A 144,179-nucleotide genomic window follows, 5' to 3' on the forward strand; every position below is an offset into this window, starting at 1 on the left:
TGGAACAAAGCCACCCATGTTAGTAATGACCAGGTCTAGGATATTGCTGCCCCTGCCGTGGGTGTAGATAAGTTAATCCAATGCGTTAGAATTGATGAATTCCAGAAAACATTGAGCAAGAGAGTTGGTACATGAGCAGTTTTCCCAGTTAATGGTGGGGTAGTTGAAATCACACAATATTAGGGTGTTGGGTTGTACCCTAATATTTTCCAGTGTATCAAGAAATGAGGAGTGGGAATCCTGGGGTATGGTGGGGGATCTGTAGCAAGTTTGCATTGCATTGGATTGCAGTCTTGCCCAGAGTTAGTTCCACATGGATAATCTCAGATGCATTATGCTGAGCAACTAGCCTGGAGGTGTGGATATCCTTAATGAATATGGACACGCCTTCACCTTTAGTGTTTCGGTCCAGGTTAGGTGGCCGAAAAGTGTGATATGAATTATAGCCTGTTAATGCAGGGGTGCTCTCTGGAGCCTTGAACCAGGTTACTGCACAGATATCGATGTTCTCCATTTTTAGGAGTGCCTTGAGAGAGTGCATTTTGAGGTTTAGACTTCTAGCATTGACTAGCATTACCCTCAGATTTTGCATGTTTGTGTCTGTCACGTTGGTGGTTTTATCATTTGAACCTTGCCTAAAAAAGGCACTATAGGGGTGACATGAGCCTTAGCCAGTAATCTAAATCCCAGGGGAGACAGGTGCAGACCATCTCTGGCAAAGCATCATGGTTTGCCGATCATGTCATCTCAGGCAGACAAATACTGGATCCCCTTTGAATCACACCAGAAGCTTAGCCAATCGTTGAAGTCAATCATTTTGTCCTTATACTGCGGTATCATTCTGGGCAAAGGCAGGATGCTACTCAGGGCTAGAGTCATACCTGCCTGGGCTACATGGTCTGAGAGTTCTTCCATGTCTCTTTTCATGTAGTCCACGGAGGTGCATCTCAAGTTATTCACTCCAACATGAACAATGACAGAGTTATATTTGTACTTGTTGTGGAGTGACTTGAATGCATGCGTTATGTGGTGGATCCTAGCACCTGACAGGCAGCTGACTGTAATTTTCTCCTTGTTCAGTCTGGTAAGTGGAACATCAGTGTGCCTGACTATAGAGTCACCTATGGCTAAAGTGTTTGGTACGTTGTCTTCTCTTAGGGGTTGTTTTTGGGTGGCACACTAATGTTGTGAGCTATGTGTTGCTTGGGATGTGATTGGTGTTTGTTTGTGTTTCAGCTTCGGAGGTCCTCATTGCTTGGGTAGGTTAATGTTAAGGGCCTCTGCATATGTGGGTTTCTTGTTGCTATGTGTGGGTGTTGTAGGGCTATGTGTTGCTTGAGGTGTGGTGCAGATGTTTACCTTCTCCTCTTGATTGTCTAGGACAGTCTTGGTTGGAGAGAGCTCTGCTTCCAGTTTGGCTGTGTACTTGCATCTCTTGCAGGCTGCAGTGTTTGGTGGTAAGAGGAGAGGGTTGTCTGTGTACATGAGGCAATTGCTGCATTGCCCCAATATGCCCAGATTCACCAGGTGGACAGGAGAAATCACCGGAAGCTGAACCTTGGACATGCCTGGTTATGTGCTTTTTAGTAAAGTGCAAGAGCTGTTGTTCCTTACCTCGGCAAGGTGCTTTGCAATTTTAGGTTGTTTAGTGCCTACAGTTGATTCCCTTATTGAGAGTGAGGATTTTAGTGCTTGTATTAGATTACGGTTTATTAGTACTTTTTAGCAGTTCTAGAGCAAAGTGCTAGTCACAGGGATTCAGATTTTAGTGCTACTATTGAAAAAACAGCAAGTTCTAATGGAAAATTTGAAGAGCAGACTTTCTGGCACTGAGAATAGTTTTAATCCTAGCAATGTTATGCTGCGCAATGCGCAAACCCACCCAAACATGGGTTTTTAACTCAGAAACTTGAAAGGGATAGGAATTAGCCCAAAACGGCCAATAAGGTAACTTTTCAGAGCTGGAGACACTCCTCTTGTGGCAGATAGGCTGCTTTAGTGCTTACCACTCTCACTGATAAGCAGAAAGACCTGCCACTGGCACAACAAGTTCTGGACACTCAGAAAATACACTAAAGTCCTGACACCAGCAGATCTGGGATCCGGACTATTCTAGTATAGGAAAGGGCAAGTAAACAGCAGTACAGAGAATATTTTTTTGTTTTTTTCATTTTCTTTTAGGAATTAAACAGTAAAAAACAATTTAAACAGTAGCAATGCACAGAAAAGGCAGTTGTACTTGAGTGGGAAGCCTACAAAATCAAATGCATTTTAAATTATAATAATTTAAGCAAAAAACAAGTGCACACACAGAAAAAAAATTTAAACTGAAATGCAGCTCAAAACAGCAGTAAAACAGCTTTGTAAAGTGCAATTAAGCAAAAACGGCTAAGAGAAAGCCAAAAAAACTACTTAAATCAGCAAAAAGTCTCTCCATCTTATTTCTGACACTGTGGTAGTCTGCAGGATGCCCAAACAGGATCCGCAGAGCTAAAACAAGCGTAAACTCGTGCAAACATGGATTTTTAGCTCAGAAACTTGAAAGGGATAGTAATTAGCCCAAAACAACCAATAAGGTAACTTTTCAGAGCTGGAGACACTCTACTTGTGTCGGATAGGCTGCTCAGTGCTTACCACTCTCACTGATAAGAAGAAAGACCTCTCACTGGCACAACAAGGTCTGGACACTCAGAAAATGCACTAAAGTCCTGAAACCAGCAGATCTGGGATCTGGATTATTCTAGTATAGGAAAGGGCAGGAACACAGCAGTACAGAGAATTTGTTTTGTTTTTTTGGGTTTTTTTTAGGAATTAAACAGTAAAAACCAATTTAAACAGTAGCAATGCACAGAAAAGTTAGTCACACTTGAGTGGGATGCCTACAGAATCAAATGCAGTTTAAATTATACTACTTTAAGCAAAAAACAAGTACACACACAGAAAAAACAATTTTAAACTGAAATGCAGCAAAAAACAGCAGTAAAATGGCTTTTTAAAGTGCAATTAAGCAAATAAGGCTAAGAGAAAGCCAAAAAAGTAATTAAATCAGCAAAAAGTCTCTCCTTCTTGTTTTTGACGATGTGGATGCCCAAACAGAATCCACAGAGCTAAAACAAGTGCAAACCCGCGAAAACATGGGTTTTTAACTCAGAAACTTGAAAAGGATAGGAATTAGCCCAAAACAGCCAATAAGGTAACAATGACAGCTTTCTCTGTAAAACTTAATATTAACTTGGGAAAGGGGATGTAGAACTGTTATGTCTCTATCTGGATCAAACTTTTCTTCAGTCTTATTTTTGCCAATCCATAAAACAGGCAATTTGTTAATACTCGCTCTTTGATAATCCAATAAAAAAAAATCATTATTTTATTGGCAGTTAACAGGATAAGTATGAGTCAAGAGATAATTATATCATCTGTGACACACTTCCCCTTTAAACATTCTGATAACTATCATTCTCTCATGCAATTCAGATAGTGTTTTTCTCTGTTGAAACTACATTGAACAGATGTGATAATTAATTTGATACTATTTACACTGATGTAGTTCTTCATAAATATGCCATCTATATCTAGAGAAATAAATATTTTGAGATATACAGACTTTTCTAGCACATCCTCACAAGTGATATAAAATAATACATTATAATTTCATGCTCAATGCTCTGATTTGTTCTTACTTAACACATTAAATTTTCAGAAGTTGAAATTCTGAGAATTACACCTGTGATTGCCAAATGTAATTTACTGACATTGCCATGATTCCATTTTTATATATATATATATATATATATATATATATATATATATATATGTATATACACACACACACACACATATATATATATATATATATGTATATACACACACACACACACACACACACATTATATATATATATATATATATATATATATATACATACACACACATATATATATATATATATATATATATATATATATATATATATATATATATAGATGTATTTTATATATTAAATCAGATCATTTGTACCAAAAAAATTCAGTAAAGCAGATAGTTTTACAAGAAGTGAATAGAAGAAGAAATAAAATTTATGTCGAGTGGATTAACTGGAGAAAACTGTGAAATGTTATAAAATACCATAACTGGTCAGCACTGAGGCAGTTACAATTTCAAGTGATTTTAATAGAAAAATGGAAAAAAAATCACTGTTCCTTCTGATACGGGATTATTTCATGCATGTGAATGTTATTTTCTCAAAATCAGTTGACCTTACAACACTATCAGTTGCAACCTGTTCACTATGTTGGATTTTCTGTTTCCCTCCCACTAGGTAGAGGGTACCAATCTTAGTTTACCTGAACTTGTTAGTTTATGTACAGAAAGCCTTCCTGTTATCTTGAACATTAGTAGCAAATAATGTTCTTTTTCAACCACTGTCAGTCTCTCATCCCTTATTTAACCATACTGCTGTATGCAAAGAATTGTATCCAGCATTCTTCTAATTATCCAAACAAACTTTTAGTTTTATTAATGTACAATACCTTTTAGATATCTGCTGACATTAATTTTCCTGCACTGTATTATGCAAAACATCTAATGAAGTTTCCCTTTTCCTTGTTTTATAATATCTGGCATCTAATATCACAGACGTTTGGGGATCTTGTTTGGCAAGATATTTCTCAAAGGGTATATTACCCTTGAACATGACAAACTAAACCATTTAAGATCCTGTCCTAAGACAGTCATCACAAGGAATGCAATACTGAAATTACTGAGAAATAAAATGGGCTGTGGCCTATCAAAAGCAAATCAAAATGAAAGAAGAGTTGTTGCTTACTGTGTAAAATAACACTGTTTTTAGACTTGTGAACCAAAATAAACTTGGAGACAAATATCATAGTCTAAGAAATAACAGCAACAGGAGTGGTCCCTGCAAATATTCAAGGAGAATGGATTCCGACATTGTCAGTCCTTGACTATAAGAATTGACAAAGATATAAAAAAACAAACCAGTGAAGAATCAGAAATGATTAGCTTGTGTACAAAATTCTGCAGTCATCTCTCCTTGAACATCTTATAAACGTCTTTAAAGACTTTTCTAGCTCTATGACCATCACTTTTACTCTTGTCATCCGATATCTCACACTATGGTTGATGTAGGTGTACCATTTTACATTTGTCTGTAATGAACCTCAACTATCACCTTTCAACTCAACTGGTCATACTTTTCAAATCCTTTCTTGTACTATTCTCCCATCCACCACAGCTGTCCCTAATATTGCATCATCAGTGAGGAGGTTGAAACAGTTATCTGTTCCCAGATACGTCTGGAAAAAACTTACAGAAGAGTTCTGGTCCATGGAACATTCCCTATGGTACTCTACAACTCACATTCCTTATTCTTGGTATTGCCCCTATTGCCATTAATCTTGATCCTGTTTCCAACTTTTCCAGTTTCTAAGCAGTATCCTGCCTAGGATCAAGTCAGATGCCTTGCTAAAGGACAGGGACAGAACATCTCCAAGTACTTCTTTATAAAGTCCTGCTGTAACCCAGTCATAAAACTGAATAAGATTTGTCTGACATTTTTTTCTGTCCATGAATCCATGCTTATTGCTCTATTGATGTTGTCATGTTCTAGAAAAGTGACCAGAGACCTCCTCAGGATTCTCTCCAACATTTTCTTTATTGCTATTATTTGGCTTCATTACTTGTAAGTACAGTGTCTGAACTTATATGCTAATCATATCAAAGAGTCTAGAGAAATGCATACATACACAACTACACAGCTATCTATCAAACAACTTTCTCTCCCAATCACAGCATGAATTTCACCCTTGGCTTTAGTACTGTAACTGCCCTTCTCAGTTTCACAAATGCTGTCAACTCAAATAAGAATGCTGGTTTTCTAGTATCCTCAATATACAATGACCTCTCTGAGGCATCCATCACCACTTCTCACTCAAAATTATGAAACAAACTGTCTTCTCTATGCCTCTCTGACCTGTCACTTTCATGGTTTCATAGCTACCTTTCAGATAGATAATGTAAATGGCAAAATAATTTTTCTTCTTTTCTACATATCCCAGAACCCCAAGGCTCAATCCTTGAACTCCTACTCTTTAATATTTTCATCAATGACCTACATAAAGGCACCAAACATGCATCCATTGTCCAATATGTAGACGTCTCTATCCTAGTCTGCACTGCACCAAGCCCCTCAGAACTTCAAATCATCAACCAAATATCTTTCTCCATCATTGAATTATGGCTAAATAAGGCAAAGTTACTCCTAAATCCTAAGAGAAGTAAATTCATGCTTTTTACACCCAAACAATTCTCCAACATGAAAAACTCCTTCACCATTACTTCAATCAACAACATCAGCATAGAAACAGTAATGCATACAATGCTACTAGGTGTAACTACTGACGACAAACTTAAAATTGACTTGCCCATATAACAAGCCTTCACATAAAAAACATCAAAAACTGGGACTGATATATAGAGCCAAACCCTACCTCACAAACAGCCAGGAAAACCATACCACCACCTGACCTCTTACCCACAATCCTTTATGCCTCACTGATATTTACTAACTTGTAAACTATTATACTGAACAAGCTTGAAGCTTGTAACAATAAAGCAGGAAAACTTGCTGCTAACCTCCCCCTGTAGAAGCCATCACTGCCTAGCCCTGAAGAAACTGCAGTGGTTAAAACAATACCAGTAGATAACCTACACCCAGTTAGCCACTGCCCATATTCTCATATATAATCCACATAAATTCCCATCCCTGACTAATATCCTACAACAATATACCTTACCTTATACCCTACAATCCACTTTCAAAAAAAACACTGCTACTCAACAGCAAAGCCAGTACCTGTTCTGGAAACTCCTTCTGCTTGGCTTACATACCAGATCTAGGGAGCGTATTACTAACTCATCTAATGCAAACCAACAGACTACATTATTTCAAACCAACTTTAAGGCAACACCTGGCTAATTCATGACTATGCTCATACACCTCACCTAGGTAACCTAACAGACTAATAACCCCTTCAGCACTCAACTCTCATGATGATTCCTCACATCCATCTTTCTGTTTTAATAACTTCATTTCTTCTACCCCTAGCCTATACCCCTCCAATCTCTGACTTTCTTAATTTTCTTCTTCCAATCCCCAGACCTCCTATATCCTCCACCAAAAAATCTTTCAGCCTACCTTTTTTTTCCACTATTCCTCCATCTACCCCCCCCACTTCTCATTTGTTTTCTTCTCCTCTCCAGTGTTTGCATGTTTTTTTAAATACCTTAGATCTATAACTCACTAGCACAGTACCACTATCTACTTCTCTGCTAACAAGCTAACTATCTCAGTCTTAGACTTATCTGATTACTAAACCTTGAAAAGTAGAAAAACGAACAAAAACACAAGTGGCAGGATTCTACTTATATAATAAAATAAAAAATCACATGTTCTCAATGAATCAATCAGCTTCAACCCAGTCTGTCTTAAAGACACAGTACATATATTGCTTTTAAACTTACTACAGAACATACACAGTGGTTGAGTTAGAATATTCTAAACAAAAAATACTTTAAAAAGCAAATTCAGCTTTCATTTTTAAAACACAACTAATAGAAATCACATCATTGAGTCTAGGGGGTACATGAGCATTGTACTTTATTTGCAATAATAAATCAAAGTGTTACTTCATAAACTACCACCCTCTATTACTTACAATGGTATAACTGACTGAATATCTAAAACCCGCAAAAGATGTATACTTATTTCAAGCCATGATATAGAAGTGTGTTTCTTGTAGCCTTAATGTTCAACGGAATGGCATACCCATGCAATTATTATTTATTATATTTCATCACATAATATATACATTTTGCAATTAGCCTTCAATGTATTACCAAAGTGCAATTGTAAATGTTTATTTCACCATGTGGAGCTTTTCTCCCAAACCAGACTAATCAGGTCAATAAAGGCAAATAAATAAATAAAATAATTAAACTGTCACTTGATTTCAGCATGATCTTCAGTATGGTTCACTGGTAGGTTCTGATGTAAATTGCCAATCCTATTCTTGAAGCACAGAAAAATCCACATCAATTATTTCTTGCAAGACTGCTGCCTGCTGAGTCACATCACTTTTCTTCTAGTTTACATGTCATGGGCAAGGTGCTTCTATTCCAAGCTTCAAAACAGCCACACCCTACATGATACCAATAGGATTTAGAAGGGAGGGGGGGCCCTACTTCTCATGATGTTTGTACCTATTACTTCTAAGGTGTAGCTTCACGGTGAAATTCTATCTAGCTATTTGAAACTTAATTTCTTTACTATGATGTTTACATTGTTTACATTGCTGCTGTTTGTGTGGCAGCCATCCAAAATCAACATGATTCAGGGCAGATTTCTAGAAAGGGTAGCATGATGCTGCCAGCAATCCCTTTGTGACCTGGGACAGACTAATGCAATCCCCTTGTGGCCTGGGACAGACTAATGCAATCCCTTCATGGCCTGGGACAGACTAATGCAATCCCTTTGTGGCCTGGGACAGACTAATACAATCCCTTCATGGCCTGGGACAGACTAATGGAAAGCAAGAAAGAACTAGCAGATCTGTATGTGTCTAGCCATGAATGTGAAAAGATATGACAGCAATTTGATCACATTTGGGGATATGGACTATAGTGTACAATTTAACATGTGCTATTGAGACTGTAGTCTGTTTCAGAATACACCTTTTTTTCTCTGCATAAGGAGATGATTAAAAAAGATGGCGTATGCCATTTCAGTTTTTCTATCTGGAAAGTAAACATCTAGTGAAGTTGTTCCTTTGTGGTCAAAACAAAAATCAGACAATTACTGCAACGTAGAACACACATTTTTATGGACAGCAATTATATAAAATGACCTGACAGAACTGCCTTTTCTGCATGGGACTTACAAGAAATAGTGGCAACATTGCTACCTTAAACAAGATAAGTGCGGAATTTGGTCAGTTGATAGAAGAGATTGCAGCTTTCAGATTCAACTTTAAGTCTGAAAGACTGCAATTCATCCTTGGCACTAACCCTGACATTAAGAAATATTATTCTACTAGCTTCCACAGCTCCCAATGGGCAACAGCAAATGCCTGATGAACTAACATTTGAATTCAACAACAGTTGCCATGTCACTGTCACTTTTGGTGTACATGTTCCATTATGCAAAATGATAAGGAGTATAATAAAGAACAGCTTTACCCAAATCTTGTCAGGTTTTAAGAAATACCCCATAACAAATCAAGACTTTTTCTTGGGGGCTTCAGTGATACAGATGACTGTAATTCAAAACTCTTGAATGACTCAATTGAGAAGAAAGTGGTTTTGAAAAAGTCTAGTGGCATTGTACAACTGAACAAATGAGCAGTACATGGACGGTCACCACAATCATTATTTTAAGATATATCAACAATTGCAAGACTATTTGGGAGACAATTATTACAAATAATAAGACTTTCTGGGCTACATCCTAGTTAAAACTCACAAGTGGAGTAGAATCCATATCACATTAACCACACTAAAAGTTCAAATTGTTGAACAGTCTACTGCCACATCAGATTTATTAAGAAAGCTGAGAATGTACAGATATACAAAACAATGTTAAAATCAGATGACAAGAAATCCAACACAGCGTTAATTAAATGTGCACTTATTTGACATGATCTTTAATATTTCAGGCAAAAATCTCTATAACATGTATGGAATATTGTGGGACTTTCCTTTGGTTGGCTTACTAGCAGTCATGCTGATGATTCAGAAGCTCCAATAGTAGGTTGATTCATTTGGCACTGGAAGGACATTAGAACTGCCTGCCCCCCAGCATGTGCTGAATGGATATCATATCACTCAACATCATCAGGAATATTTCGCTGGGATGATGGCTACTCAGCTGAAAATGACCAGATATCATGTCATGACAGCAAAAGCAAAAGTCATGCCAGCAGATCCAGCTAGAAGTTTCAGGAAAGACATAAGAGAAAATACCTGAAAATGCAAGGTGAAGATGAATCAGCTCAGTACTGCCAACTATGATATTTGGATATATTTCCAGGTTATAAGAAATATTTATGGTTCAAGTTTTCATGTTTTTATTTTCCAACTCTTCCATGAGTCTAAATAGTAGTAAAGATAAATGAAATGACTCAATCTAGATGGAAGGCACACTTACAGAAATGTTATAGTTCAAAGATACCTGAAATGATTACCACCATTAAAACTTACCCACAACACCTAAATTGTTGATGATCCTTTCACTGAGGGCAATGCAAGTACTGAAGGTGCACACAGGATGAAATATTTTCAAAGGGCAGACAAAGAAGTGGTACTGAAACTCTACTGTTGACAACATCAAATAGCAGTTCTGTTACAACTTAAATTAAGTAAGGGAATGTCAGGAAAACAGGAACATTCAGCATGTCTGCCACAGCCATAACTAAGTATGCAAATCACATGATAAAGCACTTCATTCTTCTTGGTGACATAAGGATGACAACTTACATTAGAAAAATACATAACAATACAGATAACCAAAGACAGATGCACAAATCTGTGATATCATATCAGAGGTTCTGTGATGAGGTGAAGGAGATTTAACATCCCAGCAACAGAATATGCATGCATACTTTCCTTTCAGTTTACAGAGCAGATTTTTGTTCTAGGATTTCATGGTTCTGCCTCCTATGATAACGAGATTGTGATGTTTCCTGCTGGAAACATAATTTTAGGATTATGTTTGCAGCAATTTACATATAATAGATGGCACCACAAATTCTACATTTTCCACCCTCAAATTAAAACTCTTTTTAACTGCACTGCTACAGAAACTCTAAGATATATAATTGCTTAGACTACCAGCAATAAAGCTGCAGCAAAACAGTAGCATATTCAAGGATGGAGGAAATGATTTGGTATTAAACCCTGCAAACTCATTCCTGGAAGGCAAATATTGGGATAGGACAATGGCTGTAGTAGGTATAAAAAGAAAACCAGGTTGTTGAAAGATAAGGAAGGAATGTAAAAATAAGCTCAAAGACCAGATATCTTATGTCACGGTAAAGATGTAGTTACATGCCTTGGTGGAGATTGGAAAGCAGTAGCTTGCAGAGGAATTTAAACAACTTCACCTTGACCAATACATATATTGATCTGGTTGAATTTATCACTGTTATTCAGTCTGCAATTGTTAAAGAAACTCCACCTGTTTGTTACTGTAATGCTTTTAGGTTGTTTAAATAGTACTGTGATATTTCCTAACCTCCTCTGATACTGCAAAAGCTGTTCTGAGTTTGGCAAAATATTGTGTAGTAATGTGTTCTTCCTGATCTTTTTCCTAAATAGAGATGTTTTAAACCCACCAATATCCTTCCTACTAATACACACATCTAAAAAGCTTATCTTATCAACCAAATATTCATAGGTAAATTTCAAGAATGGGGTGGTGGAATGCAGACATTCAGTAAACTCAAGCAAACTATTATCATCACCGCTCCATAACAAAAATACATCATCGACAAAACGTTTGCACCAGACGACCATGGAATTGGCCAAGATCCCTATATCAAGCTCCCACTGAGCTAAAGCTAAGTTGGCATAGCTATTGGCACAAGATGTGCCCATAGCCATGCCAACCTTCTCCAAGTAGTAGTCATTACCAAACATAAAGACATTGTTATCAAGAATAATCCCAAGTAATTCACATATAAGAAAAATCCTATCATTTGAGTAACATTTCATGATGTTAAGTAAAGCCCTAATGTTTTCAATCCCTCAGTCATTTGGGATAACTGTGAACAATGAACCTATATCTAAGGTTACAAAAAACAGCTTTCTAGTTTTAACTAAATCTGCAGTCCTTCTATAAAGTTCTTCTAAAAAAATGTTGTGTCCCTTAAGATAGTAGGTTGTTGGTCAACTACTGGTCCCATCATTTTCTCTACAAAAATAGATAGAGGTTCAGTGACCCAACCTCTACCGGACTCAATGGGACGCATAGGTGGATTAGTCAGACTCTTGTGTATTTTAGGCAGACCATATATCAGTGGGATATTAGAATGTTCAACACTAAAATACCTGAAAATATCTTCATTAATAGTCCTGGATATCAATAAATCAAAAATAAGAAACAAAACTTTCTCAATAAGTGCCTTAACTATAGCTTTAGAAATAACAACAAAGGTGTCAGAGTCACTAAGTAACTGGAGCATGCTCTCAATATATTGTTCTTTATCCAAAATAACTACACCTCCTCCCTTATCAGCAGGGCGAAAGGAGATAGTTTTCAAATTTTTAAGTTCTAATAATGCATCATTCTCATCTCTAGATAAATTAAAAAATCTACATTTACGTTCCAGTTTGAAGCAGCTCCTAATGTCCTCTTTACATACATTACAGAAAGCTTCAATATTAGGATGTGTTTTACGAATACATGTGCTAGGTTTTTTAAAGGTGCACTTATTCAAGTTATAGTCATTAGCACCAAACTCAACTCTCAAATTCAAATCTCTAGCAAACATTTTCAAATTTAACAGCACATCAACTAAATTAGATTTTTGTGATGGAATAAACAAGAGTCCTTTGTTAAGGACACATCATTGTGCATCAGTTAATTGTAAAGATGACAAATTAACAATCAAGTCTTCCTTACTGCACTCCTTGTATTTCTGTGTACAGTTCGATCTACTGTTTGTTGATTCTGCTGAACTCGTCCCCTCCTCCCTCTGCTCAACGAGAAATTTCCTTGTGGCGTTTGCTTGAAAGGAAGTGGTTCTGGTAAGGGAAAATGGTGATATATATTGAATAATTTTTCTGGTGCCTTACTAATAGCTCCACTCGCCACATCCAAACTTCTAACTGACTGATCATTAGAAATAGAGTTAGATGTCTCTGTCGATAATAAATTATCAAATGATGTTGCTACTAGTGTCGCTGAGATATTAATCATGTTGGTGTTCTGTGGTTCTGCATTTCAAGTCTGCTCACACGATGGTTGCTCAACTCCGCCTCCTCCCATACCATTGGTTTGGCCTCTAGATCAATTGACAGCGGAGACTACAGGTACTTTCTGCACAGTAATAGCTGACTCACTGTTCGGGTCTGTTGAATCATTAACTACAAGGTCTCTATTAATATTTTGTTGTCTCAGCCACATAAAGACAGCACCTTTATCAAAATCAGTAATATCTCTAATTAATTGCTTAGTTTTCGCATTCTGTAGTCTTTTATCATAACTAGCCACACTGTCATGTAGGATATCTAATTTATCTTGTATAATTTCATTGGTAAACTCTGTTAGGATGTCATTATGTAATATACGAATCTCTGCTACCAGTTGTTCTTCTAACGGAGTGAAAAAGTCTATCAGTAATTTCATATATGAACTACTGAAAGTCAAATTCAAATTCTGCCAGTGTTTCAATAGTTCTGGATACATGTCCCCATAAGTTGGCATATTAAGAACAAGTAAACCTCTTGGAACTATATTAAGATGTAACTCAGCCTCCAGATGTAGAATTTGCCACTGGAGGCTTTTAAACTAATAGAGTTTATTCTCTAGGTCTCTACATTTACGTTCAAACATTTTCTTTATATTATCGTTCATGTCCTCACCAGTCATAGGTCCAGTTCTCACATCAATTAGAGGATTCTTCTGTAAAAGTAAAATCCTTTCCAAACAATGCCCCCTTTACTTGTTGACAGGGTTGCCAGGATTATAATCCAAGTCCACAACATAACCTTCTGCCATGTTCCATGAACAAATACAACTCCAAACAGCACAAAACTAAGAGGTTCCCAGAAAACATGAAGTGCAAATAAAACAAAAGGAATAGAATAAAATAAAATACACTTCAACATGGCAGAAAAAAGGCAAAATAATTTAATAACAAATAGGTTAGCGCTTTCACGGTCTCACAAACAACTGCTTCATCAGACAAACATTACATTCATTAACCACTATTTAAAAAAAAACTATGAACCAATGAGAGCATCACACTAATTAACTACCTATTAGTTTAAAGTCATACATTAATTTATCATTGACTACCATAGAAGTAGGCTGCAAAAAGACATGTTATATACAGACTCAATGTTTCAGTGGTCTCTGACGTAGAAATGGTTTCAATGAAGTCATATCGTTGATGCCTGGATATGTATCAGCTTTAAACAAAATAATCAATTTTTGGTCATTGGCTTCAGTTTTATTGCCAATGTCACCACCTCTTTTCCCTTTACCTTTCAGTTCTAAAACAAAAAATGTAAATACATGAATTGTATCATTGCATTCTACATGTTTAGCCAACGCGTTAGTATTCTTCATATTATTAATGTCTCTAATATGTTCTAACACACATTCCCTAAGAGACCTGTTGGTATTCCCAACATAAAAAACATAACAGACTGTGTAAAAACAGTAATATACTAAATTCCGACTAATACATTCAGCATAGAATAGAAACTCAACAAAACAGTCATGGAATGGATGTCTTAACTGGGGACCACTATGTATGCGTTTACAGGCACAACAGTGTCGGCAAGGATAAGTACCTTTGTGTTGCGACTCTAGCAACATCTTGTCATCTCTACTATCACGAAGTTGTCTCTTCAAAGAAATATTGTTCTTGAAAGAGAATAGAACACGAGTAATATTCTCTCTGTTTACTATCTGAGTATAGGATTTTCCAGTGTTTTCTAATGACATCACAGAACATATTAACATCACTTGCATAGGTTAATGGAAACCTGATATTCACATTATTGCTCCCTAATGAAGTGAAGGCCAATGTCGGGGGCCTCTGGCTCAGCAAGTTCGCTGATAACTGTAAGCTGGAAGCAATCAATGAATCCCCAAATGATGCTGACATCCTACAAAAAGGCCTAAAAATGACAAGTAACTGATGCCAAAACCATGATCTGAGACTAAATGCTAAAAAATGCCTAATCATACCCTTTGGTAAATCAGAAATCCCTGCAAACTATAATATATATAGCACACCCCTAAAATGTAGACCCAGTGGTGAGTGACCAAGGAACACAGATCGATAGTAACCTAAACTTTGACCACCAGGTAGCTACAGCCATCAAGAAATCCTTCTGTGTGGCTCAACTTATAAGTAAAGGCATGGTATCAAAATCAAAGGAAGTCATAGCACCATTGTACTTGTCCCTTATCAGGCCCATAATTGAGTACAATGCTCCCTTCTGCATGTACCTAGCCAGACACCGACACCAATTGCAGCAGCCCCAGAGGCTTCTCATTAAAAAAATACAAAACATAAGACACATGTCTTATGCAAACCAACTAAAGGCCATATCTCTTTACATCCACTCATATTGTTTACTGAGAGGGAACTTGTACCTGATATACAAGGCATTCATGGATCCAGCTTTGATGAAAATGTTATATATTCACAAGAAAAAATATACAAGGGTAATGCATTCCATGGACCTGAACTTTATTTCTAACGCTAACAGAACTTGCTGAAGAGACAGATTTATATACTACAGGCTGCCTTGTCTATAAAAATAATAATTTTCTTGGGTGGCAAAAGCCAGGGTACCCTTTTGGGAAGGCTTATATAGGCCCTAGGGCCAAATATGCATTTCCATGGCTAGTGGGGTTTGGCTTTATTGGCCTGAAATTGTCCATTAAAACGACTTCAAATGTAAAAGTCATGGGCAATCAGAATCGCCATATAGCTGAAACACCTGATGTTCATAAGGGTCATTTCCATATATCCCATGTGCCTCTGTTACAGGAGGTTTGGGAGGTCATTCATCGGAAGTTCTAGCTTGGCTGGAGTTTTCATTTAGTTTTTTCTGATTGGTTTTTCATTGTGACCTTCTAACTCTTTGTTTTAATTTGTTATTTGGGATATTTTGCAGTCACCCTAATGATAATGGACATCAGCTGGGTATAACAACCCTGTGTTTTTTATGCTTACTCAAACACTCTGCTTATGCTATGCTGATGAGGTCATAACTAGGCCAAAATATGCATATCCATTGCTAGTGGGGTTTGGCTTTATTAGCCTGAAATTGTCCATTAAAACGACTTCAAATGTAAAAGTCATGGGCAATCAGAATCGCCATATAGCTGAAACACCTGATATTCATAAGGGTCATTTGCATATATCCCATGTGCCTCTGTTACAGGAGGTTTGGGAGGTCACTCATTGGAAGTTCTAGCCTTTCGGGTAAAAATGAATTTGTTTTTCATAGAGAAGAGCAAAAAGAGGGAAGGCTTATGTTGAATCAAGCCAGTATCTTGACATTTAATATGGACTTTCAGGCTATCAAAAAGGTCATTTGTAAAAACTGGGGCATTTTTTCTATTGACAATGAATTAGTTCAGCAGGTAGGAGAAGCACCAAGGGTCATATATAATAAGGACATATGTTGTAAGAACCTCCTCGAGAGGTACAAGGAAGTTTGCTTTTCTCTAGGTATGAAAACATGTGGGATGTTCCAATGAATGTTACAGGATTTTTAAAGGTAGTACATTCTTTACCGAGGGATATGGTGAGGTGCTTATCACGTATAAATATCTCTGTTTAATTAAAAGAGTGGTTTATGTCTCCCAGTGCACAGGCTGCCCAGTTTTTATATAGAAAAAACTGAAAGGGCTCTAAAAGCCAGAATTTATCAGCATTGTTATGATACTAAAGAAGGGGATGAAAGAAACACCCAATATTTTTACACTCATTAAAACCAGCAGTAGACATATGTTTAAATTCTATGCAATAGATAATGTGTTCATAGATGAAAAAGGGGGCTCATGGAAGGATTGATTGAGGTAAAAGAACTGAAATAGCAATTAAAGACCAATGCCACTGGTAAATATGGTTTAAATCAGATGGTTTCTATCAGTAGTGTTTAAGATGGAAGGCAACATTATCAAATTGTAGATTTTAATAATATTTATTGAAAGGAAGTGTTTAGACCACTTTTTGTAAAATCTGGTGCTTCCTGACCCAGTCAGCAGCCTGCTATTACAACTTGGCAGTCCCCCTCAAACTACCCCAGTAAAAGAATCTCCTGCCTGAAAGGACATCACCCTGAGAAACTATACCCTGATACAAGTCATTGAAGTCCGACCTGCAATTTGGATAAGGTTAATACCTTATAACTGTACTAGTACCAAATCACTATACCTATGCACTGTTTAATGCTGACCTGGGTCTAAAGGCACCTTTTAGGCTGCCCCCCACTGTAATTAGTCTTCCTCCATATTGTGTAACTTAGCTAGTTTTACCCCTAGTATCTTATTTCATACACCTACAATTATACCCTGTACACAGTAATTTCACCCTGCTCTCCTTCGCATAGCCCAGAAAATATGCCCTGCAGCACTTAATTAATCCTGCAAGTATATAATCTAAAGCTTAAAAATAGCCCATACATTTGGTGTAAGAATAAATTTGGTGTAAAAAGAAACAGGTTAAAATACAGCCAAAAAGTTAGTTTAAGCCAGGGAAATACTTGGAGTTAGTGTTAGCCCCGCTCCGCTTCCTCCCTGCCCCCAATTCCCACTCTCCCCCACTAGTACTACATTTAAACTAAACTCAGCCACTCCCCTCATGCTAAGCACCAATCATTAAACTGCCTACCCCTGTACCCATTTCCTTCTCTTCCATTATTCCACATCCTGTTAGCACAGTCATCCATCAAAATTGGCCCGCCCCCCCCCAACAAAACACAAACAAGTAAAAAAATACTAATTACCCTAATGCCTATACTGTTTCTATTTTACCTTCTTACTACCTATGAACAAACACTTGACCATGGTATTCACTACCCAAATGGTCAAACAGACACACATGACTTCACATATAACATCAAACACTTTGCCATCCCCAGCAGACCAAACATATCACCCTCAATAAAATATCATCCCTGTAAAGTCACAAAACACAATATTAAAGACAAAGACTATAAAACTCATAAACAAACTCCTAAAGCTTAGAATATCCTGTCACTATAACCTAACAACATATGGTGACATCCATCCCAGCCCTGGCTCACCCACACCCAATAACCTCGACTCCCCTACCACAACCCCCACAGTCAGACTACCCCTCTTCATTCCCACTAGTTCCATCCTAGCATTTCACCTAAATATTAGAAGCATCAACAATAAGATTCCCAACTTACATGCCCTCCAAGCAACCCACTCCCCAGACATAATGTCTCTTACGGAAACCTGGCTAAAACCCAGTATTACTGACAATGAGATACTACCCCCAGGATATAATATTCACCGGTTAGACCATGCTACAAGGAAAGGAGGTGGGATAGCAGTCCTTTACAAAAATTCTCTAACTGTTAATAGTAATAGAAACACCATTCAACCACCCCAATTCAATAATGTAGAACTCCTCATAACCAAATTACAGATTAACCAGCACAAATGTTTAAACATTGTCTGTGGATACATTCCACCAGGCAACAACATAAATACCCTAGATGATATCCTGTACTGGTTACCCACTACCTATCCCCAAGAAACTATAGTTCTTGGGGACTTTAACACCGACTGGCACCCCTTCATTTCGGAACCCCCTCACTCCTATAAACTTATCTGGGTTTAAACAGACCATAACCTCTTCCACTAGGATAAATAACCCAACCAACAGGGAAAGTATTCTCGACTGGATTCTAGTTAATAATCAACCCCAAATGTATACAGCTGGCACTCTCCCTAACGACCTTAGTGATCATTTTCTAACCTATATCATAAAACATAATGTAGGAAATCCTCATCAGACCAAATATAAAACAGTTACAAACAGAAAAAATCTTGTCCTTGCAATATTCCTAAATGAACTACAAGCAGTTGGCTGGCCAAAATTTAAAAAATTACCAATAGAAGAGGCTTTAGCTCACTTTAACACTAAATTCCTAAGTATCCTTGATTCCCATGATCCAGCACGTTCATAGGTTCATAGGTTCATACTAGGCTATCTGCCCGAGGGCATTTACAAGCCTAGCCCATAGTTTTGTGGCTTACGCCACCCCTTTAGTATGGGGAACTATACGTACAATAAAATCTAGAACAAATACAGCACCATGGCTCACAAAAGATACCAAATCTAAAATCAAAACTAGAAACAGAGCCTGGGCCAGCTGGAGAGCAACCAAAGCCCCACTCAACCATCTAAAATATCATCAACTCAGGAATGACACAAAAAATCTATTTACTGGATAAAAAAAGCTTCTACTACAATCTCCTACAAAAACACCAAAACAACCCCCAAAAGTTCTGGGCAGGCTTAAATCAACTACTCCATCTAGGTCATTCTACTACCCCAACCCTAGCTAACCTTACCCATAGTTCCCCAGAGACCATAGCTAGCGCTTGCAACAATGTTTTCACTGAAACAATCCAATCCCTAGCAAATCAACTGACATCCACAAACTTAAACCACCCTCCTAATCTATCCACTAATCACCCTGAATTTAGCTTCCAACCAATATCCACTAGTTTTATCAAAACTCTTCTAAAAATACTAAAACCTATTACCCTCGCTGCTGAACTTCTCCCTGATGAGTACCTACAGATAGCTGCAGATGCCATTGCATATCCCATATCTATCCTTATCAACAGAACCTTATCCAAAAATGCTATCCCCTCCCTCTGGAAAATATCCCACGTCATCCCAGTCCATAAAAGTGGTAGCTCTACAGACATATCCAACTATAGACCCATTGGCATTCTTTCCCCACTAGCCAAAATAATGGAGAAATGTGTACATAAGCAACTAATGCAATACCTTATACAGAATAAATTGCTATCCAACTCCCAGCACGGCTTCAGGCCATACCACAGCACCACCTCAGCCCTCCTTTCCTTTACTAATGCCATAAACTAAAACAGAAATGAGAATAGGCTAACCTCTGCCCTATTCCTTGACCTATCAAAAGCCTTTGACATGGTCAACCATGAACTTCTCATACTTTCTCTAAAAACTATTTCCCTCAATAAGCATGCTATCCAGTGATTCCAGTCCTACGTGACAGGTAGACATCAGGCGGTACTATGGCAGGGCAAACTCTCCAATCAGCTACCGCTCACAACTGGTGTCCCTCAAGGCTCCATACTTGGTCTGCTACTCTTCTCTATTTTTATCAGCAACCTTCACACTGCTGTCCCTAAAGATACCTGTATTCAATATTCAGATGATTCCACTCTGATCTGCTCAGCCACCTCCTCACGCGAACTGCAAACCTTAACCCAAAATAAATTTAACACCATTGAGAACTGCCTCACCAACCAGTGCCTACTACTGAACCCCAATAAAACTTCTACGCTTCACCCCCACTAGTAGATCTGCCACACTGTCATTCTCTGTCACATCTAACAATGGCACCACTATCTCCCCAGATCAACACAGACAGCTTCTAGGGGTTATCATAGACAATAATCTCAAATTTGACCTACAGGTCAACAAAACCATACAGACCCTCAATATGAAGTTTGGATCACTGTATAGAAACAAGACACTTTTAACCCCACTGGCTAGGACTGCAGTCACCCAATCACACCTACTCTCTACTCTTTTATATGCCTCACCTGTACTCTCAAACCTCAATAAAACCAAACTAAGTAAGCTATCCCATATCTACAACCATATTGCCAGATTCACCACTGGCTCCACCTATAGAACTCACCACTGCCAGAACCTGAAACAACTAGAGTGGCTAGAACTGCCCAGCTTAATACAATTCAATAAACTCTTAATAGCACACAAAGTTCTGTACCACCCTGAGGATACCCCCCTCATTAATAAATATTATTAAGCCATATAGCAACCTGAGATCCCTACGGTCAGCCAATAAATTACTGGTCCAAACCCACAAAGCTAATAACTCAGCTGGTGAATCCCTGTTCACCAACTTTGTTGGCAAAACCTGGAATTCATTGCCAAACTATATAACCCTGCAATCCTTCAAAAGTCTCTTAAAAAAAAAAAACTCAAACAGCATCTCAAAGTGAACTGGCTATGCCCATGTACCAATCATGATTATGTTATAAACTGATAGCATAATCAGTAATTATCATTACATGTAACTACGCCACCAAGCTCTGTAACCAATCTAACTTGCAATTGTGTCTGTCCATGAGAATTGTAAAGTCCCTACTGGGGAACACTACATAACCAATGTATATAATGCAAATAACCACTTTGTTTTTATATATTCTAGTTGTTTTCTAACTTCTTGTGTAATCTATGTAAGTTTGTCTATGTGGAGCTTTTCCCCCCGGGCCTCCATTGAAAATGGACATGTATCCAGTTGGACTATCCCAGTAAACAAATGCAAAATAAAATAAATAAATAAAATGTGTTCCAGAATCACGTTCATAAGTGTGGTGTGTTATTTAGTGTGAAACATCCAGGAATCCTGGTAGTTTTTAAAAAAGATTAATATTTTTAAAGAACAACAGTTTTGGTTTTATAACTGAGTTTCTAAGGTTTTTGAAGTCAAAATGCTTATTCAACACAAACTGTATGTACCTGAGTAGGTGCTTGTCGCTTCAAGTTAGCAAGATGGGCGGACCTAAGGTTATATTTGTATATGAATGGTGTAAGCAGTTATTCTGATGAAGTCCCATCAGCAGGGACAAAATTGCTCAATATGTTTTCGATGAGATTTATTTTCACAAACGTTCTTGGTTTTAAATGATGTTTCTATCATCCTTGCAATAAAACAATGTAACTGGAGAGCATTCTGTCACTTGTTTCTTTGGTTTGGAGTTTTGGTTTGGCTCTTTGTGATGTTTTCAGTTCCTGTATGTAAAGCTTTTTACTGCTGACTCTGTATATATTGTAAGAAACTGAATATAGTGTCTTGGAGCTTTTCTTCATGGGCCTCCACTGTAAATGGGTCACTGACCCACTGGACTTTCCCAGTCAATAAATGTGCAAATAAATAAATAAATCAAATATGTAGCTTCATTGTTCTGTTTAATTTTAGATAATGTATTGTACAATATTGATGTTTTCTAACTATTTTTCTCTTACTGAAAACATGATTCTTCTTTTCTTCTCACTGACGAGAAGGTCCTCTATCTTAATTCTTGTCTTCCTCTTTCCAGCAAACTATAGACTAATTCAGTAGTGTAACATTTAAAGGGTAAAGATCAAGGTAATGCATCCCTCAGCAATTTCACTACATCATCCACTGAGAAAGCATAGAATTAATTTCCAAAGGAAATGAACAAGAAAAAAAAACTTCCTAGAGGAATACATTATTGTTTTACTTATTACTCTTGAATATACCTCAAGGTTGGTCAAACAGCACAATACATTTGAGCTTCTCCACATTCACATCACCATAGGCAAAATTCAATACCACCTCCTTGCATGCTATAGGTCCCCCCACCCATGACCCAGGAAATCCATAGCATGTATTTAAATTTACTGGAAACATTCACCATCCAACCCGATAACATATTCATGGGCAACTTTAATTATCCCATCGTTAACTGGGAATCATATACGACACCAAACGTACAGGCACAGAGATTTCTGGATTTTGTAAATACAAACTCCCTGGACCAGATAGTCAATACACCAACCAGGGGTGCAACTATAATGGATCTGGTCCTCACTAATATGGGAGTGTGCTGCATATCCCCTAGTGTAATGTCTTCTCTGGTAAAGTCAGACAACAAAATGGTCTCCTTTAAGAAAATAATAAAGCCTGAAACTCCAGCTAACCCTGGAATATTCAGGAACTACTCTCAGTCTAACTTCCTGCTATTAAGTGATAACCTGACAAAATTTCAAGTTCCCATAAACCCTGAGAACACTGCTGCCTATGCAGAACTGTTCACAGAAACCCTATACAAGCATTCTACTAGTTGCATAGAGGCAACTGTACCCACCAGAAAGAAGTACAGAACTAACTCAATAACAAGCCATCCTCCTAGAATCACAAAATCCATAGGCTGCATAACAGAAGGAAAAAATTATTTTAAAATTTAGGAGGTGTAGCACCCAGAAGGAAAAAAAACACACTCATCAAACTAAACAACTCATAGGTCAAATAAAGTTTACTAAAGTCAAATTTGAAGTAAATTTGGTCTCCCAGGCCAAGGACAACCACAAGGCATCCTTTACTATATCGACAACCTCAAAGGCAATACACAATTGTGTACAGAGCTCATTGTAAATTGAGCAATGTATACTGAGCCAGAAGATATAGAAAACCTACTGACCAGCAAATTAATCTCCAAATTTACCCCTCTTTCCCTATCAGCCTTCCTTCAGGAAATACCATGAAATATAACACCCCCTGCTATCACAAGGGATCAGGTCCTTAATGCTCTCTATAAGGCGAAGAACACTGAATCAATGAGCCCAGACGATATCCCAGGATGCCTTCTAAATAGCACAAAACATGACTTATCAGGCCCTGTGGAATTGCTAGTTAACTGTAGCCCCCAAATAGGCTTTGTGCCTCATAAGTGGGTAACAGCAATACTCATCCCTCTGCACAAATGCGTCCCCATCTACTGACCCATAAGTCTCACTAGTCTTGTATACAAAGACATGGAAAGAATTATTATGGAAATGATTGATAATGACATAGGAAACCTCCAGACACTGGTCCCAACCCAATTTGGTTTCATCAAGGGTAGGTCATGTCGACTCAGCCTGGTGGACTTCTTTGAGAAGGTCATCAAAGCAATAGATGAGGGCAAAATGTTTCACACTACCTCCCTTGATGTCACCAAGCCATTTGACAAAATACCCCACTCAGGCATTGTTGACAAACTTAAGAAGATAGGTACAAACTCTTTTGTCACCTGGTGGATGGTCAGCAGGCTCACAGACAGGACCCAGGAAGTTAGAAATGGAGAGTCCACCTCTACAGACAGTCCAGTCACAAGAGGAATCCCTAAGGGATCACTCCTGGGGAATCTACTACAGTTTACAAAGTTTCAAAACATCAAAGACCATATGGCTGAGACCATATGATAAAGGTTTTGAAACTGCAAACACTTTGTATTGAGATCGCTGTACAGCGTGGAACTCGGAATTTGTTGTTTTCCTCACTGCAGTGTGATTGATCTTGGAAATGGCATATTTAAGTAGCAGGGGATGTGGGGGTGAAGAAGGGCTTGCACCCCTGCAAAATAAGTATAACATTTTTTGTTTTGTTTTGTTTTTGTGTTTTTTATTTATATTTAGAAGTTTCAAAACATTGATCATATGGTCTTGGTCATATGGTCTTTGATATTTTGAAACTTTGATAAACTGTAGTAGATCCCTCCTGGGACCTCTCCTTTTTGACAGTTACTTCTTGGAAGTCAAGGGCAATGTCAATGGCCTCTGCTTGACTAAATTTGCAGACGACTGCAAATTAGGAGCCATCATTGAATCACCCACTAACATAAATGTTTTCCAGGAAGGGCTAACACAGACATACAACTGATTTCAGAGCCATAGACTAAAACAAAATGCCAAGAAATGGATAAAAGTATCTTTCAGGGAATCATCCACCACTAGTAAATATCATATAGACAACACACCCCTAAGAGTTGACCCAGTAGTCAGGGACTTGGGAATACACATAGAGAGTAATCTAGCCTTTGACCATCATGTGTCTACAGTAGTGAGGAAAACATTCTTTGTTGTGCAACTTATAAACAAAAGTATGGCATCTAGGTCTAAGGAAGTCATTGTTCCACTGTATTTGGCATTCATCAGACCCTATCATTGAGTACAATGCCCAATTTGGTATGCACCTAACCAGGGATATCCAACAATTGGAACATCCACAGAAGTTCCTCACTAAAAGAATACAGGATGTAAGTAAAATGTCCTATGCAGATGGCCTCAAGGGCCTATCCCAATATTCTGTCTCCTACAGGCTGTTGAGGAGAGATCTATGCCTGGCATACAATGCATTCTGAGACCCCACTCTTAAGGACCACTTGCATATCCGCAAAACAAACAGTACCAGAATTATCTGTACTAAAGACTTAAACCTTGCCTGTAATATAAATAGGATCTACTGGAAATCCAGATATATATCCCAGAGACTGTCCCATCTCTGGAACAGACTCCCTAACAATGTGAAGCAAAGTTCCTCCTAACCCAATTCAAGTGTAACTTGGACAATTGCATGGGGAACAGAAAATTCATCCCTGGTTTGGCACCTATGTCTCAAATGTACACGGACAGCCTGCTTGTAAATGTTTCACCTCCCAGGCCCTGCTTATACTTATCAAGGGTATCAGAACCTCTCAGAGATATGGGATGCATGGTTAGGCTTAAAATGGCCCTTGAGGTCATTAGCCTAGTAAACACCTATGACCCTATAAACAATCTTGCAATTGGCAGATGGTGCAGGGGGTTATGGCTCTGAGCTGTTATTTCTTGTGTTATAGGGTTTGATTCCTTCAGCTTTCATTTGACTACTGTGTGACCTTGAACACATCATTTAACCAGCCATTGTTCCTGAGTCACTCTTGTAAATAGACTGTGTGTCCGGTGGGCCTACCTGGTTAACATGTAGGTATTATTGTTATTATGATTATGATTGTTATTATAATTATTACTATTACAGTCTTCCACTTGTAAATGTAATATTTATAATTACGGATCCTGTCTATTTCAGGTTGTGTAAAATCACCCGGGACAGATGTCTATTATGTTTCTTAATTTACTTCACTTTGACTGTGTAGTTAATCATACATCTGGTTTATTCATTTCACTGTAATACTTTTGTGCATTAACACAGCTATGTGTTAAATGTATTCACTTACACTGTGTGAAGTGTGTAGTACTTCTTGACTTATGTGATCTGTTTGTATATGTACTTGCCATCCTTGTGCCTGGGTAATGCTTAAAATCATTCCTTCGGCCATTCCAACCAAATAATTAACAGCTGAATAAAAACTAAATTAAATATGAAGTAAATATGTATTTCTCATGCTGTAAGGTAGCATAGTCCATTACTGCAAGATAATTTGACTTGTTTGAAACATTTGATACTAAAGGTACCCTGTCACTTCTGAAAAATTGCAATTCAAGTTAAAAACTACCAATTGTGAAATTCAGTGCTACAGCTTTAATGTATTTTTTGCTGGCAAACTTCACACCTCTCTGCACCCCATACCTCTTCTGCTACATTTTTTAAATCTAACACTGTTCCATCTCTCAGCAGAGGGAATACAAAGATACGCAGATACAACAACATGATTAAATATTCCCCTGCATTTGTTCTTTCAGTTCTACTATTCCAGGGCCTGAGGCTGTTTACTTATTTTTTTGTTTTCTGGTAACCAGGGTAGGGGACATATCCTAATGGACACATCTCACCTATAGTTTTGGGAAAAAAAAGGTTGAAAACAACAAATAGATTAGAAGAATATCTAAAAGAAATACTGTGCCTAGAGATTCACAGGCTACTGATCTTGGAGGCCCTTAAGAAGCTTAGCTTTACAATCCTGTTTTGTAGTCCTTTTTGTATGAATAACCCAGAGGTAAACAGAATATCTTGGGAAAGTTGCTTGTTGCTCTTATCCAACCAAACCAGGAGTGGATTTGTAGCCTTCCATCCACTCATTTAAACTGAATAAAGGAAGAGAAGCCCTTTTTCATTTACATTGAGTGTAAGACAGTTCCACAGAAGCAGTATCTCATGTGACACATATCTATTCCCCCAACTTGTCCTATGTATGTTGCAAAACAGACAGAGGTCCCTTGAGATGGGATTTAATGCTACCATTGGACTTGAGGCACAGGTCGCCACTTGGAAGCTTACGGGATATTGAAAAGAGAGGCAAGACTTTGAGATGGTCTGCACAGTTTTTATGGTGTAAGTGCTTTTTTTTTTTTTTTAGTGAGAAAGCACTGTGGTTTCTGAAGTTGTAACAAATGTTAGATAGGTTCATACCAAAAGGGTCATTCTATTCAGTTATTGGTTTGATATGAGTTGCGTACACTGGAACAATTACATCTGTGGATCTTGAATGCCATACCCTTAGAAATGAGCTTGGGAATGATGTTAGAACATTTTCGTGTGATTTTTGCCCCTCCCCCATTCTTTCCACAGCCATTATGCACATCCTCATTGACTCATCGGTCCAGTACTTCCTGGCATTTAAGAACAATGAGCATGGGAGGTGACAGATGGAGACTATGATAAGTCAGAAGATTACATCAGGTTTCATATTTCAAAATGTAGTAGCATGGTCTGTTTGGTGTTGTCTGCAGCACTTCCCAGAGATACTGGAGTATATATTTGTGTTTATTATTTTAATGTTTTTAACCAAGGTAGAGCATTGTCAGCCTCAGCACTGAGGAAATACAACCAAAAAAAGAGTAAACATTTACTGCTGTCATCGCAACATTGATGATATAAAAGCAAGCAGAGATGTATTAAATTAGGATAATAAGTATCGTGAATGAACATAGATTCTTGTATCACAGCCATTTATGATTAATCAGTAAAATCGGTAAGAAAAGTACCTATACACTTTCATATCATCATATAGAATAATGTCTCTGTTCTGAAAATACTACACAAAATAATACACAAACAAGACAGAATTTAAAGTATGTACACCTGCTGGGCATGGGATAAGAAGGAGAGTAAGGCAGAAGTCATATGATAGTATGAACAAAAAGAAGGGAGACAGAAAAGAGCGGGAAAATAGCAGTTAGGGGAGACACTGGGAAGTGTGCAGCTACAGTACATCCTAGCTAGGTCCAGAAGATCTGAGCAGTACCACTGGAGTTTGGCAACATTTTTACTGGTAGGCCAGGCTGCGCCCACCTGATGAAGCATGGTGTGGACAATGGCCTCAGTGTCCCATTAAACGGGCTCATTATAGTGTGCCTGATTCAGTTAAACAGAACCTAAGTGAGGATGTTAGATCTGGGGTTAATCTAGGAATCCTGTAGTTTATTTCTACTTTAACATGCCTTAAGGCAACAAATAAACTGATAAACATACTTATTTACTTTTGATATGCAGCAGCATACATTCCTGTACCTAATCTGAAATAGTCTAAGTTCAGGAAGCCTGCAATTGGAGGGAGGGTTGGGGTGGTAGCTGGGGGTTCAGCTGAGGCATCCCATCAAAATGGTCTGACATTTGCTTAGACTGGCCCTACGAATAACAATGCATGAATGTGAAAAGCAGGGAAGAAAGAGAGAATAAATCTGAAGATTTCATCAACCAAAGTAAATTGAAACAGTCATAAGCAGAGATATGACAAAATAAAGATTAAGAAAATGATGAAAAATAAAGTATTTACAGAAAAGTATTGAGAGTTTGCATTTTTAAAAAGATGGTTATTTTTAATATTTTTTAATTCATAAAGAGAATGAGATTGTCCTACTTAAATTGAAATAGACTGCCAAATTTTAGACATCAGAATAGAAAAGTTATGATTACTGTATTTTCTTCTTGAGAGAGTAGTGCGACGACCGTGCCCTGGCCCAGCAATCAAGGAGCCTCAATCCTCACCACTAACATCAGGGAGGTCGTCTTCTAGAAGAGAAAAGGATAACTAATACACACAGTAAAGTACAATTTCCCTTAAGTGCACACAGAGATCACAGTCAGTATGGGGCTGGTTGCTCTCTTGCTCACCAGGTCCCCAATAAGACTCCCCACTGGCACAGCTATAGGGTCTAGGTCTCAGCCTAACTGGGAAAGCTAAAACCTCCAACACCCCTCTCTGTCCAACCAGTGCTTTGTGCCCCTGCCAAGTAGCTGACACAACACACACACACTTTGAGATAAGTATTTATACGACTTCACAGACACTCCTGGGAAAGGCTGACACAGATTCTCCAGCTGTGCCCCTTTACCCAGGCTATATGGTAGTAATTACTGCCACCACCCAGTTTGTAATATCAGCTACTAAAAGGCCCTTAAAAGGGTGTCCAATTATTACTGTCCATATTAATATCCAATGGTAGTATGACTAACATTCAAGGCTAACTTTAGAGTGGCCTATTACAAAACCTCTATAAATATGCAATGTACTCTAGAGCTTATCTCTACACAAACCAGCCACAGGTAGAAGGTTTTAAAAAATATTTAATAATAAATAATTAAAACACAAGACAAAACTACTACACCACAGAGATATCTATGAGTTCAGAGATCACCCAGAAACTTAAAATAATACAGTAGGACAGGTCTGATTTCAAAGAAAAATACCTAATTAATCTTTACTAGCTTTAACTATTCCTACAAGAAATCATAGTGCTAAAACTTAGATTCGAGCACAAGGCAGAGTGCTGATAAGTTAGATGTCCAAAGTCAAAATGCTTTCCAGTCTCTTGTGAGAAATAGTATTTAAACATTACTAACAAACATGTCTCTAAGGCCGTCCCAAAATTACATAATTTTTGACACTTAGATTTTCCCAGTATTCATATTGCATCATCCTAACACCTGGTCTGAGTTCTCAGGCCACAAACTGCATTATTTAGCAATCTAACACCTCCTCAGAAACTTACAACAATACAAGACATTTCACATGTATGTGCTAGCAGAAACCAGAGTAATAAAGCACCTTCCACATCTAAATTCTAGTCATAAAATTTAGCCTTAAAACAATGGGCATGAAATCTTCATCTAGCCACCCTGGAGCTGAATTCTAACATGAAAGGGTACAGCATGCTTCACTGGGCCAGTAGAGTACAATGTTGTCACATATTTTGCAGTTCCACATTTCACAGTATTCTTTACACTCAAGAAACATGCCTGTATTTTACATTTATTTACAAATGCCAGAATTATATATCAAATTCTATTTGACTAGGCTGGCAGCCTTTGCCCATCTCTCCCCAATTGTCACAAGTAGTATGAGGTGTGGAAGCTTGATTACAGTGTGACCTAAGATTGTAAGCTGTCTGATTGTGGAATGACAAGCTAGACATGTAAAAATAGTTTTGATTCTGTAGTTTAAAAAGAACGGTACCACAATATAATTATAATCTTTGCTGAATATGTAGCTACTTAGCTAGCTTTTAAAACCACAGACAAATGATGTTCTATTCTAGGAGCAGAGGAAATAAAAGAACAAAATTATTTTTAGTAACAATTTGAAGGAAAGACTTAAGAGGAAGATTATAAATAGATTCAGTCATTAATTTTCCTTCCAGGCTTCTCTATCTGAAAAATGAACTTTTATGGTTTCAGAACCAAATTTGTTGGATTTTAGCTTTTGTATGGTGGATTTGCAGTTGAAAGTTTAGATGATGATGATCTAACTACATAACCAAATACATTTCTTTCTTAAAAATAATTAAGAAGTTATTTAATATAATGAATTCAATTTACTAAGGTTGTATCATGTTGTAGATTAGTAATCCATGTTGCTCAGATCTCAGGTTCCTATACTTCATTTAACTAGAAGTGTAGTCCTATTTAAAGTGCTAAACCCCAGATTAAGTGTGAAGTACACAGCAGCTGGGCTTTCTAAAGATGAGAGAGATTAGTTGCTGTCTGCAATATGCCTCGTCTTTACTGATCTAGAAAGTAGGTAAACCCTGAAAGCACTAACTCAGAAGAAAGGAAGGAAATTCCCACTGAGTTCTTTACAATATTTGTTGTGGCACCAGCAATAAAACCAGTTTCAAGAACAAAACACTAGCTCTATAAGGTCAGGAGTTAGTGTTTTAAGAAACACAAAGGTCAATCAGTTGCATTCCAAGACATTAGATAACATGTTTGTCTTTGGAAAACGGGATCCATAACCATTATCTGACAAGTGTATGAGACAGATGGTGTATGATACAGTCTTGAGTGAGATTCATGATTCAAATGTCACTCATGACAGTTTGCTATATCCAGGTGTTAGACATTGAGCACACCCGGCATGCCATACATATTGCATATTCTGTAAGTGCTTGGTATGTCATACATACTCAGTAATATTGTACTTTTATCACCATGCAAACAATGCTTTGCACAGATGACTGCCTGCTTCAGGGCACATGGGTGTACATCATAGCACACTCTGTACACTGCATTAAATAGAAATAATTATTTTAATTTATTTGTGGGCAATTAAACAAATGTGTAGAATGCAGCTGGGGAGATGATTTATGTTATTGCCAGGGGGATGGTGGATCATGTTTAGAGTCAGATGACAAAATTACACGAGGCTGAGATCTGATAAAAATGCAGATAAACAAAGCACATATATTTATTACACACACACTCACTCACACACGAGTGAGTGTGTGTGTGTGTGTGTGTGTGTGTGTGTGTGTGTGTGTGTGTGTGTGTGTGTGTGTGTGATTGTGTGTATGTGTGTGTGTGTGTGTATATACCTAAACGCAAGTATGCATATGTTGTGTGTATATCCATGTGTACTTGTATTTTATAAAATAATTGAATGCAATTCTTATAACTTTATAAAGTTTGCAGAAAAGCTCAGTATAACATGGATTGCACAATGTATTTTAATTGTACTATGGGTACGTCCTAAAGTTATTTCATGCCTTAATGGCATACAGTGTGCTCCTGCTATGCAACTTATATGTTTATAATTTGTTGCAATAACCATAACACACCATGCACATCATCTCACTTTGTATACATTCAAAGTACTCACATCACGTACCAGGACCACAGTAACTAGAATACAATGCATTTCACAAGCATTTCTGCTTTATTGCACATTTACCCGTATATACTTGCATTCAGTAGCTTTGCATTATGGTTGTGCAGGTTGCAATCAGCATAATAGGCTGTTAACCTTCCTTGCACCATCCAGTAAATCAGATTTCTTCCAATGATTCACTGATTTTCTGTATTGCATTTAATGAGGGCTTTATGGCAAAATAGTGAATGACTTTTATTTGAATAATATTTTTTTAAACATCTTTATTGAATTATTACTTGTGACATAGGCAAATTTACATTTATACAAAATTAATCACACTGTATTAACAAATTCACATTAACAAACATTAAACTTCACGTATATTGCTATATATCATATAACCTACGCAATATTGCCATAAATTATTCAATTCCTACCCCCTTTTTTTAAAACAAGAAACATCTTTATTAAACCATCACTTAGGACACAAGCAATCATATATTTATTTACATGAAAACAAACCACACCGACACAGTCCTAGTTGCAAGCATTTGATATCACTTCCAGTCAGAAACATTTTACATCACTTCTAATCTACCTAATCATTTTCAGTCAAACATTACATATCTCATTTAAGTCCTGTCTTCTTTTAAACCTTATTCCTCCCATGTAGGTATTCTTCCCACAATTTCCATTTTTTCATATGTATTTTGCTCCTACCCTTTTCAAAAGATTTAAATTCCAGTTGTTTTATTCCTGCTGCTATATTCACTGTTTCTAATATAGTTGGTTTAGATATTGATTTCCATTTATTTTGAAAAAAAAACCAACGTATTAGCATTTAGATGTCTTTTGCATATAAACAACAATGAAAACATACTATTGAAGAAATCACTTTTTCAGTGTGAAGTATGTAAACATACTCTGTTGAAGAAGCTGCACCTCCACACAAATACTCACCACTTATAGCTACCACTGTAAAATAATAAACCTTTTACCTCAGGCTATTATTAATTTGTAGCAGAGATGTGAGTGATGTGACACTTACGATAAAGAGGCATTGTCCAGTCTATGCAAATTCAACAATACAAAATAATGTTTTAATGAAAACAGACTCAACAAAATCAAATTTTGAACATTCATCAATTATATTTTCCTGTGCTCTTTTTACACCAGTGCTTGGTGGCCATCAAACATCTGCTATTTAGACTCAATCTCATCTGTTTCTCCATGATGAGGAGTCCCCAACATGATAGACGTGAGAGCCATTCCAGCAGTGATAAGGATTGCTTATTCCTTTGCCAGCATCTAGGTTATTTACATATTTGAAATGCCTAACCTTAACCCCATGGCAGAGGGACGGAACTTATTGTATCACCATGAATACCACCTACCACCCTCCCAGTGAGTCCACAGTCCTGCTCACTACCAAATAACTTAACTTGGATTGGCTAGAACATAGTCGGGCTTTATCCCTCTACACCACAAGAGCTGCCTCAGTTTCAACAACATTAAATTCACTAAAAACATGTTTTGAGAAATGAAGAGCTCCCATAATAAGTCCATCAATTTTTTCTTCAGTTAACACATCCAATTCTCTCTGACCTCTCTTTTTTTTCAGGCCTGAAATTTTATTATTACATTCTGGCATATTCCATTCAACCTTCCATCAGCAAACATTTGTACTTATCTTTTGCTGAACAAAAATGTTTTACTCCATTTCTTTAATTGATTGCTGTTAGTTAATTGTATTGTTTTAATTTGGAAAATTTCTATTTTATCATTTAAAATCCCTTTCACAAAGTTCTCTGTTTTGTTCAGCTTGTAATTCTAATAATATTCATTTGCATGTTTTTATTAAAACATGTTAATTCTAGCTTTCTAGTATAACTTACTGTCTTTATGCATTCACAGTTAGTGTTAATACATATAACCTCTACACAGCATACAGATGACAGATATGCATTTCTCTTTCTTTTGACCATTTTCTTAATATATTAAATATAATTTAATAGAACCAGTATTAGTAATCCTACATAGAACTCTTCCCTCAACACTGAATAGCCTACATAAAAGAGAGCGGGCACTTCCCCAAAGGTTGAATAGCCTACATAAAACAGAACATGCACTTTCCCCACCATTGGTTAACCTACATAAAACAGAATGGGCACTTCCCCCAAGGTTGGTTAGCATACATAAAACGGAACATGCATTTCACCCAGCATTATTTTCCAGATGTTTTTCTGCAGTGCACTCCTTATGCAATGCTAATTTTGCTTTCCTCCTAACAATACAGTGATCTTCTTTAATACGCAACACTGTAATTTAAAAGTCTTCACATCTCTTCATATTTTCTTTTAAAACAACCAACATTTTGAACTATTTTACAATATACTGCTTCATTCACAAAATAGTTTTTTTGTATTTTCATATAATATACAAAGATATACTTTATTTTTAAATCACACATCAGTCATCATCAACCCATCTTTTTCCTATTTTCTACACGGGGTTGGGGTGTCATGTCCGCTGTCACCATCTCTCTCTGTTCAATGCCGCTTTCCTGCTTTGTTCACCACTCAGCAGGTCTTTTCTCAAACAATCCATCCACCTCCTTGTTGGAAATCCTCTTCCCAATTGCCTCCTTCCTGTCTGTCCCAAATCTTCCTCACCAGATTGTCTTCTGCTTTTCTGCATGTGCCCAAACCACTGTAATCTGTTCTCTTTCACCTTTTCTACAATTGCAGCTACTCTGGTTTCTCCTCTTATGCCCTCATTTCTTCATCTGTCCCACAGTGTTCAACCTATCAGTCATCTCAAGCACTTCATCTCCATCACCTCTAGCTTCCTCAACTGCTCTGCCTTTAAATAATACCTCTTTAATAAAAATGATTTCAAATATTTTGTCACTGTTAATATGAATTAGTACAAAAATTGTCCCCTCGGCAAACCATTTGTTTTTAATGATGTTATGCATAAAAAGTCCATGTTTGTTAAATGTCCCAGGGTATCATAATGAAGCAGTCTTATTGCACTATGACACTGAACAAAGAAATTTTCTTTAGAGTGTCACATCTTATAACATTTGAAATAGGCTTCTTATGCACGGTAATTCTTTTATATAAATGTGTCCCATTTCCACTGAAGGGAACAGAAGCATTATTTCATTTTCGTTTCTTTATATGATCTAGTCCTCTTCTCCCTGCAGCATTTCAGTTCACTTGTCATGTCTGATGTGGTTGTCCAGCCAACATTTATACTACCTTTTCAAGAAGAGAGTGATCAAATCTGTAGTTCAGCATGTCTTTATGTGCAGCTGTTTGTCCTTTTGCAAGCAGTGTCTCAAATATTGTACAAGGTTTGACTATGTGATCAGTCTTAGCCACTGTTATGGCATCATCCATATTTTCTATTACCATATCTTTTAACAGATGTTTCTTGTTTAAAAAATGGGTCAGGAATGTTATAATTTATCTAATGTTGCTTAGGTTATATGATATATAGCAATATATATGAAGTATAATATTTGTTAATGTTAAGACCGCCACCAGTACTGTTAGCCAACAGGGTGCTGGCAGAAACTGGACTACTGTTGGTCGAAGGAGGAGAAGGAAAAGAAGAGGGGGAAGCCATGTCTGAATGCTGGAAGAGAGGAGGAAGGTTAGGAGTGTAGTAGTGAGGGTAGGAACTTTGAATGTTGGCAGTACGACTGGTATAAGGAAAGAGCTAGCTGATATGATGGACAGAAGGAAGGTTGAGATATTGTGTGTACAAATGACCAGGTGGAAGGGAAGTAAGGCCAGTTCAAATTGTTCTATCATGGTGTGGATGGGAAAAGAAATGGGGTAGGGGTTATCCTGAAGGAACAGTATGCCAAGACTGTTTTGGAGGTGAAAAGAGTTTCAGATAGAGTGATGTTTATGAAGCTGGAAATTGATGGTGTAATGATGAATGTTGTTAGTGCATATGCTCTGCAAGTTGGGTGTGTGATGGATGAGAAAGAGAAATTTTGGAGCGAGTTGAATGACGTGGTGATGACTGTACCCAAGGGTGAGAGAGTGGTGACTGGAGCAGATTTCAATGGGCATGTTGGTGAAGGGAACAGCGGAGATGAGGAAGTGATGGGTAAGTATGGTGTTAAGGAAAGGAATGCAGAAGGTCGGATGGTAGTGGATTTTGCAAAAAGGATGGACATAGCTGGGGTAAATACGTATTTTAACAAGAGGGAGGAGCATAGGGTGACATACAAGAGTGGAGGGAGATGCACACAAGTGGATTATATCCTATGCAGGAGGGTCAGTGTGAAGGAGATTGGAGACTGTAAAGTGGTGACGGGGGAAAGTGTAGTTAGGCAGCATAGAATGGTGGTCTGTAGAATGATGTTGGTGATCAAGAAGAGGAGGAGGAGTGTGAGGGCAGCACCAAGGATCAAATGGTGGAAGTTGAAAAAGGGTGATTATGAGGTGGAGTTCAGAGAAGAGTTAAGACAGGCACTGGGTGGCAGTGAAGAGTTACTGATTAGCTGTGTAACTACAGCAGAGCTAGTAAGGGAGATGGCTAGAAAGGTGCTTGGTGTGACATCTGGACAGAGGAAGGAGGACAAGGAGACCTGATGGTGGAATGAGGAAGTACAGGAGAGTATACAGAGAAAGAGGTTGGTGAAGAAGAAGTGGGATTGTCAGAGAGATGAAGAAAGTAGACAGGAGTATAAGGAGATGAGGAGCATGGCAAAGAGAGAGGTAGCAAAGGCTAGGGATAAGGCATATGGAGAGTTGTATGAAAGGATAGACACTAAGGAGGAAGAAAAGGATCTGTATCGATTGGCTAGACAGAGGGACCGATCTAGGAAAGATATGCAGCAGGTACGGGTGATAAAGGATAATGAGGGAAATGTACTCACAAGCAAGGAAAGTGTGTTGAGGAGATGGAAAGAGTACTTTGAGGGGTTGATGAATGAAGAGAATGAGAGGGAAAGAAGGTTGGATGATGTGCGGATAGTGAATCATGAAGTGCAATGGATTAGCAAGGAGAAAGTAAGGATAGCTATGAAGAGAATGAAGAATGGAAAGGCTGTTGGTCCAGATGACATGCCTGTGGAAGCTTGGCGGTGTTTAGGAGAGATGGCAGTCGAATTTTTAACCAGATTGTTTAATGAAATCTTGGAAAGTGAGAGGATGCCTGAAGAGTGGAGATTTTTAAGAATTAGGGTGATGTGCAGAGCTGTAGTAACTACAGAGGGATAAAATTGATCAGTCACAGCATGAAATTATGGGAAAGAGTAGTAGAAGCTAGGTTAAGAAGGGAGGTGATGATTAGTGATCAGCAGTATGGCTTCATGTCAGGAAAGAGCACTACAGATGCGATGTTTGCTCTGAGAGTATTGAAGGACAAGTACAGAGAAGGTCAGAAGGAGTTGCATTGTGTCTTTGTAGACTGAGAGAAAGCATATGACAGGGTGCCTAGAGAGGAGTTGTGGTTTTGTATGAGGAAGTCAGGAGTGGCAGAGAAGTATGTAAGAGTGGTACAGGAAATGTACAAGGTTAGTGTGACAGCAGTGAGATCTGCAGTGGGAGTGACATATGCATTTAAGGTGGAGGTGGGATTACATCAAGGATCAGCTCTGAGCCCTTTCTTATTTGCAGTGGTGATGGACAGGTTGACAGACGAGATCAGACAGGAGTCCCCGTGGACTATGATGTTTGCAGATGACATTGTGATATGTAGTGAGAGTAGGGAAAAGGTTGAGGAGATCCTGGAGAAGTTGAGATATGCTCTATAGAGGAGAGGAATGAAGGTTAGCAAGACTAAGACAGAACATGTGTGTGTGAATGAGAGGGAGGATAGAGGAATGGTGAGGATGCAAGGAGTAGAGTTGGTGAAGGTGGATGAGTTTAAATACTTGGGATCAACAGTTCAGAGTAATGGTGAGTGTGGAAGAGAGGTGAAGAAGAGAGTACAGGCAGGATGGAGTGGGTGGAGAAGAGTGTCAGGAGTGATTTGTGACAGATGAGTACCAGTAAGAATGAAAGAGAAGGTCTACAAGAGGGTAGTGAGACCAGCTATGTTATATGGGTTGGAGACAGTGGCATTGAAAAAAAGGCAGGAGTCAGAGCTGGATGTGGCAGAGTTAAAGATGATAAGATTTGTACTGGGCATGACGAGGGTAGATAGGATTAGGAATAGCTATATTAGAGGGTCAGCCCAGGTTGGACGGTTTGGAGACAAAGCCAAAGAGGCAAGATTGCGTTGGTTTGGACATGTGCTGAGAAGGGATGCTGGGTATATTGGGAAATGGATGTTAAGGATGAAGCTGCCAGGTAAGAGGAAAAGAGGAAGGTCTAAGATAAGGTTTATGGATGTGGTGAGACAGGACATGCAGGTGGTTGATGTGACACAGCAAGATGCAGAGGACAGGAAGAAATGGAAACAGATGATCCGCTGTGGTGACCCCTAATGGGAACAGCCAAATGAAAAAGAAATTAAGTTAATACAGTTTGATTACTTTTGTATACATGTAAATTTGCCTCTGTCACAAGTAATGATTTGGTAAATGTGTTTATAAATTAATAATGTAGGACATCTAGTAGAAGTCAACATATTCCCATATCAGCAAAGTATTAAACAATTCAGCCAAAGTATGCCTTTGGAAAAGTTTTAGAAAAAAAATATTTTCTGTGAGTAGCTTTTGCCCAAACTTTGCTCTTTGCACTCCTATTTCCTCCATGTGGTCTGGTTTCCTCCCACCTCCCAAAGACATACTGTGGTGGATTGGATACTCTAAATTGGCCCTAGGCATGAGTGCGTGTGTGTGTGTGTGTGTGTGTGTGTGTGTGTGTGCCTTCCATGGAAGGTTGGGTACTGGGCTGGCAACACGACACCGTAAAAACTTCACTGCCAATCATGAGTGGACAGGTGATCTGCTGTGGCGACCCCTAACTGGGAAAAAATCTGAAAGAAGAATGCTCTTTGCAGTCCTAGTAATTAAATTTAGCCATATGCTTGCTGGCCTCATGCTAAGACAAAAAACGCTCAAGTTGTGATCCTCATTGATGTGGCTCTATGTGGTACAATTTGCAGTCAGTCAGATTACAAACAGCACAATGTCTTACCCTCCAAAAGAACAACATATTCAACATTCCATTTTACTTTTGTTTCATACTGCAGCTTCCCAGCTGTGTTTTGCTTAATATAGACATTTCTTGATATTAAACATTTTTTCTGTGCCATTTTTTTTAAATATTGGCACTGATAATAATTGATGAAATTAAGTATTTTATTCCCTTTACTCCAAACACATAAGCACCCTGATTCTTCAACATCTACAGTTATGTCCATACTTCCAGAATCCCTCATTTTCTTCACCAAAGATTCTGCCAACTTGCTACATAAGGAAATGCTCCCCTCAACAGATTAATGAAAATGTCCATCATGCCATGGCAATGTTATAATGCTTTGCTGTAAATGCCACACTAGAACATGACCAAAGAACACCCATGATGGATTACTGCATTTAGCAAAGTAAAAGAATAGGAGCTAATGAAAGGAAATACTGATATTTTCAAGAGACACACTTCAGGCTTTACATACACAGAGGTTTCTAGGTTACCTTCATTTGGTCTATGTCCATTTTTCACAATTTTTTGTTTAATTGCATTTTTTTTGCAATATATCAATGGTAGGATACAGCATCTGGTGCTTGTGTTGATAAAAAGTCTCTGGTAAAACACAAATCAGCCAATAAGCACACAGATGTCATCTGAGATGATTGCATATCATCTAATAATTACCCTTCAGCTACACTGTTTGTAAGTTAAGTATCCTTTGGATGTTAACATTGTATTAAGGTATTACATTTTGTTCATTCTGTACACTGTGCTTAGATTCAGAGAATTACACCTCATACAAATTCATAAATTCATCAAAATTATTGCTAGATTTAGTAGCTTGAAAAGCTCATTATTGTAAGTTCTGCTATACCCAATAATTCAGCTGAAACTGAATGTTAAACTGTGTAAAAATTCATATATTACTATAGCTATAAAGGACTGCCATAAAGAAGACCTGACATTCCTAGTTAACATATTCATTATATCATTACATTGTTAATGCTAATAAGTTTATTATACAAATCATTGTGAAGCAAGTTTCCTGTACTTACATAACCACAGTGAATATGGCCTGTGATAGAGCAACCTGAGATCATAATTTAAATCATAGGTTCATAAGTTCATAAGGAGATTACTAGGCTAGCAGCTTAAGAGCCCTTATACGCCTATCCAATATAACTAAATTTCATCCAATATATGGCCCCCTAGGGGGCAAGAGGATGGCATGGATTTGTGTCTATGCCTTGAGTATCTTACAGATTGTCCCTGTCCATAAAGGACATAGGCAATACTCCAGGTGCAATTTTGCAATTTGTCACAATGGCATTTGAAGAGGTCTAGGGAAGGGCTCTGCTTAATGTGAATAGGAAGCATGCCTCAATGAAGGGGCAATCTCTGAGACACCTATTTTTCTCTCCAGCTGTCTTCTCAGCATGTTTTGTTTAAGTCACTGACTAAGTTTAGATCCTAAGATCAGGTGACTTGTGGATGTGTAGCAGCTCCATCAAAACTGGATTTTTCAGTGTCTTGTGTGTCAGTGTATGTCACTCCCTTAACAGTTGGTAGAAGACAGAGTAAAGAAATAGGGCTTTTAGTCTACCCACATAAGACATGTTGTTTACACCCTGTATTTTCTTTGTAAGGAACCTCTGAGAGGAGTTAAGTGCCTAGTCAAGTATATACCAAATGGCATATTGTGCTCAATTATTGGTCCAATGAGAGCCAAGTGCAGAGGGACTATACTTTCCTTAGATGTGGATGCCATACCTTTACTTATAAGTTGTGCCACATAGGACTTCCTCACCACTGTAGACACATGGTGGTCAAAGTTCAGGCTACTATCTAATTATGTACCTAGATCTCTCACCTCTGAGTCAACCCTTAGGGATGTGCTATTAATGTTGTAATTTGAGGGGTATTTGAGTTCCCACATTTCATTAAGCTTTAAGCCATGGTTCTGGCACCAACCATTTTTGCTCTGTTGTGCACATTTCTCTTACTTCTCAACAGGATTTTATTTATTTTGCTCTTGAAGGATGTCTACATCACTGGGATATTCAATTATTGCCCTCAGCTTGCAGTTGTCAGCAAACTATTTCATCCAGAGGCCTTTCACATTAGCCTTGACTTCAGAGAAGTCTATTCCAAACAGGAGTGGTCCCAGCTCTGAGTCCTCTGGCACATCACTAGTAACTGGCCTCTTGCTGGATCTGTATTCACCCCCTTTAACCACACGTGTCCTGTCCATCAGCCAAATGGCTATCCATCTGATGACACTGAGATTTATGCCTGGTTTTGTGAGTTTATTTATGATATCTAAGTGGGGAATTGTGTAAAATGCCTTGGCTAAGTTGAGGTAGGCGGTATGTGCTGTTTTAACCTTATCCATGGCCTTAGTAACTTTCTCAAAGAAATCCACCAGATTCAGTAGGCATGACCTGCCCTTGGCAAAGATGAATCAGGTTGGGTCCAGTGATTGGAGGTTTTGTATGTCATTATGTATCAGGTCCATGATTATTCTTTTCATGGCCTTACATATAAGACTAATCAAACTTATTGTCTGTAATTTCCCAGGTCAGTAATCCTCCCTTATGCAGAAGGACGACTGTTGCTGTCCTTCACTCTACAAGGACAAAGCCAGTCCAGAGGCTGTAGTTAAAAAGAGTCCCTAATGGGCCTGATATGTCCTGATTTAAGCTGTTTAAGAGGCAGCCTGGTATATCATCAGACCCCATTGAAGATATGTTTTAACTTTAGAGAGCGCAGTGGTAACCTGTTCTTTGGTGATAATTGACGGTGGAGTGGTGGATGATATTTCTTGGAGGAAAACCGAGAGTAATGGGGAGGTGAAATTTGAGCTGAATTTGTTGGCTAATAGAGTTGCTATATCTTCTGACTGAGTATAGGTGATGTCATCTACAACTATTCTGCACATTACTGGGTGTTTCCCTTAAGATTGTAGACATACCTAAAAAATGCCTTTTGGTTATTCTTAGTTTTGGAGACTATTTTTACATCAAAGTCTACCTTCAGATATTTGACTAGTTCCATGACTCTCTTGTTAAGACTAAGAGGGACTTTTTGCTCTTTTGTGCATATACCCTCTTACTTCTCAAGAAGATTGCCTTTTTATTTTGTTGTACAACCTATTAATAACAGGGGTCCACCAGGATGGCTTGATTTTGTGGTTTGTCCTGTGTTTATTTCGGTCTGGTACTGCTGTTCCTATACTGTTGTTTACATAGTCATACTGGGCTTTTGTGTACACCTCTGCATAGGTCTCTGTGGTTTCTGGATTTGAGGGACTTGGAAACTATATATGTCATCCCTTAATAGGTGGTAATTTACCTTAGAGAAGTTCAAAAGTCATATAAAGAGGATACACCAGGACAATCGAAGCCAACCAAAATCCGAAAATAGACTTTTATTGAGACGAGTATAAAAATGAGTGAGCGCTTTCACATCTCCTGGACACTTCATCAGACTTAATTAACCATCACTACAACACATCTTTATATAGTAGTAGGATAGCTCCTATTGGAGAACTAATATAATACCCAATAAGGAATGTAATTAATTAATAAAAAACAAATGCAGAGTAAATAACAAATGCAGAGTAAATAACAAATGCAGAGTAAATAAAGCACTCTGTTGCTAGTAGGTGCTATACAGCTTATATAATAATAAACATTAAAAACATATGTGAAAATTTTATATATATATATATATACTAAAAAAATATATATATATATAATTACAAAAGTGCCTGTGCATATCAAAACTTAATACAAAAGCATATGTGTAAAAATGAGGAAATACATACATTAATAAAATATTCCAAAAACTTTAAAAAACAATATCTTATATGTTTAAAAACTAATTACTTATGTTTAAAAGGCCTGTCTGCCAAGAAAGGTCTCAAATAAACTTTATCATTAAGGCCATGTCCTCTATCTGCTGCTAGCTTAAGTATCCATTTGATCTCTCTCTTCTCTACATTATTACGTATGCAGCCTAATCTCTCAGTCCTATAAACATGTTCCAACACTAGGAAACTAAAATTATGTGTACTGTCTCTATGTAGCACATGATAGGCTAGTGCATTTGTCTCATCTTCTTTATTAATGGCATAAACATGTTCCCTAATGCGTTCCCTTAAAGTTCTAGTGGTCATGCCTACATAAAAACATTGACATTTATTACACTGAGCTAAGTAAACCACATTCCTAGTTTTACAATCTGCATATTTAGTGAACTCATATCTTTTACCTGTATCTGGATGTATGAATTCATTTGAATTCTTAATGTAACTGCACTGATTACAGGTGTGACGTGCTTGTGTACCTTTCCTTTGTGATATCAAACCATCATGTCTATTATGGTCATAGCATAGTAACCTCTTCAGAGACTTGGTATTTTTATAACCAAATGAGGGTTTGTCTCCTACTATTCTCATAATATCTTCATCAAGTTGTAAAATATTCCAGTGTTTTTTAATAGTGTCAACTATAGAAGAATTATTATTTGTATATGATATTGCTAACCTTCTTTTACTAGTATTAACATGGTTACTATTAGTCCTAGCTGAGGGCATAGTCCTGTATATATATGGTTTATCCTTACCATCATGCACTGTGATAAATAGTCCACTAAGTTCTCTCTTATGATAGCCTCTACCTGTGAATTCATCCTCCATATTTTTAATAGCTTCTGTAAACACTAAATCATCACTAGTAGAAGTTCAAAATGGCCGCTGTTCTGTGAGCACTGCTATCACCTAGGTCTCGATATACCCTGGATTAAAACAAACCCAAAAGGCAACGCAGAATTAATAATACAGAAATAACTGTAGATATTTACTGCTAATATCATCCAGCAAACAAAAGAGGAAGAAAAAGTGACAGATTCAGCTCAGAAACAGCAGGATTAACTAAGATTTCTGAATAACAGCTTAAGCAATGTGCTACTAAGGCCCTGCATCTGACTGCAAGATTGGTAAAACACTATACAGCAAGATGTCAAAAGAGGAAAATAATATGGAAACAACAACAACTAAGACCAAAGTCTCAATACTAGCCTCACCTGAGAAAGACACAACTTCAAAAAGACAAAAGACAACTAAACAAGCCAACAACTCTAAAAATACAAATAAATCCAAGACAGACCAGCCAGCTAATCTGGAAGACATAAAATCTGCCTTATTACCTATCCAGCAAGCATTAAAGGACTTATCATTACAATTTCAAACCTTTGGTGACTCATTCAGCCAAATAATATCCAGAATGGAAAAATCTGAGTCCAAAATAATAGAAAATGAAATAAAAATAGACTCTAGTTCTCAAAAAACGGATGCCCATGACAAAGAAATACAAAACTTACAAGCAAAATTAACAGACCTGGAAGCAAGATCTCGAAGGAACAATATCATCATCAGAGGAATACCTGAAACTGTACTTCATAACAATCTAATACCAACAATCAAGCAAATAATAAATTCACTCCTAGAGGAATCTGAAGAAATGCAACAAATAACAATAGAGAGAGCCCACAGAGCCCTGAGGGAAATGCAAACATCACTGAAACCAAGACCTGTCTATATTAAAATATTAAACTACCAAGATGTAAATAAAATCATACTGGCAGCAAAGAAAAAAGGCACACTCACCTGGAATAATAATAAAATCTCCTTTGCTCAAGACCTCCCAATACAAATAAGACAAGCAAGACAACTACTATCTCCATACTGCAGGTTCCTAATAGAAAAAAAAAATCAAATTCCAGATGAAATATCCAAATCAGTTAATCTTTTACATCAAAGATGTGAAATACATGGTTGCTAACCCCAAAGAGGCAAAAGAGACATTCCTGGCTGTTTTCAAGCAAATTCCACCTTCAGAAGTGAAATAAATCCACAAAAAAAAAGATAAAGGTCCATTGGATGAAAAAATGACCCCATTCATGAGCACTCTAGCTGGGATCCAACTCTGAAATCTTCCCCTTGCTGTCTAGGCCCTTGGGTCACTGATGTGAGCCATGAGGAACACAGGAAAGGGAAGTACAGCCTGGGTGGGAACCAAAAATGAACTGCTGTTTCCGATGCATGAATATAGGAAGGAAGTTCCCATCTTGGATATTGGCTTGCAAATTCAGTCCCCCTAGGCTTTTGATGGCTTCATTAAGAACAGTCAGACAAAATGGATTTCAGCAAGCTCCAAAGGATTTTACTGCCTGAAAAATGAAAATTGATCTGCACCAGCTAAAAGAAGAAAGCTGCACCATAGATGTCAACCAACCTGCAAGCAAAACCTTGAAGAAATAAGGTACTGTTGAACTGAACCATTCACTAAAACAGTACACCCAGTACTGTGTTGTGAATGAAACTCCAGCCTTAAATAATAGGCAAGAAATAAACTGTCAGAATTATGCTAACTCATAGATTAATATTGGGGGAAAAAAGGGAAAAATTGTTAAATGTTTTATGTAAATACTAGAAATGTGTTAAAAGATCCTGGAGAGAAGTAATCTCAGGAAATTAGTAAAATAACCTAACAATCCTGGGATAATGTAAATATAGCCTTAATATGTCAACTATAGCAGAAGGACTGTTTGGCTAAGCTGTTTGTATTTTTTTTGTCTCTCTATACTTCCTACTTCTGTTAAATAGGTGCCAAGTATATATTTTATAACCCATACAGATTGATGTGGAAAAACATCACTATAGGCACCAAAGAAAGTCGAAACCTGAATAAGTAAAGGGGAGGAAAAAGAAGTCAAATGAGAGAAAAATGTAAAAATGACAAGATTGATTGTTTAACAATATTACTATAGTACACATATTGCTATAATATGCTGTTTTAAAAATACTATTAGAAAGAATTAGTCACAAGACAAAAACAATACATGCTGTACCTTAAATGCAATACCATCACTGTATAAATAATATGTTGGAAGAGGCTAGGAATATTAAGTAGCAGTGTTTGTTGAGGGAACTAGCTTGTTCAGCTTTGTCCACATTGTTTATAGTAACACAGGGGGGATACTATCGAGTAAATCTATATCTAAAAAGAAAACACATTCCAAGATTAGACGTAAAGGTAAACCATATAATGAACCTTCATCCTCCCCCCTGATTATTCCTGGTCCAGGGATATAGTGGTTAGGCACAGTGTAGGGACAGGGATAAATAGATGCTTTCCTAAACCATCACACAGTAACACATACAAAACTAACAAAACAAAACTAATATACATGGCATATCTAAGGAATACACCTAATAAATAAATGTGGGAAATAGAATCATGGAATGTTAAAGGGCTCCAAAACAAGAAGAAAAGAAAACTATTCTTACACCTTACATTAAAAACCACAGCCAACCTCATATTAATACAAGAAACGCACTTGACTGCAGATCAATGGGCAGAAATTAGCAGAAAGAAATGGATAAGTCAAATCATAGCTTCAGAGGGAAAAACAAACAGTGCTGGGGCTGCCATAATAATTAAAAAACAATTTAAGGAAAAAATACTTAAAACCAAAGCTGACAAGGAGGGAAGATGGTGTTACGTAACATTTACTACTCCTACAATACCAAAACCTGTAATGGTACTTAATGTTTACGCACCCTGTAATAACCAACAACACTTTTTTATGTCATTATACCCAACCTTAAACCACTTTAAAGATCACTACCTAGTGATTGGAGGTGACTGGAATACATATCAAAACCCAGAAAAGGATAAATCTAATCTGACCAAATCACATAATAAACAAGCCACATTAGCCCTTAATGAACTCAAACAAGATTTCAAACTACATGACCCTTTTAAACATGGGAACAGTGCAGATAAAACAGGGAAATTCACATTCTATTTGCAATGCCACAAAATGTGGTCAAGGATAGACTTCTTCTTAATCTCTGACATATTCATGAACATGGACCCAACAATAACTATACATACCAGGTTCTTTTCAGATCACTCCAAAATCACACTGAACATTAACTGGGACAAAAAATATATATTTAGAGAATAGGGGTCATAATTGGTCATTAAACCCTAATTTACTTTCCAAAATGGATGTAATAAAAGAAACAGAAGCAATACTAAAAATAGCTCTTACAAATATCACTAACTCCCAAGTACCAACTGACATAGAATGGGCTGCAACCAAAGTAGAAATCAGAGGATTGTTTATCAAAAAAGCAGCATACTATAAAAAAATACAACTGAAAGAGGAGCATATACTGAAAGGGAAAATAGAGCATCTTGAAAAAGAACTAATAAATAACCCTAAGAACCAAACAGAAGCAGAACTTTTAAAACTGCAAAGGGATCTATATATGTTAGAAACCAGGAACCTATCTTTCTATGAAGCCAGAATGTTAGCCACTTACGCAGAAGAAGCTCAAATACCACCTAGAGCTCTGGCCAGAATTATCTGCCAACACAAAAATGCCTCCAATATATCAGAAATAAACTACAGAGACAAAAACTACACAAAAATGAAGACATTATTAAAACATTTGAACAAATATACTCTCAAATATATGGAGCACAAATACTACAAACCTCAAAGGAAGATAGAACTCTTTTTCTTCAAAACTGAAATTCCCTAAACTCAATTTAGACCAACAAAAACTAACTAAGCCGATATCCATCAGTGAAATTATTACAACAATCAAACACTTAAAAGTGCATAAGGCTCTGGGTCCGGATGGACTCACATCAGAATTTTACAAAGCATTTTCCCCCTTGGTAGCCAAACTACTATACTATACACTGAATTACATAATAAACTATAAAATAAATGATATCCACTTTAATGCCTCTAAAACTATATTTATATTAAAAGAACACACAGACCCCAAAACCCCCGACAGCTACAGACCCATCTCCCTCTTAAATATAGATACTAAAATATTTACCTCTATACTTGCAAACAGAATGAAAAATCTGATAGAAAAAATCCTCTCCCCAGAACAATCCGGTTTTACACCACATAGACAGACTAGTGACAATACATTAACATTAGATGCACTAATATCCTATGCTAAGCGATACAATATCAACATCTACACAATGGTAGTGGATGCCCACAAGGCATTTGATAGGGTTAATCTAGAATTCTTACTCCAAACACTACCCTACTTTAATATACCCAATAACTTCATTCAGATCATCCAAACTCTCTATAGCAACCCATACACATCTCTGTATATAAATAAAACTTGGTCAAATAGGATCCTAATAAAAAATGGAACAAGACAAGGATGCCCACTATCACCCTTCCTGTTTAACCTATACCTAGAACCACTCTTTCTATACATTAAACAAAACACATATCACAATCCTCCATCAATACGCAACTTCAAAATATACCTCACTGCATTTGCAGATGATCTGAACATATACTGCACTACACCAAATTCAGATATAAACAAAATAATAGCTGCAATTGAACATTTCTCGACTATATCTAACTACAAACTAAACCTTAATAAAACTAATATTTTCCCCCTAAAAACACCCAAACTCATCTCACTAATACCATTGTTAAACACAATAAAAATTAAAGAAGAAACTAAATACCTGGGAATCACCTTTTTCCAGAGTAACAAAGACTTCTACCAACACAATGTAAACCTTAAATGGCAAAATATAATGCAAGACTGCAAAAGATGGAACAACCTAAAACTACCATTCTTGGCCAAAGTATCAATAATCAAAATGAACATTTTACCTAGATTAATGTATATATTCATGACATCACAGACAACAATACATAATAAATTCTTCAAACAAATTCATACCTTCCTAGCAAAATTTATATGGGAACCAAAAAAAAATCAGAATCTCCTATCCAAAATTAACACTCCCCAAAAGCAAAGGAGGACTAAATCTACCAGATTTTAAAATGTACTACTCGATCATTAACACTAACAGAATATTGAGAATAGCTGAACATAACCCGTCAATGGAAAATTGGTCTCCTCTCTGGGTGACGATATATTATAGATATATTAAGGCTCTAGGTTTCAATCCCAAAGCACTTCCATTCCTGAAGCAGAAGGAAATACAAACTTATAACGTTATAGAGCCCTTAAAACATTCTATCAACCTAGCGCAAAAACTCTTTCAATTCTTGAACCTTAGACATGCCATGACAATACTGCAACCCCTTCATAAAAACCCAAATTTAAAAATAAACAATAAGATGCTGGACTTAGTCCCTTTTCCCAGACTAAAAGATAAAACAATCCAAGATATCTATCCCTACCTTAACTGTTCAATGCAAGAAATGAGGACCAACTTAAACCTCCCTAAATCACACATAATAATCCTAAGACAAATCAAAGAACTGTGTTCCAGTTATCTCCAAAATATTACTATGACCAATAGTGACATAGAAACTTGTAGCAGGCTTTGGAAAACTATTATCACAACAAAGAAAACTATTACCAATTCATATAAAATGATAAATGAAATCAAATACCAGAAGGACCTCCTCTTCTCTAACTACTGGAGAAAAATTAAACCATCCATAGATGATCAGCAAATAAACCAGGCAATCAATCTAACACTGAAGATTCTACCCCTCAAAAAGTTAGCATACACTCAGCTCATGATCAATAATAATGCTTATTTTACACCTGCAATCTTACACAAATTTAACACATCAAAATCACCTTTCTGCCCACACTGTAAGGACCAGATAGCTAACCTAATCCATGTATTTTGGAGCTGTAAATGTGTCTATAAACTCTGGAACTCTCTCAAGGTACAATTACAAAAAATGGGTTATCAAACATCAACATTAACTTGGGAATTCACTCTGTTACACATTCTCCTACCCAACATCCCAAGAAAACAAGCAAATACACTTTTAACAATTGTCCTACTAATGAAACTGTATATAGCTTTTAAATGGCTAGATACGATAAATATCTCTTGGGAGGGTTTGAAACAAGTAGCTATACAACACCTTTTAGCTCATAAAATAGTAATAGATAAAAGAAACAAAAACATGAAATCCAGAGAAATTTGGGAACAAACCTTTAACATCATATTAGCATAATTCATCACACAGCAACTTAGAAATACACTATAATGGAACCAAAGAACACATACAAGTTCAGATATTAAATAATAACTTGGATATTACTTAATGTATATACTGTCTATATAACTGTGGAATTAACAATGAAAGCATCTATGTACATAGTGTAAATAGATATGTTGTATGACCTATATCCTGATGTATTTGACATCAATGTATAACATATGTATATGTGTGTATGTGTATGTATGTATATATGTGTATGTATGTATGTATGTATATATATATATATATATATATATATATCTATATATATATATATATATATATATATATATATATATTTATATATATGTGTGTGTGTATGTATGTGTATGTATGTATGTGTATGTATGTGTATATATATATATATATATATATATATATATATATATATATATATATATATATATATATATATATATATATATATATATATATATATATATATACACACGGTCATGTTGTAAGATGGTTTTATTTGTGACATTTATTAATGTAAAAATAAAAATAAAAATGATTGAAAAAAAAAAATCATCACTAGTAATTCTTGAAAAATGTGCTGCTTTATTCTTAATAACACTCATGTATACATGTGGAGGATGCATACTGTCTCTATGAAGTATATTATTCCTCCTACAAGGTTTACGAAAAACTTCAGTTGTAAGTTTCCCTTTGTCTTTACTTATTAGTACATCTAGAAACTCAATTCTAGTCAGAGATGCAGTATCAGTCAATTCTAAAAACGTGGTAGTACCATTAACATATGTAATAAACTCTCGTAAAGTGGCAAGGTCCTCTCTCCAAATCAAAAAGACATCATCTACAAATCTCATGCAATATCTAATATATTTAGAGTAGATTTCATGTTCTAAAACATAAGTAGATTCCCAATATGCTAAAACTAAGTTAGCATATGAATTGGCACATGATGTGCCCATCGCTACACCTTTAATTTGAAGAAAATAACTATTATGAGATGTAAAAACATTATTGGAGAGGACCAGATCCAACAACATAGTGATCATAATAATCTTACTGTTAAGACATCCCTTTCTGTAATAGAAACAATCTCAAGTATTCTATACCAACATCATTAGGTATACTCGTAAATAGTTTTTTTGTATCTGATGAAGTTCCTGTTGTTAATTGGGACGAAAGCGCTTATATCTACACTTGTTTCTGTTGCAATAAACTAGAAGTGATTGTTGGAGTTCCTGCTGTACTTGCTACTTGTTACATCCAGCGTAACTAGATAGTCTGAGTCCTTAACTTCATTAATTCTATTATGACAAGCTAAAGTCTCTAAAAAATGTTGTGTATCACGAAGTATAAATACGGTTTCATCTACTATTGGCCTAAGTTGTTTCTCTAGGAATATAGAAATACGCTCTGTGAGTCAACTTCTTCCCGAAACTATCAGTCTAAGTAGAGGGCTATACAAATTCTTATGAATCTTCGGAAGAGCTCTAAATATAGGAACTAAAGGTTTCTCAATTAAAAGATAGTGATATATATGGATGCTTAAGCTAGCAGCAGATAGAGGACATGGCCTTAATGATAAAGTTTCTTTGAGACCTTTCTTTGCAGACATTCCTTTTAAACATAAGTAATTAGTTTTTAAACATATAATATATTGGTTTTTAACGTTTTTGGAGTATTTTATTAATGTATGTATTTCCTCATTTTTACACTTATTTGCTTTTGTATTAAGTTTTGATATGCACAGGCACTTTTGTAATTATATATATATTTTTTTAGTATATATATATACAATTTTCACATATGTTTTTAATGTTTATTATTATATAAGCTGTATAGCACCTACTAGCAACAGAGCGCTTTATTTACTCTGCATTTGTTATTTACACTGCATTTGTTTTTTATTAATTAATTACACTCCTTATTGGGTATTATATTAGTTCTCCAATAGGAGCTATCCTACTACTATATAAAGATGTGTTGTAGTGATGGTTAATTAAGTCTGATGAAGCGTCCAGGAGACGTGAAAGCGCTCACTCATTTTTATACTTGTCTCAATAAAAGTTTATTTTCGGATTTTGGTTGGCTTCGATTGTCCTGGTGTATCCTCTTTATATGACTTTTGGACTTTTTGCTTCTTTTTGAAGAGGATACTTCATCCTGATTCGTGTTTATTTGCTTTTTCATTAGTTACCTTAGAGAAGTTCTTAAAGGTTTTGAAGTTAGGTGGGGTGACTAGTTTTACCTTTATTTCAAGGGAAACCATTTTATGATCTGATCTTGCCAGTGAGAATATCACATGGGGGGAGGGGGCTAGTGCAGTTGTCTCCCATATTTGCGGGGACCAGATCTAGGATATCTGTTATCTGAGTGGGAGTGCAGACTTGCTGTTCCAGGGCATTTGAAATTGCAAAGTCAAGAAATCTTTGGGCCTGCATGTTAGTGGTTGTGCATGCCCTCCAATTAATTGAGGGGTAGTTAAAAATCACCCATGAGTATGGTATTGGGCTGGATGGTGACTGATTCTAGTAAATCTAGGTATGATGTATGGTTTCCTGGTTCATGGTGGTGGACCTGAAACTAGAAGAACATAGTAACAGATTTTTTTCCCATGGTTAGTTGGACATGGAGTAGCTCAGGCATGCCATATTGATTGACTAGCCTTGAGGTGTGCTTATCCTTTATGCAGATAGATATACCTCTGCCTTTTGCTCTTTCATGTTCAGTGGGTGGTTGGAACATATGAAAGGCATTATAGCCATGCACTGCTAGAGATCTTTCCATGGCTTTGAACCACGTTTCAGTAACTGCACAGATGTCAGCATTCTCCAGAGTGAGGAGAGCTTGTAGGGAGTTTGTTTTCTTGTTGAGACTCCTAACATTGAGCAGTAACAGTTTTAGCTTGTCCTGAATAGCTTTTGTTACATTGAAAGGTTTGTCTGCTTGGTAATGCCTAAAAAGAAACTATACGGGTGGATAATGTTTTGACCAATATCCAAAAGCCAAGAGGGGACAGGTGAAGACTATCATTGGCAAAGCAGTATTGGACCCCTTTGGAATTACACCAGTAGCTAAGCCAATTTTTAAAGTCGATCATTTTCTGCTGATATTGCGGCATCATCCTTGGAGATGGTAGGATGCTGCTCAGTGCTTGGCTCATACCTGCTGATACTGTGGCATCATCCTTGGAGATGGTAGGATGCTGCTCAATGCTAGGCTCATACCTACTGATATTGTGGCATCATCCTTGGAGATGGTAGGATGCTGCTCAATGCTAGGCTCATACCTGCTGATATTGTGGCATCATCCTTGGAGATGATAAGATGCTGCTCAATACTAGGCTCATACCTGCCTGTGACACATATTCTGAGAGCTCACTCATGTCTGTCTTCATATAGTCCAAGGAGGTAAGGGTCAGGTAATTCATGCCCATACTGATACTTAGGAGTAAGTGACCAGAGTGCTTGTGTGATCTGGCAGATCCTGACCCCTGACAGGTAACTAACTGTAACCTGCTCGTTATCCAGCCTGGTAAGAGGCACATCAGTGTGTCTCACAATGCAGTCTCCTATGACCAGATTATTGGGTTGTGGAGTGTTTTGCCTTATGGGTTTGGTAGCTGAGAGACAATGAGATGTGGCTTTATGTGTTGTGATGGGAATTGTCTTGTTTGTGTGCATTCAGAGCTTCTAAGGACTGTGCCTGAGAAGCCTTTGAGGTTTGGGTAAGTTACATGGGATGTGAGCACCTCCGTATTTGCAGGTCTATGTGTGTTGTCCTTTGTGGGTGTGGTGAGTGATGTGTGTGAGTCGTTGACAACCTGTTTGTTGCTTTTTGTGTCTTTATGTGAGAGTCTAGTTGCCAGGGTCAAACTCCTGTGTAACTACCTCTCTCACATACTGTATTTGTCCGTTCAAGAATTAAGTAGTTGTCAGTGTACATAAGGCAATTGTTACATTGCCTCAGGATGTCCAAGTCCACCAAGCTGGCTGCAGAGATAGCAGGAAAGTGTCCATCCATGGTTGCAAGTCCTAATGTGTACTTGCACGGGATAGGAGTGGAGGGTGTTTGTAAATGGATGAGGGAAGGGTGCTTACTTGGTGTAATATGCAGCTAACCTAACTAGAGATGCTGCTCAATGCCAGATGCTGTATGAGCAGTGAAAGTCCTGTGGGCCATAATAGTCCTAAATAAATGCATAAATCCTGCTCACCGCTCAAACTAATTGCCCTGAAGTGTTTTTTATAGTGAAATTTCAACTTGTGATTGCGTGTATACAAGGCACCAATAAACATCACTGCATGAAGAGTAGATATGCACAAATGGGGGACATAATCAATGCTATTACTTTATCTGGAAATATAACAGAGGCAGGAGATGGTTTTCACAATTGAATCTATGGCTGGAAAATAAGTTTTTATTCCAGTTACTTTGACTTTTAGTCTTCTAAGTTTGTTGAGATTGGATTTTTCACTGAATTAATTGAATTACATTTGAATATTACAGTATTGTGGTGGTGTTTCTACCCTACTGTGCGTGTATAATATTCAGGAAACACATACTTAGGCAAGTCTGAACTTGAAGATGGTGATGATGATGATGATGATGATGATGATGATGATGATGATTCCAATGCCATGAAGTGGTGTGGTGAGATATGCATCCTGCAATCAGATGTGGGAAACTAGTCAACAATACTTAGTAGTTGAGTTCCTCCTAATAACAGTTCTAAAGAACCATAACACACAAAATACAAGTATAGTTTGTGGCATGTAGATTATGCCTAAAGTAGGAAGAAAGAGTCACAAACCACAGGATACAGGCAATAAGAGCCAAGGAATCCACACCTAAAGAGGATTTCCTGCCAAAAAATGAAGTAGCAAGTACAGCAGGAACTCCAACAATCACTTCTAGTTTATTGCAACAGAAACAAGTGTAGATATAAGCACTTTCGTCCCAATTAACAACAGGAACTTCATCAGATACAAAAAAACTATAGAAATGCATTCTTTTAGCCACTTTTTAACATGACGTCATTTCCTGATCTATTCAAATGCATTCGATTAAGGCTTACAGCAACACAGGAATAAAAAAGAAAAAAAGACAAATAAAAAATGAAAAAAAGACAAATGCAGCAGTAATACATAATACACATACATATATTTTGGGCTATTTTGTATCCATTTTATATCCATTTAGGATAGTTTTTATGTGTAACTTAGTGGTTTTATACACTTTATATATTTAAATCGTTACACAATAGTATTCTACAACTTATTCTAGTCTAGTTTTATTTTGGAATGGTTACATCTTTGGCCGCAGTAATTCAGTTAATTTTATGTATTACTGCTGCATGTGTCTTTTTTCTTTTTTATTCCTGTGTTGCTTTAAGCCTTAATTGAATGCATTTGACTAGATCAGGAAATGACATCATGTTAAAAAGTGGTTGAAAGAATGCATTTCTATAGTTTTTTTGTATCTGATGAAGTTCCTGTTATTACTTGTGATGGAAGCACTTATATCTACACTTGTTTCTGTTGCAATAAACTAGAAGTGATTGTTGGAGTTCCTGGTGTACTTGCTACTTCATTTTTTGACTGGAAATCCTCTTTTGGTGTGGATTCCTTGGCTCTTATTGCCTGTATCCTGTGGTTTGTGACTTTTTCTTCCTGCTTGTGGTTTTGTTCATTTTTTTTTTTTTTAGATTATGCCTAAACCCCTGTGGCTCCTAATTAATAACAAAGGCCAACTATGCTGCTTTCAAAGAGTTATACTTCAGATGATTTTGGCACAATGGTTAAGGGCTTTACCTTATAGACGTGAGGTATAGGACGTGATCCTGATCTTAAGTTATCCGGTAGGCTTAAAGTGGCCCTTCAGGGCAGTAAGCCCAGTTTTGAAAAATGAACCTATGAACTATAGAAGAACAATAATTTAAAAACACACGTTTTTATTATTTCTGACAATTTAATATTAAACATGAAAAGACATTTAAATCATTTAAATAAATATTGCCAATACATTATGTGATTTCAAGACAGTGAAGCATCTGTAAACCAAAACAGTTTCACCGGAAATGCATTTGTAAAATAATATTTACTGATGGCTTGTTGGAGCAGTCTTATTGCTAAATATGCTAAGACATTTAAATAAATACCATTAATTCATTATGCAATGTCAAAAGAGTGAGGCATTTGTAAACAAAGCAGTTGCACTTAAAATGAATTTTTGTATAATATTAAATGTATGACACTAAGGAACAGTGTTATCATTAAATGTGGCAAGGTCTACTACAAATGCTAATTGCTTATGTCACACTTACTTGTTACCACTTGCTCTAAATGGAAGTGCCCTAACTCCCACTAACATAATCCTACTTAATTACCTAGCCCTTCCATCACCTAAACCTAAAGAATTATAAAGACCTATCAGAGCCATGATTCTGAGTCTAAAACTCCCACTTGGTCCCCAACCCTAACTGTAGCGTTTAAGTACTGTAACCCTAAAGTCTCTGATCACTCTCTAAAGCTAAAACCCCACTCTGACTCCTGAACCCTCAACTCCCCTCCTGCTCCCTAAAACTAAAGTCCCTGATTCACATTTGTGACAAAAAGTCCCTGATAGCACCCTTATCTTAAAATTCCCACTCCTTAAACGTAACCCCCCTCTCAATTGCTGCCTGAAACCCTGACCTGCACTCCCACCCCTCCCCCTCTGTTCCCTGTACTCGTATGAGGTGCTGCAATTGCACTCTCCTTGCACTGCTGCTGCATCTTGCCTGAATATGTATTCAAGTTAAAGTGTGAGGTATAAGGCACCCCGCTCTCTGGCTTTGAGACAGTGCTCTTTGAAAGCCTATGACTCAGGCACTTGTACCCAGTACAGTGAGATATTTATATAAATTACATAATGCATTATGCTATGTCAAAAGTGTGAAGCATTTGTAAATTAAAATAGTTTCACAAGAAATGCATTATGAGATAATATTTAACTAAAGACCTTATGCTTAATCTATGGTAGCAACAATGTCACGTAAAGCAAATTTAAACCCATACATTAGTTCTGCCTATTGCACTCCATGAAACAATGTCCCCTTTCAGACTGGCAAACTGCAAATCAGTGTTATGCATATTTCTGAACTGAAAATATTATGTTTTATGTTCTCTTTGCCTTGAAACATTTTTTACATAATTTTGTCAATTGTACTTCAGAAGTGCATAATGCAGATTATTTTGAAAACTTCGGCCATGAATAGTGTAACCCTGGGATTTATTAAAGGGCCTAATGTGAGCTGTACAACTCATGATAAAAGGCCCTGTTCTAGTGATGAGATAATTTGTGATTCAGGGGCATGTTAATGAGGTCTCACATCATCAAGGTTATCAACTAATTTGCATGTCTCTGAACCAAATTTATTACCGCAACAAGCAGATCACTGCTGATTTGCATGTTATGATAGTAAACTTCTGCTCATGTAGGCATTGGCACTCCCCCTCCCCACAACCATTACCACAACCACACACATACACACACACACACACACACACACACACACACACACACACACACACACACACACACACACACACACACACACACATATTCAACAATCCCCTGACTTGTCTTCCTTCCCACACTTCTCTTGTATCCCTAATCACCATAAAACTTTATGTGCCATTTGTAGAATCCCTGCCATCTAGTTATTCACCCATCCTAATCTTCATTGTGATGCGATAAACTTAAGTGCCTTAATGGAACCACCATCCCTGATGGCTAGTGATATCCCCGCATACCCAAATTTCCATGGTGATGTTGGTGCCATTAAGGTACTTCATTGATGTGCTATCCCTGGTGGCTAGTTGTTCCTCCCACTCCTCAATTCCAGTAAAGATTTATTTATTTTGTTTTACATTTGTTGACCAGCGAAGTCCAGCTGGGCACAAATGCCCATTTTCAGCAGATGCCCGAGGAGAAAAACTCCAGTACATGCAGTACAAACAAAATCTCTTAAGTTATGCAATATCAACAAAGTCAGACATAATATAATTAAATTTTACAATATCAAAATAGGCAGCTGATAATTATTCATAAAGTAGTGAAGCTTCTTAAATTAATTATAGTCTACACTGATATAGTTAAATGAATATGCGGTAGTTGCAGTGCACTGGCAACTGATGCCAGTGCCATTAAGGCTCTTCACAAATTTTTTCTCCCTAGTGTCTAATGGCTCCCCCCACCCCCTGATTCCCATACCATGGTCATAACAGATAGCTAAATACAGCCTTTTGGACCACAGAGATCCCAAAGGGACAGGTGTACAATGAGGCTGTGCAGCATTTCACATCACCTCCACAGCAGCTCAGCCACATCCCATTCAGATTCACCTTTTTAGACCACACTTCCACTCGTGATGCCTCCATCCTCCATCAGGGATTACCACAGGAGACCCCCTGGGGCAACTTATTCTTCCAGATGTGGAAACATCCTTCCCTCCTTGGCTCTCCGTCAATTGACTAAACTACTGATCAAACCCACGTCAACTGGGCTGTCATCAGGGTTTTATCTGTCTATGCCAGTGGAGCAGCTACATCTTTTAGCTCTAAATTTGGAGGATCTGATGGAAGAAATAAATCTGTCATATGCATCTATATCATGCATTCTTGTGAAGTCTGTGGTGTTGTGTGAGGAGATCAGTTGGGTTATGGGAAGACTTATCAAAAAGAGAAAATGAGAGAGTTAAAACCAAAGCCTTAATTTTTAAGTAAATCTGTTTGACCAACTTATATATCTCTATCTATAATTTGCCTCATGTTTCTGTCCTGGCCCACATAAAAGTTTTGGTTTTCTGGTAAATGAACCAGGATAACAGTTCTTATTGTTCTGAAAATGCATGTTGATACAAAAATGCATTGTTCTATTAAATTTTTAATTGAATCAGATCAATATTTATAAATTTTCCTGATTTTGGCTATCTGTTCCCCATTATATTTGGCTTTATGCTGCATTCTTGAGCAAAGACATTCAGACGTATGTTTGACAGTCATAACATCAAACAGCCAGCACCATTTACTTCCTAGTTCATGCAGTGTTAACAGGAAGAAGTGTTTTTCCTTTTTGTAGACTGATGACATCAAACAGTATCAGTTCAGTAGGTCAGGGTGGAAGCATCAACTGCTTCCCAATAGAGATTACCGGTTCTGAGCCAGATCCTTTTTGGTCCAAAGCATCCAATTCCCCTTCAAAACCATCCAGATATGAAAGTAATAGAGCTGCTTTCTGAAGCAGCTTAGGGATCATGGGTTTAAGTAAGACTTTTCCTACTCCCAAATAAAAGCAATTCCCCGGATGCAATAATGCCTACACTAGGTGTACACTGTTCTGAGTGAACAGACAACAAAGGCATTGCTCACACCTTCTTCTTCCTAATTTTAGTTTTCTTACTGATTTTCTTGCAGCTTTAAATACTGACAGGGATTCATAAAGGTTACCACCAAGTATAGACTATGTGTGTAATCTTTCAGAGTGACTAGAAAGCCCAGAAAATGTGGTAGGGATACTCCTGACTATGTTTTGTACACTCTTAGTGTACCCTTTATTGAATGTGGCCCATTTTAACATTTGTCAAAGCTGAACAAGTTCTTAAAACAAAATAAAAGCTAAGAGAGTCAACTCTGCAGACCCTTTTACAAGTTTTTAAACAAGATCCCTTTCTGGTGAATGAACATATGGGATACCTACCTTTACATTGTTTTGCCAAGAGTACATACACAGAGAATCCAATGGTATGTGGCAAACTTGTCTAACCAGAAAATCAACCATGGAAGTTACTCATTTCATATCTACCACCCACCCATAATGTATGTACAGTTACATTTGACAGATAAAAGCAAGTAACTCTGTACCCAGGTCTCCATACTCTCCTCCCGCTTTCCCCAACCACAAATTATCTACAGATTCCTCAGATCATGCATCACATTTTCAGCACCTTTGTGTGCAGGAGATTTGGACTCCAACACAAGGGACCAAGCACATAAATGTAAAAAGAAAGGTTAGATATTCTTCAGGCACTGAGTTCAAGACTCCCTGGTGCCTTATAGTATCAGACAATTCTAATTGTGTGCAGTAATTAAACAGTGCAATATTTTTACCAGTTATGCAAGTTAGCAGTGATGATTTAAAAAGAAGAAAAAATTAATATAGTTCTACAAGAAATTTGCCTTCCAAGTCAGCAGAATGAAATAACACACTCTGAATTGAGATACAATCTCTCAAGATTAGGCTCTGGACAGATTTGTGTTTCTAATTACAGGAAAGAATTAGTGATGGGCAGAAAGAGTTCAGTTTGACTCAGTCCACAACCAAAAACATCCATTGTTTTACTCCATGCTGCCTCACAACTTATTAACAAGCAACAAAAACAGCTGCCTTTTCAATTTCATAAAACCTGAGTCTTCTATACACACTTTGTCTTTCCTCTGATACCAAAAGAACTCCAAGAGGTAAAAAATAGGGAAAGAAATCTAATCCCAAACACACTAATCTGATGAAGATATGTATGGCATCAGAGCTCCTGCTACCTCTTTGCATCCAGCAAAGATGGAAAGTCCTCCATCTTAACATTATAGTTCTCAGACTAACTGCATGGAGGATTTCACTTCACAGTAGTCATTTATTCTCCAATGGCAGTTTGTCAATTTTGAAAGAAGACAAGAAATCAAAGACTAGAAAATCCTGTTACACTAAGCCAATTCAATGTTTATGTGGTAAAGGGATTTCATTAATGTACATAGTATCTAAGTTCCAAAATATTAATGATCACTGGTGTCACTGATCTATGCATAGATGGCTTACTCTTCTATTAGGGAACACCTTTGAGCCCTATTTCCCTCTTTGAACATGAAACCTACATTAGCTAAAAGAATATTTGTTAAAAAAATTCCTTAAGGACATTTTATATTTAAAGTATCCATGACATCCAGTGGTCTCAGTGTGTGGTGTAAATGCAGTTTTGTTGATTTTTACTGACATCAAATGCATCTTTTATGTGGTAAATTCTGAATAAAATGCAAATGCAGCCCAATTCTCCTCAGACAATTCTGTGAAGAGGTAAATGAAGCCTAAAAATATGGAAATACTTCCAAAATAGGGAATCCTATGCAGGTATAAATCAGGCCCGAGAACAGGAACATTGCTCCAAAATAGGGAGTTGTAAGGTCTGATCTACACAGAAAACAATCCTGTCAGAAACCAAACTGAAAAGCCAAGATGTTTAAAAATTCTACAGAAATGTTGTGAAATGTAATGAAATAATACTTACCCATTATGTTTTATCTGAGAAAATGCATTCTGGTTGACTTCTCCAAAACCTCACAAACACTATGAATACAGTCATATGTGGGGAAAAGCAACCATTTCCAATATTGTGGTATCTTTTGAGGCAGTTCTGCTGCAAGTAGATCTTTTGCAATGAGCAATATCATGTGCTAGGGTTAATGGTATAAAATAGCTATTACATTAATAAACTATGAATAAATGTTATCCTGCAGACTTGAACTTCAATGGTGTAACCTTCACATATAATTATATGATTTTAGGCTCAGATCTAGGGGATGATAAAGCAGTAATTAAAGCTGAGCTGCAAAAGCAGATTCATCGAACAGAAGAACTGATGGCCAGAATACAAAGACAGGCTGAAAAGATGGATGATTGTGGAAATCACTCAAGGAGGAATAACATGAAGAAAAGTGGAATATGAGAGAGGGAGTGAACAACAGTGAATTGGAGCAATTTCTAATGCAGCTTTTACATGACAGAGCTGTGATACTAGGGATTAAAGAAATTTTAATAGAGATGATACATAGAGTGGGGCAGCAACAAATGACAGAAGAAAGCAGATCCAGTTATGTTTAGGTATGCTTCCATTCCTTTGCTGTGAAAACTGAAATAATAAAGCAAGCAAACAAACTTAAGAGAAGGAAAGCTATGTTGAAGTTATTAAATGAACTACGAATGAATGGAAAAGCTGCTGGTTGAAATATCCTGCAATTCTAGAAACACAGCAGGAAGGGGTATGGTTCAGACTGTGTGATATGGAGGGTGTTCAAAAGTTTAAACAAAGGAATCACAGACAACTAAACAAACCGAGGCAGCAAGAATCTGAATTGCCTGGCAGACATGGACAGAGATCAACCGTAGATCTAGGCAGGTGATGCAGAGACACTGGTAGGATGTGTAATGTCAGATGCTGAAAACCCTATAGGGAAGAAGACAAGACCAGAAAATACAGAGGGGGTGGCATGCCAGTAAAAGAGATGAACATGAAACAAATCACAAAGATACCCATAAACAAATGAGAAAAGAGATAAGATGATGAAGTGAATAAAACTAGAAGAGACATACCAATGGGACAGGAGAACAAGAAATGGGACATGTTGTCAGAAAAACAGAAAAAAAAAGAAGCAGACACAGCCAAAGGAGACCTCTAAGGAGATCGGAGGATGGTGTGTCAGATACCATGGGCAAATCAGAAGTGAATAGCTGGACAAATTAGTTATGAAACAAGCCCTATAGAAGCATTTATAATAGATGGCATAGTCCAACAGGACTACAGAAAGACTACAAGTGATCACAGAATGAAAGAAGCAATACATAAGGAGAAGGAATGGGCACTAAATGTCAGGTGACAGTGGAGAGTGCAGGAAGAATGTATTAAATAAAACAAATCTTTATCTTGTGAAGCAAACCCCAGGGAGCACAACATCAAAACTGTACAAACAATAAGTGAACAGAATCAATGCTTGCGTTAATGATGAGTAATGCAGTCAAGGAGCAAAGGGGCAAACCTCCAAGGTAAGCAATAAGTTTTTCATAACTCATACTTATGTTTCCTTTATTTATTGTACATCAGTAAGTTTAGTGACTAAATCTTAGAAAAAAAGTAATAATTCCTGATGTAACAGTTGGGGAGGGCAAGAAAACCATGTATGATAGGAGACAAGGGAATAGTAAACAACCAAGAGACGTGTGACATAAAGGAAGTGTGGTGTATGAGCAGCAGAGTAAACTTATGTAAAACTGCAAATTAAAACAAATATTGAACTAACATATGAAGGAGGCCAGCACACCGGACTGGTGAGCACCAGTGGGGAGGGGAGACAAGGAACGAGAAGCTGTAACATGAAAATATTGTGACATCAGTACTTGGCTGGTTCATAGGTTCATAGGTGTGTACTAGGCTAATGGCCCTGGAGCCTTTACAAGCCTAGCCCATAGAAGTGCCCTGGCATCATGCTGCCCAACTTTAGTTCCCAGTGCCTCTATCAAGTAGAGCCACTGGAGTGATCCCTGGGGTGAATTTTCTATTTCCCATCCACTCATCAAGATTTCTCTTGAAGAGGGCCAGTGAGGTGCTCTGCTTGACATGTATAGGAAGTCTATCCCAGAGCATGGGCAGTCTCTTGGTTATGAACCTGTCCCTCTAGCATGTTCTGTTGATTATGGTAATGAGGTTGAGGTCTCTGAAGCATGTGGTGTGGAAGGATTGGGATTTCTTTAGATGTAAAGCATGTGTGTACTATATGTGAGGGGCACTGGAAAGGAACAACAGGAAAATCTTAAACAGCCCATGTTCCTGGTATACACATGCATATTTAAGAGCCGAAAGGCAGGGATCCAGAGACCAAGAATGGGAAGAAGGGGTCCAAGAATAGACAGCTGTCAAAAAATATAATGTTCAGCACAGAGGTTAGGCCCCCAAGAAAGGCTTCTGGTGTATGGCAGCAACTAGGAAAGTAAGTAGGAGTGGGCAAAAGAGCAAGGAAAATACAGTTAATTAAGAAGATCAGGGTCTATTGTTAAATAAACAAATGCTTAAAATGTCGAGTACAACATACTCAAACACTTTTAAATGAAAGTTTACTTAACCGACCGCTCAGAATATCGAAAAACACAATCCCGAAAAGTTTCGTTTGGCCACCTACCCCTCCCAAGTACTACAGTACACAAAACCAACTAATAGCAGGTACATACACACAATAACAAAAAAAAAAAGGGAAAACATACTGTAATGTTGCAAACAGGGGGGAAAGCCTCCCTGCACCCCTAAACATCCCCCACTTAAATATACCAACTCTGAGACCGCACTTCAGTGCAGAAAAGAGAAATATTCCCATTCTGCTCCATACAGCGCCATTAGCACTAGCTTACATGACGTATTACATCACATATGTCAGTGCTGGCCAAATGAAATATTTCAGAACTCCATTTTCCGAAGTTCTGAGTGGTCGATTAAATAAATGTTCACTTAAAAGTGTTCGAGTATGTTGTACTTGACATTTAAGTGTTCATTTATTTAACATAGACCCAAACATGAATGGGGGTTCACCAAATCCATTCTGAAGAAGGAGAATACAAAAAAAGTTAAACAGGATGGGAGAGATGTTCTATTACAAGAAACAAAACTGAAAAACAGACATGAGGAGATGATACAATGTTCTGACTCCACAAAGGGAAAAATGGACAGCAAGGTAGGTGGAGGGGGAGGAAAGAGGGGAGTAATAACTGAATTTTTTAGAGAGCTTCAGACAACCACAGAGAAAGTGATAAAAAGTAGGATAGGTAGATGCATCATCTGGAAGGTGAAGGGTAGAATGTTTATGCTGAGCAACTGGAAACATATATGCACCAAATAAGGAAGAGAAAGGACTCTACAAGAACTTCTATTGGCATAGACAAGAAGATATGGTATAGAGATAATTGGGGGGTGGGTGCTAATGTGTCATAAAACAACAGCAAAAGTATAGGTCATATGGAAAAGGGAATATAACAAAAAATGAGGCATGAATTAGTTCAAGGAATGAATGTGGGAGGGTGGCTAGACATATGGAGGGAAAGGCATTCAAATGAGATGGAATATATTCACAAATAACATCTCTGTATGTAGGTGAGACGGGTTCTTAGGGAAGTAAAATGTAATGTAAATAAAGGAACTCTTCTAAATACAGGAGAGAGATGTATCTGATCTTACAGCAGTGAGAGAAAAGGTAAGTGTGCAGGAACAGGAAATGATGAAAAGGGGAGTGGAGGTGGGCTATCCATAAATAGCAGGAAGCAGACAACAAACACTGGAAGGATGAATAAAGGAATCACCACAGTACACTATGAGAGACAGTCAAACTGGAATAACAATGGTGAGATGGGATCAAGGTCACTGTCAGGGGAAGGAAAGAGGGAAGGGTGACTGAGGAGTTGGAGAGAGAGATGGAAGAAATATAAGTTGAAGGGAAGCACTACAGATCAGAGAAAAAGTAATAAGAGAGAAATGACTATGGAGCAAGAAATTCAACAATGGTATTACTAGCAAATAGTGAGGAAGGCACAAGGGGAAACAGCTATTCAAGAAATACAAGAAGAAATGGGCATAGTGAGAGACAGAGGGGGATAAGCAGAGGAGATGGAGAATATTTAAAAAAAGGACAAGCTAATCAAAGGAAAGAATCAAGAAATACTGAAATATTATAGGGAGATTTATAAACAGGAAGACAGAGAAGTCTCTGACTGGAACTGAAAAAAATGTAGAGGGATATAAATTGGAACTTGAACAAATCACAAGGTGAATGCAGAGTGAAAAAAGATAATAAAAAAGATAATATATATATATATATATATATATATATATATATATATATATATATATATGGATTCACTACTGAATACCAAAATAACACAATCCCAAAGACCTAAATACCGAGACTATAAGCCCAAAACCCACCATTATCGAAATATTAAAACCGCAAAATTCAGAATCGCGAAAGTACTACATACATACAGCACACACACAAACATACACACAGTCGCCCCCCATAACCAAACAAACCACCCTACACTAAAGATAAGCAGGGGGGCTTTGCCCCCCCTGTGCCCCCCACACCCCCCTACTTTAATATTCTAACTCCGAGATCGCACAAACATACACACAAGACAAACTCACACCCACACATTACAGTCCCTCACACACACACACACACACACACACACACACACACACACACACACACACACACACACACACAGTCACAACACACACTTACACACACTAAAGCCCCTCACAAACACACTTACACACACATACTTACCTGAACCACAACACCAGAAGCACTAACTCAAAATCCCTTAACATCGGGATTTTGAATTTCGCGCTTCTGGTCTTTCGGCAATGCGGGGTTTCGGCTACATGTTCTCGAGCTTTTGAAATTCGAGATTTCAAACTTTCGAGATTCAGTAGTGTTTATATATAGATATATATATATATATATATATATATATATATATATATATATATATATGAGGAACGCTATATACAAAATAAAAGAGAGAAGATCTGGATTCTCCCTAGAGTTTTTACATACGGGGAGGTGAAGAAATGTGGAAGGTCCTAGATAAAGAGAACAAGAGAATACAAGACTCAAGCAATATATGCAAAAATAAGAGGAGGGCCAAGATAAACATTATACCTTTAGTGAAAGGAGAAAGGGAGGAAGATATTTGTAAAAAGTATTAGCAGGAAGGCTAACTGAAGTATTGGCAAATGCAAGTAGAGCAAAATGGCTTTGTAAAGGGCATGAAGACAGAAAAAATAGGACCTGCCGGAATTTAACCACAGGGAAGAAAAGAAGCAGGAAGAGAAAGGTGGGATTTTGCTCTATGACCTGCAGAAGGCCTTTGACATTGTGAGGTGTAAATTTCTATCAAAGACACTTCAGCAAAGGTGAGCAGGGGAGAAGATTATACATTGGATTACAAGTCATATGTCAAGACATAGAAATTGAAATACTCATAAATGGAGGAGATTCTGAAGAAACAAACATAAAGCTGGGGACCAGATAGGATTGCCCACTATCCCCAGGCCTTCTCATGTCTGTGTTTGAGGACCTGGGAGTGGAAGCCAGACACGATTTAGCAATACTTGAAGAAAAGGAGGGTATGTAATCTCAGTTTGTGTTATATACAAATGACTGCATGTAAGTGTCAGAGGATGTGGCCTCAGCCATTATACGAGAGATGTTTGAGAGGTTTAAGAAGTGGTGGGACTCAGGTACAACAACAAAAAGACAATAAATTTAGGAAAACAAAGGGGGTAAAGGGGTAATATGTTAGATAAAATATGTGGATTTCTTTAAGTACCAAGGGTTGTATGTGGGGGAACATGGTAACAGAGACAATCAGAAAAAATCTAGGAAAAGTTGGAAAAAGGGTAAGTGATGCTGTCAGGACTGGCATGGGAAAAGACTGTTTACCAGAATTACTGCAGCAAGAATGATGATACTTCCAACAATCCAGAACCTACCACACAACATACAGATGGATCCTATGGACAAAAGGCTACAGGAAATGCAAAAGGACAGAGGAACCTACCACACAACATTCAAATGAACCCTTGGGACAAAAGCCTATAGTAGATGCAAAAGGCCAGATGACTAGGCAATAAAGGTAAGGAGAAAAGACTGAGTAGGGCAAAAATGAAAATGCATAGGAAAAGGGGTGCTAGGGGCTTCCACATATTCCAACATATGCACTAACATGTAATATCATTCACTTGATAGAAACAACTGAGAAGGAAGTTAAGCAAAACAGAGAACAGGAGAGGGAGACATGGAGAAGCTTACTAAAGGAAATAAATGAAGCATCACTAAAAAATAACCCTAAAACAACTATGGGGAACAGAAGGATAGAGGGCAAAGATAGGAAAGAAAAATGAAGAAATTTAGAAGAGAAATATAATAGATCAGTATGGAGATTTGATAGCTAGAGAAAAGGGTGTCAGAGAAAGATTTAAAACAATGGAGGAGCTAATACAGAAATAGAGAATACCATCTGCCCAACAATGGAGGAGCTGATACAGAAATACAGAAAATGAGATGCCCAACAATGGAGAAGCTAATATAGAAATAGAGAATACCAGATGCCCAACAATGGAAGAGCTAATACAGAATACCAGACACCCGATAGTGGAACTACTTGGTACTCAGGAAGACCTTGGAAAAGAATGCAGAGAGGGCAACAGAAGAAAGGAACAGGCAAGAAGGGTGGACAAAAAAGGTTAAAGAAGTGAAGGTTAAAACAGATTGATGAAGCAATAAGGGAAAGAATGTTCAAAGATGAAGAAGACAGAGAATGAGAAAGAATTGTGGAAGGCAGGAAGGATGGAAGAGAGTTGCAGGGTTCAGGCAGAAGACAATACATGCAGTGAAACATATACAGAAAGTAGAGAGAGCATGAGATCAAAGCCTGCGAATAATGCATATATGATATCTAACCCCACATGAGACTGATAAAGGAAGTAGTAGATACACTGGATGTATCTGGAGGAAGAGGCAAAAATGATGACCATATTCTGGGACTGTGGGTAGCACAAGAATTCTATAAGTTGACACAGATGATTTACGGAGGCATACTTCAAAAGGAGCAGAGCATACTTCTGAATTATGTATATGGGTCATAAAGAAAAAAGATAGCATGTGGAAAGAAAGTATAATGAACATTATCAGACCACTGAGTACTAAAGGTAAAACCACCATCACTCAAAATTGGAAGGCAATAAAAAAGCAATATCAAAGCAAGAAGTACACACGTGGTTCTTGGACATAGAGAGAAGATGGCAGAAACTGACTAGAATAAGGAATGAAGGGGAGGGAAAGATTAAAAGGCAATGGAAAGAGATATTACTACAAAAGTGAAAATCATACCGAGGAAGAAGAGACTGAACTCAAAGGGAAACCAAGGGGGTGGGATAGGCATAGGGTAGGACATGAAGCAGCCAACTAGTGGTGAGATATGGCACACCATGCATGAGGATTGCTCATGCTTGTAATATATTGTATGGCGTTACTTCAAATTGTCAAATATAAACACTAGTTTTGAACTTTGCGAAATGGAAAAGATAAGATGGACTGTATTTTAGGATATGAATGAAAGTTGGCCAGCAACTGCTGGGAATAAAGTACATCATGCATGTGGATTGCACTATAGATGTGATATGGAAATATGTTTTTTGCAGTAGAGTTTGACTGACATATGTAATATATTTTACATAGACATGTAACTATAGGTAACTATCTCTTTATACACACACACACACACACACACACACACATATATAGCTATATAGATATATATCTATATCTATATCTATATATTTATATGTGACATCCAGATGATATCCCACAGAACTGCCACCAAATAATGTGATGTCCCTTACTATCCTGGTCAGTAACTAAGGAGCTTCAATCCTCACTACCAACTCCAATAAGAGACTGCCACTTAAGCAGGAGTAATATTTCACAATTTTCCCCTAAGAGCACAACAGGAACACACCCTATAACCTGGGACTGGACTGTATACTTCTGTCCACCCCAAATATAACCCATTACACACTTCAGAGCAGTGTGCCCCAGTTAAGACCTCTGATATACACACACTTAAATAAATTAAATCTCACATATCAAAACATTTCTGGGAAAGCCTGACACAGATTTCCAGCTGTGTCCCTTTCAAAGAATACTATGGTAATGCTGCCACCAATCAGAGTACTTTCATGTCCTTCTAAAAGGTGTCCAATTATGAAAATTAAATATTAAAACAAACAGTAGCAAATGACCTAAGCAGCCAGGCTTTTGAAGTGGTCTGGAAAGTTATCAAGGCAAGTAGAAGCACTCTCATCTCACTAAAGAAAACACTGATTGACCAGTCACAATTTAAGTTAATAAAAATATTTAATAATGAGCAAAATGATTAAAAATATAAGCAGTAATTTCCAATAAACAAACAGAACTCAGTCAACAGCAAAATTAAATCAATACTGTAGGACAGAATAGCAACATTCCAAGAAACTCCAACTGATCTAACTGATCAATTATAATTTTCTTGTCTGTATAAAGAACACTGTCCCTGATCAAAACTAAATTATTACAATAGAGCAAAGGCAGGCTTACAGTTCTTGGTGACTCCTTTTGGGTATCCACTGCACAGTACTTCTGTGAACAAGTGGCTGTTATAACTGACAACTAACTTCTGTAACTGACAACTGACAACTGCAACTGACTTCAACTGTCTTCAGCAGGCTCTTTTATAGACTAGCTTAATTGTCATAACTGTTCTAGTTCTAATTTTCATTTCATATTTTGAAAATCAACCAACAGCTGATTTCTAAACTTCCTTCATGTCTTTCAGCTTCTGACAGCAACAAATAGCAACTGTCAACATTCCAATGACATCATCTGAAGATCAGCTGAATCTGAGACAGTTTGCCTTTAGAATCTTTTATCATAAACATGAGCAGTTAGAAATGTAAAAGGACACTGTTCAAGTCTTTAAACTTTCTGTACAAACAGATCATAAATCAACATTTAAGAACTTATTTACAATATCATAGCAAGTCATGCTGACATATAATACTCAGGGTAATCTGAAATTATATACAAATGATATGCTAGCACAAACAGTGTCTAATTTCTTCACTATATGTATATATATATATATATATATATATATATATATATATATATATATATATACATATACACACACACACACACACACACACACACACACACACACACACACACACACACACACGCATACATACACATACACAATATATTACAAGTTTCAACAGCAAATCTTTACATGTCCAAAAGTAATACCAAAAAAAGGATAACATGAAGTATGATGACTAAGAACTGCTCAAACACAGAAACAAAGTACAAATTACAATGAGAAACCATTTTAACTATATGAAATATCAACTTCATCAGATTACTAAATAATTACAGAAACTGGCACCCAGAGTTAGAGAAGATTAAAATAAGCCACCAAGAAGAGATACTTTTATCAAAATACTGGTTGGGCATCAATCCACTAATTTCTAATGACTAAATGACTCAATCTATTCAAATGACAATTAAACACATTCCCTTCAGAAAACTGAGCTATACTCAATTCATGATACCAAATAATGCTTACCTTACCCCGCACAAATAAATTTAAACCTACTTCATCCATCTTATGTCTACATTGTGATAGCCAGAATGCTGACCTACTTCACATATTCTGGAGCTGTAAATGCTCATACAAATTATGGTGTTCACTCAAAGTCAGATTAAGCAAAATGGGTTACGAGAAATCTACATTATCCTGGAAATTTGACCTATTACATGTTCCCCTGTGAAGCTAAAGAAACAACAAGAAAGAATATTAATTACACTATTCACACTTATAAAGTATTATATTACACTGAACTGGAAAAACACTACTCAGATGTCTTGGAATGAATTCAGACAAATAGGTATTAGATACATAACAGCACACAGATTTTTAAAGCATACCCAAAAACAAAATAAACATTTTGTTGAATTTTGGAACTCGCTAATGGATCATATACTGAGATAACATCCACTGATTCCTACCAATGTCCAATTATTAAGGAATAAAACTGTATTTTTCTCTACATTCCTTCCCCAACATCTTTGACCCTCCATCATTTATTTATAATCAAGACACCTTTGAGATACTTGTTATAATCCAGACTAATCTGATACTTCCCCAGTAGAAATAACTACATACCAAGTACACCTACAATGTCAATATATTGGTTGTGTTTTACTGGCAAGCAGTACATATGTATACATATATATATATATATATATATATATATATATATATATATATATATATATATATAGTTTATTGAATGATTTAATATTTTTCTCAACTTTTTTGCTAATCATATGTGATAACACCATCCTGTCACACTATTACATTTCATCATACTTAACACTGTTATGTAACTGTTTTTGTTTTCTGGTTTGATATGTTTGTTCTTGGTTTGAACTCAATGGAAATGTTATTTAAGAAATGTCAATAAAGAGATTGTTAAAAAAGAAGAGGTACTTCTCACTAAAAGTGAAAAGTTCAGGGTAGAAACATTCCTTTCTGTTCTGAACTCTTTTATTATTGAGCTGAAAAATGTGCAGAAGCTTATTCATTGATTGAGAATTGGTTTTCCTTCTTAAGTGAATTGAAAACAATTGGTTCTGATGAGCTAAATGAAAAGTTTGAAAATCAGGTTAATGTGTATCAAAAATAACTTGATTATGCTAACCTTTTAAAAGAATGCATTCATCTCGTTGTTGGTGAAAATTGTGAGAGTCTCTCTGCATTGTACAAAAAAATAATTTTGGACAACTTGAAATCTATGTTTCCAATGTTGAAATTGCATTCAGAGTATTCATGTACATGATGGTTACCAACTGTGCAGGAGAACAATTATTTTCAAGACTGAAACTTATAAATAAAATCAGCATTGCAGCACAATAGGGCAGCAATGTTTGAACTGGCTTTCACTTAGTCAATTATAAAGCAATTCTGTGCAAAGAAAATTTGCAAATGTTTATGTTGAACACTTCATTAGTAATAAATATTTCATAATAATTTCATACTGTGCCATCTGTATGGTTTACTAGTTGTAGTGTCATTACTTTGTTGGCATTTTTGTGCTTTTCAAGGCTCATGTTATATTGTTCAAATATTTATGTTGACTAATCTTTGCTGTACAGCATGCTTTATAATGTTTAGACACTGATTTTGTTGGCAGTATCAATAAATATGTTTAATTAAAAAAAAATAAAATAAGTCATTATAAAGATTTATTACAGATCAGGGCAGCAAGAATAAAACATGCACCTACCCTGTTGCCAATTTTATATTTATTTTTAGACTGCAAACAATTTAGCCCTCACTTTTGGCCTTAAAACAATTAGTTACTGTTTTTTTCAGAGACATATAATTTACATTATATTTATTATGAGGCAACATGTTTAACTTTAATAAGGCACTCTCACACCAGATCTGTTCTCAGACTGCTGGCTTTCCAATAATTATCCTCCTAAATGTTTTCTGTAAATATCATGCACTTAATCTACTTAAAAGTAAATTAAAATCTTTAAAAACAATTAGCAATGGAAATACTTTACTGCTGAGCCAGATTTTATGAGTCAAGATGGATGCCGGCAGAATTCCAAAGATTTCAAGCACAAGATATTACAAAATGCATATATATCTTATGAGTACAGGAGCTTGTGCAAACAGAAATGCAACACTGGTTGTGTTTTTAAGCTTTCTTTTCTGAATGTTTTATCTCATGGTGTTTCACCCTATTCACAATATGTCAATCACATTTAGGTAGAAAAATGCATTCCAACTTTAAAAAATGCCTACATGGAAAGTCGTCTGCTTTTAAAATAATCTTTTCCAAGTCTCTATTAAAAGTTTGAGTACAATACAATGATGTTAATCACACAGCTTTTTTCTTTTGTGTTTTATAAATGAAAACTTGTCGGTGATGCGGTTAAGAGATAACTAGAAGCCATGACTATTTTGCTCAGGAAGGAGACTTTTTTGCATTTCACACATGCAATTCTGTATGAATACAATACATGTTCTCTTTCATAATGTAATATTCATTGTGTAATGTCCATGGGGAATGTAGGTTGCTTGGCCAGTAGTAACACCACCATGAAATAAGATGGTAAATGCAACAAATCAAAGATGGTTTTCATGCGAACAGCATGCCCTATCCAATGAATGGGACTGCACCCTACTTAAAAATGATAACACAGAGGTTACTCTGCTCTGGTTTCCATATACCAACATGTTTTAATCCACTATTGTATACTTGTCCAAGAAGTTAAGTAACCAAGTCCATACAAATGTCCTTTCCTACAAGATATTGCCAGAGTCTCCACCTTCAGCTGTTGGCAGAGAGCAGATGTACATTATGAAATGATGTATCTTCCTTCAGACATACATTATGAAATGCAAAATACAAAAATAATGGAAGCGGAGTGAAGCAGGATGAATATAAATAAAAATGTAGTTTATTCTCAGGTAGCCAAAATGTATCAAAATGTAGATAAGCGCTTTCGCTTAAAAAGCTTCATCAGATCTATAATACATCAACCTCACATTTCAAACTAAATATATACTAGTCAGAAATCTATAAACCAATCAAATTCATATACTAATTAAAAAACCTTAAAGTGCTACTACATATATCCTAAACAGAATTAACTATCCTAAAGGCTTATCTAACAACATTAAACTGCATCTCATATTATACTATTAGAAATACAAATATGATATAATAAAATACCATAATGACAGACACAGTAAACACAATGAGTAAAACATAAAATAAAAGCAAAGTGCTAAATGTATATCACTACAAATATACTATGTACAAATAACTAATCCTATTTAAACAGTAAAATCTATATAAAAATCAATAACTAACACAATTTTTCATAATATATTTCACTTAATATTCCTACGCTTCCTTAACAGGGGCTTAATAGATGCCCTTTCATTAAGTCCCATGCCTCTGTCAGCTCTTAATATTATAATCCAATTGCTCTCCCTGCACTCAGTGTAATTCCTAATGTCACCCTCCCGTATGCTAGGGACTATAACTTCTAGAGCTCTAAACAAAAACCTATGTGTGTCACCATGTTGTGTAGTATGTTTTGCCAGAGCATTGTGTGCTGAACCTTTTCTGATAATGGTAGATATGTTCTCATATCCTATCTTTAAAAGGTCTGTTGGTTTTGCCAACATAAAAAGAAGAGCATTTCTGGCATACAGCCAGATATACTAAATTAGATGTCATACAGTTAGCCATAGCTGATGTCTTAAATTCTTTTTGCAGATCAGGGTGAAAAAAACTTTTACTAGTGTCTATGTAGGTACAAAAATTACATTGTCCACATGGTCTAGTATTCTCATTTCCAGACGTAGCTTCCTTAAACTTAGGATAGCATAACATTCTCTTCAAATTTTTATTACTTCTATACAGAAAATGTGGTTGCTCACCAACTATCCTCTTTATACCCTCATCTACTTGCAGAATGGACCAATGTTTGCTAATAATGTCCCTAATATCCATGTGGTCTGATGTAAAAAATGCTGGAATTTTAACAAAAGACTGCTTGGAAGATGTTCCAATTTTATCATTAATCATAACAGGTCCGAAATAGGGAACAGCTATATCAGACCGTAGACTTTGAGCAGTTCCAAAATGCTCACTAACTTCCAATTCTTTATAACCTCTGTCCAACATGGTCTGCAGAGGGGCCACCCTTGTGTAGGGGAGTCACAGACATTGGGAACAAATCTTGCAGATAGGCTGATGCTGGCTTACTTCAGTAAAGGTGAAGATAGCACATACTTGGCACCAATGAGAATGTGGCCTGGTAAGTTGGTCAAACAGAAATGTTATTTTTAGCCTTTGACAGGGATTCTAAGACTTGTTCCAAAATGATTACAGGGTGAACTAAATTCTCAGAGACAGGGGTGGCAGCAATGCTGGTAGGATGGGTAAACTTATTATTAAATCTATCTGCTACTATACTAGATATATCTTGGGGTTTAGAATGGGTCATATTATTGTGGGTGAGCTCAGTGCAGTGTTAGACATTATTCCTCAGTTTTATGACATAACTCAAGATGATCTGTAATTTCCTTTGGAATTTGTAGCAACCTTAAGTTCGTACTCTGCTTTAAATTTCCTGCTAATGTTTTTAAGTTTAATGCTAATATGTTTCAGTGTAGTCTTGCAATAAGGAGACAGGGATTTCTTGCAAACATTCATTATTTTCCTTCTTTGTTGTACAGTTTATTAATACGCTAGTTGCATCTGGGAGGTTTATTCCTGAATTTGCTGTTATATTTTAGGGTGGATACGTAGTGACTTTTCTGTGCAAATGCACAGGTTCTGGTAAAAGTCAGAGGGGAAATGCAACAGCACTTTCAACTGGATCCATTTGCAAGAGGTTGTTGGGAATTTTGCACAGGTCTTCTACAAATTGAAGTAGGTTTGCCTTGGAGAAGTCCATAAAGATGGTCTAATTTAGTGATGGGGAGACTCCACTAGACTTGACCGAGAAGATGAATGATTTGGGGTCCGACTTAACCAGGAATGAGAAGATGCATGGTATGGTGCAGACTGGGTCTAGGTTAGTAAGGACCAGCTCAAGGATATTAGAACCTCTAGTGAGTGAGGACATGCATAGTAGGGTGCAGACTGGGGCTAGGTTGGTAAGGAAAAGCTCAAGGATATTAGAGCCTCTAGTAAGTAGTTTTACAATTTGATCTAATGCATTGGTATTAATGAAGTCTAGGAAACACTGAGTATAAGTGTTTTTAGATATGTAAATGTGCCAATCAATGCTTGCTTTATTGAAGTCTTCTACTAAGAAAGTATTTGGTTTGTTATTTAATACTTCAATGGTGTTGAAGTAATTTCTTGGGTGACATTAATGAGGACCTGTAGCTAGCACTGAAGTAATAGCTGGGAAACCATTTTAAATGTTGGGGCCTACTAAAGTAAGTCCCAAAATACATTGACTGAATGGTTGAAAGAACAGACTTACATATACTAAGCCCAAGATGCCATTTCTTGGAATATTCCCTTCTCGTCAAAGTATGGTGATCTCAGATTTCATATATATAACTTCAGGAGTGCAGGGAGGCTTGCAAAAAGAAGTTATAAGGAGAAAAGTGATTTTTGAGATCCGCTGTTCTCCAGGTTTTCAGTCTTTTTTTTTTCAGCTTGTCAGCACTTGGTATTTTGAGTGCGAGTATTTCAATAAGGAATCAATAGTTGGGTTTGTTAAGGGTGATTTGGGTCCTATCAGCACCAAGTTAAGATTATGTGATGTGATGTCATGGTGTTTCTAACAAATATAGATACTCCCTCATAATTATTCCAGGGCCTGAAGGCATGATAGGTACTAAACCCTAGTGTAGCGGAAGCGCTGTCATTACAATGCGAACTCATAGTGTTTCTAACAAATATAGATACTCCATTACAATTATTCCAGGGCCTGAAGGCATGATAGGTACAAAACCCTAGTACAGAGAAAGCACTGTCATTACAATGTGAAGTCATGGTGTTTCTAACAAATATAGATACTCCCTCACAATTATTCCAGGGCCTGAAGGCATGATAGGAACAAAACCCTAGTACAGAGGGAGCGCTGTCATTACAATGTGAAGTCATGGTGTTTGTAACAAATATACATACTCCCTCACAATTATTCCAGGGCCTGAATGCATGATAGGTACTAAACCCTAGTATATAGGGAGCGCTGTCATTACATTGAAACCTTGTTTCAGTAACTGTACGAATATGAATACATTTGAGTTGCAGGAGGGCCTCAAGTTCTGGCAACTTTCTATTTAGACTGCTAGCATCAGGTAGTGCCACCTTGATGTTACCCAGATCTGAGTTTCCATGAAGAAATGTCAAGTAGGGGAAATCTTCCTATAAAAAGACACTATGGGGACAGCAAAGTCTTTAACTGGTATGCGGAGGTGTGGTGTGGCAGGTGTAAGTCTGTCTTGCCAAAACAAGAAGCCTTATTTACTATATCATCCCTGGCTGACATAGGATTCCCTTAGAATGACAACAGCTACTTAGCCAATTGTTAAAAGCAAGTTTTCTTGTCTTTGTATCTGAGCATCATTCTTGGTGAAGGTAAGATACTATGCAAGGCCAGTGTCTTTCCTGCCTCTAACACATGCATAGAAAGTTCCTTCATGACTCCCTGAATATCCCTCTTGGTGGAGTGCCTTAGGTCATTCACTCCTAAACAGGCTACCAGTAGTTCATAATTATATTTGTCTGGCTAAAGGGACCTATCTTCTTGATTACAGTGTATCTTGAATGACACCATCTATAAAGGGAGGTTTTTTTAGATTACCAAACAGCTTGTTTTACTTTTTGATTGAATTTTCACACAGCTGCTCTCACAATGGCTCTTTGTGTGGTCTAACATTTGTGCATGGTTGCTCACTGAATCTTTTATACTATGTGTAGGATTAAGGATGCTGAGGTATTTTATTTTTGTCCGACTCTCATAACATCTTTTTTATATCCCATCTTGACACCCTTACGAAACAATTGACATTCGTGAAATAGTAACATATGGTAACATTCTCTTGTTTGACAACCATTATTTTCTGATGCCCGATAAGGATGAGGAGAACAAAATACAGCATCTAGAAGTTATATTACTTCTGTGGCACAAAGAAACTTGTAAGAGTAATGTTTCAATTTCTTTCACATCACTGCAAATCCACCGCGTGTGGTGAACTATTTCTCAAGCCATGTTCTTCTAATCCCACCATTACCTTCCCAGCATTCCTTTATAGCCTAACGCAACGTTGTAGGTAGAATACAAGTGAATGTTCAGCACTGACAAATGCTTATTTTCATTACATTCTGGATTGCATTTTTTGCTTCCTGACATAAACTAGGTTTTATATTTAATTTTTAGTTTGTCCCGCGTTCAGCATTTATATTTCAGTCTGAAGGAATACCTTTGAGCGCTGTTGTTCCTAAAGCTGCTTTCTCTCATCTTGATTTCCATTCTGACACTCAAAGTTTAGCTAAACTTTTCTTGTATGCAGTGTGCCAAATGCTGGCATAAGCTGTCAATCTGAAGTGGTAGCAACGTACGTTTAGGAGCAAGTTGTGATCACAAATACTTGGGTGGCCTATGAGACAAGAACTGAAAACTGGATGAAAAACATGACATCCCAGGGAGAATTAAAAAGGAAGATATATAACTTCATAATGTAGGCCTGAAGGAAGATACATCATTTCATAATGTATGTCTGAAGGAAGATACATCATTTCATAATGTATGTCTGAAGGAAGATACATCATTTCATAATGTATGTTTGAAGGATGATACATCATTTCATAATGTATGTGTGAAGGAAGATACATCATTTCATAATGTACGTTTGAAGGAAGATACATCATTTCATAATGTATGTCTGAAGGAAGATACATCATTTCATAATGTATGTCTGAAGGAAGATACATCATTTCATAATGTATGTCTGAAGGAAGATACATCATTTCATAATGTACGTTTGAAGGAAGATACATCATTTCATAATGTACGTTTGAAGGAAGATACATCATTTCATAATGTATGTCTGAAGGAAGATACATCAGTTCATAATGTATGTTTGAAGGAAGATACATCATTTCATAATGTATGTCTGAAGGAAGATACATCAGTTCATAATGTATGTTTGAAGGAAGATACATCATTTCATAATGTACATTAGAAGGAAGATACATAATTTCATAATGTACGTTTGAAGGAAGATACATCATTTCATAATGTACATTTGAAGGAAGATACATCATTTCATAATGTACGTTTGAAGGAAGATACATCATTTCATAATGTACGTTTGAAGGAAGATACATCATTTCATAATGTACATTTGAAGGAAGATACATCATTTCATAATGTACGTTTGAAGGAAGATGAATAATTTCATAATGTATGTTTGAAGGAAGATACATCATTTCATAATGTATGTCTGAACGAAGATACATCATTTCATAATGTACGTTAGAAGGAAGATACATAATTTCATAATGTACGTTTGATCGAAGATACATCATTTCATAATGTACGTTTGAAGGAAGATACGTCATTTCATAATGTATGTTTGAAGGAAGATGCATCATTTCATAATGTATGTTTGAAGGAAGATACATCATTTCATAATGTACGTTTGAAGGAAGATACATCATTTCATAATGTACGTTTGATCGAAGATACATCATTTCATAATGTACGTTTGAAGGAAGATACGTCATTTCATAATGTATGTTTGAAGGAAGATGCATCATTTCATAATATATGTCTGAAGGAAGATACATCATTTCATAATGTACGTTTGAAGGAAGATACATCATTTCATAATGTACATTTGAATGAAGATACATCATTTCATAATGTGCATTTGAAGGAAGATACATCATTTCATAACGTATGTCTGAAGGAAGATACATCATTTCATAATGTACATTTGAAGGAAGATACATCATTTCATAATGTACATTTGAATGAAGATACATCATTTCATAATGTGCATTTGAAGGAAGATACATCATTTCATAATGTACGTTTGAAGGAAGATACATCATTTCATAATGTATGTTTGAAGGAAGATACATCATTTCATAATGTACGTTTGAAGGAAGATACATCATTTCATAATGTACATTTGAATGAAGATACATCATTTCATAATGTACGTTTGAAGGAAGATACATCATTTCATAACGTATGTCTGAAGGAAGATACATCATTTCATAATGTACGTTTGAAGGAAGATACATCATTTCATAATGTACATTTGAATGAAGATACATAATTTCATAATGTACATTTGAAGGAAGATACATCATTTCATAATGTACATTTGAATGAAGATACATCATTTCATAACGTATGTCTGAAGGAAGATACATCATTTCATAATGTACGTTTGAAGGAAGATACATCATTTCATAATGTACATTTGAATGAAGATACATCATTTCATAATGTACGTTTGAAGGAAGATACATCATTTCATAATGTATGTTTGAAGGAAGATACATCATTTCATAATGTACATTTGAATGAAGATACATCATTTCATAACGTATGTCTGAAGGAAGATACATCATTTCATAACGTATGTCTGAAGGAAGATACATCATTTCATAATGTACGTTTGAAGGAAGATACATCATTTCATAATGTATGTTTGAAGGAATATACATCATTTCATAATGTAATTTTGAAGGAAGTTACATCATTTCATAACGTATGTCTGAAGGAAGATACATCATTTCATAATGTACGTTTGAAGGAAGATACATCATTTCATAATGTACATTTGAAGGAAGATACATCATTTCATAATGTATGTCTGAAGGAAGATACATCATTTCATAATGTACGTTTGAAGGAAGATACATCATTTCATAATGTACATTTGAATGAAGATACATCATTTCATAATGTACGTTTGAAGGAAGATACATCATTTCATAATGTACGTTTGAAGGAAGATACATCATTTCATAATGTACATTTGAATGAAGATACATCATTTCATAATGTGCATTTGAAGGAAGATACATCATTTCATAATGTACATTTGAATGAAGATACATCATTTCATAATGTGCATTTGAAGGAAGATACATCATTTCATAACGTATGTCTGAAGGAAGATACATCATTTCATAATGTACGTTTGAAGGAAGATACATCATTTCATAATGTGCATTTGAAGGAAGATACATCATTTCATAATGTACATTTGAATGAAGATACATCAATTCATAATGTGCATTTGAAGGAAGATACATCATTTCATAACGTATGTCTGAAGGAAGATACATCATTTCATAATGTATGTCTGAAGGAAGATACATCATTTCATAATGTATGTCTGAAGGAAGATACATCATTTCATAACGTATGTCTGAAGGAAGATACATCATTTCATAATGTACGTTTGAAGGAAGATACATCATTTCATAATGTACGTTTGAAGGAAGATACATCATTTCATAATGTATGTCTGAAGGAAGATACATCATTTCATAATGTATGTCTGAAGGAAAATACATCATTTCATAATGTATGTCTGAAGGAAGATATATCATTTCATAATGTATGTTTGCAGGAAGATACATCATTTCATAATGTATGTCTGAAGGAAGATACATCATTTCATAATGTACGTTTGAAGGAAGATACATCATTTCATAATGTACGTTTGAAGGAAGATACATCATTTCATAATGTACATTTGAAGGAAGATACATCATTTCATAATGTATGTCTGAAGGAAGATACATCATTTCATAATCTACGTTTGAAGGAAGATACATCATTTCATAATGTACGTTTGAAGGAAGATACATCATTTCATAATGTATGTTTGAAGGAAGATACATCATTTCATAATGTACGCTTGAAGGAAGTTACATCATTTCATAATGTATGTCTGAAGGAAGATACATCATTTCATAATGTATGTTTGAAGGAAGATACATCATTTCATAATGTATGTGTGAAGGAAGATACATCATTTCATAATGTACGTTTGAAGGAAGATACATCATTTCATAATGTATGTCTGAAGGAAGATACATCATTTCATAATGTACGTTTGAAGGAAGATACATCATTTCATAATGTACGTTTGAAGGAAGATACATCATTTCATAATGTACGTTTGAAGGAAGATACATCATTTCATAATGTACGTTTGAAGGAAGATACATCATTTCATAATGTACGTTTGAAGGAAGATACATCATTTCATAATGTACATTTGAAGGAAGATACATCATTTCATAACGTATATCTGAAGGAAGATACATCATTTCATAATGTACGTTTGAAGGAAGATACATCATTTCATAATGTACATTTGAAGGAAGATACATCATTTCATAATGTACGTTTGAAGGAAGATACATCATTTCATAATGTATGTTTGAAGGAAGATACATCATTTCATAATGTACATTTGAAGGAAGATACATCATTTCATAACGTATGTCTGAAGGAAGATACATCATTTCATAATGTACGTTTGAAGGAAGATACATCATTTCATAATGTACATTTGAAGGAAGATACATCATTTCATAATGTATGTTTGAAGGAAGATACATCATTTCATAATGTATGTTTGAAGGAAGATACATCATTTCATAATGTATGTCTGAAGGAAGATACATCATTTCATAATGTACATTTGAATGAAGATACATCATTTCATAATGTGCATTTGAAGGAAGATACATCATTTCATAACGTATGTCTGAAGGAAGATACATCATTTCATAATGTACGTTTGAAGGAAGATACATCATTTCATAATGTACATTTGAAGGAAGATACATCATTTCATAATGTATGTTTGAAGGAAGATACATCATTTCATAATGTACGTTTGAAGGAAGATACATCATTTCATAATGTATGTTTGAAGGAAGATACATCATTTCATAATGTAGGCCTGAAGGAAGATACATCATTTCATAATGTACGTTTGAAGGAAGATACATCATTTCATAACGTATGTCTGAAGGAAGATACATCATTTCATAATGTACATTTGAAGGAAGATACATCATTTCATAACGTATGTCTGAAGGAAGATACATCATTTCATAATGTACGTTTGAAGCAAGATACATCATTTCATAATGTACATTTGAATGAAGATACATCATTTCATAATGTACGTTTGAAGGAAGATACATCATTTCATAATGTACATCTGAAGGAAGATACATCATTTCATAATGTATGTCTGAAGGAAGATACTTCATTTCATAATGTACGTTTGAAGGAAGATACATCATTTCATAATGTATGTTTGAAGGAAGATACTTCATTTCATAATGTATGTCTGAAGGAAGATACATCATTTCATAATCTACGTTTGAAGGAAGATACATCATTTCATAATGTACGTTTGAAGGAAGATACATCATTTCATAATGTATGTTTGAATGAAGATACATCATTTCATAATCTACATTTGAAGGAAGATACATCATTTCATAATGTATGTCTGAAGGAAGATACATCATTTCATAATCTACGTTTGAAGGAAGATAAATCATTTCATAATGTACGTTTGAAGGAAGATACATCATTTCATAATCTACGTTTGAAGAAAGATACATCATTTCATAATGTATGTCTGAAGGAAGATACATCATTTCATAATCTACATTTGAAGGAAGATACATCATTCCATAATGTACGTTTGAAGGAAGATACATCATTTCATAATGTACGTTTGAAGGAAGATACATCATTTCATAATGTACGTTTGAAGGAAGATACATCATTTCATAATGTATGTTTGAATGAAGATACATCATTTCATAATGTACGTTTGAAGGAAGATACATCATTTCATAATATATGTTTGAAGGAAGATACATCATTTCATAATGTACGTTTGAAGGAAGATACATCATTTCATAATGTATGTTTGAAGGAAGATACATCATTTCATAATGTACGTTTGAAGGAAGTTACATCATTTCATAATGTATGTCTGAAGGAAGATACATCATTTCATAATGTATGTTTGAAGGAAGATACATCATTTCATAATGTATGTGTGAAGGAAGATACATCATTTCATAATGTACGTCTGAAGGAAGATACATCATTTCATAATGTATGTTTGAAGGAAGATACATCATTTCATAATGTATGTCTGAAGGAAGATACATCATTTCATAATCTACGTTTGAAGGAAGATACATCATTTCATAATGTACGTTTGAAGGAAGATACATCATTTTATAATCTACGTTTGAAGGAAGATACATCATTTCATAATGTATGTTTGAAGGAAGATGCATCATTTCATAATGTATGTCTGAAGGAAGATACATCATTTCATAATGTACGTTTGATCGAAGATACATCATTTCATAATGTACGTTTGAAGGAAGATACGTCATTTCATAATGTATGTTTGAAGGAAGATGCATCATTTCATAATATATGTCCGAAGGAAGATACATCATTTCATAATGTACGTTTGAAGGAAGATACATCATTTCATAATGTACGTTTGAAGGAAGATACGTCATTTCATAATGTATGTTTGAAGGAAGATGCATCATTTCATAATATATGTCCGAAGGAAGATACATCATTTCATAATGTACGTTTGAAGGAAGATACATCATTTCATAATGTACGTTTGAAGGAAGATACATCATTTCATAATGTACGTTTGAAGGAAGATACATCATTTCATAATGTACGTTTGAAGGAAGATACATCATTTCATAATGTACGTTTGAAGGAAGATACATCATTTCATAATGTACGTTTGAAGGAAGATACATCATTTCATAATGTACGTTTGAAGGAAGATACGTCATTTCATAATGTATGTTTGAAGGAAGATGCATCATTTCATAATATATGTCCGAAGGAAGATACATCATTTCATAATGTACGTTTGAAGGAAGATACATCATTTTATAATGTACGTTTGAAGGAAGATACATCATTTCATAATGTACGTTTGAAGGAAGATACATCATTTCATAATGTACATTTGAAGGAAGATACATCATTTCATAACGTATGTCTGAAGGAAGATACATCATTTCATAATGTACGTTTGAAGGAAGATACATCATTTCATAATGTACGTTTGAAGGAAGATACATCATTTCATAATGTACGTTTGAAGGAAGATACATCATTTCATAATGTACGTTTGAAGGAAGATACATCATTTCATAATGTATGTCTGAAGGAAGATACATCTTTTCATGATGGACACACCTGTCTCACCAGCCTTGTATGCAAAGCCATGGGAATTATCATATCAAAACTAATTTATGCAGAAATAGGCAACTTAACTGGTCTTGATCCCAGTCAGCTTGATTTTATGAAGTGCAGGTCCTGTTTCCTGAATCTATTAAGCTGTTTTGAAAATGTTCCAGGGGCTGTGGACAGTATCCATTTGCACTTGCTGCTTAGCTTGACCTGGCCATGGATTTTGACACCATCTCCCATGCTGATATTATTTAACAATTAGACATGTTTAAAGTATACAGCTACATTGGCTGGACTATTGTAAACTGGCTACAGATCCAAAGCTGTAAAAGTTGTTGCTTCCTTCTTCTGAATGTAAATTTGTTACTAGTGGGGTGCCACAGGGATCAATTCTGGGGCCTTTCCTATTGGTATTTATTTTGTAGATGTTCAAGCCAATGTCCCAAAGTGGTGTTGACCAAGTTTGCTCATGACTGTTGACTGGGCACTGTTATCTGCTCCTTCACGTGTACAAAACAGCACCATCCAGGACAGGAATATGCACATACATGGCATATCAAAAATGGTTGCAAACTAAAAGAAACAAAATGCCGCATATCAGTATTTAGCAGAAAGGTTGATCCCACCTCATATTTTATAAATGGCATTCCTCCTCAGACAGATACAGTCATAAGAGACCTCCGTACTTATGCAGAGCACTTTCCCTCATTTGATCATAACATTTCCAACACAGTTAATAAATTATTCTTTCCGGCTTAGTTAATTTCCAAGGGAATATATTCATGGTCCAAAGTGATATTCTTACCACTGTATTCTTTCCTTATCACAACTTTCATTGAATGTATTCCCCCTCCCTTTGGTATGTGCAAATCCATGCATATCGCTCAAAAGGAAAGGCCCTAAAGATTTCTAACAAAGAAAATTAAAGGTCTTAAATCCTTCAACTACCCTGATAGAGTAGCACAATTCTCCTTATGTTCTGTAACCAACAAGTTGCTGTGAGGTGACATGAAAGACACAGTCCTATTTAACCTCTGTCTTTGTAAATCCAATCTCTCTGCAAACACCTGCACCAAGGACTTAAATTTACACCAATAAATAAACAAGACTCACTGGAGAGAGAGTTCCTTAACTCAATGTATTCCCAGCCTATGGAATAAAGAGACAGGACAGGTCAAACAAGTACTACGTTGGCTACATTTAAGTCTTGGTGAATGGATACATAGGCACAAATTTACACCAGGGTTGTGTACGGCCCTGCTCAGTTTGGGAGGCAAGCAATATTAAGTACGTGTAAAGAGTGGCAAACCTTTTTTAAGTTTGCCTGCTTGAAGGTGTGTATAGCTAGTCATCTTATGGTCCCCTGTGATAGTTTGCCTACTGTTTTTCTATTAGTTTGACAAAAAATACCCTAAAACGTGTGCAAGGATAATAGCATATACGCTGCTTGGTGGACTGCATTTGGTTGGGTTAGTATGAATAGAACTATTGCTGAATATACATGCATTGCATTAAGCATCAAAACATGTCCCAAAAACAATACAAGCACAGAATATTCTTGCGGACTACTCATCCACTTAGTTCTACATTCAAAATTGAAACTTTTTCCTTGCCTTAGTAAGGTTTCATCTGACAGGACATAGCTATAACAGGGAGACCAAAAAGATCCAGGGTGTGCTGAGTCAGGCACTCATTTAGTTAACTATCAATAGTAAATGACAGCATGGAATCTGCATAGGTCCTTAATGGAATCCAGCCTCTGGCAAAAAAATAATGGTTTCCAGTTTATCTCCTATGCTGCTATAGATGCTAACCTAACATATAAAATTGTACCTGCCCTCTCCCAATTACTGCTACAAAATATAAGAAAGGAAATTAGTTGTTACAGTAAAAGCTTCTAGGCCATGCTTGACTGTTTTGTACTCCAACTGAAAGTACTTATTCAGAATAATGCGCTTATAAGAAAACAGCCATGGGGAGGTGATACACCACAGCAGTCAGATTTTATGAAGTGGAGCTCTTACATTTTGTACTTTTGCACCATATCTTACAAATCCGCCTCCTCTACAGTTCTGTACAAAGGTAATCACAACAGAAGTAAATAAATAAATAGTGTTGTTGCTGCACAACTAATGCAAATGGAGGAACAGGAAGTATTTTACCAAATGGAATTGTAACAATCAAAGCATGTTAGTGCTCTTTTTTTTCTTTAGGATCTCGTAAATAAGCCAAAGAGTCATTTTTCTTGTTTTACCTAAATGTTTTTTTTTTTTTTTTTTTTTTGCTTAAGTAGGTTATGAACTGCATACACTTTAGTGTTTTTAAGTAACCCAAGAAATGCAGCTTTACCAGTAATGTGTAGCAGAAGTAAAGCATGTGTGAATGACACAGGTAATGGAGACTACAGGTGAAAATGAGAATACATAGTTAGTTGAGTATGAGCTTGCCCATTTTGTTTCGCATGATATAGCACAGCAGAACTCGAATACAACTCTGTTGCATTTTGTCATGTGCAAAAGGAATGGTGCACGTCACGCATAGAAAAGTAATGCAGACAAGGAGGGGAAAACAATTTGCTGGTTATGATCATAGGACGCAGTACATAAACATATTTTACTGTGTATAGCTGTGAAATTTTATTTTACATGAGATAACACAGTCTCCGACAGCTTTGCCGTTTTTGATTAGTGCAAGTAATTCAGATGGGTATGAAAACTGACTTTCAAAGAGGTGTCACACTCAGAATAAGCTGTCATTACCTCTTTGCTCTAGGCTTCTTAAATTAGTAATTTAGCAATGTTCCTTGCATTAAGTAAATCATTTGTGTTTTTAACTAACATGGATTATAAACTACGCAACCTTTTTCTTCTTAATCAAACAACAAATTGAGATGTGTTGCGTTTTGGTACAGGTAATAGTAGTGAAACGTGTGTGTGTGTGTTATGCAACTAATACAGATGGTGTATAAGACATAGCTTTTACTGATAGTTGCTGGGGTGCTCTGCTTTGCCTCATATAATACAGTGAACCCACTATGGCTCTGGTCTGCACGGATATATGTGGTGAAAGCAATGCACATATGACTGAAAAATAATGTAGATGAAGGATGAAAAGCAAATTTTTTTTAAATGATCAGTGACCTATTGCTTTGTACCTGTTGATCATAGTGTAGCAAAATGCAACATTTTGAAAATGATTGTATAAATGCAAGAAATGGCCTAGTAGCACCAAATATAAACACACAGCACAGCAATTGTTGGTGAGGAAAAACATTGTGGAAAACTTTTGTTTCAGGTTCCTGCTACAACTGTGGAGAGGCTGACAGTACTCTAAGAAATAATCTGGAGAAGACAGCAGGATACTTCAGATCAGCAGGAAGACAAGACCACAGATCCACTTATTGTCTGGGTTCTCACAGATCTGATGTACTACAAGAACTTTAGAAGGTTCTAAATACTGAGTCTGTTGTGCAACAGCCTCTGGGGATAGCAGATGCTTCAATCTGCCAGCTACCTGAGCTTGGTTTCCAGATAAGGTGTACCTGATTTTGATTGGTCATTTTCTCTGAAGGTATCACCCCACAGTCTTTAAATAACTAAAGGTATGTTAAATCTGACACTTACTGCAGTCTGATCATCACCAATGAGCAGAAATATTCTACTGAGTAAACAGCTTAATTAACAGCCTCAGCTACAAGACGGTACAGAAATATCTATAGCTTTGTACTGAATTATATAAACATATATACATATATATATATATATATATATATATATATATAAATATCATTGTCCTTTTCTGCTCATCAAGTACTGTTTAGTTGCACTATTGTCAAGATTAACAATAGTCCTTAGTTGCACTATTGTTATTCTTGATTTCAGTACATTTGTGGTACTATTTGTGGCACACTGGCACAATGGGTAGTGGTGCCTCCTCACAGCAAGAGGCGCTCATGCTTACCGGTGGCCTGTTCTGCTTTCAGTGCATCTTTGTCGATTACCTCATTGTGTCTGTTCATTGATTTTCTCTGTTTAGCTGGTACCCACTTGCTGGACTGCTAGTCTCTGTTGCGTTTGTCCGGTGCTTATTATAGGTGCTCACCTGTTCGATTTTTCCCGCAGTGACTGCAGCGGGTGCTTACTTGCTCGTACCATAATTGATTTCTGTTTGTAGTAAATCTTTAGTAGCGTTATTCCTCCCAATTAACTTAGATAGTTTGTTGCTTGCAGTCATATTAGCTTTCAGTATTTGTCATCCTTCAGCTATTTCTCTTATTTTTAGGTTGTGTTTCCAATACTATCCTCTTTTTTTGATATGCATCTATATTATGCAGTTATCTTATTATATTTTTATTCTTGCTTTTAGTCTTGTCACATACTTTCCCTTTATATTCCTAACCAGTTCACTATATTATTTCATTCAGTACTGTAAAGCTACCACTGAAGCAGCAATCAGCCCAAATAAAACCCACTGTTGTTCCCAAACCAACCTTCTGCTACCAGCATCACAACTAATCTTTTGTCACCTTACCTATCTAGCCAGAAACTATGATGCCATAGACTCTGAATTCAGTTACCTTGGCCAGCTTAATTTCCTTAGTCATCTGAATGAAGTCTAGCAACTGCTGAATGTTTATTGAAAATCCACTACAATTATTTAACATAAAATCCATTTGTGACAGAATCATTTATGTACATGAACTGGGGGCAGATAAATCAATGTATGCCAAAGTAGCCAAAAACCTATTCATGTATAGGGTAACTCAGCCACACATAGCCCCCTACTCACATAAATCCAACTCCGACATGTTTGTCTACTACCATGGCATCACTGGGAGTGCTACAAAATCCTGAAAGACCAAAATCCTGAAACCCAAAATCCTGAGACCAAAATCTTGAAAGTTCAAAATACTGAAAACTGCTGGGTTATAAACTTGTCACTCCATTGTGTTTTACTTGTCTGCTGGTGAAGATTTAGGTATTTGGTTCTAGTACTGGTGGAGCTATTGAACATGTAGAGAAACAGGAGATCCAGGACAATTGAGTGTTTAATGACACAGTAAGAGAGTGAAACAGAGATCTTTCCTCAAATGTATAGAATACACTGAATATAGTAATAGAGATTCCAGTCTCATCTGATAGCTCAAGAACTTTAGGTCTGTGATCTTTTTCTTTTTTTAATTAGAAATCTTTGCAGTCTAATTGTGCGACCTGTTTAGTGAGATACATCCCAAAGAATGTATTGTGCTCAATAACTGGCCTGATCAATGCTGAATATAAGGAAAGTGATAACCCCTGTAGAATTGATTATATGTCTTTGGCAATTAGCTGGGTTAAATTAATGGATCTCCTGACAAACATCGTTAATGATTGTCAAAAGAGAGGGTGCCATCAACCCTAGTACCTAGGGTCCCTATCTACATTCTCAATTTGTAGGGGTGTGCTATCTAGACAGTATGATGACATGAGGGGTTGTCTACCAAAAATGACGATACTACACTTTTTAGCATTTAGTCTGAGCCCATTTGGAGTACACCAAGAGTTTACTTGGGCAATCTCATTCTAGAGGATTTTATTGCCCAAGGGGGCCTTAAAAAAACACCACCAATTTGCAATTGTCTGCAGACTTTGTCAGCCAGATGTCTTGACTCTGTGCTTGGAGATCTGAGCAGTAAATACCAAAAAGGAGAGGTCCTAGCACTGAGATCTGAGGGGTACTGCTTGTCACTTTCATACGTTCCAAGGAGACACCTGCAACACACACTGTGAGTTCTGTCTTTCAGCCAGGTTGTTACCCATCTTACCACATGTAGGTCAGTTTTTAAAGCATTTAGATCTTTTATGATTCTAGCATGCGGGGTCATGTAATATGCCTTAGCCAGGACAAGGCCCAGTACCTGCAGAGCATGGCTACCATTTACATCCTCTGTAATCCATTTGAAGAAATATACCAGATTATACAGACCAGATCTATCCTTCATGAAACCAGACTGTTGGAAGTATAGTCTAACAAGATTCTTGATATCACAGTTTATGAAGTTAGGTTTAATATGTTCCATGACAAAGCAGTTGAAGCTTATAAGACTGACAGAGCTGCAATTACCAGGAAAGTTATAAGGCCACCTTTATCGAGGGGCATCATCACAGCTGTGTCACTCATCAGGGACAAAAGCAATAGCTAAACATAAGTTAAATAGTTTGAGAAATGTGTCGGTAAGGGCATGTTTAACACTATTAATGAAGCAACCAGGTATATTATCAGGTCCCATGCAAGAAGTAATGTCTGTCTTAGTTAGCATTCTTTATATATATACAACTGGGGGAATTAAGGATTCAGATGTTCTGGGGTTTTAAACAGAAATCTCAAGAGTGAAGATGGCGCAAAATTTTTCTAATGACACTGGCAGTTGGGTCAGAACAGGGGACATTATTGTGAATAATGTCTGATCAATGTAGAGAATATATACTTAATTTTCTGATCTGACACAGCTAAAGAAGGATTTATAAATATCTTTGGTTTCACAGACCAGCCTAAGTATATGAACTGCTTCAGCTGATCTGATAGTGTTCCTTTTTCTGTAATGCTTTTGATATTATACTTGAGAAGATGAGCTTTGGATTTATTAAATAATTTAAGGAGTTTCATTCTTTTGATTGCTTGTAGTTTATTTACGGTGGTGTTTTTGATTTTACATGATAATTTATTAAATTACAAAATGCTCTAGCTATTGGCGATTCTATTGTTGACATACAAACTAGACATTTCAGACTGCTAAAGGACAGAGAGAGACTGTCAGTTGTCTGTCAGGTGTTAGGATTAGGAATGTCAAAAAGACCCTTGTGACCCTGCCAAAGCTAATGTTGGGTTAAATGATCACAGGTGGTTTGTAAAGAATGAGATGGCAGACACACAGTGGACATCTTGTTGTATGTCCTTAAGTATGATGATCCCTTGTATTGAGTAGTATTCTGACCTTGTCTAAAATAATTCCAAAATACACATGAGCCGTCATTGGTTTCAATGACTGGCTATGTAAATGGGGTTATTCTAAGAAGATCAAGTTTGTGACAGCCTGGAACAAAATGGTAAACAGACATAGGAGTAATACTAGGCAGGTGGCCACAGAGACCATAAGAGGCCTAACCAAATGCATATTTAAACTGACACACTTAAAAATTCTTGCAGCACTTTAGAACTGCTTTATTTTGTACACTTCCTAAATAAGGCAGGGCCATACACAACAGCCTTGATGCAAAAGTGTGCCTACTCATCCAGTCATTAAGGCAAAGTAGTACTTTCCTTATTCTGTAGTAGTAACATATTCCGTAAGCTGGGAATCTGGGAACATGTTGACTTAGGAGCCTGTTCCTTCAGCAAGTCTTGTTTATTTGTTGGTGCAAATTTGGGATCCTGCTATGGTTGTTTGTAGAGCCACTAGTTTTGCAAAGATATAGGAGACCTGCTCACATCACCCAACACTTGTTGTTCAAAGGCTCTTACATCCATCCACCTACAATGCCTTTTTCCCCATTTTTGCACATAGAGGTTGGAGAGTACTTCAACAGTGACAATCATATACAGCTAAGGTTTGCACAATGGGGTGGATAGCTTGGCCATGGTTATTCTTCTCTAACACCCCCCCCCCCCACACACACACACAAAATCACAAGTATGACCAATTTAGAGTGTCCAATCCACCTACTGCATGCCTTTGGAATGTGGGAGGAAACCGGAGCACCCAGAGAAAACCAACATGAATACAGGGAGAACATGCAAACGCCAGACATAAGACACTCCTGCTGAGACTCAAATTGGAGAACATCTTGCAGTAAGACAACATGCTATCCACTGCTGCAAACCTTTTCAGTCCCTACAGTGTCATTTTGGGCAAACTAAAGGTACTAAACATTCCAATAAAGTAAATTTAAATTTGCCAGGCATCAGGGTGGCTCTGCTGAAAACAAGAGCTTCAGAGGAAGGATGCTTGACTTGAAAACATGTGTAACTACTCTAACCTATAACACTGTTCCAATCTATGAGAAGCACTACTATTCTGGAATTCACTTTATGACACTCATTCAGACCAGTGGGTGCATATCCATGTTTATTAGAGATCCCATAGTCATAGAGCTCATCTGAAATTACCTCAAGCATGACTTAGTACAAGTTCAAACCACTCTAAATATTTTTTTTTACTTTATTTTTATGTATTGTCCCCTTCTATGTCCCTGGAGGAATATGTTGAAACCTAAACATGCTCCCCCGGTATAATTCAAAGCAAACATTTTTTATTACAAGGTTTTCATTACCTATATACCAACTCATCCACTAACATTTTCAGCATTGTTACACACCGGTTTGCCATGGCACCATCAACTCCTTATATGAGGCGCAGAACTCTTATAACTGGTCACAATTAACTCTCATGTCCAATGCTCAACCCTACAAGCATTCCTTCCCTAGTTAAATCAGACCGTTTACTCATCAACATCTGGCTCAAGACCATCCTCTTTAGTTCTAATATTTATGTACATTCAGGGAAATCAGCAAAATTATTAGATTTTATCATCCTTAACAAAAAAAAAAACATGAATAGTCCAAAGACCCTGCATCTCTGAATATTGGCATCTTAACCCCAACCAAGGAAATCATTGTATAGGGAAACTGTCCAGTTTTCTCATAAGCAAAACAATAATTACATCAAGCATTCAATCTGGTGGGATATCTCATAGCCTTTTACAAATCTTGCCCCCCCCCAACTCATAAAACAAAACTTAACCAAATTAGTATTGAACTGTAGAACATTATGAGAAGCACTACTGAAACCCAAAAGCCCTTTCTAAACTATGTACATAAATTAAGCAATAATAACTTGTCATACTCTAGATTCATTATAAATGGTACAAGCCACACCAACTCTGAATCCATAGTTAACATCCTGAATAAAAACTTCAGCCACAGTTTCAGTCCAGTTTCTATAACCTTAGTCCCCGCCATGCTAGTCAGACCAAGGTATGATCAGCAACACTGACCAAGATTCAAGTAACCTCTCAAATGAATAAATAAAGTAAACAACACCTCCATGGGGCAAGGCAACATATACAGCTATGTACTGGTAAGCTTAAAACGTAACTTATTTAAACACCTTTTGTCAGTGTCTATCTACAGAATATGCACCCAAAAATGGTGAGCCCCCCGCTGACTCATTTAACTATAGGTTCATCAGTCTCACTAGCCATATCTGTAAAACCACCACTGTGGAATTAAGCAATAAAGACATAAAAGATCTCCAGACTCAAGACCTTTCCAAGTTTGGCTTTGTCAAGGGTAAATCATATCTTCTTGTTAGCTACTTCAAAAAATCCAAGTCCCAAATAGAGACCTTCACATTCACACTTATCTGGACTTTGCAAAATCATTTGATACCATTCCCTGCTCTGGTATGATATACAAATCAGTCCAGCTATAAACCTTTATTGTTCACTGGATTGCAAAATCATAATCAGAGTACACTTGATCAAAATAAATAATACCCTCTCCAACCCTCAAAATTTAATTAGTAGCATTCCTCAAGGTTCTGTCCTAACTCTCCACTCTTTGACACATATTTGTTTGAAGTACAGGCAAAATATTAACCACTGTCTAAATCTGCAGCTGACTGCAAGTCATGAAGCCTCATAAATCTCACCAGATAGACTAATATTCCAAAATGTCCTTGATGAGAACAGTAAAATTAAATAATAAAATAGCCAAATTGTCCCTCCCCAAAGCTGTCTGTGACACCCCTGCACTGGCCCCGTAATCATGGAGCCTCAATCCTCATCACTAGCACTAGTCTGGGATGTACACATTAGAGAATGACAAGTACACACCCAGTAAAGTACAATTTCCCTTAAGAGCACACAGATATCCCAGTCTGTCTGGGGCTGTTTTCTCTCTCTCTCTCTCTCTCTCTCTCTCTCTCTTTCTCCAGATCCCCAATAAGACTTCCCACTGGCACAGCTATAGAGTTAAGATCTCAGCCAACCAGCCAAGCTAAGACCTCTAGCACCCTCTCTGTCCAACCAGTGCTTCGTGTCCCTGCCCAAGTAGCTGACACACACACACTTCGAGATTTGATTGATATACAGACACACACACACACACACACACACACACAAACACACACACACACACACACACACACACACACACATACACACACACATGGGAAAGGCTGGTATAGGTTTACTAGCTATGTCCCCTTCTACCCAGATTATAAGGTAGTATCAGCTGCCCTTACTTATCAGCTACTTTTAAGGCCCTTACCAAAGGGTGCCCAATCTTACTGCGTAATGTTACTATTATCCACATTGTAAGTGTGACCAATGCTTTCAAGGCTATTGGAGTGGCCCATACAGTGTCACCAAATACATATGCAAGTACTCTCAGAGCTTACATATATCTAAACAAACCTACCACTATTAAAATGTTTAAATATATTTAATAATAAATATTATAGGCAGGTATGACCCTAGCCCTGAGTAGCATCCTGCCTTCACCCAGAATGATACCACAATATAAGGATAAAATGATTGACTTCAACAATTGGCTAAGCTTATGGTGTCATTCAAAGGGGATCCAGTATCTGTCTGCCTGGGATGACATGATTGACAGACCACGATGCTTTGCCAGAGATGGTCTGCACCTGTCGCCCCTGGGATTCAGGTTACTGGCTAAGGCTCTTGCCACCCCTATAGTGCCTTTTTTAGGCAAACTTCAAAGGACAAAACCACCGTAACAGGTACAAGCATGCAAAATCTGAAGGTAATGCTACTCAATGCTAGAAGTCTAAACCTCAAAATGCACTCTCTCGAGGCACTCCTAAAAATGGAGAACATCGATATCTGTGCAGTAACTGAGACCTGGTTCAAGGCTCCAGAGAGCACCCCTGCAATACCAGGCTACAACTCTTACCACACTTTTCGCCACCAAACCAGGACCGAAACACTAAAGGTGGAGGAGTGTCAATATTCACCAAGGATATTCACACCACCAGGCTAGTTGGCCAACACAATGTGTCTGAAATTCTCCAAGTGCAACTAACACTAGGTAAGACTGCAATCCAAATTGTAGCTTGCTACAGATCCCCCACCATACCCCAAGATTCTCACTACACCTTTTAAACATACTGGAAAATATTAAGATAGAACCAAACACCCTAATACTGGGTGATTTTAACTACCCTGCCATTAACTAGGAAAACTACTCATGTCCCAACACCTTTGCGCAACGGTTCTTGGAATTCATAAATTCCAACGCCCTGGATCAACTAATCCATAGTCCCACCAGGGGCTCCAATATCCTAGACCTGGTCATTACCAACATGGCAAATCAATGCTCCATACCTATGATCACCCCCTCGTTAGTCAGGTCTGACCATAAGCTAATCACCCTTAACATCCACATCCCACCCCACCCCCAGTAAAGAGACCACCATAAAAACCTTCTCCAAAGCCAACTTCATGCTTCTCAAGTCAGAAGTGACAAACTTCATGACACCCATGCAGACGGGAACTGAAAGTTCAACTGCTGAATCCTACACTAAGGCACTGTACGAGCACATCCACTCATGCATGAATCGTGCCATCCCAAATAGAACCAAAATGCTCTCATCCAAAAAGGAAGCCAATCTGGTGGTCCCCTGCCATAAACAAACTTTACAACAAAAGGCAGAAACTTTTGCAGAAAAGCGGAAAATCCCAGGATGCAAAAAACTCCCTTACTAGCCTCAGTAACAAACTGAGATGCCTCATAAAATCCTCCAAAGCTAGTTATGAAAATAAAATTGCCAAAGATTCCAAAGACAACCACAAAGCATTCTATAACTATGTCAAGAATCTAAATGGCAATGCTCAGATCTGCTCTGAGCTAAAACAGAATGGCAATAAATATACTGATCCAAAGGATATTGCCAATATCCTGGCAGATCGATTCAGTGCCAACTTCACCCCCCTCTCACCCCCTAAATGGCCCATCTCAATACCGGAAGATTGCCAAATTCCAGTAATAACGGCCACACAGGTACAAAACGCACTCTCTAAAGCCAAGAATACAGCATCCATGGGACCAGATGACATCCCGGGCTGTGTACTGCATGAACTACAATATGAACTGGCACCTCACCTAAGTGTTATGTTTAATCATAGCCTCACCTCAGGTTTCGTGCCCACTGAGTGGCGCAGAGCTACAGTTATCCCAATCCACAAGGGGGGATCCACCTTGGATCCTGGAAACTACCGTCCCATCAGTCTGACAAGCCTTATCTGCAAGGCCATGGAGCGTATTATCATGGAACTTATAAACAAAGACATTGGCAACCTTCAAACACTGGACCCTACCCAGTTTGGGTTTGTGAAGGGCCGATCTTGTCTCCTGAACCTGATTGACTTCTTTGAATCAGTCTCCAGAGCCATGGACAAGGGTAAGGTGGTCCACACAGCCTATCTAGACCTTGCCAAGGCCTTTGACACCATCCCCCACTCTGGAATCATAGATAAACTTACTAAGTTGGGTATTAATCCCTATGTCACCCAATGGGTTGCAAAATGGCTTACTGATAGAACCCACACTGTAAAAGTAGCCGACTCCAAATCCAGCTCCAGACAAGTGACAAGTGGAGTACCTCAGGGTTCAGTCCTGGGGCCGCTCTTGTTTGGCATCTACTTCTCTGAAGTACAGGTCAACACTAAGGGACTCTGGCTAACAAAGTTTGCAGATGACTGCAAACTGGGAGCCATTATTGAATCCCCAAATGATGTGGATACTCTACAAAAAGGCCTTACAGAAACAGATGCTTGGTGCCAGAGCCATGGGCTCAAGCTCAATGCCAAGAAATGTATTGTTATCCCCTTTGGGAAAAAAAACATGTATCCATGAATTACCATATAGGTGGCAGTACACTAAACACAGAAAGTGTGATAAGAGACTTAGGGACACAGGTGGACAGTGGTCTCACCTTCGATAACCACATCGCCACAACAGTCAGGAAATCCTTCTATGTGGCACACCTCATCACGAAGGGCTTTTCATCCAGAAACAGGAGGTCATTGTCCCACTGTACTCATCCCTCATTAGACCCATTATAGAATACAATGCTCCATTTGGTATGTACCTCTCAAGACATCTGCAACAACTGGAAAGGCCTCAGAAATACCTCACTAAAAGAATCACAGGCCTAAAGCAGATGCCCTACGCTGACCGCCTTAAAAAACTCCAGCTATACTCTGTCGCATATCGTCTACTCAGAGGCGATCTCTGCTTAACATACAAGGCCATGTCAAACCCAGAGCTGTTGGACATGCTACCCTTAAAGAAATCCCAATCCCTCAGAGCTACACGCCCAGGGGTCTAAACCTTGTCATCACAATAAACAAAACATGCTGGAGGGATAGGTTCCTGACCCAGAGACTCCCCAGACTCTGGAATAGATTTCCCATACATGTCAAGCAGAGTGCCTCTTTGGACCTCTTCAAGAGGAACCTTGACGTTTGGATGGGAGAAAGGAAATTCACCCCAGGGATCACATCAGTCGCCCTGCTAGACAGGGGTCCAGGAAAGTAAATAATGTGGGAAGAAATAGCCAGGGAATTGTTATGGCTAGGCTTGTATAGGCCCTAGGGCTGATAGCCTAGTACCAACCTATGAACCTATGAACCTAATAAAAGAACAAGACAACACTCAATAACTCAGCACAGTCACTACAGAGTTCATAATCACAGGAAATATTTTCAAACAACATTGGAGGACAGTCTCAAATAAATACAGAAAATGTCTAAACTAATCTTTACTATATTCCTGTCTATATCCAAGAGAAATTATGCTCTAAACAACTTACTTACAGAGCAAGGCAAATGCTGAGGAGAAGTGCTGAATGGATGTTTACAGATCCAAGACAAAATACAAAATGCACAGACTCACTTCTCCAAGATGGTTCTTAAATTAATAATACACATTACTGCTTGGTTAGCTGGGATGACATCACTCTTTGTCACCTGCCTTCAGTTCCCAGGCTAAGAGGTACATATCTCTCAGAGGTTTGTCTAGAAATGGAAGTCGTAAAACAGTTAAACACTTTTACATTTGAAAACTAGTAAATATTTCTGTTTCAAGACAATAGGAAAACCTCCAACTGACATTGTGTCTGCTCTGAGCTGAAACAGAGATAACAAAATCTAAAACAATTCCACTTATTTTCTTGAGGTTTTGCAAGTTAACTCTGTATGTTCCAACTTCTACCATTAAAACACACATCTGCACAGGTATACAGTTCATACACATTTCTGCTCTTTTCCAGCAGAGTACACTGTGCTTACATTCTTGAAGCTCAGTACACTACATACAGTTCAACACACACTTCTGTACCAGTAGTTTAATATACACATAACATATAGGTCTCTTATATTTGTAAAACAAGCCAATGGATCATATTAATATTCACAAATAACATGCAATTATTTAAAAAATTCTAAATAGCTGGGTTGGCAGCCTCACAATTCTCTATACAAATATTAATATTTTCAAGTGACATACAATTATTTACAAAATTCCAGCTAGCTGGGCTGGCAGCATTTTGGTTTGTCACACTATCAATCAACTGCCACCAGAACATCTCTTTGTCCCCCCCAGACTTTTGCAACCTATTTTTGGGGCCAATAAGGATATCAAGACACCTAGTGTAGCAGCACCCTGCTGTCACAGTGGGCTCTTATTAAATTCCCTAACCCTTGCACACATCAGTGAGAGCCCTTGGTAGGACATGCAATGGGTATCCCTGCCTGGACCACCATTCTGCAAGGGGCTTTAATTACCAGTATACCTCATTATTTCTAGGCAAAACTAAGTACTACTGTCTTTTCCAGAGAGAGAGTTAGAGATCATTGTGCTCAAACATGTGCCTCTCCCATCACCCCCCCCCCCCAAATGAGCTCAGTAATCATCCCTGCCTATGCACTCCAGCACTAAAGCCAAGAATCAAACTTGGGTCACTCAGACTATGAATCCAGACTTTTTCTAATTGCCAGACACAAATGAAGTTTTGAATTCTCCACATTTGGTACCAAGGTAAATGTGACTTGAGTCTACCCCCCTTCCCTTACATTTAGTGTGTCTAGATGACTAGCTGCTTGCTTTCTGACACATTACAACAGAAGCAGAGTAGGTTGTCAAGCTTATGATACTTCCTGTTAGTGTTGTAGGAGACAACATCCCAGCAATCTCACAGGTCCAGCACTCTAACTCTACGGTCACTAGAATATTGTGGTAAATTGCAAACTACGTACAGAGTACCTGTTATTCCACAGGGGTTATTATTTATTCTTAAGTAGAAATGTAATTAAAAGGTATTACAGAACACTCATCTTTCTGTTACTTTTATTTTCGGAAAACAAATTGATTGATAATGCTATCTCCACAATATTACCAAAAATATCCCAGATGGAGTAATAAAAAAAGTCTTTTTAGTGCTAATATTATGCATACCATCGTTTTGCATGTAATAAGAATTACCAGTTTTTTTCATGGAGTGCACTTTGTGAAATATATTTTCTATTAGACAGAGGTTGGGCTATAATATTAATAACGTACTTTATATGTTGTTTGTATTTAATATTTTAGTTTTTACAGATATATTATGTATAACTCCAAATTAATACATTCTTAAAAGGAGATAACTTGTTTACCAAACTATTTCCATGAAGAGGTGGCCTTCTAGAATTCCCAGTTATGACCAATGAAGAGCTATTTAACACAAAGTTATAAAACAATACTTAAATATTTTAATAATAAATATCGTACAAAGTGGGGATGCAAGTATTCCATTTTCTAAGTGTAAGAATACTCTCCTTGGGAATGATTTGGGAACATGGAACTTCCACATTTAATGAGACCAGATGGAACAGAATAACCTTAATAATAATAGCCATGATGTCAGATGTTATTATGACAATTGCATAACTCCTACCAACAAAGTAGCCTTGCACCATATAATTTTAGATTAGCAAAGAGCAAAGCATTTGGAAATCCCACCTTCAGTCTTTGAGTCAAATGTTGAGATAAGGCTTGGGTTGATGGTGGTGCTTAACAGAGGATAACTAGATATCTGCATACGCTTGTTACATCAAGGGCATACAAGCACTTGGTATTTGTCTGACTCTTAGCAAAAGCAGCCTTAGCAGAATAAACAAATGTGTAAAGTGCACAAATTGTTCACATTCATGCCTGCATAAGGAGGTAAAAAAGTAAAAAAAAATGTAGTCGTACTGAAAGTGCAGTAGACTTTAAAATAGTGGACAAATACTGCCAAAGTTTTATTTAAGGTTCTGCTGGGTGAAGTGGCTTCTGTCTGTACCAAAAAGCGGGGAAGGATGTTATTGACTACAAAAGGTGCTAACAGGAAATTAATGGATTTGGGCAAACAGTGGGATTATATAGGACTAGCTATGATGGAAATGGAAAGCCCATTTCCATACATATGTCACAATGGGAAGTTGTGAGAAGTCGTTATGAGGTCAGGAGGTAAGGCTGTGAGGACTGATGTGAGTTTAGAGGTGATACTTGATCTATCTCTTTAATGAGTCACCTTCTGTGATAAAAATACAGTTTATTCCTTATATCTTCAGCATCTACTTCACATCAGTTCCAGGGTTAATGAAAGTAAATCAACTACAATCCTACATAACAGTTGAAAATCTAGCTGGAGGCAAAGACAACATAAGAAGAATATAGTAAAGGATCAAATGAGTATATTCGGCTTCTGAACTTCACTCTCTAAAACCCAGTCTTCCTCATCATTCTTTGACCCTGACACACACACACACACACACACACACACACACACACACACACACACACACACACACACACACACACACACACACACACGACACACACACACATGACACACACACACACACACACACACACACACACACACACACACACACACACACACACACAAAACTTGTGCTCTACTTCACCATTACGAATATTATTTTTTCCAGCTGTTTATAATACTACAAAAAGATATTGTGTCACTTGCATTAACAATTATACTATTTTTTCTACAGACTAATGAATCTACACTTACATACAGAAGCTTCATTGTATTATATTCTTCTTAAGAGCATAGTAATAGAAGCCATTACTTACATATAATTACTTTTATTTTTTTTTTTAGGGTTTACGAAAGTGAATAGTTTTTCTGTTTCCTTTCCTAATAGGAGTGATGCTGGGTCTCCTTTTGTCATTATAATAAACTACCTCTGAGGTGATGCCAGATGGATTTGAACCTCTTAATCTTTTCCCCTTGTTTAAGCCACCTAGATGCAGGACAGTGAACTGAGCGTGTAGGCCCTCTTTCAATATTACTATGAATTATGCTCATCATGGGTTAGGGATGCAAGCAGTTTTGGAATGGTGTCATAATGACATTCTCCACAGACAGGAACTGGATTTTATTTTTCACTTCTGCACTCCTCTTGAAATGCAACCATCCAGCAAACTCCAACTGCCAATAAACATAAATACTGCATCATACTGCCCTTTTCGTACCGCAAAACTGTAAATGTATGAAATCTTTTGTTTCCATCACTGATTTTACATTCAGCACAGATTCCCTGTTCATCCACATGACAGGAATGTAGTCCTATAGATACATATAGTGACACTTCTTCCCACAGTTTACTATTCCAACAATCAGGACACACTTCTCATCCTGAGTCGGTGTCAGTGTGACTTGGCAGCTTTCATCTATACCAGTAGGTTGTCTTAAAAGTTGCGCCCCCATTATATTTTTGTTTACAGCTGGAACACTTTTTATAATTCTGCCATGGGTCTCATACAGTATTACTTATTAGGACTACCTTACTCATTACTTCCAATAATCTCTAGTTTTTTCTTGTCCTTCCAGAAATGCATACCTCAAAACCTAAGAGCTATATTCCAAGACTGATCATACTGAGTCTCAGTAGACAGAACCTCTAACTGGCAGGTAGCACACAGGAATGAGGCTCTGACTTATTAATACTTGTTTCCTGTACTCAGGGGTTCATGGTTCGATTTCTTCCACCTCTGTCTATTGTGTGACATTTTATTAATTGCACAAGGAGAAAAAAAAAACTCCTGCCTCCCTGAACCTGGTAATTTTTGGAAATATTTATTTTATAAAATGAAACAATAATTCCACATACAATGGTGAAACAAGGTAACTAAAAAAAGAGATGCACAAATGTTTAAACACCAGTCAAGATGGCATATGTTGCATGTAACATTCGTATTGGTTATTTTAACTCCTTATATTTGTTGTGCTTTGATTCATCCAACACTGTAAATCTCCTTTCTTGAAACCTTTATTACAACCAAACGTACTGAGAATTACAGTTATAACCCCAAGATCTTATCTGTTGTACATGATACTAAGGCTCACTTTTGTATCTACTACTCTCATCTGGTGTTCTTGCTCCCAAAATGTATCATCTGATGGGTTTAAATGTTTAGTATGAATGTCAAAAACTCTTGAGTGTACCTCTTAGTTTTATAAAGCTCTATTCATTTTTGACTTTTTTAGGAAAATCATCATCATCTGCTTTCAGCTGTTCCTGTTAGGGGTCGTCACAGCGGATCATCCGTTTCCATTTCTTCCTGTCCTCTACATCTTGCTCTGTCACACCTACATGTCCTCTCTCACCAAATCCAATCCATAAACCTCATCTTAGGCCTTCCTCTTTTCCAGTTACCTGGTAGCTTCATCCTTAGCATCTTTTCCCAATATACTCAGCATCCCTCCTCAGCACATGTCCAAACCAACATAATCTTGCCTCTCTGGCTTTGTCTTCAAATATTCCAACCCGGGCTGACCCTCTAATATACTTATTCCTGATCCTGTCCGCCCTCATCACACCCAGTGCAAATCTTAACATCTTTAACTTTGCCACATCCAGCTCTAACTCCTGCCTTTTTGTCAATGCCACTGTCTCCAACCCATATAACATAGCTGGTCTCACTACCCTCTTGTAGACCTTTCCTTTTACTCTTACTGGTACTCGTCTGTCACAAATCATTCCTGACACTCTTCTCCACCCACTCCATCCTGCCTGTACTCTCTTCTTCACCTCTCTTCCACACTCACCATTACTCTGAACTATATAAACTCATCCACCTTTGCTACCTCTACTCCTTGCATCCTCACCATTCCTCTATCCTCCCTCTCATTCACACACATATATTCTGTCTTAGTCCTGCTGACCTTCATTCCTCTTCTCTTTAGAGCATATCTCCATCTCTCCAGGGTCTCCACCACCTGTTCCCTACTCTCACTACAGATCACAATGTCATCTGCAAACATCATAGTCCACAGGGATTCCTGTATGATCTCGTCTGTCAACCTGTCCAGCAGCATTGCAAATAAGAAAGGGCTCAGAGCTGATCCTTGATGTAATCCCACCTCCACCTTAAATGCATCCATCAATCCCACCGCAGACCTCATTGCTGTCACACTACCCTCGTACATATCCTGTACCACTCTTGCATACTTCTCTGACACTCCCGATTTCCTCATACAATACCACAACTCCTCTCTAGGCAACCTGTCATATGCTTTCTCTAAGTCTACAAAAACACAATGCAACTCCTTCTGACCTTCTCTGCACTTCTCCCTCAACACTCTCAGAGCAAACATCACATCTGTAGTGCTCTTTCCTGGCATGAAACCATACTGTTGATCACTAATCATCACGCCCCTTCTTAACCTAGCTTCCACTACTCTTTCCCATAACGTCATGCTGTGACTGATTAATTTAATCCCTCTGTAGTTACTATAGCTCTGCACATCACCCTTATTCTTAAAAATCGGTACCAAAACACTTTTTCTCCATTCCTCAGGCATCCTCTCACTTTCCAAGATTTCATTAAACAATCTGGTTAAAAGCTCCACTGCCATTTCACGTAAACACCTCCATACTTCCACAGGTATGTCATCTGGACCAACAGCCTTTCCATTCTTCATCCTCTTCATAGCTATCCTTACTTCCTCCTTGCTAATCCATTGCACTTCATGATTCACTATCCCCACATCATCCAACCTTCTCTCCCTCTCATTCTCTTCATTCATCAACCCCTCAAAGTACTCTTTCCATCTGCTCAACACACTGTCCTCGCTTGTGAGCATGTTTCCCTCATTATCCTTTATCATTCTTACCTACTGCACATCTTTCCTAGCTCGGTCCCTCTGTCTAGTCAATCGGTACAGGTCCTTTTCTCCCTCCTTAGTGTCCAATCTTTCATACAACTCTTCATATGCCTTATCCTTAGCCTTTGCCACCTCTCTCTTTGCCATGCACCTCATCTCCTTATACTCCTATCCACTTTCTTCATCTCTCTGACAATCCCATTTGTTCTTTGCCAACCTCTTTCTCTATATACTCTCCTATACTTCCTCATTCCACTACTATGTCTCCTTGTCATCCTTCCTCTGTCCAGATATCATACCAAGCACCTTTCTAGCAGTCTCCCTTAGTTACCCAGTTACCCAGCTATTTGGCAACTCTTCACTGCCACCCAATGCCTGTCTTAACTCATTCCTGAACTCCACCTCACAATTACCCTTTTTCATTTTCCATCATTTGATCCTTGGTGCTGCCCTCACACTCCTCCTCCTCTTCTTGATCACCAACGTCATCCTACAAACCACCATCCTATGCTGTCTAACTACACTTTCCCCAGTCACCACTTTACAGTCTCCAATCTCTTTCAAATTGGCCCTTCTACATAAGATATAATCCACCTGTGTGCATCTTCCTCCACTATTGTATGTCACCCTATGCTCCTCCCTCTTGTTAAAATACGTATTCACCACAGCCATGTCCATCCTTTCCACAAAATCCACTACCATCTAACCTTCTGCATTCCTTTGTTTAAAACCATACCTACCCATCACTTCCTCATCCCCTCTGTTCCCTTCACCAACATGTCCATTGAAATCTGCTCCAATCACCACTTTCTCACCCTTGGGTACAGACATCACCACTTCATCCAACTCACTCCAAAATTTTTCTTTCTCATCCATCGCACACCCAACTTGTGGAGCATATGCACTAACAACATTCATCATTACACCATCAATTTCCAGCTTCATAAACATCACTCTATCTGACACTCTTTTCACCACCAAAACACTCTTAGCATACTGTTCCTTCAGGATAATTCCTATGTCATTTCTCCTCCCATCCACACCATGATAATTTGCCAATTTGAACCCACCTCTGATACACCTAGCATTACTCCCCTTCCATCTGGTCTCTTGCACACACAATATACCAACCTTCCTTCTGTCCATCATATCGGCTCGCTCTCTCCCTATACTAGTCATACTGCCAATATTCAAAGTTCCGAACCTCACTACCACAGTCCTAAGCTTTCTCCTCTCTTCCTGCCTTCAGCCATGCCTTCTGCCTCTTCTCCTCCTTCGGCCAACAGTAGCCCAATTTCCGCCAGCACCCTGTTAGCTAACAGTACTGGTGGTGGTCGTTGTTAACCCGGGCCTCGACCGATCCAGTATGTAAATGTTTATTGCCGCCAGCATGAATAATTTGGAAAAATGTTACGCCCGATGCCCTTCCTGATGCAACCCTCCCCATTTATCCGGGCTTGGGACTGGCACAAAGAAATGCACTGGCTTGTGCATTCCCAGTGGCTGGGTGGAAAATGAATCCTGAAAAATGTTTGCCTGTAGATTATTAGTATTAAAAGCTCAACAACACAAGTTACCTTTCACAGCTTAAAATCTCATTAAAGCTATGTACTTCTTGACATTTCCCAGGGCAAAATCCCATTACACCAGTAAACATGTACGAATAGTACAGGACTGTCACAGCTAGTGCTCTGTTTTGTATTTTTACCTGGTGTTGCCAGCATTTGATTCGCTTGAAAGAGAACAACGGGCATGTCTTTTATGCAAAGATTTTTTTTTTCTAAATATAACAGGCGAGTAATATTTTCTAAAGAAATAAATATGCTAAATGAAACCTATTTTTTTATATTTCTGTTTTGCATTCAGCTGTGCTGCTGGCAATCTTGATTTGATGTTTTGCTGTTCATACACTGGCAATTATGTATAGAGAAATCACTCCTTCCTAACACCGTTCCTCTTCAGCGTAATATCACCAATAAAGTGAGAGTCTTTGTGGAAAATCCTCACCTTGACATTGATGATAAATATATTGGCACACCGGACCGAGAATACTGAAAGGTTTTGTTTGTTATATTTTACGGAGTTGTTGGCCTGATCCTGTAACCACCTGCAGGAATGAACCAGGCAAGCAAAGCTGCAATACATAACAACATTTATTCAACAATGTTTATAATTTTAATGTGCAATAAGCTACTTAACTGAAGTATTTGATAATGTGTGGTCAGTCATGTGACAATATTGTACAATATGATACAAAAAGGGATCATCTGAGACATTGCTGCTGGTGTAGGCAAAACAAGACAAGTACATGTGAACAGCAGAATTACACTGCAAAACAGAATGAAAAGCCATTGTTAAAACAGACACTATTCTCTCTTAGAGGAGATGATGGCTGAGAAGATTCTGAATTGCATTCCATTATAGAAACTGTAGATTAGGCAAAGAATATATGTAGTCTTTTGTTGCATTATCTGATTCAACAATATTTTCTGCAGAATATCCTTTGGTAATTCTGTACTTATTCTCCTGAACCAGAGCCCTCATACTTTAAATGTCTTTGAGGAGCAGCAAGTCAAAAGCTATGTTCTCATTCAGTAGAGATGCTATACAGATTAGCCCATCTCCAGTTGCTATATTACCACCAGTTTAAAGTATTATTCTTCTATTCCATTAATGGGAACCACTTAAAATGTGGGGAAACCATGTTGTCCAACTTGATTCCCGAGAAAGACTTTGAGCAGCAGCTGTATCATACTGCGGATCAGATATAAGAATAATAGAATTTTAATTATTTGTATGCTTCTTGACAAGCACACCTGACTTTGTAGACCAAAACTTTCATTCATTTGTTTGTCCATTCATTCTGCAATTACCTAATAATTGCAGTTCAGCATTATGGGGTCATCAGGATGCAGCGGTGGTACGGCGGTAGTGTTGTTACCTTACAGCAAGAGGTTCTCCCATTCGATTCTTGGCTGGGCTTGGGAGTGCCTTCTGTGTGGAGCCTGCATGTCCTCCCCATGGTTGGGTAGCGTTCGAAAGACATGCGTGTGTAAATGGGCATGCCTTTGTTGAAGATTGAGCATCGAGCTGGCACCTCGGCATTTCGTAAAAATCTACTGCCAATCATTAGCGGACCGGAGTTCCTCTGTGGCAACCCCTTACCGGGAAAAGCCAAAATACAAACAACAAGGATTATGGGGTCATCAGAACCTATTTGGCACTCATTGAGTAGAAGGCAGAGAATCCTACATGAGACACCAGTTTAAGAACACTTTTAATCAAGGGTGGGGCAGGTCTGCTTCAGATGAAATCCAAGTAAGTCTGATACTCTTAAATTCTTAAATTCTTATATTCTATTTTGTTTCATGGGATCAGGGTAAGCAGTAAAGTATCACATGCTATAAGAGTGTCTCAGCTAAGAGCAAACATTTAAAAGAGTGTTGAAAAAGCATTAGTCTAAAAAGACAGAGTAATGTAAATACTGTAAACTAAAAGCCCCCACTGCATTTCCCACACCCACTGCTAATTATATATACCAATTCTGAGATTGCACTACAGGGAAGGGGGAATATCACCAATCCTGCTGTATCATATTCTCACACAAATACAGCATTTGCTCTTACTATTATTTGCTAACAGATATTTTATATATGTTTAAATATACACACACATACACACGCACACACACACACACACACACACACACACACACACACACACACACACACACACACACACACAAGTGTGAGTGATAAACAATAATGAAAGGCTAATGTATTAAGTGAAATCTTCATTATCTTGGCAGAAGTATAGAAATGTGGCTCTCTTAGCAAGAAAAGAAGTTAGAAAAGCAAAATAGGATTATGAATTTACACTGAGAAAATTTGTGATAGATTAATAAGAAATCTTTTTTTTTTTTAAATATGTAAGAGATTGCAGGAAAGAAGGAAATAAAATATATGAATTTCACAAGAGGGAAAATTGGTACAAATTTGTTGCATTTGGTTTAGGGCTTTGCAGATTTGTTTACTACTAAGGCAGGGAATCATTTAATACCCCTTGAACTAATTCTCCCTTGATGTTTCTGGTAAAAGTACAGTGCGGATGATGTCTATGGAGTTGGTCAAAAAGGCTTTGAATTAAGAAACACAGTACACCTCTCATGGTGCAGATAACATTATCGGTTTCTTTTTAAAAAGTGTTACATATTTACTCGTAGAATCATTAACTTGTTTAATCAAAGTCTAACATCTGTCTTTGTCCCTAATTATTGGAAAGGTGCCAGTATTGTCTGTATTCATAAGGTTAGAAACAGATTGCAAAGGATTATTCAAGATAAATTCACTAGATCTAGGAGACTCTTTCTCTCTCTCTCTCTCTCTCTGTCTGTCTCTGTCTCTGTCTCTCTCTCTCTCTCTCTCCGATACCTTCACTGTGGGAATAATAAAGACACTTTCTTGAAGTTTCAAGTAGTTTATTCAGCTGAGTAGAAGATGGATGTGTTTTCCTTATGTCTAGTATTGTAATTAGTGTCCAATATTCATATTCCCAGATAAGCAGTTTAGAAAAATAAGCATTATCAAATTTTATTTAGTGGCATTGACAACTACTGCATTTTCCCATTGTTGAGTTTAAATGTAAATGTCTGACAAGACTAAATAGTGATACTTCATGCTACAAGAGTTTGGTTAGTGCAATTGTAATCTAGACCTATGTGAAATATTTACTTTATGAATGACAAATATTTTATTACATTAAATAAATTTGGTAACTATTGTGACAAAAAGTAAAAGGTGTGTAGTCCTATGGATTCTTCAGTGAGACAAAGAGTTCTAATTTTATTTCTACTGGCACATATTGCAAACATTGCAATAAAAATGGTTTTACATGAAAAGACACTGAGCCTGTGTTTCTTGCACTTGTAGTCTCCCATTAGCATCTTTTTTTACAGAACTATCTGCATTTGTGATTTATTACTGGTAACTAGTCACTAGTTATTAGGTTGCCTGTATGCCTGAGGTAGATTTTCTAAATACCAATCATTTGATATTTTTATAAATATCATATTTGCCCCTTTTAACAAATAGCTACTATCTATGAACAAAAGGAGAAAATCAGCACACAACGAATTCAACAGCAAAATAATAAAAGCAAGCAGCTTTATTTCCAGATTCACAGCATTACTAATTTCTTCAGTATTAAAACACTTTGATTCTGCCACCTCTAACCCAACATATTCTACCCCTATGTTATTAGGTATGGTGGTGTATAAAGAATTAACATCCATTGTCACCATAATATCTCTTTCTTCCGCTCTCACCTTTTTAATATTTTTCACAAAGGCAAAAGTATCCCTAATATAAGTGTCTGTTTTAACAACCTGCTGTAATGCAATAGCTACTATCAGCAGAATGTGGTGTTTCATATTTGCATTTCTCATATATTTTACGACATCTACATCTAGTAGTGTAGCAAGGGTGGGGCAAACAGGTCAACTGTCTCTAGCAAAAAGTGTTGGGGCAGAGTATTTTTCTGAATCAAAATGCTGGTACAGAAAGTCACTTGACTTTTTTTTTTAGAGGGCTGGGGTCTATGGATTTGCTGCCAAATTATAGGTAGCTAATTGGACAGTAAGCAAAGTTTTTTTTTTTTTTGCTCATTAGTTGAATCCAAAGACTTTTTGTTTTTATTGGTTTACAGTTGAGAATTGGGGGGCATGATTTGGTGGGAGGGATTGTTATATTTACTGTAGGAGTAGATTATTCGAATCTACTATTTTACAACAACTGGTTTTTAAATGAAAAGGAAAGAAGAAGCATAAGGAACTATCATTTGTACTAAAAAATCTTTATTTTAAAATTTGGTACATTGCAATTTTTTGGTTTGAATAATGAGTGTATCTGGAAGAGTGTTTTATGATGTTGCTAGGCAGTGTACAGGTATAATAACTGTATCTTTTTAATGGCTTATTATTTTATTAAGTTGATTGATATGTATTTACATAGTTGGATTTTTCCATTTATTTAATATTTTGCTTGAGGGTGTTAGCCAAGGTGCTTGAGAGTATGTGTTTTTAGAATAAATTATTATAAATAAGAACTCCAAACTGGCATGAAAACATCATCTAGAGGGGATCTTATTCAGGTATATAAGGCATTTAGTGACAACTACCTCTGGGAATGTCTGGGGTTATCAAAAGGTAGTAGAGAATCATCAGACAACTTATGTAGAAGATTCTATAGGAATGAGACGTGTACTAATTGGTTCGCTGACAGAGTAGCTGATGCATGGAACAGACTACCAAATTACATTAAAGCAAGAACTAGTTTAGATATTTTTAAGACCAGCCTGGATACTTATTATGGGAATGAGTGTTTTGGTTATAAGGGCATTAATGCCCTTGCTTGAAATATTTGTATGTATTTATCAGCAAATAGTTTATCGGTAATCGTTTCCAGCTTAGCATCAAGGAGATGAGTTTACTACAAGATATCCTGAACCCCATATGCTGGTTTTGGAATCTGTCTGTCCTACTAGAATGGTTAAATAGGGAAAAAATGGCTTTATTTATTGGATTTGCTGCCCAAAAGGAAATTTAATTCAGGGGCAACACACAATTACAAGGAACATCACCCAGTTGAGAATAGTTTATAGATGTTAAAGTAATTTGGCGCCTTTTGTCAAAATGATTTCCCCAGGCTTGTTTCTTCTTGATCCAAGAAAAGCCTTATACCAACAGAGAAAACATCCACACTAGTTACCAAATTTACTTAGCCAAAAGATGAATATTTTCACTCCTATTGCATGGGCCTCCACAGATCTACAGAAACAAAGATTGTTGTTATAATATTTGAAGGCCTCCAAAATTTGTACTAATTTCATAAAAATGTACTTTATCTTGACAGAGAGCATAAGTGAACAAATTATATATTTAAATTATTCTTAGGAATTTCTAAATGCACAAAGATACTTCTTCCCTCAAGTCCAGAAATTTGTTTTTGATGACTATATAGGAGAGGTTTTGTGGAACACTCACGCTGTTGTTGCCAGAGTATATGCTGGTCTTCATTATCTATTAATTGTCATGTCCCTTGTAAGTCATCATCTATACTTTTGTCTGGTAGTACTGTCTTCAAGGATGGATAATAACTTTAATTTTGTAGCTTGCAGTTAAGTTTATCTAATAACAAATGAGCTTTAGCTTCCATTGGGTAAGCCTTTGGCTCTTCATATACAAATGTAGTAGTGCTTCCGCTTATAGAACAGTATATACCTCCTGAGTATTTTAAATTTTATTGTATGTAATATGGCAGCATTTTGTTGACAATTTAGACTAATATATGATAATGCACACAATGGGGGTAAGGGAGTTTCTGACTAAGGAGGCATGTACTTTAGTTGTGAGTAAGTTAGAGATTCTAAAGGCTACCTTGAGCTGTCTTAAGGTGTCATCTTCCTGCTGGGGTGAAGGGTAATTTATCTAAAATAATACCCAAATATCTTTGTACTTTGCTTGTCAGAGTGGGTATATCTTCTTGGTCTACTATGAAGAGTGGCTTACTTTGAGTGAGTCTTTTCTGTGTTCAAAATACCATTGCAGAGTTTTTTTTTTTTCCTGTTGGCAATTAGTTTCCTGGCAGTGAGCCAATTCCAAATATGAGTGAAATGACTTTGAAGATGCCTGGTCAACATGCTGGTTCTTTTCTTGTGTCTTACAAGTACACTATCATCTTTCAAAGAGTGCAAATGATATTTGAGATATCATACATCCTAATGTTAACAAGCAGTGACAAAGGCAGAATTCCCAGCTCAAAGCCCTGAACTGCTTCTCCCATAAATCACCCTGTTTCTGAGAATATATTAAGGTGGACTAGGAAGGTTGCGTCTTTGTATCAATCTCCAAGCCACTGATTTACTTCCTTTACATGATGACTGTTATTAGTTCCCCGTATTAAGAAGAAGCTGTAGGTTAGTTCTGAACGGTATTATCACTCAGGCTGAAATGCTTATTTTTAACTGCTTGGAGCACATGAACTGCAGCATTTTTAAAGCTACCTCTATCTCTTGCTGTAAAAATATAACAAATCCACTTTTTATTGTTCCTACCAACTATTCACCTTTCATGCGAGTTTCTTAAAAATGGAATATTTTAGCATAATTTTAAACCCAAGTGTCAAAGTAAATTTCTTTTATTCTGCTTTTGAATACCACCATAGCTTTCAACTCTCCAGATTTTTGCCTCATATTTCTCGTCAATCCATCATAAAACTTGTGCTTTTCTGGCAAATCAGTGAGCACTGATATTACTAAATAATGATAGAAATTTAAGTTTCAGACTTCATTTCATTCAAAAGATGCACGGTAACACAAAACCTTTTATTCTAGCAACTTTGTTTATAAGAGCACTATTAAAAAAATGTGTTCCTATTTTAGGCCTTTGTCCCACTATTATTTCTGGTATTGTCCAGATTTCTTCTGCTAAGAGGTTGAGAGGTATGAACACCATTAAGATTCCAACTCTTTTATATATTAAAGAATGTACATACAGTAGGTCAGTACTGGGAAATATGAGACATATATAAACTAAATGATGGCTCCTTAATGAAATTCTGATATCTACATTTTTTAAGTCATGGAATTATGAAAAAAATGTTAAACCAAAGGATGTTATATATTTGTCATGGAAAATGTGTATGTGACTTTTATGTGTACTCAGAATGTATACTTTAGTGTGAGGATGTTCCTACATCAGCTGATAAAATCACAAGGCCTTAACTGTCAGTTACTACAGTATAAAAGGGAGTAACCTAGAGGGCTCAACTGAAAGTTAGTTCCTCCACAAAAGCTGACTTAAAAAGAAGATGTAGAAATATAGGGTGAGAGGCCACCCAGCCAGGGCTAATCTGTGGAGCCTAATCTATGAATTGTTCCATTTGGAAATACTTTTTAGAACTGAAATAAGGGTCTTCTGGCATAGGCCTGCAGCTTTAAATGTTTCTTGTGGTTTGGGAGAGGCCTGCAGGCTTAGATATTCCTTTTGGTTGAAAGACAGCCTGTATCTTGCAAGGGCTGTGTGGACTAGACACTATATTGAAGGCACAGTTTGCTTTCTTTTGAAACTGCAAAGCTCAGCATGCTAATATTTTACTTTATAGAATTAATGAATAAACGTATGATTTTCTGTATTGCCTGCCTCTAGTGCCTTTTTGAAACGTAGACTGGCATTTTTTTTGCATAGGCAGCTTGCCAGATACTTGCCAATATTTAGTTTCTCACCTTATCTTTGTTGCTAAATGCAAACCATATTTGGACTACAGACTCTATTAAACTGTGACTGCAGAGTTAACTGGTATCTGTAGCCATGGAGGAATTACTGGAGAAAATTGTGGAGATGCAGATGGGAGATAGCCAAAGGCTGATGCAGTTGCAATAATTTCTAATTAAACTGGGCAACATGGTTGACAACCCCCCAGACTGGGCCACTTTTGAAGAAACTAGCATCTACAAATGAACTGGCATCTTAATGGGTGCATTTGAACACTGTGCCACACAGAACTGAAGCCAAACAAAAGGGGCTAGAATCTTATCATCCCTGCTGACAGAAGAAACACTGAAAATGTGCAGAGAAATAGAATAGACTGACTGCATGGATTAGAGCCTTACCTAGGTTGGGGCAAAGGTGGCACTTGCCCCTGGTGCAGGGGGTTTTAAGGTGCAATTGACAGATGCCCATGATGCAGGAGTGCACTACCAGCATTCAAAAATGAATGTGGATACTGCATTTGCAGTTACGGATAAACCGCTGAAGTTCTTTGTGTGTTGTAATTTAACACTAGGAAGACAATGAATTCATTTGTAGCATGTGATTTGCTACAGTGTTAGAGCAGTAGGACTATGTTTTTCTTGTTTTCTCCTCAATTTTGAGTTAAGGGAGTGTCAGTTTCAGGTACTGTATGGTGCACCAGACAACCTAGCTATGGTACTGGCATGAAAAAAAAGATAACATTTCATACTTAGACTTTTAATGTAGAGAAAAAAGTGCACAGATGCATGACTTAAAGAATATTTAGATGCTAAAGAAACTAGCAGTAGATGGCTTTAAAAGATTTTTGGAAATCTTCATAGACAATGTCCCATGACATATTCAGGCAAGCTATAGGTCATCCTGTATGTCCCTAGAATCCCATAGCTTGTAACCTAGACGTACTGAAGACAGTCTCCATTAAATCAAATACCCTATTCTTGGGAGACTTTAACTACCCCTCTAAAGATTGTGAAACATACACTGCCTCGTACTCAGTGGCACAATGATTCCTGGACATTATTAACACAAATACCCTTGACCAGATAGTGCGCACACCCACCAGAGTTTTAAACATACTGGACCCGGTACTCACCAATATGGGAGAACTCAAAGCCCCCTCCCCCCATGTCATGTCCTAACTGCTGAGGTCAGACAACAAAGCTGTCTCCTTTGAAATAAAAATCAATTCTGCAAAGCCTGTAACAGTTAGAAACTATTCCAAAGCAAACTACATAACATTAAGTGAGTTTGTCAAAATTCAATGCCCATCCCAACCCCAAGTTCACAGTAAACTATTTGGAATTGTTCACAGAGACAATGTACAACCATGTAAATGGCACAGCAGCTTCTACACAGCGAACTAGAAATAAGCCCAAAACAAACTTTAAAAACAAACCACACTGGTTGAATCCTAACCTTAATAGGGTCTCTTAACAACAGAAAAATAGCATGGCTAAAATCAGGAAGAGCAAATCCCACAATGATATGATTTCTTTAAATAAACTAAACAGCAAACTAAGAGGACTAATTAATTCCAAAAAGGCCAATTACAAGATCAAGGTAGCCTCACAGGCTAAAGACAGCCACAAGGCCTTCTACAGATATGTCCAAAACCTCAAAGGCAGCACACAGCAGTGTAGCGAACTGGTGGTCAGTGGTGCCACCTTCACTGAGCAGAGTAACATAGTGTATTTGCTGTCTGACAAATTCAGCTCAAACTCATTCTATGGGCATGACATCCAAGTCCAAGGAAATCATAGTGCCACTTTACTCGGCCCTTATCAGACCCAGCATCGAGTTTAATGTCCCCTTCAGCATTAACCTGTCCAGACATATGCAACAGTTGGAATGCCCACAAAGGTTTCTTATCAGAAGAATCCAGGGTATAAGCACATTGTCCTATATGGATCATCCTAAAGCTCTAACTCTATACTCTTGTCTTTTACAGGTTACTGACAGGCAATCTATGCCTGGCATATAAGGCATGTTTGGATCTAACTTTTGCAGATCTGCAAACTGAACAGCATCAGAACAACTAGATCCATGTATTTCATGTTTGATTGTGACATAAATAAGACATGTTGGTGAGACAGATATGTGTCTTGGAGGATCTCATGGTCTTGAACAGGCTCCCAAGCCATGCGAAGTAGAGTCCATCCCTAACTCTATTTTAAAACAACTTTGAACAATGGATAGGAAACTGGAAATTCACCCTGGGTCTGGACCCCATGTCTCTGACAGACAGACAGAGGAAGACAGTAATACCCAAACTAATACACCCTCCAACATTACCTCTAGAAACGTTTTAAATAACATACCCCCTACTAATAAACATCCTTGATACATAGAGACACAACTGGATTGGATTGCATGACTAGGCTTATAAAGGCCTGTGTTGTCACTAGCCTAATATATACCTGTGAACCAATGGAAGCTGTGCAGGAAATTGGAACTCAGCTGTCTGAATGCAGCCCTGTCAGATAAAGTAGTGTGGTGAGTTCTTGACTCATTCACTAAATAATTTGACAAAAACTCGATCTCTTGAGACTTTTTTTTATGTATTCTGAGGATTAAGACTCGTTGTTTTTTTGTTTTTTCCACTCTGCCTCATACAATTAACTACTTACCCTTTTAGCTTTTTATTTGTCTTATGCTTTCAATTTTTAATTAAACTGCACTTTGTAGCATATTTATTAAATGATTTTTGCTCCCCCACTTAAAACCATTGAGTCAATAAGTGTCCATTATCCAGCCAGTTGTGAGGGTGTTTTGGGTTCTAATAGGCATTCTGGCAATGAGAGCATTTTTCATTTTATGAACCTAATCCCACACCCCGGTGGTAACATGAACACTTCCATCACCTCAAGGAAAGCTTATGCCCCCAATGTCTATGCATGTGTGTCTCCCATGTGACTGCAGGGGCTACAATCACCAGTTTCTGTGGCCCATCCTGACTCAACCTCCCCATTCTATGACAAGACTCCACTAAGCTAACTAGGTCTGTCAATGAAGGCATGTAGCAAGCCTAGCAACAACTATTATCACTCCCTCTCCCATTATGGACATGCCCACCTTCCCTTTCTGTGTCATCCAGTGCCCAGCTGTTAATCAAATATATCTCATTTGGACTGTAGTCATGATTTTATACCTCAACACCACTGTTGTGGGTGGCACATTGCAGTGTTTTACTGTATCTTTATTCTTTACCTGCTGGCCTTAGGGGCAAACAAATTAGTGACAGTAATAAAACTAACCTTACTTATGTTTTATACAGTTTTAAATAACTCTATCTCACTTTAATTGCTATTTTATATCGTCACAATTAAAGTTTTGTTTTCTTCACTTTTGACAAGGTGCATCTTATGCGTCACCTGCTAGACATAAAGAACCACGCATGATTTGGAAGGTAGTCTTTTTATGAATATAAAACAATACTGTTAAGCCGGTGTTAGGCTTCAAAGAGCATTGTTTATTGTACAATATGAACCAAAGTGCTATCTACGTACCTATTTATAGCAGAAGGAAAAGTCAATTGAAAAGGACTACTGAACCCATTTTCAGACTATATTGTAAATTCTAACTTGAGACCTATTTACAATAAACCTGATTGCGAAGCCCTACATTAATATATTGTATAACTGGTTCAAAGGGCATTGTGGAAAGATTTTACTTGCTAAATCTCAGTACTAGTCAGCATATAGCACCATAATGTAGAACTTCATCATGAAAAACAGACATCTAGAAGGCCACAGTGGGAAGCATTTTGAAGCTTTGCCCAAGCACTGGTTATATTTATGCATCACCAAAGCACATTAAGTACTTTGTCTTCCAATCTTTTAGTCTGTCATCTTTGGGCCATTATAAAACTCTTAGCCAAAAGACCACAAAAAGTAGTTTACAAACATGTTATGAATTTTAGAGACAAAGTTGGTCTTCTCAGCCTTTCACAAAATGGTTTCAAGAATGACATCACACTGTGGTATATTCTGATACTATTATCATCTTTAGAGTCATGGATAAGGGATTATTGATTGGACTTTATTTGTAGAAACCTCCGCATGTAAGAAATTCTTTGACTCAGTTGATCAAATGAACTACCAGTTTCCAGCCTTTCTCAATTTTTTTCTGACATACTGTTAAAGTACCCTCTTCAGTTACCCCTACTGATTCTGTGACCCTAACTGTTGGAGTCTACCAATGTGCTTTATTTCAATTCATTCTCTTTGTTTCTCTCATAAATAAACTTGAAGTGCATGGTGCTCCATGATTACACTTTGATACTGGGAAAAAGATAAGCTTGTTAAACACTTCTAGCAGAAGCCTCAATCTTAACAGCACTTAGGGCTGCTTAATAAAACCTTTTTAAATGCACACAAACACAGTCAAAGATCAGATCTCAGACTATAGACTAAAAGTGAAAATTTGATGATTGGCATCAGGGAAAAAAGATTTCAAAAACTGTTAGATTTTCTCTCTGCTATAATCAGAAACAAAGTATGGTGGAATGAATTATAGAACAGCTTTTAAAGCCATTAGTTCTACATAAGAGCACTTTGTTTTGGACTGATATCCGATTGATAGGCTTTGAAAGCTTGTAAAATACTTTTTGCTCCAACACTTGTTTTAGTGTAACATGAGGTAGGTACAGCCTCATGCACTACAAAGAATTATGATCAGGTCTCTCATCATAACCCTCTATTATGTGTTTTCAACAATGATGCCGAGAGTCGCCTTTTGTGCTTTGGCCCTACAGGGGAATTTTTTGGCATCCATGTCTCAGGACACATAATAAACTGGTAAAGGTCATAGACTTTGGCATAATTCTCTATATTCTTGAGATCCATGCATACCTCTCAACTATCCAGATTTTCACTGAATGTCCAGATTTCTGAGTCATATTTTTGGTCTACTCACAAAACTTGAGGTATTTTGGCAAATTGCTGAAAACTGAAGTCACTAAATAATAATAAATAATAGCAAAAATGTGAGTTTCAGACTTCATATCCTTCAGAAAATATATAATAATGCAAAACCAGTTATCCTACCAAATATCTAAATTTGTAGGACCAATTTTTAAAATCTGCCCCTGTTTTTGGCCTTTGTCCCGCCATTACTTCTGGCTTTGTCCAGCTTTCTTGCTCTGAGAGGTTGAGGGGTATGGATCCATGGCATACAAGCTGTTCTCTTTGTCAGTTAAAGCAGGGAGAAAAACTACAGCAGCTACAAAAAGATGGTTTGAGAAGATCTGGTACTAGTCCAGCATGAATAGGCTTAATCTCAGCACTAATAAAGCTCAATCAGCGTTTGTACCATTCAGAAACCTATCTCAGTCTGTTTTTACAATACCCAGGCATGGCATAGTTTCTTAAATTTTGTAACTCTGTAGTTGCCTAGAACCACCAGTCATCTTAAATCTTCATACAGACAAGATAGCACATCATAAATTTCACAACTGAACATAGCTTATGAGCTTGCAAGACTCCTGACATCAAAATCCTAAAGTTTTATTTCAAGAATATTTTACAACCCATACAACACTGAGTGTAATTGGAAGATGCTTCTTTAGCAAAATTGATATATTAATTGGTTTTAATTGTTTTATATAATGTAGTATTTAAATGGGGTGTGTGAATACATTATTTTGTACTCTTGAAAGGCTTTAAGCTGAGGCACTAGAGTGAGTTTATTTTAATTAAATTTTTCAGATTTTACTGTCCAGTGTGTTTTCTTTTTATTTTACAACCCATGTTGGAATATGCCACTCTAGGCCTCACAAAATAAGATATAATGATCCCCTTCCCTTAATATTGAGAGACAATATAACTACTTAGCATTCTACAATGGTAATCTTCAAGTCAGTGTCAGGGGCACCTTTCAACTTACTTCTACAAACTGCACATTATTAAACTGCAGTTATTGTCCCTTTAGCTAATGTACATATTAAAAGTCCTTTCAGTGCATTTAATCCTTAGAAAGTACAATTGTGTAAAATCTTACCATGACAGTAGATGTCCTTCTCTTCACTGTTGAAGTATTCTTTACAAAAGGGATCTCCTGCCAAGGATAGCAAAATGTCTGTCCAGAATACCGAAGCTTTTAGATCTTATAGGCAATATACATCACACGTATGCTTTCCACATAAGGTATAGGGCTTAAAGGTTACATATGGACACAAACACTCAGATCTGAATAACCCCAGGAGGAGCAGAATGCCCTCTAGGACCAAAGAGCACATGTACCTCCAGAAGGAAAAGGAAGCAATGGCTCTCGGTCAGGAGGACAAAAAAAAAAAAAAAAAGCACAGGGTCAAGGGGTCAAGAGATAAAAAAGAGGGGCATGAGGGAGAAACCAAATTGTAATAGTGAAGAGAGGGACATCTACTATTATGGTAAGATTTTACACAACTGCACTACATCCTTCCATATCACTGTTGCAGTATTTTTGACCTAAGGGAGAGTACAAAAGCTAAGAAGGAGGCTGGGAGAAGGAAGGCATGGAAGAGCCCTCTACAAACCCATGCAGGATAGCCCTGGCAAAACCTGCCCTAGCCTTGGAAATAACATCCAATTAATAATGTTTAGTAAATGTATGAACAGAGGACCAAGTAGCAGCCTTAAGGATGGAATCTGTGTCCAAACCCTTGGAAAGGTACCAAATGAGGTAACTGCCCTAGTAATGTGTCCTTACAGATGAAGAAAGACATTTTCCATGAAAAGAAATTACCTTAGAAATCCAGGATGAAATGGTTTGCTTGAAAACAGCCAAACACAAAATCCTGGGATGAAAAAAACCAAAAAGATGCGCAGACTTACAAATTGCCTTTGTTTTACCCAAATACCTGAGCTGTCTAGGCAGATACAAGGTATGAAGAGCCTTTTCACTCACAGACTGTGGAGGAGGAAAAAAAAGGAAGGAATAGACTGATTAAGGGACACCTCATTAACCACTTTGGGCATAAAAGAAGGATTAATTCAAAGAGACCCCTTGTCTCTGTGAAAAACTGAAAAAGGAAGACTAGCCATAACAGTCTCAAGCTCAGACACCATTCTAGCTGAAGTAAAGGCTAAAAAGGAAAAACAATCTTCCAAGTACAATGCTGTAAGGAAGTTGAAGATGCAGGCTCAAAAGGAGCCTGAGTCAATTTTTCAAGTACAAAATTGAGGTCCCAAGAAGGTGGAATGGGCTTCCTGTGAGGCCTGATATGAAGGATGCCTTTAAGAAATTGCTTGACATCAAACCAAGAAACCAAAGGATGATTCAAGGGCAGGCATGCTGAGATTGCTGTTAAGTGCTATAACTGAACAATATGCCAACCCAGAATGGAGCAGATCACACAAATAAGAGAATCAGAGGAATCCCCCTTTTTTTAATTTCTCCAAATTCTTTGGGTTTCTAATAGCATGATGGGAATGGACCCTATTCCTAAGTCAAAGTATTATTAAAGTTCATGACATTAGAATTGTTTCAATCTTTGATGTTAGCCAGAAGTGCTCTTTGTAGCACCCACAATGTGCCCAGTAATGACTCTTTCTGCAGTTCATATGGAGTTACATGTATTGGTAAAATATCTAAATACGACTGTAGATTCATTTTTATAAGACCCGTTGCTCCTACTACTATTGGAACTGTCTGGGTATCTTTCTTCCACATTGCTCTCATTTCTGCCTGCAAATCCTGACATTTTATGACTTTGTCTCTCGCTGTACACAAGACACTGTAGTCACTGGGTGTGGCGATTTCAATGATCAATGCTACTTTTGTCTTCTTTTCATGGACCACTCTATCTGCTTTTCTCGCATCTATCTTTTGAACTGCTGGTAACGGGTGATCCCATGTGATTTAAACTTCATCATTTTTCTATGATGCTTTGTGGCTAATGTTTCTAGTGTTTTTCAGCTACTTTATTATTATAATATTTGCACAATCCCCAGTGCAGCAGTCTTGCCACATTATTATGCTTTTCAGTATACAGTCCTTCTGCCATTAGTATGTCACAACCAGCAATAAGGTGTGTGAATGTTTCCAATTCTGTTTTACAAAACCTACATTTGTCTGTTTCTCATGTTCAAAATGAATGCATAGCCCACTATCTTGGGGCACCAATGTTAACCTTTCATATCTTGGTTTGAATTTGTCTTTCCTTAACCATCAAAGCATTCAATTCTGATCAACATGAGGTTATTCCAGGAGTTTTCTATACTTGCAACTATATTTATACATTTTCCAGATTTCTTGCCTTCTCATCTGATCCTTCACCTTATATTCTTTCTTTTGTTTTTTGGCACATTTTGTTGCTGCCTAACAATTATCTACTTCTGGTTTGATGTCCATTCCCGCTTGATGGGATTAATTTAAGTCTTCTAAAATATTCCTTAATAAGTTTTATTCACATTTGTTCATGTTTTATTGTTGATCCCTCATCAGTTACCAAATATTTACACTCTCCCTCTTGCTCAAGTCATTTTATATCACATTCTTGTCCCAAACTGATGTTTTCTTGTTGTTGCAGCTTTCCTGCTTTAAAGGTTGCTTTTGCACATTTATCAAGACAAAATGACATTCTTAGATCATCTGAAAAAGTTTTGACAGCTTGCAATTGTGCTTTCAGTTCCTCATCTGATAAGCTATACAGTTTTAAATCATTGACAAAGAGAAGATGTGAGGTCTTTACACTTTGTTGCTTTCTGGGAGCCAAATTGTAGCCTTGACTTAATCTGTTAAGCAGGCAGCTTAATGGGTTAAGAGCAAGGCAAAAGAGCAACGATGACAGAGAATCACCCTGGAATATACTCGTTAGATTTTTATTCCTGGAATAATAATTTGTCCTTTATCATGGCTTAACTGCAAATTGGTTTGCCTCTGTTTCATGGTCACTGTAATGTACTGTATCAGTGTAGGGTGTATCTTATACATTTTGAAACACTCTTTTGTCCATGAATGTGGGATACTGTCAAATGCATTTTTGTAGTCAATCCATGCCATACTTAGGTTCTTCCCCCTCCCCCTTTTTACAGTTCTCCACTACAACTTTATATAACAACAAATGATGCTTTGTTCCATATGACTTTCTTTTATTGCCCTTTTGGTCTATTGCCATAATTGAATTTTCTTCTAAATGACTATAAACTCCCCCCAGAGAGAGGGTCTTGATGGCAAGAGAGACACAAGACAGAAAATCTTTTCCATTTGGACATATACGATTTTCTGGTAGTGGGGTTTCTGTCCTACTGGGTAACCCAGAGCATGTCCTCAGAAAAGAGGTGCCTAAAAGGATGGGGTGGAGACATAAATATCCCCTTACAAGGAAAAGACAGGGCATCCAGTTTACAAGTTAGAGGACTTGGTACTCTTGAACAGAATAGAGGATGCTGTTCAGAGGGGAGGCAAAAAGATCGACGTGAGGACCTCACCAATGGCCCATGCCAAAAACACGTTTCTGTGAAGCATCCATTTGTGAGGCTATGTTCTGGACCTGCTCAGTGAGTCTGCCATTAGGCTGTGCTCTGAAAGAATGTAAACTACCTGAAGAGTCACTTGATGCTTGACAGTTAGATCCCATGCCTGAACAGCTAATCTGCAAAGGAGATAGGATATCATGTCCCCTGCTTGTTGATGTACCACATCACAGTGGTATTGTCTGTAAAGATCTTGAGGGGGACTGGGGTGGAAAATGGAATGAAAAGCTTACAGAGACAGAAGCAGAGGTGTCATATCTTTTATGATGATAGGATCTGACCTCTGATGCAAAGGCCAAAGACTCTGGACCATTATAGGGCTACAAGAAATCCCCCACCCCAAGTTTGAGGCATCCATGAACAGTGGCTGAGAAGGAATTGGAACCTGAAAGGGAACCCTGGATTGAAAGAGAGTTGTTGAATCCACCACTGAAGCCTGAGTTTGAGACAAGGAAATAAAGGAACATGGAACTCCAGAGGGTGGCAATGCACTGATTTCAGGTACTATTGTAACTTCATTATATGAAGCCTGCTGAAATGAAGTAAGGGAATAGTGGAGGCCTTAAAACCCTTAGAAACCCCCTGCTTTGAGGACAGATAAAGAAAAGACTGGAAAAAGGTTTTCAGAGACAAAACCTTGGAAGTGGGAAAGGAAGACAACATGGAAAATAGTTTGAAGCCTACACAAGAGAAAAACATGATCTTGGGAGAGTGTCAGAACCAATTTTCTGAGATTTATGGTGAACTCCAGATTGTTGTAAAAGACAAGTGATAAAGTGGAGATCTGCAACAGACTTGTGGGAGAAGAAGCCTGAATGAGCAGGTCATCTAGATAGTGGAAAATATGTGTCCTTTGAAGTCTGCAAAAAGCAACGACAGGATCAAGACATTTGGTGACTTCCCTTTGGGCAGTCAAAAGGCCAATGGGCAAAGCAGAGAACTAAAAATGAGAGGAAGAAACAGAGAAACACAAACATTTCTTGAACAGAGGGTGAATGGGGATGTGAATGTATGTATCCTTGAGGTCCAGAGAAACCAAGAATGCCTGGGAAAGAAGAACAGGAAGCATCTTCTGAAGAGACAGCATCCATAAAGAAGGGACTTTGAGAAAGGTACTGAGCATTGAAAATTTGAGAATTGGTCTCCACATACCATCCTTAAACATTCTGGAGTAAAACCTCTTTTCTAATTGGGTGAGTGGATCAGGCTGAAAGGTCCCCGGATTCAAAAGGGACAAAAAAACCTCTGGGAAAAGAGGAAGCTGTTCTTGAGGAGGTTGTGGAATGCCGGGGGGTGGATTTCCAAGCCATGAAATACCCGTGATGAAGGATAGACAGCACCCAAGAGTCTGAGGTGATCTGATGCCAATTTGGAAGAGATAAAGAAAGGCAGAGATACAAGGGGAACTGGCTGAGGGAAAGACTAGGCCAAATGCCAAATGGAGATAGGCTTTCCTGAAAAGAAGGCTTCTGAGATGAAGGAGCCTGAGTTGATTTAACAGTGTGAATATGCCTAGATCCCTTCTTACTTTCGGGGGGTGGGCGAATCTGCCTACAGACAAAGGTGGACTTAGAAAGGTAATTCCTCTAGAATTTGGGGATAGAGGAGACAAAAGTATATTTGAGTTCCTGCAAGGCCACACCCTTATCCTGTAGGAACTTAAACAGGTCAGCTGCAACTGTCGCAAAAAGATTTTTGTATACAGAAGGACAATCAAATGTTTGGCTTTAATATCATCAGATCAGGTCTGAAGACATAGCCAAAAACAAATGCCTCATCACAGAACTAAAAGCAGCAGCCCTGGAAAAGGCATCAGCCACATTACATCTGCATTTTATAGAATGATAGGTGACCTGGGAAGTAGACCCATTCAGGGAAAGAACAGAAGTCATTCCATCACAATCCTTAAGGTCGGACACTACCTTAGCTACCTGGGAAAGAACAGCCAAAACATACTTGATCATGTGGATTTGGTCATTAATATCCCTAAAAGAAAAGGTGGTAGCAGTATATACTTTTTTACACAACACTTCCATAGCCTGACTGTCCTTTGTCTGAAGGCTGGAGTTTAGTAGATGGCAAAAGGTTAGAAGGCTTATCAGTGGAAACTGAAACCACTAAAGGATCAGTAGACTGAGCACTTATACAAAACTTTGCAATACTCAGGCACCTTGTAAAATCAGATTCCTCATGAGCTAGGGTGCTGAGAATCAGGAGTTACAAAGGCAGCAGAAAAGGTGTCCAAAATGGCTGCCAAAACAGGACAAACAGCAGACGACTTAGGAGTCTCCATTTCTAAAAGCTCATTATACCTCTTTTGAATGTCAGAGACCTGGGAGCAATCACATTTAAAGTACTCCATTACACAAGCTATAGTTTCCTCAAAGGATAATTCTTCCAATGGGGAATTTGGGCTCAAAGAATCCTCTTCCTCTTTCTTTGAACCATATTTAGAGGAGAGGGAATTTGAGAAGAGTAAGCAAAGGACTCTTCCCCAGAATCCAAGTCCTCATCTCAGGAATCCAATTCCCTAGGCTTCTTAACAGGAGTGGAAGACCAGGGAAGAGCAGGGACTGACAACCCTTGAGGAGGCTTCAAAACCATCAAAGCATTGAAAATACCCTGTGTAAAATCCTACTATTCACATTGGGGATTTTTAGCAACAGGGGTAATATGTTTAGTTTTCTACTTTTTCTTTAGTGGGACATCCACGCTAAGGACTCTTGGTGGTTCTGACCCTTGGTGGGATTCAATACTCCCTCACTAAAATCTCAGGAACTCCCCTCAGTTCCTCAGAAAAAGTCAGCCAATGTTCACCCTCAACATCTAGAAACAGACACTGGGAAAGCTTCTGATGATATGAGAGAAGTTGGATCCATCCTGACTTCTGACAGGGTCATGGCGCAAGAATCTGAGGCAAGCACCAGACAATCTCCAGGTCTTTCACTAGCTTCTAGAGAGACACTGGGGAAGCAGGACAGCAACTGGATCAGACTTAGTCTTCTTGGCCTTTTTCTTTGCAGACAGCTGACCTTCAGGATGGGAGGATTCCTCCATAGAACCCCAAGTCAACAGTTTAAGTCATTGGTTCTGAAGGCATAAAGATGAGGACGATAAGTGACTTCACAGGGTCTGAGGACAAATGGTTGACAGATATAGCACAGTGCATGGTCGTTGGAAGAACCTGAGCAAAAAAAAAAAAAGATACTGGTTGTGATGGGCTTAATGGGGAATCTGGCTCCCCACTGACATTTTCCCTTCTTGGAAGACATGAATACAAGTACACTACAAAACTGAAAACGGTAGAGGAGAAACCCCCATCATGGCACTTATCTTAAGACGGCTTGATAAGTAGTACAGAAAGGTGCTCAGGTCAATGTTTGATAATGGCATTTGGACTGGTGGCAAGGAAGTTCTGACTGTTTGCATCTGTAGGTAATTTTATAACCTATGCCTTATGAGGGGAACATACATGTGAGGTATGGTACCTATAAGATTTAAAGGGTTTGATATAATGGCCAGACGTTGGACTATCCTTGGCATGAGATCCCTTCTGTAAAGAATACTGCAACAGTGATATGGAAGGACATCTAGATTGTTCTAGCTATTTGTGAATTTGTCTTCACAAACATTGCCCCAGCAGTTTAAAACTCTTTCCATTGCTACAAAATCGATATTTTTCTTTTTCTCACCATCAGAAATTAACTACTGAAACAGCACACTGAGTCATTCTCCTTCCTAGAAGATAATAACGTTATCAGAAAATGTGTTTAAAACTAATACAATCACTGCATCTCTTTTTGTAGTATTAATGTAGTTTCTTCATTTCATGTAGTCTCCTGTTTTTGTTTCTTCCAGAATTTCCATTTCTTTCTGACAGTCTTTACTTTGCCTGTCAAAGAGGCTGCTACTGAGAGATATCGTTACATTATAGCTTGTTTTATTTTTGACAATGTATCATTTGTTTCTATTTCTTCTAGGTTTCCTTCGTACATGTTCATAGGTTCATAGGTTGATACTAGGCTATCTGCCCTAGGGCATTTATAAGCCTAGCCAGAGTGTGTTTGGCTTTCACCACCCTTTTAGATTAGTTGACTGTGCCTCTGTATAGTAGGTCACAGAAGATAGCCCTTTTAAGATTAGTTTACTGTGCCTCTGTCTAGCAGGGACACAGAAGAGATCCCAGGGGTAAACTTATGATCTCCCATCCACTCGTCAAGATTTCTCTTGAAGAGGGTCAGTGAGGGGCTCTGCCTAACATGGATTGGGATTTTGTTCCAGAGTGAGGGGAGCCTCTGGGATATGAATCTGTCCCTCCAGCATGTCCTATTTACTTGTGTGCTGAGGTTTAAGTCCCTGGAGCATGTAGCTCTAAGGGATTTGGATTTCCTGAGGTGGAGCATGTCCATTAATTCTGGGTTAGACATGGCTTTATACGGCAGGTACAGATCAGATCACCTCTGAGTAGGCAGTAAGCGAGTAGGGCTGGGGTTTCTTTAGCCTACCTGCATAGGGCATCTGTTTGAGTCCCATGATCCTCTTGGTGAGGTACTTTTGGGGTCTTTCCAGTTGCTACAGGTGTCGGGTAAGGTACATCCCAAATGGAGCATTGTATTCGATTATGGGCCTGATGAGTGATGAGTAGAGGGGCACAATGACCTCTCTTGAACTAGATGTGAACCCTTTCATGATAAGGTGGGCTATATAGAAGGTCTTTCTAACCACTTTGGCAACGTGATTGTCAAAGAAGAGATTACTATCTACTTGGGTCCCCAAATCCCTAATTACTTCTTCCGTACTTAATGGATTACCACCTATGTGGTAATTTATGGGCACTTTGTTTTTCCCAAAGGGAATGACTATGCACTTTTTGGCATTTAGCTTTAGGCCATGGCTCTGGCACCAGTTATCCGTCTCTGTGAGACCCTTTTGGAGGATGCTTGTGTCAGACGGAGAGTCGATTATGGCACCCAGTTTGCAGTCATCTGCGAACTTGGTCAGCCATAGTCCTCCCACGTTAGCCTGTACCTCAGAGAAATATATACCGAACAAGAGAGGTCCCAGGACTGAGCGTTGTGGGACACCACTTGTAACTGGTTTAGAGTCTGACATGGCACCTGCAGTTCTGATCATGTGGGTTCTATCCCTAAGCAAACAACCATACGCTCCACAAGGATGGCGTGCAGGGTCAAACCAACAATGTAAACCACCAACGACCAGCAAAAACAATAGTGAACATGCAGTAATGAAGAAATAATGATTATTTATTTATAATTCCTCCAAATCCAAATGGTGGTTCAAGGTGTTACGAAGTAACCAGATCTAAAACGTCCTGCAATGCATGTCTCTGTTTTATATTCTAAAAACAAACAAATACAATTAATTAAATAATGCCAAAAAACATCTAAGTTTAGTTGCATGGAACTAAAGCTGACAATTTTCAGTACCATCCTTACCTCCAGTGTGTTTAATGCCGTCACCATGATCCTTTTGTTGATAAAAGTAGAGATTGACACCACAAATTTAAAGTCTGAGGTTTGATTCTAATGTAAACATATGCATAAAGAGCTTCTGAGCGTGATTGATTATACTTCCTATCTTTGAAATGTTTTGGTACTTTGGCTTCAACTACTATTTTGGTCTGGCCCACAATAACAGGTGTCCAAGTTATAGTTACATAAAGTGCTAGACTTGAAATTAAAGCACATTATAGTTTTAAATAAAGTGTTCGCTCTTGACAATAACTTCTTCAAATTGCAGTGCCCTGTTGCGGATTCTGCATTATTACTTTTAAACATCTCATTTTGTGCTGTAGAATTTGGGCAGGCTATAGAAAGGCCTACCTTGATGCAGAAGCCTTAGCTCATATTTTCACATTGTAATAAGCTTTTACAATTTACAGACTGCACTTCTGCTGCAATGTTTCTCTGGCAGGGGCCACAGTGCAGAAAGCAGCAGCAGGGGGAAGAGATTAATGGTACTTAGACAAGACTTCAGATTCATTTTGTAGAGTGATTCACAGAACCTGTCTGCTAAGTTACATTTGTTTTCTCTAACAGGAAAAAGCCAGTGCTGTCAATTTTATGACGATCACCCATTCATTCCTATCTGGAGTAGCTGTGTCTTATACTGTGACTACAGGTGAATATAGCAGAGCTATGGGAAAAGAGGTATTAATGCAGCTGAATGAATGTGTTTGTGAGCATTTACCCTTCATTTAATGCATATTTATGGAATAAATGAGATGACTGCACCAATATTTTTCTCAGACACTTGCCGGACAGCATTATTTTCTAAATCTTCTGGACAGTATTCTGCAATATTCTAGAAAAACTTAACTTCTTAAATAAGACAAAGTTTCGGTAATGTTTTGATTGTGTTCTTTTTAATGTTTGCAGATATAGTTTACCTTTGATTTGTGGGCTCCATTACCTTTCTAATGCTGCTGCTGCTATAGCCCCTTTGAATGAACATGTCAGTTACCAAATGACTTACATTAAACATTTGGCTTCATCAACAGCATTCCTGTACATTTCCAAATACCATTCCCTTCTTCTCCTTTCCCATTTTGTAGCACCACTACTCTTATCTTCAGTATCATACTTAGCCATACAACAGCCCTCATCCATCCATATTAAAAGCTTCCGTTAACCCTCAACAACATTTCCACAATTACTTTCTAAAACTCTATCAGAAATCTATCACCCTTTCTCCTTTTCCGATTTCTTTTCTCATACTGATTCTCAGACCTCGTCTTTTCTTTCACTGCCTGAAGACTACTTTTCTCTCTTTTCAAAAGCAGTCACTCCCACAGTCTTCATCGCCCCCTCTTTCTTTCTGTCTCCCTTCTAGTCCCTCTTCCTCCTTTCCTTTTTGTTTTTTATCATTATACATTCAACAAACCTTATCCTCACCCCATCATACATTCATTCCCAAATATTACTTCACCATTATTATTTTAGCCCTTAGAATTTGGTTCCTTCTGTCTTACTTCAATTATTCATAGAAGGAATTTCCCTGCTTTTTGTTTTAGCCTATGCCATCTAAAAGGTAATCGTTGTAGTTATGTTCTTTTAAGTTTTTACATGAACACCACTTCTAATTGGCACTTTTCTCTCTCTGCCTCCAACTCTCTTCTGCTTCCCAGAATGCTTATTTTATACCAGAGCATTTTAAATCTCTCTTTATTTATCTTAATAAATTCTTTCTTCTGCCTTATTTTCCCATCATATTAGTTTTCATCTCCGTGCTGCTGTATTTTTCCTATCAATCTGCACCCCCTCCTCCCTCTCTTATCTGATATACTTTCCCTAATCAACACCATTAACTTACTCCATTCTTCTTCTATCATCAAATAAATGTTGTTATATCTAAAACATTTCAGATCATAACTTCTGAGATCCAGAATCACACTAACATGATCACATAAAATTACTCATCTACACTTTAACCTCTAGCTTGCTTGTTTTCATCCATAGAGAATTCTTATTGCGTCATCCCCAAACCTCCACAGACATATTGCCCCATCCATTCCAATCTTTCAAAATATTACTGTGTTCATGTTCCATCATTAATCTTACTAATTTCATCCTGTTTTGTATACTAGACTCCTTTTCTGGATGTAACAAATAAGATGAAATCCCCTATGTTTTATAGGTATTTTATGATTGCTCCTTAATCATCCCATTTTTTAAAAACCTTTTTCAAACAGCACTCTATGATCATTTGGTCCTTCAACATTTCAAGTTTTCCATAACATCTTCAGTTAAAAAAAGAAACTGCACACGATTACCTTCCCCTTCCATCTTCTTGTCTACATACTCCTCTTCAACGTTGTATATATAAAAATCATTACCTCACTCTTCCCACATGTTGCACTCCATCTGTACATAAAATATCAAGTTCTGTACCCACCATCTTCAGTAATTCTACCCATTTCATCTTCATCTGGTGAACAAAGCTGTAGCTACCCTTATCTATAAAACCTTTAATACTGCATCTGTTTTTAATGTTTTTATTACACCCCAAATCAGTCTATGTTAATACAGCTACAGCAACATTTCGTTCTCTAGACAATTAGGCAGTGCTCCTCATGCACAATTTAATCCTTGTCTTTCAAGTTAAGCAGTTATTCTCTTTCCTGGCAATCTTTAGTAGACAATTCTGCTAGCATTTGTTGCTTATAAGGATATAAGCTAATGTTTGTTCGTTATATCAGATGCCACTAGCTTCATTTCATCCAGTTACAGAAGAGAAAAGAAGTACTGATTTCATCTTATCAAAATTGTTGCTGGTTTGGAAGATTCTCTTTTTATTCATTTGTAATTTACATTTTCTGGAAGCTCTTTCCTGAACATTAGTGACTCCAACATTACAATACCCCTTCCTTCTCCAGCATTAAAAATGAACAAATCAATGGCTGCAGGTAGCATCTCTTCAATGACATATAAAGTACCTTAAAACATGACAGCTTCAAAACCGATAACATTTAGTTACTGGCTGGCATGAGGATTAAATCTACAAGCAAACTTAGCTCCCAAGCTCAGTTAGCTTTTAGTGACTGAAGGATTTGGTGAAATGTATTTAGTGGATTGCTCTTTGCTCAAATTTCTTTGGGTCAAATTTAATGGACACTTTGATATCTGAGAGAATTATTTCAGTTCTGTGTTTTATCCTCCTTTTCACATCCTAGACTGTGTTCATGCTTTTTTTTTTTTACAAAGTCATTTGCTTGGCTTCTGTCCACTTGTTATCCCTGAATCACTCCTGCACAAACTTCCCGATCATCTGTATCAAAGGCACACCTCAGACTCTCATTTGTCTGACATAGCTTTATATTTTGATGTCCCCGTCATAGCTCATCAATCTCAGTTTTTCTTTCCTACAGTTCACGTCTCATATGTCTTTCTTCTTTAGAAAGACATATGCCGCCTCCCTTCACCCATTTTACCTCGTCATTTTGCTTCTGCTTATTTTTATCAGGACTTTTAATCATCTGAAAAAAATCAAATCCAAGATCCTGCTAACCAATACTAAAGTGTATCCATTACAAGACATGCATCTGCTCTTCCAGGAAATGTTTAAAGACAAAAAAATGAGCAAATAAATTGAAAACTGTTCATTGATTAGCCATTCAGCAATCTTTTCTCTACCTGCATAACTGCCTCCATTCTTTTTCCGTCTGAAATCTTTGTATAGATTTTTGTTACAACACTGCAATACATCATCTTTCACCAGTCCTCATTACACCTCTCATATGCCCTTATTTAGCCTAGTATCATCTTGTATTCGTTTCTTTACATGCCTGCCTTCTGTCTTCATAACTACACTTCTCAGTCTGAGTTAGACTAAATAACTGACAGAGCTGCTAACATATTCCCAGTCACTGTCTTCACTGCAGGTTTTTCATGCTTCTCCAAGTTATTTTCTCTAATTTGCCATTAATTTCTTTCTTTGAAATTAACCATACCTGCATCACATATGCCATCATCCTCATCTGCACTCTCCTCTCGATTCTGCAACCTCTGTGATCTTCACTCTCAGCGTCAGCTTCTCTCTTTTGTTGTTTTCCTGCCATGTTCTGTCTAGCACTGTGGGCTTTGTCCAACTTAATCTCTTCTGCATTCTGTTAATTTTGTGCTAATATATGTCCATTTAATTGAAAGTCTCACACTCACTCGTACAGCTATTTTTTTTTCATTCTTAGCCATTAGCAATATTTCATAAAACCCGCTTTCCTCCAGTAACCTTCAGTTATTGTTAATATATTCCATGTCTTCGGAAGCTGTAATTCTTAGGTCAGCACTAGATTCTCTGTTATTGAGTCCTTTTGGTTACCCGGGATGGGGCAATATGTCTGTGGAAGTTTGGTATTAAAAAACTCCCACATCCTGAACTTACATTTTACTGACAACATAGTTAGTTAACTCCTTGCTGCTTACTCATGAATGCTCAGCAGGAAATCTGAGTTGTCATGTGACCTGTAAGGAAATACTTACCTTTTTAAAAGAGTTGACAGAGACAGGTATATGACTTTGCCTTTTTTTTTTTTTTTTGTTAAGCAGAGCCTATAGATCACAAAATGCAGCTTAGTATGTGCTTAATAAGTGCACTGAAATGCATATACTGCTACCATTAGAAAACAATTTGCAAAATGCATTTCAATGAACCTTCCCGCCACACTGTAGTTCTTCATTTCATGTACCCACTGGCAGTGATATTCATAGATGAAATTATCCTTAGTTAAATTATCCCTTATTCCAGCTTCCATATTCAAACACATTATCTGTTTCATTTTGCAAAGCAAAAAAAAAAAAAAAAAAAAAAAATGATCTCTGTCTTAGCAGTGTTCAATGAAACTGCAATGCTATTGGCCTTTTGGAGCTATTTATAAGTTGCACAGCTCAAGTGCCAATCACACCTCTTTTGTCCAGTGCAGTATGTAAATATGACCATGCAGGAACAGCAGTGGTGTGAAAGTAAGTATCTCCAATTAGAGCCACTAATGCTTTCTCAACCTATCATTTCCACCTTTAGAAAAAAAATGCATCAGAGAATCTACTTTACCTTAGAAGAGTTGTGGTGTGTGAGTACAAAGGCTGGGGCAGTGAACACCTAATGTAGCACTTATGCTTAGGAAGTGAAACAAATGACAAGTTTTACATTAGCATCATGTGATACTGAGGAATCAGGACAATTCAAAAACTGATGTGTAGAAGTGTTTCTAACACTGAGGAGTGGCACTGGTGTTAGGATACCACAAAAGTGTAGTGTGTGTGTGTGTGTGTGTGTGTGTGTGTGTGTGTGTGTGTGTGTGTGTGTGTGTGTGTGTGTGTGTGTGCATTTGTTAGTATACGTGGATGCATAGGGCTCAACTCCTCTTGATTTCACCTTATATTTTTGGGCTGTTACACATCAAATATGAACTTTTCTGACAAATCATTTAAGAATATAGTTGCTAAACAGACATTTCAGTTTCAGACTAGGTACTCGTCACAAAATACTTCCTAAGCATAAAAGTGCTGCCTTAGGTGTTTGCTGACACTTCTGTGCTACAGATTCGGGTTTACAACACTTTTCACTGTGTTTTGTGAGCGGCAAAAATGAGGTGCCTGTGGTTCTTATTTCTACATTTATTCATTTGGTATACACAGTCAATAAAATCACTATAAATGGTGGGCAAGATTGCATGTGTCAGTGGATGGGTACATGCAAGGGGTTTAATGGGTTGCTCTCGGCTCTCCTTGACTTCACAGAATGCCTCTGATGTTGCCTTGTATTTTTGGTATATTCTTTACAAAATGTGTGTTTTTTTCTGGCAAATTGTTTAGGACTATAATCACTAAATAATGACAGCCTTTTGAGTTTTAAATATCATAAATTCATTAGACTTATGACCCATCTTTTCCTGGCCAGGATGGCACATCCTTTTTCCAATAAGACCTTTTCAGTCAATCCTGGAATAAATTTGTGGATACCCATCCAGTCATTTAGTTTATGTTTAAAGGAACATAATGAGACACTGCTTAAGCAGGGGAAGTATATTCCAGAGGTCTGGGAGGTGTTGGGTTTTACACCAGCACTTCCATTGTGTTTTATCTGTTGGTGAAGATTTAGGTCCCTAATTAAAGTATTGGTGGAGATATCGGAATAGTAGAGAAATTAGGTCCAGGACAATTAGGCCTCTCACACCACTTAAGTGTGACAGAGACCTCCCTATTAGTAGTCTATAAGACAATAAATAAAGGAACAGAGCTTCTAGCCTGACTTGGTAGCTCAGGGGCTTTAGACCTGTGATATTTTTGATTAGAAACCTTTGCAGTCCAGTTATTTTTACATGTTTAGTGAGATACATCTCAAAGAGGGTATTGTACTCAATAATTGCCTTTTCAATGCTGAATCATTTAGAAAACATATACTTACATAAAGCTTGTTATTTTATGGACCACCATATAATTTTGCTTTTTTCTCCACAACTACGGATATTAGCAATATCTGTATATTAGCAGCAATAACCCAACAATGGTGTTCACAGCATTAGCTAGCAAGGTAGCATGATTTGGTTTCTGTACACAGTGAAACCATGACTGTGGCATGTATAGCTCACAAGTGAAAAGTTAGCAGAAGCTTATTAAAATTATCAATACTTTCCATATTTGAAATAATAATCCATATACTGAGTGTGACAGTGTCCAGTGGAGGGCCTATACAAGGAGTGTGTGTTAATACTAAAAAAAGACAGTATAAAAGTTTTAAAGAAAGGCACAGCCATGGATATAACTGTTTTTCTGTACCTACGTCAGTAATGAATATTCTAATATTGCGAGCAATATCTCACGGTCAGTATAAATATGCACTCATTCACAAATAGGGTGGTAGGAAAAATTACATAAAAGAAGTGACTAAAATGTACTCGTCCTGAATTATACAGATTTTTTTTCAACCCCAACAGTTTTGAATATTACTAATATTTGTATTTTAGCAGCAGTATATAAAGTTTGGTACCCATGACATCAACTACCAAAGTGACGTGAAATTTGACATGGGTCCATAGTGAAACAAACTATGAAATGTGCGGGTCTGAAGTAACTGAAAAAATTATTTGAAGCTATTTACAACCATTACAAAATATTTTCATTAATTTCATTAATAATAGAAAAATGGAACGGAATAGTGTTATGCTTGTGAGCTTGAGCAAGCAGTGGGTGTTAGTCCTCCCCAAAAAAGAAACAAAAAATAACTTATGCAAGAAAAAGAAATTATAAGATATACAACTGGTATTTTAGGCACAAGTGATTAATAGTAATAGCAGTCTAATAATGAGCCTAGTTTCTCAACAACTGCAGGTTTTATGGTAGTAAACGAACTGAGTTCTGCAAAATACTACAGTTTGGTAGCCATGAGCATCAAAACAGTCAGTGTGGAATGTACAGTTTTGCAGTTATTATTGAGAATGTTGTTCTTCTTCTTTTCCTGGTTAGGGGTCGCCATAGCGGAACTCCGGTCCGCTAATGATTGACAGTAGATTTTTTACGGGTGCCAAGTTGCCAGCTCGACGCCCAACCTTCAGCAAAGGCATGCCCATTTTACGCATGTCTTTCAAATGCCACTCGACCACAGGGAGGACATGTAGACTCCACACAGAAGGTGCTCCAGCCGAAAATCGAACGGGAGAACCTCTTGCTGTGAGGCAACAACACTACCGCTGCACCACCGCAGCTTCCATGCAATGAAAAATAAACATATAGTCTCTATTTACATTAATTATGCTAAAAAGGAATATGATTTACAGGCAAGTTTGGATGCTGCATGCATGCAGTGTTTGTTAATGTGAAGTCTTCCAGAAATGTGAATGTGTGTTTGCTAGCTAAAGCAATTGTTAATAATATATATATATATATATATATATATATATATATATATTTTTTTTTTTTTTTTTTTCTTTTTTACATACTGGAATTAATATTACAAAAGTTGTATTGCCTACAGCTGAAAAATGCTTTCATCTTATACACAGTTACCATATTACATACGTGGTTCTGTAGAATAATACTGCTGGGTTTAAATAGTGTGAAAATATTTGCATGACTCACACTGCTTGTACAATATTGCAAAACATCATTGTTTTACTCAATCTTGTCATCCATCACTGGAAAACTATCAAAAAGACAAATAATTCATTGAGTGATATCTTCTTCTTTTCCTTTCAACTTTTCTCGTTAGGGGTTGCCACAGCGGAACAATGGTCTGCAGAACGATCGGCAGTGGACTTTAAAGGTGTTAAGTTGCCAGCCAGGTGCCTAACCTTCCACAGAAGGCACACACATGCACACACTCACACCTAGGGCCAATTTAGAGTGTCTGATCCACCTTCAGCATGTCTATGGGATGTGGAAGGAAATTGAAGCACCTGAAGGAAACCCATGTGACCGCAGGGATGGCATGCAGACTCTGCAAAGAAGGCACCCCAGTGGAGAATAGAACTGGAGCACCTCCTGCTGTTAGGTGGCAACATTAACTGCTGCACCACTGTGGTCACACCAATTCAGGTCTATTTTGCACACTTAGAGAAATATAACCCTGTGTTTGTTCATAATACAAGTACATTTTTGCAAGTAAAATTCCATTTTCTTTAATAAATTTGCAAAATAAATTCACTGTTAAAAAGCAGACCAGTGACAGAGCTAGGGTGTGGTAAAGGGGGCAGCTGCCCTGGATGCAAAGTGTTGGGGTGTGTTATCTAATGATCTGCACATGCCGATTGGTCTTTAGTGCATTATTACTGACATGGTATTGCATTTGGGGTCAGGACTAAAATGTTTTAACACTTAGTGTATGCAATAAGCTGTCAAAAGCTACTTACTACCAATATAGGAAATGGCGTGCAACAGTTTAAAAAGAAAAGGGGAAAGAGCTGAATGAAATTTGTTTTGTCTATAAGTTTAAGAAGACTTTTTCCTCAAATTAAAATTTAGGGGTCACCAGATCAGTGAAGGGAGCTTGGTATCATAATTGCTGCCTATTACTCTTAGACAGACTTTTGATACAAAGACCAGTGCATCTACCATCCTCTAACAAACAAATTTCACAGTGTGCATCTTTTGTAATGTTCACCATTTATAAGATATTTCAAGTCATAGGACAGAAAATTTAGGAGTAAATCTCTCAGGAAGCAAAGGGATTAATTGTCATTCTACTGTTCAGGACTGAATCAGTTAAGCCACTCAGATAAGAACCTCTCTGTTTTCTTATTCTGTTTTCCCCCCATCTGGAATATTCCTTTCTTTTCAACCCAGTATAGTATTTCACTATTTATTTTTTATTGTTTTGTCTGCATGCATGTACAATATGTGTTAAGTTTGCCTGTCTCTTTATTAGATTGCCCGACATTAAGGATTCTTTTAACTGATACATTTATTTTGATTACAATGTATTAACTGGGGTAGATCACTGATCCATCTGAACTGTTGTCAAGCTCCACCCTGGATATCATATTCTGTAGCGTCTTGCAATCTGTCCACTATCTTCTCCAAGAAATTAGTATTTAGAACATGTGCAGAGATTACAGTGAGCTAAAGATTTTTTTGAAATGTTTGCTTCTTATTTGTGTAGTCAAATTTCCTCTGTACATTAACTTTGTCATCTAATTATGTGCTTCTACTAATACATTTCCTTACAAGCACTTCAATGTTCATTTTTAAATCTACCCTTTCTTCATTATGTTAGGACAGTGAAGAATGCAGCTGTTTAACCAGCGGGCCATAGTTCTCAACATCTCCATCACATTGTTAATCTTATGTGAAGCATTTTCCTCCTCCTCCTCTGATGCTTCCTTAAATCCTTTCCCTTCCTTCCATTCTTACTCATTTCACCATATTTTTACAAATACAACACATTCCTTACCATAATTTTCTTTTATACAATGGTGAGTTTCTAGAAAATTCATGTTATCATGTTGGGATCCAATCCACACTCTCTTCCGTGCCACAATACACCCAAAACATGGGTTTTGAATTGATAAGAAAAAAGTAAACCTGACATGTAATCAGAATGCATGGCTTGTGCTATGTCCTTCAGTGACAAAATGGTATTTGACCATGCCACAAATGGCCTGCTGTAATATGTTATTGTGGTTATAAAATGGGCAATGTGTGCTTCTGTCATTTCTGCTCTGTAAACAGTGCCATGTGAGTTTTTTCTTTGTGCTTTACCAAATAATGTCATTCCATTATACTATACTTGCTTGATGCATGACTGAGACAACATACATATTTAGTCTACCCTTTATCATTCAGCATTCTTCATCCCTTCCATTCATACTATTTTTCAAATCCTTTCTCTACCTGTCCAATTCATACTTCCATGTTTTTTATCTTCCCACCACATATCCTGAAAACCCATTCCATTAATTCACAACACTTGCATGAAACCTACCTTTAGATATTCAGGAAGTTGCTGATCAATGCAGTCTGCTACATATACCCCTTCTACAGCTGTCCTTCCTGTTCAATTTGATACCTTCACATCTCCCAGAGGTGACATTCTACATCATATAATCTTCCCAGTGTGTCCCTTAGGCTCTAGTGAGAAGAGCTCTAGCTCTTGTAGTCTCTGACCTCTTCTTCAATCCATGCACCTTTCTGATTGTGGTGCTGTGGAGTCCTTCCAGCATCCTGATGTCCTACGCCATGCGTGGCCTTCAGAACTGGATAAAGTACTTAAGATGTGACATGACCAGAACCTAGCAGTGCAACTACACTGTCTTCTTGCTTTTGGAGCTTATTTTTCCCTGAGGAAACATGCAAACATTTTGCTAGCATCTACAGCTGCACTCCAATGTGTATCCTGGTCATTCAGTCCAGGTGTAATAAGCATCCCAGGTCCCTTGCCTGCCCAGCTCCACACTGCCCAGCTGATATATCTCACCATTTTTGCTTCAGCCCAGCTGCAGTACTTTGCAGGAGTCTGCACAAAAGCGTAAATGCCATTTTGCAGTATCCTTTCCAAATGTTTCTTTATAACCTTCTGCTGGTCCTGTACTGCTGGATCCACCTTTGCATTATCAGTATAGTGGATGACATAGTTTATCTTGTTCTCTATTCCTTCAAAAGTGTCAGTGAAGAGTATTGCAATGAGAATGAATGCCCATGGGACTCATCTGGTCACTATGTATTGGATGAGAAGTAACCCACATGGGTCCCATCTAGTCACTTTCCTTACTCTGTATGCTACAGTTCGGCCATGTAGTAATCTAATTCCTTAGTCTTGACTGTTTCCCACGTCTTCAGGTTTTCACAGCTATGTCCATTTTCATATGCATAGTTCAATAACTAAATTAAATGCTGCTCTAATGTCACATTTCTGCGATGATACTAACTACTCCATAGATATTCCTTTATGTTAGTAAAGAAACTCTGTAATGCCATTTTGCAGATATTATAAATAGTAGCAAGGCTTCACTTCTTTCCTTTGTCATCCTTAAACTCTTACTTTGACAGTTTCTAGCTTTCCAGAATATAACTTGGGATGCATGGTTTAATTTATTGCACTGTGTTTTTGCCTACTAAATAGGGTATTCTATGGACAGTATACAGCAGATGTATGAATATGCACACATATAGTACACTTTTGTACTTGTCTGTGGGGTTTAAAGTTAGTATGTATTTTTGTTGTTTTCATTAGTGCAGCCGTGACTTCCTTGTTTTCATTAGTGCAGCCGTGACTTCCTCCGACATCCTTGAATCAGTACTTTTTATAAATGCATGGCAGATGCACATCAAGAAAAAGGCAAGTGCCTAGTCAGTTGACCTCTTGTGACCTTCTCATGGATTCACAGAGATAGTGAGGATTACTTTCTGCCATCTTGTGTGGGGGAAGCCGTACTAATCAATTCAGATTTAGGATATACCTGCTCAGGCATGCAGTCATATCAAAAGCCTTATTTCACCATCTTTCCACTATGCTAACAAAAGACTGTATCAGAGAATGAACGGAGATTAGAAGTGGGTATCCTTGGACTGTACTCCTAGTTATGCACCAATCCAAATTTCACCTAATATTATGACACAGAAAGCATGAATGAAAAATAAAACTTTATGCCAACCACTCTGCACACTTTATATCACCAGACCCTTAAAGCTGAGCTTTTCCTGTGACTTAGCCACGTTTCTAACCCTGAATCAGGAGAAATTTAAACACCAAAAGTGGAAGACTAATCGAGCTAAACATAATGACTGCTCTGTATGTCACTCATATTCAGAACTCTTTGTGTAAAATATCGTCACAATGGCACAGATACAGTGGATTCTGTGGAAGACAGCAACGATACTAAACTGTGCTAATCGATAAAGGAATACAGTCCTGTGCAACTAGTATTATGGTAAAACATTTTTTCAATAGGGTGAATCAATGGTACCCATGCTAATTAGATGCATGCCATAAATATGATATCCTTTTTTGTAATAATGCACCTGTCCCTGTTTTACGAGAACTCTGTCCAATAATACAATTGATTTACTGTCAGACTAATGGTATAATGAAGCCTGAATATATTTCTATTCTTATGGGATAACACTAAGCATCAGTATAAAATGAAAATGTATCATCTGCAGACACAAAGACTACATTGGTGCCCAGCATTTGGTTTATTTATGTCTAGTAATGCCAGCCTATGTTTCAGATGATGATGTAGGATTAACAGGCAAAGTCCTGTAGCAGACCAACAAAGATGCTTAAAAGCATGAGCATAGGGCTGAAAGGACTAAACTTGGCAAACAAATCATTAATGAGCAGGGAACTTATGTCAGAATTTAATAGTATTCAGCTGCCTGATAGAGTATCATGGAGACTGCTACTGGGTAGATCAAAGTTCAATACCAGGAAATGCCTTTATGCATGTGGCATGGTTGCTCAGTTGGAAGGTCCCTTCCTTACAGCTCAGAGGTCTGAGGTTCAATGCTAAGTTCCTGTCATCACCTCTGTGGGTTAATATCTTTCCTCTAGATATTTCAGTTTCTTCCACCTCCAAAATATATGCTTTTTATTACCTGTATTAAATTGTCCAAAAAAATTGTCCATATATTTGTATGTTGCATTTACCCTTACCTTTGTGGCCCAGGTGGTAGCCAAAAGGAGATCTGTAGCCTAGTCCACTTGCCTGATTAACAAATGTTTAAAAAATAAGCTATGTGTGTGTGTATTTTATATAAATGACATGATATCAAAGTGCAAAAGCACTGAATCCTGATAGCAGTGAAAATACAAATTTTTGCAAGTGTGCAAGCCCATCTACACCGCCAACACCCCTTCCTACTTATATATTCCAACTCTGAGACTGCACAACAACTGAGCATGGGCAAAACCCTAATCCTAACTGTACCAACCACAAACGTACAGTTACATCATGCAATATTGTGAGGTTTGCTGTTCTTGTACTTCAGCATTTTGCCATTTCGATGTTTTTAGGATCAATGCTATGACCTTCGATGTTATCTGACATAGATCCTTATATACATATATGTATATATTGTACACAGTCCCTCATCATGTTTTGCCATTTTGATGTTTTTAGGATCAATGTTATGACCTTCGATGTTATCTAACATAGATCCTTATATACATAAATGTATATATTGTACACAGTCCCTCATCATGTTTGGTTGAAGCTCAAAGTCCTGAAACCCTATAACTAAAATCTTGCAAGTAGAAATAAAAATGAAAACGGACTAGGTCAGCTACACGGACTGTTTATTTACATAAACGCTTTTGGCCAGGTTATTTCCCAGCCTTCTTCAGACAAAATCTGTACTCAACACAGCTCCCAGTTTTTATAAGTAACAGAACTAATAACAGCCAATTAAAACCAGATGTTAGTTAATTATTCAATTTAACCAAGTTTTAAATTTAAAAGAGGCATACAACATGAAAATATATCAAAACAGTGATATACATCTACAAAATAATAACTCTATCAGCAAAGCTATTATTCTAATACCTGTACTTACTCTTGAATATGCAATATGAAATATTAACTACTAACCAAGTTCAAACTTATTTAATTAATTAAATAGTGCACATTAGTAAAAGCGAAACTAAAATCAAAATCATAAATCTAGTTTAAAAAGTATTAAACCACACTGATCCTGAACATGTGAAAATCTTGCAAGTAAAAATACCAAATAAATTATATCCTGAAAAACCAGAGCTTGAAAACAAAAGATGAAGAATGCAGCCTTTACTAAAATATATATATATATATATAAAAAGAAAGCAAACTTCCAACACACATACTCACAAAGACACTTATTTATTGTCATTTCAAGGACATACAATCTCTCAAGGATTTGTAAAATGCTTAGGTTTGTCTGAAAATGACTATTGTAAGAACCTCCAAGGTTGTGTAAATGAAGTGGGGGGGTGCAGAATTCCTCACTTAGTATGTATGGCAACTGCATAAACATGTTCTTAAAGGGTTGTAGCAGTGACAATCAACAATTACCTTACGTGCTACGGTTTGAGAAGTTTCATTTTTAATAGTGCTCTGTTCAAATTATGATCTATTTAGTATTTTCTTTTTCAGGAATTTGTCCACAGATGTACATTCTTAGTTCAAGTTTGTT

Source organism: Protopterus annectens, chromosome 8.part0 (assembly GCF_019279795.1).
Source record: "Protopterus annectens isolate FY-2018-M chromosome 8.part0, PAN1.0, whole genome shotgun sequence".
NCBI lineage: Eukaryota > Metazoa > Chordata > Ceratodontiformes > Protopteridae > Protopterus > Protopterus annectens.